The sequence below is a fragment of the Rhincodon typus genome, chromosome 8 (assembly GCF_021869965.1).
Source record: "Rhincodon typus isolate 14 chromosome 8, sRhiTyp1.1, whole genome shotgun sequence".
NCBI classification, from domain to species: domain Eukaryota; kingdom Metazoa; phylum Chordata; class Chondrichthyes; order Orectolobiformes; family Rhincodontidae; genus Rhincodon; species Rhincodon typus.
Window position 1 is genome coordinate 23,808,791 of NC_063339.1, and position 134,149 is coordinate 23,942,939.

At 40.0% G+C, this 134,149-nt stretch overlaps 4 protein-coding genes across 11 annotated transcripts; 2 read left to right on the forward strand and 2 right to left on the reverse strand.

The window, feature by feature from the left end:
• Positions 1-1,384: 1,384 nt before the first annotated feature.
• On the forward strand, positions 1,385-46,290 carry btbd7 (BTB (POZ) domain containing 7). Of its 4 annotated transcripts, XM_048599954.1 has the most exons (14): positions 1,385-1,606; positions 12,073-12,208; positions 17,517-17,692; positions 19,074-19,184; positions 19,612-20,694; positions 27,367-27,575; positions 31,743-31,818; positions 33,549-33,709; positions 34,358-34,501; positions 39,401-39,587; positions 40,580-40,758; positions 41,120-41,503; positions 44,347-44,445; positions 44,768-46,290. In XM_048599954.1, exons 3-14 carry the CDS (start codon positions 17,611-17,613, stop codon positions 44,783-44,785), a joined length of 2,733 nt encoding a protein of 910 aa, XP_048455911.1. In that variant the 5' UTR covers positions 1,385-1,606; positions 12,073-12,208; positions 17,517-17,610; the 3' UTR covers positions 44,786-46,290. The 4 variants fall into 4 exon arrangements, with proteins under 4 accessions (XP_048455911.1, XP_048455907.1, XP_048455909.1 ...); XM_048599950.1 differs by having other exon boundaries at positions 42,668-46,290; XM_048599952.1 differs by lacking the exon at positions 19,074-19,184 and having other exon boundaries at positions 42,668-46,290.
• A 688-nt stretch (positions 46,291-46,978) lies between these two features.
• ubr7 (ubiquitin protein ligase E3 component n-recognin 7) lies at positions 46,979-79,747 on the reverse strand. The gene is made up of 11 exons (XM_020528891.2): positions 79,531-79,747; positions 76,805-76,938; positions 75,903-75,963; positions 73,875-73,970; positions 73,726-73,779; positions 66,157-66,262; positions 64,622-64,815; positions 60,392-60,559; positions 54,513-54,681; positions 53,671-53,732; positions 46,979-48,041 (listed from the first exon to the last, which is right to left on the reverse strand). The coding sequence occupies exons 1-11, from the start codon at positions 79,681-79,683 to the stop codon at positions 47,949-47,951; spliced, it is 1,290 nt and encodes a 429-aa protein (XP_020384480.1). The 5' UTR covers positions 79,684-79,747; the 3' UTR covers positions 46,979-47,948.
• A 9-nt stretch (positions 79,748-79,756) lies between these two features.
• Positions 79,757-91,492, forward strand: si:dkeyp-55f12.3 (uncharacterized protein LOC568418 homolog). 3 transcript variants are annotated; one of them, XR_007262638.1, is made up of 4 exons: positions 79,982-80,215; positions 81,888-82,024; positions 82,660-83,070; positions 87,541-87,649. XR_007262638.1 is itself a non-coding variant. In XM_048599955.1 (3 exons), exons 1-3 carry the CDS (start codon positions 79,990-79,992, stop codon positions 87,643-87,645), a joined length of 468 nt encoding a protein of 155 aa, XP_048455912.1. In that variant the 5' UTR covers positions 79,982-79,989; the 3' UTR covers positions 87,646-91,492. The 3 variants fall into 3 exon arrangements, 2 of the variants coding, with proteins under 2 accessions (XP_048455913.1, XP_048455912.1); XM_048599955.1 differs by lacking the exon at positions 82,660-83,070 and having other exon boundaries at positions 87,541-91,492; XM_048599956.1 differs by lacking the exons at positions 81,888-82,024; positions 82,660-83,070 and having other exon boundaries at positions 79,757-80,215; positions 87,541-91,492.
• A 1,263-nt stretch (positions 91,493-92,755) lies between these two features.
• tmem251 (transmembrane protein 251) lies at positions 92,756-100,013 on the reverse strand. Of its 3 annotated transcripts, XM_048599957.1 has the most exons (4): positions 99,766-100,013; positions 98,908-99,009; positions 97,779-97,892; positions 92,756-95,279 (listed from the first exon to the last, which is right to left on the reverse strand). In XM_048599957.1, exons 3-4 carry the CDS (start codon positions 97,826-97,828, stop codon positions 94,865-94,867), a joined length of 465 nt encoding a protein of 154 aa, XP_048455914.1. In that variant the 5' UTR covers positions 97,829-97,892; positions 98,908-99,009; positions 99,766-100,013; the 3' UTR covers positions 92,756-94,864. The 3 variants fall into 3 exon arrangements, with proteins under 3 accessions (XP_048455914.1, XP_020384483.1, XP_048455915.1); XM_020528894.2 differs by lacking the exon at positions 98,908-99,009 and having other exon boundaries at positions 99,766-100,009; XM_048599958.1 differs by lacking the exons at positions 97,779-97,892; positions 98,908-99,009 and having other exon boundaries at positions 99,766-100,010.
• Between the last annotated feature and the right edge of the window lie 34,136 nt (positions 100,014-134,149).

Sequence of the window (134,149 nt, forward strand, 5' to 3'; positions counted from 1 at the left end):
CCCCTTCCCCTCCCCCTTTTCTGATGAAGGGTCTAGGCCCGAAACGTCAGCCTCTCTGCTCCTATGATGCTGCTTGGCCTGCTGTGTTCATCCAGCCCTGCACCTTGTTGTCTCGGATTCTCCAGCATCTGCAGTTCCTACTATCACTGGAGAAACACAGCAGGTCTGCCAGCATGTGTACAGAAAAAAAAGTTATGTTCAGACTTCTGATGAAGACTCTGTTTTCTCTCTTCAGATGCTGCGAGACCTGCTGAGGGTCTCTAACACATTTTTTGTTTCAGATTTCTACCATCTGCAGTTCTTTGCGTACATTATCAAAATATTATCTGTGCTTCTCTTTCCACAGATGCTGCCAGACCTATTCTTTCTCCAGCACTTTCTGCTTTCATTTCAAAATACATTTCATGTTGTACAACCTGCACACCTGACGATCGAACAATTCTGTGACTTTGTATGGCAACAGTCACAAACACCTCTAATATTGAAGTTATGAAGAAGGGTAGCTAGACTCAAAACCGTTTACTCAGCTTTCTGTCCGCAGATGCTGTCAAGCCTGCTGAGTTTCTCCAGCAATTTCTGTTTTTGCAGCTCTAATACAGTTCGTTCTATGTCATACAGATTCGGGTTTATTTTAGAGCTGTGGGGAACATACTGTCTTCAATATAAAGAAACACGTTTACTGTAAAAATGTAAATCTAACGTATAATTATGTGGGAGTGAGTGAAGGCTGTAAACCTGATTGATTATGTGGGAGTGAATCGAAGGTTATAAGCCAAGCTTGGAGTTGAGATTTTGAAAAAACGTACTGTGAATGTAGGTAAATAAAACCGGAACATGTTGAAAATACACAACAGCTCTGTTCTCACCTTAAAGAAACATAAGAACAAAAGGGGTCAGGTCTCAGTGTGACACCGGGAAGTTACTTGAGTTAAAGCTGTTTAAATATCTTAAATTTAATTCGAGTCCTGGCTTGTGCTTGTTTCTTTTAAATCAGGATTCAAGCAATAATCGCAACCCACTTGGTTTTCCTCCTTCCAGTTAATGTGATCCACTTAAACGTTAATCCTTTCACAGGAGGAAAACACAAAGCTTTCATTCTCTCTTCTCATGTTGACGCTGTTACCTAGCGACAGAGCCGGTGGCATTGGCGGGGTCGGCGTTCTCTCCCGCGGGCGCCGCTCGGTGGCGATGTCGCCGGCGGCCCCGTGGCGGGGGGTGGCCTGAGCCTCGCAGCTGGGGAACCCGTTTGACCCAATCGGAGAGGCCGGGCGAGGAATGGAGCAGGCCTCTCAGTAATGGAGCTTCCGATTGGATGGATGGTTTGGGCGTGCGCTCCAATCAAGGTGGGGGTTTGGGTGGCAGTGTTGGGGAGGGGGAAAGGAGAGAAGCGATGGGGATCCGGGGCTGGAGTGGGGCTCGAGGCACTGTCGGGTCGGGTTTGCGCTGAGCAAGTGCGAGGCTGCCTCAGACTTTTTGTTGGAAGGGAGGAGGTAAAGAGAAAGAGAGAGAGAGGAGAGGGTTTCGGGAAGAAGCTGGAAGGGCAAAGGTCTGCGGCTGAACCCGGACAACTCGGCTGGAAAAATAAAAGCTGCGGAGAAAGTTTCAGGTAAAGGAGGCCCCGCCGACCAGGACAGCGAGCTTGGGGATCCACGGTGACGGACAGCTCTCGCTACCCCGCTCTGCTTCTGTGGGAGGGGGTGGGGAGGGTGGTGATTGAAGGGGCTGTCTCTGTGTGTTTTTGTGTGTGTGGAGGAGAGAGTGGAGGCTTCTAAATATTTGGTGGCGTTCGCAGTATGTTGCTGAGCCCCGAGGTTTTGGGAATGATGATGGGGGTGGGTGGTGGCACTTTCAGGTTCTGAGTGGAGCTACTGCCTCCTAAGTGCGAAGATCCTGGGGGAGACTGGCTCCCCTGACATCTTATTGAATGCCATTTGCATCCCTACGATTCGCATCGTAGAGTTAAAGGGAGCGGGGAGGTAACTGTTTGTTTAGGATGGAATGGGATATGCAACTGGTTGCTGACATGTCGTCTTCTGCATCCTCCGCCCTCCCCCAAGACACACACACCGACACGCACACAGATCTATTTCACTGTTGGGGTGAACAATTTCTGCAGCATGTAAGCTGCAATAGGAGTGCAAACTGAGTAATAAGCATTAGTCACTTTTCACTGAGTGAGTTCTGTCAGTATGGGCGTTATTTTTATGGAATCTCTTTCCTTTTATTTTTTTCTCTTTCAGGTCTGTCACATCCCAAATATGATTTCTGTTCTTGTATACCTTTGACATTGCATAACATATGCATTACACACACAGACGTTCAGTTTCCTTGGGCACAAGGCAGATATTCACGTTAATAGGATGACTGGAAAATGCAGAAAATATGATAATGTTATTGGTGTATTTTTGAATTTGGGAATACATTGATGTTCAGATGAATTTATTTTGCTGCTTAGAGACTTGGAGTTTGTTCAAATTTGAAGGCTATAAATGGCCTGGATGTTGTTAATAACACCGTAGTTATGTTAGTATTTAGTGATCTTGCATGGGCTTTATCACTTGATTATATATAAGCCAGTAATTTCGGAAAAGTGGCCTGCTGGTTGTAGAATGTTGATATTAGGGCAGGTAGAAAGTTGGTAGTAGGTCAGTGGTGGTCCTAAGGTAGGCCCTTGTGGTGCTTTGCAGTATTGGTACAGTTTAATTTTTATAAAATAGTTTTATGCTTGTCCTCTTCTTCACTTTGCAATAGATGTTGACTTGTGATATGAAAACCAGAATAATAGAATTGCATAACAGAAGGAAGATTCTGGGAGTGCTGAATTGTGGTATAGCAATCTGGCCATTCAACATCTATTAGCCTAAGTAACTGCGAAACTGATTGGTTGAATGCTGTCAGTTGACTTCTTTTACTGTGATTACTACTATCCACATTTATACATGTTTCACGCAACAACTGTGGGATAGCGATGAGAGATGGAAGCTCCCAAACAATACTTAGACCAAATGTAGAATTGACTTCATTGAGATCACTTAGTTTAGTACTTAACATCTCAACACTTTTTAGTTGTTTTTGGTTTGTAGCCTTTTGGGTTATACATTTGTTCAAACATTTGGGACAACTTTTTAAAAAAAAAAACCTCTAGTTGTCTGCCATCAGTGTGTACTGTCAACCGCCTCTCAAATCAGAGGTGTGTTAGAGGATTCTGAGATGACTTGCCACCATCCCCTTTCTGCTGACAAATGAATACATGATGGCAATTAGGAACTTCAGAGTAATTCTAAAGAGACAGCAATGTGTGCGTTTGTCTGAATGTGCATGCAGTTCTACATGTGTATGTTACTTCCTGTGTACAAAATCTTTTTAACCATGCTTTTGTCAACATTTACAATTCAAAATTATTGTGTCAGTACACTTAATTTTCCTGTCAGTTGTCACAATGTAATCATAGAGTCATACAGCATGGAAACAGGCCCTTCAGCCCAACTTTGAACATTCGTTAGCTTTGCAGCAACATTTGGCCCTTAGTGCCCTACTGGCTCTTTCGAAGAACTGTCCAATTCATTCAATACCACTGACTTATCCCATAGCCTTGCAATTTTCTTTCCCTTCAACTACTTATTCTTTCTTGAAAGTTATTACCCAGCACCTTGCCTGGCAGCACACTCCAGCTTATAAAAACTTGACCCACAAAGTAATTTCTCTTTGTGTTGATCTTTTAAATCTGTGTCTTCTGATACCAACCTTTCTGCTACTGGATAGTTTTATCATGTCTAGCCATGACATAATAGCTGATCGTCTAGCTAAGTTGTAAGATAGCAAGGTTTCTAAATTTCAACCTCTTTAATTTGAATTATGAAAGTGTTATTTTTCTTTTTGGAAGACAGCATATGTGCAACAATCATTATGCTGGCTGTAAGAAGTTTTTAAGGTTGTAACTGCAGAAGCTGAAATGGACAACTCTTCTAAGAAGTTTACCTGTTCCCATGATGCTGCTGAGATTACAATAAGATGTTAAAATATTCCAAAATACTTTGTGTAAAGCTCATTTATACAGTTTGTGATGAGTGTTTAAAAGTTAAAAATGTAAAGCCAAATATAAGACATAGAAGCAGAAGTAGGCCATTTGGCCCATTAAATCATTTCGACTAATCAATGAATTAGCTCATGGCTGATCCGATAATCCTCAATTCCACTTTCCTGCCTTATCCCTGTAATACTCATTCCTAAAACGTTTAGAAATGTCTGTTTCCACTTGAATATAGTTAACCCAACCTTGACAGCCCTATGCAAGAAAGAAGTCTATAAATTCACTACCCTCCTAGTCTTTCCCAAGGGCAAACAACCTCGCCTCATCTAATCTGTCAATCCCCCTAAGAATCTTATGTTGCCATAAGTTCTTTTCTCATTTTTCTAAATTTCAATGAGTACAAGCTCAACCTTTCTTCATTACATCGCTCCATACTCAGGATCAACTTAGGACATCTTCTCTCAACTACGACCAATATTTTTACTTGGAGAAGGAAACCAAAGCTATACACTATGTATTACAGATGTATTTTGACCAGTAACTTGTATAGATTTAGCAAGTCCTTGCTATTTTTATAGTCCACACCCTTTCAAATAAGGGCCACAATGCCATTTGCCTTCCCTATGACTTGATGAACTTGAACGCTCGCTTTTTGGAAATCATGCACAAGGACCCCCAAATCCCTCTGCTACAGCTTTCTGCAGTTTTTCCTCCATTTAAACAACCTGTTCTATTCTTCCTGCTAAAGTACTAAACCTCACATTTTCCTGCATTGTATTCCACATGCCAAGTTTTTTCCCCACTCACTATATCTGTCTATATGCTTCTGTAAACACCTTATGTCATCCTTATTGTTTGCCTTCCCACCTATTTTAATATCGTGCACAAAGTTGACGATTGTGCATTCACTTCTGTCATTTAAGTCACTAAAGTTATGCAGCACAGAAACAGACCCTTCAGTCCAACTCATCCATGCCGACCAGATATCCTAAACTGATCTAGTCCCATTTGGCCCATATCCGTCTTAAACCCTTCCTATTCACGTACCCATCCAGATGCCTTTTAAATGTTATAATTGTACCTGCCTCCACCACCACCTCTGGCAGCTCGTTCCATACACGCACCGCTGTCTGCGTGAAAAAGTTGCCCCTCGGGTCTCTTTTAAATCTTTCTCCTCTCACTTTCAACCTTAACGCTAATGTATATTGTCAATAATTGTGGCCCAGCATTGATCCCTGTCACACTATACTAGTTGCAGGTTGCCAAAATTTGAAAATGTCCCCTTTATTCCAACTTTGTCTTCTGCTAGTTAGTCCTCTATCCATGGTGATGTACTACCCTGAACACCATGGATTCTTATCTTATGAAGTAGCCTCTGTGCAGTACTTTATCGAATGCCTTTATATATAGTGTCTGGAGTCTTAATCTGCATGTAGTAGCACAAACATACTTTCCTTAAAGATTTATTTTAAATAATAAATGGGAAGGAATTCAAACTTCCATACGATTCTTACTGTCAAGACTTTATGGTGATTTTTTTTTTGAATGAAATATGGTTGTGGTCAAGATATCTCTCTTTTACAAAGTCCTTTCTTCCGTCTCTTAAATGTGCTGGTGAGCATCAGATTTTTTTTTTTCCCCTCATGGGGTGCATGTTGCTGGCTAGCAACATACTGTCATTTATTTTTCTAATGCATGAATGACTTAAGTGCACAGACTCTCAAATGTTTTATGTGCTGCCATGTATGCAGAGTAATACAGAGTCTGACTTGTGCATGGAGCTTTCAGATTGGCATGCAGTTTAGAGACAACAGTGCTGGCAAGACCAACATTTCTTGTTTTCCCTAATTGTCTTTTGAGATGATGATGATCTGCTGCTGATGAGCCACTGCAGTCCATGTGCTATGGATGCACAAGTATTATTAGGTTTTGACCCAGTGATGATGTAGGAACAGCACCATATTTCAGTCAGAGCAATGTAAAAGTTTGAAGATTATGGTCTTCCCTGCTATCTTTGTCCTAAGTGGTATTGTTCATGGGTTTCTTGAAATGTGCTGTTGAGAAAAATTGGGGATATTGCTGTCGTCGATTTTATAGATATTACATGTTGCAGTCACTGTGTACTGTTGGAGCTATTGCAACATATCCTTTCAAAATGAAAACATGAGCATTTATCTTTAGATGATATTTAATATATATTAAAATGAAACAGCTTTAGATTCCAGTGCCAATTGTTAATCAGTACCATTGTATTAAATTGTCTAATTTTAAGAGAAAATTTAAGAATGAAGTCTTATTGTCAAAGATAGGTAATGCCCTCCAAAATGGTATAAAGTCACTCTCTTGTGAAGGTGAAGTTGCCATTAACCCTACCAGACCGTAGGGTGATTCTGTCATTGGAGAAACGACTGGTGGTGATTTAACCTGAGGCGAGGGAAGCGGCTGAGAAGGAGAGTCCTTCATTGTAACCTCAGCCGAGGTAGGAAATGAGTCCACGCTTTGGCATCATCCTGCGTTGCAAACCACATGTTCAGCCAATTAAGCTGCTGACCTTTTATAGTATAAGTGGGCTTATGCATATAACACCTTTTCAAATATATTTGTCCAATTATTTGCAGGTGAGGAGTGGCAGTGACTGCCACTGGCCAAGAAACCACATATGTCAGAATAATGCTGGTCTTGCCAACTTTAACAGCAGGACATCGTTTAAACTTACTTGCTGTGTTTGCAGCTCAGCAGCTGGGCAGATTGAAGGCAGGTGTTTGGCAAAGTGGGGATACTAATCCTTGGCAATGTATAAGATCGGGAGTCAATGTGCAGTGGTCTGTAATTGCAGTAAGTTTGCATGACGGTCTCCCCTTCCTAACCCACAAGCAGTGCTAGACAAGTGCTTCCCTCCACAGCCCCTAGTTCTCATCTCTCTTTAGCTATTAAATTTTCTGAACCTTAGGAACCTAACCTGCAGCTATTAAATCTAAATCGATAAAATCTAAAATAAGACACACTGAAGAAGGATCACTGGACTCAAAGCATTAACTCTGCTTTCTCTCCACAGATGCTGCCAGACCTCTTGAGTTTCTCCAGCAGTTTCTGTTTTTCTTTGATAAAACCAAAGGTGTCCTCGTATAAATGTTATAATTAACTTCTCTCCACGGTTACTCGTCTAACAGGAAAACTCTCCTGTTTTGAATGGAAGTCTTGTTCACAACTGGTTTTCTGTTTCTAAGAATTTATCTCTTGCTCATTTCCTTGCTGTTGAGTGTGATTAGCATGCCCACACCCTGTACTGTCTCATTGTGTACTTTCCATAGTGTACATTGAGTCTTCAATTACTGATAAGGACCTCCATTATTAATAGTTTCTCTGGTCATTTAATGTACCCAGTACAATGCTCTTTATCCTGGTCTACTGTATCACGGAATAGTACACACACGAATTATGAAGGGCAGATTGTCATTTATCTATACTGTTTGTTTTTTTTTTAAATTTGGCTGTTATTTTGATTTCCTGAGTAATGGCATTGATATAAATATTCCTGGGATTTTGAGGTTAGATTTTCCTACCAATCTTCTGTTGAGTTTTGCTTTTAGAATTAGAATTGTCTGCCCTGCCGTAAAGGGATTTCAACTCGATTACTGGCTTTAATACTCTTCTACCTAATTCTTATACTTGAGCAGAGAGACCTTGACAGTTGATTTCCCTGTTAATGACACACTAGGTCTTAAGAAGGCATTTTAAAAACTTCCCTAGTTATTAGGAAAATTTGTAGTTGAATCTGATTGAAAAGGATTTTGGGGTTGTTTTTCAAGACAAATGGATGCTGTAATCTAGGTGTTCTGTTCAAGAGTATATGCACACATTTGCGGCATTGAGGATTACTGCCTGAACTTAATTTAATCATTATTTCCCATAGCATGAATTTGAGGTTGAATGTTGCATTTAATGATAACATTAGATTTTTCCCCCATTTTTCCAGAATCCCAGCTGAGAGTGTAATTTCTGATTTAAGTACTTTCTTATATTCACCATCAGCAATTTATTTGAAACCATTAACGACAATTACCCTTTTAAAAGCCTCGCTGTCATTCACTTGCAGTGTTAAAATATTTAACATCTTATCAATGCCTTGGGTTGTAAATAGTATGACGACGTAAGAGAGAGTGTTGGAATAATACTCCTTCACTCCTGATTTTGGGCTTTTATATTGCTGTCTTCTTTAGCTGGTCTTTGGAGTCAATCAAATGCAGCATCCATCAATTGAGATGGTGTGTTTTTTTTAATTCTAAGTAATCTGGCATGTCATGGGTTTGGAAGGCCCAGGTTCAAGACCCACCTGCTTCAGAGGTGCGTCATAACACATCTGAACAGGTTGATTAAAAATATGTACACTGAGTTTGTAGGAAGCGCAGAAGCCTACCCATGTCACTTAGACATAATTGTGGATAAAGAGAGAGCATTCTGATTCAGGTGTTTGGTTCCCAGTATTAAATTTTCTGTTAAAAGTTGCCCAAAGAACTGGATTTTTGGACACTCAAATGATGTACAGAATTGGCAGGCACCACTATTATGAAATATGACAAAACAGCAAGTGTGTTGTTAGGATTTCAGTTGAAGGAGGAAAATTTGAATAGTTTTAACAGTGAAGGAATCATTGCCTGTTGTGCCCATGCAGAGAGGGTAACTCTGCTAATCCCATGAAGCTACCTTTTCCCAGTAACCTAAAATATTTTTCTTCAGATAACTGTTCAGTTCCCTTTTGAAAGCCCCAGCTGAATCTGTCTCCAACACACTCTCAGGCTATGCATTTCAGATTCTGACTTTGTGTTTAAAAGCAAGTTTTTTGCCTCCTATCGACTTTGGTTCTTTGGTTAATTTCTTTAAATTGCTGTCCTCTGGTTCTCGACCTCTTTACACTTTTTTTTATCCACTATCTGCACATCCCACGTGGTTTTGAATACCTCCATCAAATTTCCTTCCAACTGCCTTTTCTCCAAAGGGAACAGCCCCAGTTTCTCCCGAGCTACCTATATAACTGATTTTATATTCATTCTTGCACTTCTTTGTTTTACCAAAGATATTTTTGTTTCTTTAAGAAAAAGCCTGATTTTTGTTATAATTTAGTTAGGGATTGGGTAGTGTTGATATTCAAGTTCACTCTGTTGTAGAGTGGTGTTTCACTTAACACTGGATAACATAGGATATAAGGCATGGAAACAGAAAAATTTGGCTGTATTTTCCATGCTGGTCTTCATGTTCTCCTCAAGCTCCTCCTGTCTTTTCTCCTCTAAATCTACAATTATAACTTTCTATTTCCTTGTCTCTCATGTACTTGTCTAACTTCCCTTTAAATCTGTCTAAATGCATATCTCAGACCAACCATGCTGTCTATTCTAAGGTCAAAAGCACACTCATCAATAAACATCCCACTATGTTCATTACTATTCCCAGCACTTCTGATACTGAAGTAGCATGAATGCAGTGAGATCTGGCCAATATTTAGGCTTGGACTGCACCACAGAAGTGTTGGGCAAATGCCATCTCCAACAAGACAGGAACAACGTTTTATAAGCAATGATTGAAGGTAAACTTGCCATAGTCCCAGAGGACCATTGAGCAGCAACCTCAATAGAGAGACACTAGGATGTGGAATGCAATGCTTGAGATTGTAATGGGGGCAGTTTCATTAAGTTGCTTTGCAGACAGCTGATACAGACTTGTAGTAAGTTTGATTCTATGACATTGAAAAAACAATACCTTCTAATGTATGTTTATGCTATGAATAAACTTGTTGTCATGCTTTATTGTAAGATTCTCCTGCGATTCTGAGCATTCTTGATATATATTCATTTGCAAGTAGCAATGAATTCTTGAAATAATTTTGATCATTTGTAAATGCCTGTGGGTACATTTACTCGTCAGGTCAACCTTTTAGTTTCAAAAATAGAAGTTGCTGGGAAAGCTCAGCAGGTCTGGCAGCATCTGTGAAGAAAGATCAGAGTTATCATTTTGCGTCCGGTGACCCTTCCTCAGAAGGGTCCTAATTTACAGCATCTGCAGTTCTTTCAGTTTTTATTTGGTATTCAACCTTTTAGCTTTGTATTTTGCTGATTTATCAGGCAAGTAAGTCAATTTAACAAGTCGCACAGGAGTGTTTTGCTCTGTCCCATTAAAGTACAGGGAATTATAGCAATTCTAAGCTTGCGGTTGAAAACTAGAGGTGGGATGACTCACAGCTCACATTTATACTTGTTTACTTTTCTGATAATACCCTGGAGTATCAAAATAACTGAGATATATGGATCAGTCTCTGAGTACAGCAAAACACAAATATTTGGGTGGGACAAGTCAAATGAAGCTTACTTTCAAGAAAAAAGTCTTTAAATCCCCTAAGAGTAAATGATCCATGAAGCCATGGCTTCCACAACATTCTATTCTGAGTGTGTGAATCTGACCCTGTGCATGTAAAAAGTAAAACTAGATTGGTCACCAGCTGTCTTTTGCCTGCTTGCATTCTGCAGCATGTTTCTAATTCCCAATGCATTTAAATATCTGACTGTTTTCTATCTTGAAACCTGATCAAATGTGTAGGAAGAAAAGTTGTGTAAGATTCTGTTTTTCTGTGTTAAGAATTGTCAAGTTTTTTTTACCATTTGACAGATTTGGCTAGTGTGATTTATAGTATTTCTAGTAAGTTTTGGAATGCAATACCTTGTGCCTCCTGTAATAATGCTTAAACTTGGTGGTCTCACCATCTTCAACCCTCTTAATGGCTTTTTAATGGTTTTCTCAAATCAACTAATGGTTGCGGGAAAAGATGTACGTTAACTTTTTCAAAATATATTTGAAGTCAAACTTGTGTAGTACTAAGCTTGATATTTTCTAAACCATGGTGCAATGGCTTAATTATTTTTATGGGGATTATATTTAAATAATTAACTTTGTTCCATTGTCACTGAAGGAAACAAAACATGGAATAACTTATTGCCCCATTAGCAAAGTAGGTATTTAAATTTGCACAGTTTCCTGTGTTTACCTTGAGCTGTAAAATTTGAGCATTATTAAATTTTTACAGGAGCTGTTTTCATTCTCTTATCTGTACCTGTTTCAAATTACTGAAAGTAACCAGGGTATTGAAGTTTCATATGCTTGATAGGTTTTGAGATGCTTGGGGGAAAAAAAAATAACTGAAGAAATCTAAGACAGAACATAAAAGGCAATTATTATACCCACTTATTTTTACTCTAATTTATGCAGTGTAATTTCTTTTAAAAGATGCATGATTGTAAAATTCAGATATAAAAGGCAAGGGTCAAACTGTAAATGTTTAACAATTTGCTAATTTAAAATATTGTGCAAAATGAGAATTTTGGAATTAATTTCACAGTTGATCATATTTCTCATTGTCAATATTGAGCACTAATACCTTTACATTAAGGAAGAAATATTTGATAAGTTACTCAATTTTTGGACAGGTTATTTAGTAAGGCAAGCCATTTCTGCATTATCATTGCTTCTTCTAAATAATTATTGGGCAGCACAGTGCCACAGTGGTTAATATTGCTGCCTTACAGTTCCAGGGACTTGGGTTCAATTCCAGCCTTGGGCAACTGACTAGGTGCAGTTTGCACGTTCTTTGCCTGTGTCTGTATGGGTTTCTGCTGGGTGCTCTGGTTTCCAGACAAACCAAAGATGTGCAAATTAGATGGATAGGCCTTGCGAAATTGCCCTGTGGTGTCAAGGGATGTGCAGGCAAGGCGGATTAGCCATGTTAAATGTGGGGTTGTGGGGATACTCTTAGGGTCGTTGCAGACTCGATGGGCCAAATGACCCACCTCAGCACTGTAGGGATTCTAGAATTCTATGATTCCTGAAAGAATAAACTGATGTTTTGGAGTAGAGTGATTTCTGCCCCTTTCAAAGCATCACTGGATATTACAGCTCTTTGTAAATTATTAAAATAAAAAATGAAAGGGTTTAAAGGTATTCGGGTCTTCAGAAGTTTCTCCAGTATATATTTTATTCTTCTGTTTTTGTTCTATCAGTAATAACTGGGATTGAAGATTGAGATTTGGCTGGTGAAATGAGTGGTTTATACTCAGCCATACGTGTGGATAGTAAGAAATCCTCAGAATTGCTGAAGATGCCATAGCAGAAATGTACAGTCGTCATGTTCTGCAGGTAATTTTTTTTGTTATTTTAGATTATTAAAACAGTTTTTATTATAATGTTAGACTTCATATAGCCAGCAAGGGCTGAATGTAAAATTCAGGGAATTTGAGTAAATTTAGAACTTTGATTCATTTTCCCTTCTAACTCTGGAATTACTTCTGATTTTTTTTAAAAAAAAATCAGCGTTTAAAACCTAATGTTTAATTTAAGCATTTGCACTCTCTTTAACATCTTGGAATACATTTTATTTTTAAACATGAAAGGCAATTACGTCCTGTATATACTTTTTATTTTTGTCTTTCATATACATTTTAGATTTAATTTTTAAAACAAAAGGTAGAAATTAACATGGAAATGTTTGAGAATTTACCAACTCGAAATACTGGTTTCTTTATTCTTCTGGATTAAGTCAATCCTTTCTACTTGAGTTCCTTTATCATACTTCCATAATTTGTAGCGCTAGTCCAGATAGACCCATTTCCCTAACTGTATGCTCTGTCTCTTGGATGGATTTAAGTTTTTCTGTTAACAGTTTCAATACCATTCATGAAATATGCATTGTCCATTTTTCCATCCTTTGTTAAATATTTCATAGTATTCTGTAAATTTAATGTGCAGGTTGTAGGTGACTGGCTTGCTGGCCATTTCAGAGGGCAGTTCAGATTCATTCAGATAATGGGCAGTGCAGGGATCGTTGCTTGGACCCTAGCCAATCATAATATTATTCCTGACTTAGATGAGGGATCTACAAGTATTATCTCCAAGTTTGCAGACAGCACAAAGCTGGGTAAGAGGGTGAACTATGAGGAGGATGCAGAGATGCTGCTGTGTGATTTGGATAAGTTGGGTGAGTGGCAGTTGCATGCCAGATGAAGTATGGTTTGGATAAATGTGAAGTTATCCACTTGGGCAAAAACACAGGCAGATTATTATCTGAATGGCAATAGATTGGCAAAGGTGCAACAAGACCAGAGTGTCCTTGCACACCAGTTGCAGAAAGTAAACAAGCAGGTGAAGCAAGCAGATGACATTTGGCCTTTGTTGTGAGGGGATTTGAGTAGAGGAACAGGGATGTCTTGCTGCATTTGTGCAGTGCCTTGGTGAGACCACTGCTGAAGTACTGTGTGCACTGTTGGTCTTCTAATCCTGAGGAAGGATGGTCTGGTTGTGGAGGCAGTGAAGTTGTACTGAACTGATTCCTTGGATGGCAAGGCAGACCTATGAGAGAGACCGGATCAGTGAGGACTATTAATTGGAGTTTGGGAGAGAGGATGCTCCTCATAGAAGCCTTGCAAAATGCCAGTAGGAGGGCTCTTTCCATGCTGTATGCCTCTGACTGGACAGAGTAAACTCAGGAAGGATGTCCCTAATGACTAGGACATGACAATTCAAGGATACAGAGTAGGCTATTAAGGAGGGAGAAAAGGAGAAATGTCTTCACACAGAGTGTCGAGCTTGTGCAATCTTCTGCCACAGAAAGCAATTGAGGCCAAAGTATTGAATGTTTTCAAGAAGGAATTAGATATAGTTCTTAAGGTTAAAGAGTCTGAGCAGAACTGAGAATAGGGTACCGAGTTGAATGATCAGCCATGAACATATTGAATGGTGGATCATACTTGAAGGGTCAAATAGCTTATTCCTAACACTGTTTTCTGTTTCAATCCTCTTTGCTGTGGGCTGAGTCACTTGCCAGATGAGATAGGCAAGAATAGCTGACATCCTTCACTAAAGAGCATTTTTATAAAAATTCTAACCTGTTTCATCAATCAGTGGCAATCTCAGTAATGGCAACTGTGAAAGTAACTTTCAGTTCCATATTTATTAATTAAATGTACATGCCACCAGCTGCTGTAGCAGGATTTGAACCCATTTCCTTAGACAATCAACTGTAAATCTTGATTATTAAACCACTGACATTACCATGATGTTGCTGTCTCCCCTTTTGTTATATGTGTAGTTTATGTTGGAGGCTCAAAGTAATGGCATTGGTCCTCCAGTTTTCAGCTGGAAGAAACTGTAGCTCATACAAGACTTAATGTCATGCAAGTAATTTGACAAAAGAGATTCAACAGTAGTGGTCGGGCTGGGTGATATCAGTGCACACGTTACATACCCATTGTCTGTGGGTAACACATAAATGAGGAAGCCACGCGTAGGCACTGGGGCACTATGGAGGTAGTGGTGCTCTGACTGTGGTTGGATAGAGAGGAGTGGAACACAATGAAGGTTTTCACAGGAGAACCATTAGAGTATCACATTGACCTCTTCGTATGCTTTGACTGATCACAATGAGTGCTAATACACTGCAGGAAATCCCATCAGTAATTTTTCTTCCAAGACATTTCAGTGCCGAGGGACGATAAAACCTTATTGAGGACTTTCAGCTGTGAAGCTGTGCAAACAAGTGGGGTGGTCATTTTTAGGGTGCTTTTATTCCTGGGTAGTAATTATGAAGGAAATATTAACAATGTCAGATAGCAGGAGTACACAGCTGAAAAATTGGTTGGCAATTTGGTGGAAATGTTTTCAGGAGAGCAAGTGGTAATACTCTTGGACAAACAGAACTTAATGAGGAGAGGTTGGTGAGAAATGAAAGATGTGGCTTTATGGGTAGAGTATAAAGAGTGATTTTGTTTGTGTAAGATCAATAGCAGAAGGGGTGATTTTCGTCTGGGTGACAAGTGGGAAATAAAACTGGTTTGAGAGGGGACTCGTGATGTATCTTCACGCACCAGGCTAATGATAGAGTCAGTGCAGAGTAAGAAGAATGACTTTTGATGGCTATTAAACCAATTATAGTTGAGGATACATCATTACACTCTAGACCAAAATGGAAACCATATTGGGGAAATAATCTGGGAAATGGCAATTTGCTTGTTGGGGCCAATTATATGAACAGGGTGTCAACCAAGTCCATAGTTGCTAAAATATCTTGTTTGAATGGAAGGGAAAAGTATATAATTTAAAAGTGCAATTATAAGTCACTCAGGAGGAGTTTAATTTTCAGGAGTGAACCAAAACACAAGGATGAATGTGTGGGTGGTGAGGGATACAAAGAAATGGTCAGAAATAATCTTGTCAGTATGACCATGGAAACAGAGATTCCACCGAAAGTAACAAGGTCTAGGAGATATTTTTTATTTGTTCATGAGATGTGGGTGTTGCTGGCTAAGCTAGCATTTCCATGCTAGCTTGGCTGCCCATCCGTAATTGTCATGGAGTTTGTTTGTAATATAGCGCTGAGACTCTCATGACTGATTCCAACCTAACTTCCTTTACCAGTTATGCCTCTAGCCTTTCGAGGGTTATTCCCTTGACCCTCAGTTTTCCGAGGAGAAAACTGTCAAAGTAGCTGTAAAGTCATTTAAATATCAGATTGCGGTAGCTGACTGCTGTGAGAAGGGAGACGTGGCTGGCCTTCCTTTGACAATTCTGCACTACGAAAGATCAGTGAGAATAGAAGTATGTCTCCACCTTTCCACCAGAAATGCAGAGACCCCTTCTTTTGTTTTTTTTTTAAAAAAAGGGCTGAAGTGGCAATCTGTGTGAACTGTTGCAATCTGCCTGGTGTAAGTACATCCACAGTGCTTTAATTTAGGGAATTCCACAACTTTCACCCAGCAGTGGAGATGTCTGCATTTGGAAATACTCTTGTGTGGCTTCAAACTGAACTTGGAGATGTTGATGTTTCCACGTGTCTGCTGTTCCTTGTTTTTCTGCGTGGTAAAGTTTGCAGGTTTGAAAATCTTTGGCACATTGCAATGCATCATGTGGATGGTGGTTTGAAATTAACAAATGTTAACTTTTTTTAAAAAGAATATTTTGAAACTTTTTCATATTTTGTTTTTTAAAAAAAGCATAAGTTGCGGGTGGAACATCTGTTAATTTGTCTAAATTTAGTGGCACGTGGCATATTGACTTGAATTATGTTCCTTGAAATTAAATGCTTAGCTGTTTCTATTTTCAGATAGATGATTGAAAGCGTTTTTTGAGCTTTAGTTTATTAAAAAGAAGAGAAGTTTGGCAAACTACAATACTTGATTAAGGAGATTAAAGTTCACAGCTGGCATAGTCTTGTTTCCAACATGCAATCTGGAATAGTGATCAAGCGCACATATTTGACCACAGACTGACACTAAGTAAAACAATAAGATTGCAAATCCAAGATAATGTTGTACTTCTGTTTTGTTTTTGTATAACTTATATAGCTGTCAAATTCGATTTTAAGCTTGCTTAACTTTGAAGTTTACAGGTTCCATTCTAGATTCAGCTGTTTATCCTGAGATGATGGTGATCCAAATTTCAAATGTTTTACTTTGGTCGTCTTTTGTTTTTGAAAACATAAAAAATACTTGAAATAAAAGTGAGAGTTTGGAAACATACAGCCTGATCATTCAGCAACATCAGTTAAAGTTAGCATATTTGACATAGTGATCTGTCTCTGTTGGAATACTGTTAGATATGTGCAGTGCAATAGAAACACAGAAGATAGGAGCAAGAGGAGGCCATTCAGCCTTCGAGCCTGCTCTGCCATTCTTCACGATCATGGCTGATCATCCAACTCAATAGTCTAATCCTGCTTTCTCCCCATAACCTTTGATTCCATTTGCCCCAAGTGCTATACCTAGTCACCTCTTGAATCATTCAATGTTTTGGCATCAACTACTTCCTGTGGTAATGAATTTCACAGGCTCACCACACTCTGGGTGGAGAAATGTCTCCTCATCTCCGTCCTAAATAGCCTATCCGAATCCTCATGCTATGACCCCTGGTTCTGGACACATCCATCATTGGGAACATCTGCCCATCCAGTCCTGTTAGAATTTTATAAGTCTGTGAAATCCCCCCCTCATTCGTCTGAACTCTAGTGAAAACAATCCCAACCTAATCAATCTCTCCTCACGTCAGACCTGCCACCCCGGAATCAGCCTGGCAAACCTTCACTGCACTCCCTCGAAAGCAAGGTCATCCTTTCTCAGAAAAGGATACCAAAATTGCACACAATATTCTAGGTGTGGCCTCACCAAGGCTGAATACAACTGCAACAACACATCCCTGCTCCTGTACTCGCAACCTCTCTCAATGAAGGCCAACATACCATTTGCCTTCTTTACCGCCTGCTGCACCTGCATACGCACCTTCAGCGACTGGTGCACAAGGATGCCCAGGTCCTTCTGCACACTCTCCTCTCCCAATTTACAGCCATGTTGTTTGCTTGATGCTACCTGTTACCACATTTATTTTGGTGGTTTGCACAACCTGTGTTTTCTCATTGTTTGCCTTCGACTGCCACTTATTTTTGTTTTGAATATTCCAGAAATGGCTGAACATACTAATGAGATCACAGATCTGCATTTGACAACCAGGTGGTGAATTGGCGGCCAGAATGTTGCATTGTTTGACCTGAGACAATGGGTGTCAATGCATCTAACTACCCTCACTCTTTCTCCCAGAGGGTAGGAGGAAATTCACAAGCTCAGCAAACATTTATAGGTATGTTGTGGTCCATTTATCTCAGACAATGCTTTGTGAAACTCATGGATTTTAAAGCAACTTTAAGGCGATGTTCTGGTTGTATTATTTCTTCATGACAATCAATTATTTAAATTTTTTTGTAACTTGATTTATTCTTGGCACAAGGGTAATTCTACAGCATGTCTATTCCTATTTGCCCTGATAAGATTGCACTGACCTGATCCTTGAGTGGCTACAGTTCTTGTGATAGTGCTGCAGTATGTGGCTATACTTTCCAAAACAAAAAACAAAACAAAGAACTGCAGATGCCTAAAATCAGAAACAACAACAGAAATTGCTGGAAAAACTCAGCAGGTCTGGCAGTATCTGGATTGAAAGCACACCTAATGTTTCAGGTTTGGTGACCCTTCTGAAGAATTATGATTTCCAAAATATTGATAGAGATTGGATGGTACCTGGTTCCATCCCTGGGTTGTTAAACGCGGTAATCTTGACAGATTGCTACAACGTACCATGTTTCAGGGGAGGGATGATAGTTAAGAGAGGGGGGTTCTCTCTTAATTGCTTTTTTATTACATGTGTGCCTCAGTGGCTTGACCAACATTTATTGCTCATCCCTAATTGCTCTTGAGAAGATGATAGTGAGTCACCATCTTGAGCCACTGCAGTAAAGTGCTGTTAGGGAGTTTTGGGATTTTGACAGTGAAGGAACAGAGATGCAGTTTATGATCCTAGTTGATGTCAGGCCAGAGACAGAAATGGAACACAGTGGTGCATTAATCAGTTGGGCTGTTTTTTCTTCCTGGGTTTCAATCACCACATACATCCAGACAAAGAAGAGTGTTCCATCATGTTCCTGACTTGTGACAGCATTGGGTTTCAAGCAATGAGATTCTTGGTACATGATTTCTAACCTGTGACCTACTTTAGTAGCCACAGCCATAATATAGTTTTTCCATTTTAGTTTCAGATCAGTGGTCGGTATGTAGTTAATGGCGATTTGGTGACAGCAATATTGTTGAAGTTTGGGTGCTATCATATTAGAGATAGACATTGTTCTGTGCTTGTGTGGTGTGAATGTTATTGCAGTTTCAGTGCAAGCCTGAATGTTTTCCAGATGTTGCTGCATGTTGACATTAAATGCTGCAATATCTAAGGAATCACAAATGATGCTGGACGTTGTACTGGGAGCATTCTCGTTTCTGACCTTGTTAAGGGAAAGTTATTGATGAAACAGCTTTTGAAAAAAAGATGTTGGGCTGAGGATATTACCCTGAAGAGCAGAGGACTCTATGTTGCAGTGATAGTGTGCTTAGAAAAACAAAACTAAAAGCCTTCCTGGGAGTGTGAAAGCCCTGACCCCATCCACTCATGATTCTTTTGTCTCATTTTTTAAAAGAATACCCCAGGAAGAACTTCCCAAGAAGCTTCCTGTCTGAAGGAGACGTTTTGATACCCCAGTGGTCCAACCTCTGCAAGAGAAATGGGGCAGAACACTCCTGTCCTAAAGGTCAACAACCACACAACTTTGATTTTTTACTTATAAATTTTGTGTCTTTTTGCTTCCTGTCTCATTGAGCACCTGAAGAAGGAGCGAGACTCCAAAAGCTTGTGTTTTCAAATAAACCTGTTGGACTATAACCTGGTGTCGTGTCGTTTTTGACCTTGTCCACCCTAGTCCAACTTCGGTACCTCCACGTTATCTCTCTTACTTGCACAGTAGCATCACACTGTTAACAATTACTTCAGTTAATATTAAGGAATGGTTTGGTGAAATAGATGTGCATTTAACATAAAAATTATTCAACAACTCTTCATGACCATTGTTCTCTTGTTCTCAAAAGCTTTAACAGATTATAAAGTAACATTTGTTTTTAAATGAAGGAACAGATGTTTAATTACATGGCACAGTGTGAATTTTTGTTTTTATTGCACAGGAACATCATCCTATTTACATCAAGGATATGGATGTGAATCAAAATTATATACCCTTGAACACAGCCATGAGAAACCACAAGACAAAAAGAAAAAGAGTTCTGGTCTTGCAACTCTGAAGAAGAGATTTATAAAAAGACGTAAATCTAATCGGTCTGCTGATCACGCTAAGCAGATGCGTGAGCTCCTTTCTGGATGGGATGTAAGGGATGTAAATGCATTAGTGGAAGAATATGAAGGCACTGCAGCTTTGAAGGAACTTTCATTGCAGGGTAACTTGGCACGACCAGATGCACGGACTTTGCAAAGAGACTTGGCGGATCTTTATGAATACAAGTACTGCACTGATGTTGATTTAATATTCCAAGACACTTGTTTTCCTGTACATCGTGCTATTCTGGCAGCAAGATGTCCCTTTTTTAAAACTTTGCTTTCATCCTCGCCTGAATATGGTGCTGAGATTATGATGGACATAAACACAGCTGGCATAGACTTGCCTATGTTTTCAGCATTGTTACACTATTTATATACTGGAGAATTTGGGATAGAGGACTCCAGGTTCCAAAATGTAGAAATCCTGGTACAACTTACTGAAGAATTTGGAACCCCAAATTCACTGGATGTTGATATGCGAGAACTTTTTGACAGTATGTGCTACTATGATGCTGTTCTGAACTTCTCATCTGATTCTGAATTAGTGGAAGCATTTGGAGGAACATCAAATTGTTTAGATGAAGAACTTTGTGGGCATAAGGCTGTCCTATCTGCACGTTCTCCGTTTTTTAGAAATCTTCTCCAAAGACGAATAAGAACTGGTGAAGAAATTACAGATCGGACTCTGCAGACTCCAACTAGAATTGTGCTAGATGAGTCCATCATTCCAAAGAAATATGCAAAAGTAATTTTACATTGTATGTATACTGATCTTGTGGATTTGTCTCTGGTACTACATTGTAATCCATCTGTAGGGAGCCTGAGTGAGGTCCAAGCGATGGTTGCAGGAAAAAGTAGCATGTCAAGAGCTGAAGAAGCAATGGAACTTTACCACATAGCACTTTTTCTTGAGTTCAACATGCTTGCTCAAGGTGGGTTTGATATTATTTGAAACGGACCTAAAAGTCACGAGCAGAAACTTGTATCTCTTTATTTTTGCTGATATTGGTAAACAAGTCTAATTGCAAGTCATATTCAAAGTATGTGTTAGCAGTATGCTTTATATTAAAAGTAAAAGTGTGATTTTAGTGTATGTAGAAACTGTCGCAATAGTACAGGGGTAAAGAATTGATTTTCTGCTGCACTCTGCACCAAACGAGAAGACCAGGTGGAGTTAAGTATTAGGAATTTGACATTAGTATCAAAGTCTTGCTTTCATCTAATCAATCCTGGATAGCACTAATTCAGTATGTACATTTTTATGCTTTTAACGTGGTTTCTGTTAACTGATTCAAATGACAAACAAAAAAAGTAAAAATTTTGGTTATAAAGTGTATCAAGCTAAGTTCATCAGTGATGGGGTAAATTGAAATTTTTAAACTTGTTTGAGTTGAGTAAAAAAACTTTCTTTTCTATCCTAGCTAAACTATCTAACAAGGGATCTAGCTGAAGCTGAAACGAGTGCTTAACTGAATGGTTTTCTCATCCAGTCTTCCTCCCCTCTCCAGTAAGGTGCAATTGAATTCCTTGAAGCATTCTCCAGACAGGGTTGGAAACTGGCATGAGTGGGGATAAGATCTCCAAAATAGGCCAGCAATTTCCCTGGAGTCAGCTTGTGACCTTTTTGAGTAACTTAAGTGATCTGCATGTCGTCTAATGTTTCTATGTCACCAAACCACATCTTGGATTCAGCTGCCGTCTGTTGTGAGCTAACTTTTCTTAAACCCTCTGGGGTAGAATTGGGCTGCAGAGAATCCTTTAGGGATGTAAGACTTGATGTTTCTGATCCATCAGCTTCTTGGTTCTTGCTAGTAGGAAGACAAATCCCCTGTTCTATGGTAGTATGTATGTCTGTGACCCAAAAACGGGCAAATACCATTTTCATGTGAATGTCAAATGAGTCCACTTGAATCTGCAGAAATGCATATTGGCTAGTAAATCTAGATCCACTTCCCAAACTTGTTGCAGTCTGCCTTGTGTCCCATAAATGCATGCAAGGAAAAGGTGATTGGGCTTAGGAAGAAAGCAAAGTATTGCATTTATCAAAATTTTCACAACCTCCAAACATCTTGAACTGTTTGGGAGACTGGTTTATTTGCGCAATATCATGACTTGGAATTATGTTACTGTTTCTTCCTTATTGCTGGAACCCTGAACTCCCCTGCCTTACAGCACTGAGGATGCAGCTACCCCATAAAAACTGCAACAATTGAAGAAGGTGGCTCATCACCTTTTTTGAAAGCAATACAGATGGTCAATAAATGCTAGCCTTACCAGTGATGTCAAGATGCTTTGTTTTTTTTTTTGTCCCTCTAGAAAAGGGAGCAGAGCTGAGGATTGTAATCAGAATCTGAGTAGTACAGAGGCTGGGTAGAAGATTTTGGGAAGAAGCAGGATTTAACTTACAAATTGTGGGAAAACTGATGGAGGCCATAATGCGTAAGGTAAATATATCCATAGAGAAAAAGTAAGTTAATACAAGACAGTCAACATGGATATGTCAAGGGCAGGTTATGTCTGACAAATTTGATTGAGTTCTTTGAGGTGGATGAGGGTAGTGCTGTGGGTATTGGGTGTTTGGACTTTTGAGAAAGCATTTGATACAGTGCTACATAGCAGGTTGGTTAGCAAATTAGAAATGTTTGGAACTGATGGGTTCTTAGCATGGATTAGAGTTAGCTAAAAGATAGGAAACAGAGGATGGGTATAGATGCCATTTCTCGGATTGGAGATGAGTTGAAAGTGGTGTTCCCTAGGGATCAATGTTGGGGCCCTTGCTTTTTATGATTTATATGAATGATTTGGAGATGGGTGTTGAGGGGAAAATCTTTAAATTAGCAGATGTTACTGAGCTAGGCAGAATAGTGAATTGTGACAATGCTGAGTGACGTCAGAGGGACATTGACAAGTTGGTAATATTAGACGCCTGGCAGATGAAATTCAATGCAGAGAAATGTGAGGTAATGCGTTTTGGTCAAAGAAATGTGGAGAGACAATACAGGGTCAATGGTATAACTTTATGGGGAATGCAGGAGTAGAAGGGCCTTGGAGTTCACGTGCATAATTCTCTGAAGCTGGCCATGCAAGTTAAAATAGTTGTTAAGAAGGCTTATACGATCCTTGGGTTTATAAGTAGAGATATAAAGCAAGGAAGTGATGCTACACCTTTTATAAGTCATTGGTCAGACTGCATGAGTATTGTGTTCAGTTTTGGGCACCTCATTTAAGGAAGGATATTAAAGCCTGAGAGTGCGAGGAGATTCACTAAAATGATATCTGGAATTACGAATTTTACATACCGGGAAAGATTAGTGAAATTGGCCATATTCTTCTTACTGTAGAGAAGATTAAGAGGTGACCTTTTTGTGGTGGTCAAAATTATCAACGACTTTGACAGGGTAAAGAAGAATGTTCTCTTTCCACTAGTTGGAAGGTCAGTAACTAGGGGTCGCAATTTCAAGATAGTCAGCAAGAGAGCTAGGAGTGAGAGGAAGAGAAATGTCGTTACCCAGTTGTTAGCATTTGGAATGTGCTGTATGGGAGAGTGGTGCCGATGTATTCTATAGAAGGTTTCAAAAGAGAGCTGGATATCTAATTAAAAGTGATAAATTTTAAGGGTTGTGGAGATGGGGCTAGTCTGGTAGCTCTTTTAGGAGCTGACACAGATACAATGGGTCAAATGGCCTCTGTGTGTAGTGTAAAATTTGTATGATTCTATAATTAGTTTCACATTTTATCATCCATAAACTGGTTCCTTAATCCCGTTTTACACTTTGGCTTGGTGTCCCCAATAATATAACCTGGCCAAAAGACAACTTTGGTGTATTTGCTGCAAAAAAAAATTATTTTATCCGTATAAACACACAAACTCCTTGCCTTAACCCGTATATGAAATTTCTGAAATACAGTTTTAAAAATGACATCATTGGATCTGTCATTAGCTATAGTGTGACTTTGGAACATGAACATAGAACATAGAACATTACAGCGCAGTGGCAGGGCATTCCAAAGCTCATTGAGTGCAAAGAAAATAATATCACTTAGTTTGTTTGAAAATTGCTCCAAAGAATTCAGTCAATTACAGCTGCTATCTTATGCTGCTGCTACACTAAGTCTGTTTGTGACATGGGATTTGGGGTAGATCTGTGTCTCTTTAAGCTGTGAAGTTAAATTGTTAAGAAACTAAGGCTGAGGTCATGCACTGCTTCAATGTTATTTGGTCCAGGAATTTTGAAGATAGAAATGTGCTTGTCAGCTTTAAACTAGTGGTCAGAGACAACGAATACTTTGTTTTGTGTCTGCATAAACGGAGGATGCTTGGGAAAGGACATTTAGCTTTTGATACTAATCCTGTAAGTTTGATATTTCTGTCCCTAAACATGTGAACTAAATTAAAGCAAGTAATGCTGGAAAAATTTACATTCAGCTTGAGTAACTTTTTAAAGCCACAAGCACAGAATAAGTTTGTTTTTATTTAATTGCGTTTTCTTGCTCCCAGAACCTACTTGATACTAGTGTTCTTTTTCCTATTAAACTAAAGGTTGTGTGGGTGGATGAAAAATGATTTCAGATGTATTCTTTAGTTATGAGTGGAGTTTTAAGGAATAATCTTATGACAGTAGCTAATAATTTCTGAATATCAAATTGGTTTTCCAGAAAATCCATAAATTCAGCTAATGGTTTTTCTAAAAGACATTATTTGCAAAGTTGGAAAAATGTGCTTTAGTCTTGTAGTGGGAATACGGTTAATTAAATTGAGAATATCTCCATAAAATGGCATTTACATCTCAACCTGTGGAATTAACCAGTATCATTCTGCAACCCAAAAGCCTATTCTTGCTAATGATGTGTTGATTATATTTCATCCTCGCATAAGAAAGTCTAAAGAATGAGAAGATCCAATGCAATCCATATATCTCTCTCACTGTCAAAGACAGCTGATTATAACCAATTTTGGTTTGCCTACTGGAGTATGTCTTGCATTGCTGGAGTAATAATTGGTAACGAAATGTGCGGTTGTGATCATTTTGAGGATGGGTTTTGTTTTGTGCAACAAAACATTTGTAGTTTCTTTTGTTTTCAGTACTCTTGACATTTTAAGGAAACTTCAGTTGAGGTTTTCTTTTTTATTGGATACAAACTATTCCATTTGAACCACAAACATTCTCAATCCTAGATCGATGTTCAAAGCCTGTGAAACTATTTTAATCTATAAATCTGAAATCCATTCAAAGGAAGCATGGGCAGATCAGTGATAACAACGAAAGCTGGATGCACTGAAATTTTTGTAGTATTGGGTACTAAGAGGGGCAACACATATATTCTTGGATTACTTTTGTTCATGGAACCAAGAAAATGTCTTGCAAGTTATTTGTTCTATGTACTTTATCCTTGATGTTAACTTGTGTTGATACTTTTTTAATTTTAGCCCTTATTTCTTGTTTCTTCTTCCTTGATGCATGTCCTTGTAACATAAGGTCTGTTTCTCTGCTTTTGGAATCCTTAATTGTAGCAGGGAGTACTTTGTTTTTGGTATCATCTTCGCTTTCCTTTGTACTCAACGCTGCTTGAAAATTCTTCCTAAGCTGGATACAACTTTCTAAATGTGCCTTAACCAGTGACTGATTTAAGTTAGCATTAACTATTTGCTTTTGTACTGCATCACCCCATCTTTAAAATGTAGTTTTTCTATGCTTGTTGAAATTGCTTTACTTGCTCATTTCCACTTTTCAAGATTATTAAATCTTAACAAGCATGGCTGTGCTTCCATATCCAATTTTATTTTCTCCCCTTTTTCTGCCACACCACCTAAGACTTTTCATATCTCACTTCTACATATTAATTTCAAAAAGGTTGAAAACATTTTTCAAGATGACACCAATTTAGGCAAACTAAGAATAGAACTTGTTTCAAAAGAATACGTGCAGCTGCAATCTGAACATGGAACGTGGCTGGCTTGGGGCACTATAATATTCTCACATAATGCTGGTATAGTACTGGTTCCTACTCCAGCCTGCTACTTGATGAGTGTAATTGCCTTTGCAAATTTTAATTAGTTATCCCTTACAAAATCCTTTGCTGCAGAGTATATATTAGATACCACAATGCAGTTATACAAATCATTAATCAGTGTTACCGGATCCATAGTGATCCTTTATAGAACTGCGATTAGGCTTCTATTGGAATACTGTGCTCAGATTTGAACATGGGACCTGCATCCTCAAAATGAAAAAAAATTGGCTAATATGGTACAAACAACGAAAAAACTTCAGTTATATGGTAGGCTTGGAGAAACTGGGATTTTCAGACCAGGGCCATTTTAAGACTAGATTGGTTAATATTGCTCAATCATAAACACTTTTGCTTGATGTAACAAGAAACTGTTTCCAGTGGCAGAAGAATTTGTAATCAAAGAACACAGGTTTAAGTTGATTGGAAAAGAACTAGAGGCAATATGGGGGATTTTTCTTAAGCAGTTACTGTGATTTGGAGCGCACTGCCTAAAATGATAGTGAAAACCAATCATCACAGCAGTAACTTTGAAGTGCAAAAGGACTTGGGAGTCCTAGTTCAGATTTCTCTAAAGATTGATGTGGGTTCAGTTGGCAGTTAGGAAGGTGAATGCAGTGTTGGTATTCATTTTAAGACACTGAGAAAACAAGAGCAAAGATGTACTTCTAAGGCTGCATAAGACTCTGGTCAGACCACGTTTGGAATATTGTGAGCAGTTTTGGGGCCCATATCAAAGGAAAGATGTGCTGGCATTTGAGGAGGTCCAGAGGAGGCTTGCAAGAATGATCCTGCAGATAATGGGCTTATCATATAAGGAGTGGATGAGGACTCTGTATTTTGAGGAGGGATCTTTTTAAAGCTTGCAGAATACTGAGACGACTGAATAGACTTCATGTGGAGAGGATGTTTCCACTAGTAGAAGAGACCAGGACCTGAGGGCATAGCCTCAGAATGAAGGGACGAGTTGAGGATGAATTCCTTCACCCAGAGCGTGGTAAATCTGTGGAACTCGTCGCCACAGATTTGTGGAGGCCAATTGTTTGAGTGCATTTAAGACCAATTAGTAAGGGGAGAGAAGGTTATGTAGAGAAGACAGGAGAATGAAGTAGAAAAACGTATCAGCCCTGATCAAATGGAGGAGCTGGCTTAATGGCTGAATTGCCTAATTCTGCTCCTATATCTTATGGAATTAGATAATACTTGAAAGAGGTCAAATATTATAGAACAATGGAAAATGCAGGACAATGTTCCCCTTTAATTTTGTTTATGCACAGCCAGTTCTTCAGTGTGTGATGCCTTTAATTTTATTTTGTGGGGCTGTGAATACAGTATGGGGAGCAAATCCAACATTGTGCAGCTGATTGAATATGACAAATTAGCAGAAATATTAGAGTGGGACTAATGAATAGCTCTTTTAAAGAGCCACAATCTTCATGGTCCAAATGGCTTCCTGCATTTGTAACTTTTGTTTCTCTAAGACAGTAATTCAAAATATTTTTGTGTATAGTTTTTTGGCTGTCAGACCTTTTTATAAGAATGATGATATGCATTTCTGTTATAATCCAAATAATGTTTAGATTGCATTCTTATAGGTTGTGAAGATATTGTGATGGAGAGCATCTCCTTGGACACCTTGATTTCTATACTGAAATGGAGTTCACAGCCTTATGGATCTAAATGGGTTTATCGCCAGGCACTTAACTTCCTATGTGAGGAGTTCACTTCTGTCATGGTTTCAGATGTGTTCTTTGAACTCAGCAAGGACCATTTGCCTTCTGTCCTTCAGTCAGACTATTTGCAGGTATTGGGTTATGTCTTTTACAGCAAAAATTCAGTAAATTTATAGTTTGACAAAGTTAGTTGCCTAAATATACAAGCTCAGAGATTTCTTAGTAGAGTGAGTCCATCTGACTTGATTACCTGTGATTTGGCAATCTCATGGGTTAGAAAGAATCCATTATAGGAAATGGAAAACTGTGGCTGCTTGTTTACTCTGTCAAACATTAAACTGAACTTTATTTTCCAGATTGCTGTTCCTCATCTTGAACACAACAATTTACCCAATCTTAACTTAAAATCCAGTTTAAAATATTTTCAGGAATGTTTGTTACTTAACAAATGGGAGGATGCCTTTAAATGCACAAAATGTTAGACCTTATTTAAACATTAAACAATAAAGGACTCCTGTAAACTGATGAAGTACCTTACTAACGCAGTGCAAAAATGGCAAATGCCATTTAGAATTGCCTTTCCATTTAATTTAAATTTACTTTGGTTTTCAAAGCAAAAGAATATTAAAAGATTTGCTTGAAATTCAATTTATTCATTATGTAGCTTTCTGTAAACATAAAAGGAGTACTGTTTACATAAAGCCCATCCCTAAAGCATGCAGTGTGACTTCACACAGGCTACATTCAGTTCTTGCAAGGGGTGAGCATCAGAGATGACTGAAGCCTTTGTCCTGACTGCATTGAACTAGTCACTTTGCAGCAGAATTGAATAACGTTTCAAAATAAAACACAAATTACTTTTAATCATTAAGAGTCTGATTGAGAAATGTTTAGTGTTTCATATATTAAAAGACTCCAAATCAATTTGGCTGCACAATGATCTGATGTTCCATGAGCTTAATGCAAACTATAAGTTAGGATAGTCATTTTATAGAAGGAAGTTCATTTATCTACAGCAAATACAAGGAAGCTCTTCATAGTACAATGAAGGAACTACAGCCTGACAACATAACCACTAACAGTGAAAATCAAATCTGTAAGTTTGATGCTCCACCTTTTGAGAAAGGTATCATTCTCTTGCCTGCGTGGTACTGGTTCAGAATTGTAGTTTAATCTATTCCTGACCTATTTCTTGTTCCTCCTTTTATCCTTTGCTTTCTTTTTAAAAAAAGAAAAGCGACAAGAGAGCCCCTTAGTATTGTCACAGGACTTTGGCGCATTTTGTGTTCTCAAGGTGACAATGATACCATGTTTAACATTCTATTAAAATGTTAGTCTTCACAATCAGAATGGATGGAAATAAGTTTCGGCATCAGACATTTAAGTAAGTGCCACTGCTACTTCCTCCCTTTCCCCTAGCTAAGCTTTTCTCATAATCACCCACCCGTTACTATGCCAGTTTTGAACTTGTACCTTTCTTGAGTTTCTCTTCTACCTCTGCTCATGCCCTTTCCAAGCTCATCTTGTCCATGAACCCATGTCCTGTTTTCTAGACCTTTTTCTTGTTAAAACACTGCCTAACCTTTATTCCTGGCTTCCATGTTAACTGGTATCGTTGACAGGTTTCTCTGCTGAGGTTATGTCCCTATCTCCCATGAATTCTTGTTGTCAATGCTCTCTATTATCAACCAATCTGCAATTTCCTTAAGTCCTTGAATGCGGTGTTACCTCCAAAGTTCACCCGCTCCAATTGGGTTTCCATTCCTGCTACAATGCTGAAACTGCTCTTTGTGATACTAACTAAACAAGACTATACCCCCTCATCCTCTTCAATGTCAGTGCAGTTCTTGACACAATCAACCATGACATCCACTTCAACTTATGAGCTCTTATTTTTCATCTACATGTTGCCTGTCAGTGACATTGTGAAAACATAAGTTCAGTTCCAATATGTATGCTGCTGTCATCCACAACCTTTCTCACCTCTGCACTGTCTCTAACTTGTCAAAGTGCTTATCAGATATCCAGAATTGGATGAGCAGAAATTTCATCGAATTTACTATTAGGAAGGCGATGGGGCAGCACAGTGGCTTAGTGGTTAACACTGGCGCCTCACAGCACCAGGGACCCGGGTTGAATTCCAGCCTCAGGTGACTGTCTGTCTGTGTGGAGTTTGCGCATTCTCCTGTGCCTGCGTGGGTTTCCGCTGGCTGCTCCAGTTTCCTCCCACAGCCTAAAGATGTGCAAGTTAGGTGCTTTGGCCATGTTAAATTACCCAGTGTTCAGGGACGTGTAGGTTAGGTGTGTTAGGCATGGGAAATGCAGGGTTACAGGATAGAAGGATGGGCCTGGGTGGGATGCCCTTTGGAGGGTATACACACAGCGGAATGGCCTGTTTCAACACTATGGAATTCTATTTTTTTAAAAAAAGACTGAAGCCATTCCCAACACCGTCTTATTCCAAATGTTTTCCTGACAACTGCTTCAGGCTGAACTAGACAGGTTGCAATAAAAAAAGTAAGTGCTAGACAAACTTAATGTCTGGCAGCATCTGGGGAGTGAGAAAATTAATATTGAGTCCAGTATGATTGTTTGGGATATAAGCCTTTGACCACATATCTGTACTATTACCAAGACTGCTTATTTTCCCTTCCCTTAAAAAAGCCTACTCCTTCTTTGCCTCAGCACATCTGATGAAGCCTTCATCCATGCATTTGATTCTTGAGTATTCTGATGCAATCCTGTCAGGTGTTCCACATTCTACCATCTGCCAACTCAAGGCCATCTAACCTGCTGCTACCCATCTTCTAATTTACACTAAATTTAATTCACCCACCATCCTGTGCACACTGATCTACACTGGCCTCTTTTCTTTCATGGGATGTGATGCACTATCAAGGTCAGCATGTATTGACTATTTGTAATTGCCCTTGTATTAAGTGGCTTGCTGGGCTACTTAAGAAGGCAGTTAAGAGTCCACCAATGGCTGTGCATCTGGAATCTTGTGTAGGCTACATTGGGTAAAGGTAGTAGATTTCCTTCTCTAAAGGGTATTAGTGATAAGGGGGTCAGTTAGCTCAGTTGGCCGGATAGCTGATTTGAATTTCAGTGATGCCAACAGAGTAGGTTTCTCAACCTATCCTCTTGCCTGAGGCCTGGTGACCCTTAGGTTAAATGATCACCTGTCATCTGTTTCTAATGAGAGAGCAGACCTATGATCTAATAAAAGACTTGGTGATTTTATTAGTGATATTATGACACTAGCAGTTTCATGGCACCTTACTGGTACTAGCGTTATATTCCATATTGCTTAATTGATCAGATTCCACCAGCTCTCATGGTTGGATTGGAACCAATGTCCCAGAACATCAGGCTGAGCCTTTGGATTTCTAGTCCAGTGATATTACTGTTAAGCCATGGCCCCTCTCTTCTAGTTAAGTAGCACATGGATAGTGATTTCTTGGTCCCAAATCCCTCAATTATCCCTAGGAAAGCCATGCTGAATTTTCCCCATTACTTTGAGTGTTTCTAAGTGCCCAGCCATAACTTCTTTAATAATCAATTCTAACACCCGACCACAACACACCCTGAAGGACATTTTGCTTGCTATTTTTCAGCCTGATGTAACCTTTGCCGAATAGGATGAAGCCCATCAGGACCTGGGGGACGTCTTAACTTTTGGCTCAATGAGTTTGCTCAGTATTGTCTCCATGATTTCACCAAGCTCCTCCCTTCCACTTCCTGATTTATTGCTATTGCTGGGATTTTTTCTTTGTATCCTCTATAGTAAAGACAGATGAAAAATAAACTATTCATTTCATCTGCCATTTCCTTGCTGTATACTGTTAACTCCCTATTCTCGTACTATGGAGGACTAACACTCACTTTGCTTTTTTTAGATACCCATAGAAACTCTTCCTATCTGTACATTATATCCTTCTGATTGAATAATTAAGAATGTTGATTGCTGATTATGCTATGAATGCATCTAAAATGCATACAGTTTTTGATGGGTTTCTAATTGATATATTGGAGATCAACAGTTAAGTTTTTGGCATAACTTCAAGGTTCAAATTATACTTTATAGTTTTGTCTATTGCCCTTTTATGGGGGCACTAAAGTGTTATCAATGATTTTAGGTATAAGCAGTTGCCAAATGTGTATTCTATTAAAGCAATTCATGGTAATAATTAATTACTTCTGAATATCTTGTATCCTGTCAGTTTCTCTTCACATAATGATTCTAGATATTTTTATAAGAAAATTAAGAAAGTAACAATACTTGCATTTTATTTAAGGCTAGTGAACAAGATATCCTAAAGTACATGAGTAAGTGGGGAGAGCACCAACTGATCAAACAAATGGCAGAAAGAGGTGAGAATTGGTTTAGAAATTTTAAATCACTTTCTTATGCTTCTGGTTAACCAGATATTAACTAGTGTATTCTGGCAGCCATTGTGCAAAATCAGGAATTTTTAAAGATAAACACAAAATAAAACTTTCTAGACACTTAATTACTCCACAGCATCCTTAGTTGTTTTGAGATGATGTTACTGAAGTAAATTTTATAGTCAGTGTTTTATGCATGTTATTTACCCTAGTAAAACTGATTTAAATTAAATTCAAATGAACTTGTTTTCTATAGATTTTACATTTGAGCATAGTTTGAATTTAAGCTATACGACACTGAATTGTAAAACAAAAAACATGGTTCAGAATATGGTTTAAAGAAAAATGTATACTTAGATTTAAATGCACAAGTTTCAGTTCTGTAATGAGTCTGAAACGTATGTCTTTGGAAAAAGTAAATTGCAAGGTTATTTTTAAATAGAAATAAATAATGTTATGCCATGTAGTTGCATTTGTTTTACATAATTCCAGAATTATAACACCAAGTTTGTTTCCTACAAATGAATTCTTTATCTGTGGTTATTCATTTGCTTTTTAAAATGAACACCTCTCAATAACTAAAATACATAAGATATGAAAGTACTGGAGATTTTTCTTTAAAAACATACTCGTGTAAATTAAAGGTTGGGTGAGTCTTTTTGTTTCAATTTAGTCCTTATTTTGAAAGTAATCTCATTTAACATAAAGGACTTTGAAGCATGAAGCAAGTCCAATAACACACTGCAATATCTGACATTGTTGCAGAATTTTTATTTCTGCAGCTTTTTAAACAAATATTTTTGGTCTGAAATATATACATCTCAAATCTCTTGTTCAATCTGAAATGAACCCAACTCCATTTTGATACTACAATAAACTAAACTTTATGCAGTATTAGTTTTCAGTCTGTTGTGCAAGGTAACTGAGAGTGTGCAGAGGCAGTTCCTTAGTTCAATTTTGTTGTATAATCTGTTTCTCCAATCCTAGCCTTGTGAAAAATGCCTGTCTCCAAATTTTCTGCAGGGTCCCTTCACTTACAGGCTTGAGTTAAATGTATTTCTACATTCTCTCATCTTGAGTGAATCTCTATTAATACGGACCTTTCAACCTCTTGTGGTAATTTTAATGAGTATAGTGGTTAAGGATTAAGAATTGGGGAGGACTAATGAATTTGCTGACATAGCACTTTGTTAATGACTGGTGTGCATTTTAAATAAATAATATTCAACCGGTTAAAACTAGCCCTTCATCCTTTTGAATAATTATCAAAATCTCCATAAACCTGACCTCATCCAAAAAATCTTGGCTGAATTCTAGAGCACCAAGTCTAGTTTGTGCAATATCCCAGTATTCCTATAACCTATGTTAGCTCCTGGTTTGATGATGTCGTGATTTTTAGAATTCTTGCATTTTTGTTCAAATCCCTCTATAATCCCATTTCCCATCTCTGTAAACCCCTTCAAATCTGTTTAAAACTCTGTATGCCAATTCTGGCCTCCTGTGCGTTCTATCTTTTTGATCATCTGACCTAATATCTCCTTACTAGGCTGAGTGTCAAATATTGATTGATATTGCTGTTAATTGTCCTGGGATGCTTTTATCATATTCAAGATGCTGTATAAATGCAATTTGTTGATATATATTTTTCTTTTGTCTTCCATTCTTTGGAATGAAAAATTGTAATGATTTCTGTTAATGCTTTGTTTTTGGTTTAGAGCCAAATCTGCTGAGTGGAACTGCGCACAGTGTAAACAAGAGAGGTGTAAAGAGGCGTGATCTTGACCTAGAGGAACTGAAAGAGATCTTGTCCCCGTTGCTGTCTTATGTTCGCATAGATCATATCCTGCCCCAAAACAGCGAAGTTCTTAATGATGCTGTAGGTTTTAAGTTTATTTATTTTTGAAAAGAAAATATTGTGTTTGAATTCAAAAGGGTGCTCTGTCCCTTAATTATATAACTCAATTTATGATCCATCTAGTTCTTGGATTCGGCATGTGAGAGATCAAAGCCTCTTTTTTTTCAAGTGCCTATATCTGTGGTTCACTGTAACAAGACGTGAGCCATGTGGCTGTTGGTAGCACTCTGTACTTCAGTTGAATGCTTCTTCCTGCCCCTGTTTATTGTTGTTTTTTCATACTTTGATTCACAATACTGCCATTTGCCATTGCAAATCTATTTAATGGCAGCTGGACTATAAATGGGGAATGAATGTACTTGATGCAGGGCAGGTACATCTTTGGTTAGAGCTGCTATAATCAACAGATAGCAGTTGTGTAAAATGTGGTGATTAGTGCCAAGCCCATAATGACTTTTAATCTGGCTGGGAAAAGTTTCCTTTTTTTTTTTGCATCACTCCATGAAATAGAGCTTTACTTCTTATTCAGTCTAAGAGAGCGCTGTAGGTGCAAGAGGACAACATAATTGCATATCTTGTTCCATTTGGTGAGGTTTATATAGCAAAGCCAGGAGTTGTAAACCAATTGAGATGCTGATGCCATTCAACGATATCATTTTTGCTGTTTAGATAAAGAGAGGACTGATTAGCACGCCACCATCAGATATGCTGCCAACAGCAGAAAGTGGAAAATCTCATGCTTGGATACGTCAGAAGAATGCTGGAATATATGTGAAGCCTCGTTTATTTGCACCATATGTAGAGGAGGCAAAGGTACAGTTTGTTTTTTTTAAATAAAAGTAAATCTTATTCCAAAACTGGAAAGATGTTTCTATTAAACACTGATGTGGAGATGCAAGTGTTGGGCTGAGGTGGACAAAGTAAGAAGTCACATGACATCAGATTATAGTCTAACAGCTTCGTTTGAAATCACAAGCTTTTGGGGCACTGCTCCTTCATCAGGTGAAATGGAGGGAAGTCCACAGGCAGAGAGATCAATGGGCAGAGATCAAAAGATCATAAATGGTGTGAATGGAGTGTGGAATAATAAGTCTCTAGAGGTGATCAGAAGTGTCAGACGGTGTGAGTAAAGTATCAACAGCTCAATAGTAAGTGAAGGGGATGATCGATAATTCAATTAATTGAAGCAGAGAGATAATTAAAATAAGATGGTGTTGGAGTCAAACCAAACGCCTGGCATAACATGCTGAGGGTCTAACCAAAGTAACAAATAATCCAAAACAGTACAAACTAAGGTAGAGAGATCATAACAAGTTATCAAGGTGATGGCGTTAAAACAGGACAGCAAGAAGATTTTACAGATACAGGACAGTGTGGTGGGGTCACACGTAACGCGTCATGAAGTCAAGGTCACAGTTGAGGCCGTCTTCATGGGTGTGGAATTTGGCTATCTGTTTCTGCTCAGTGATTCAATAATCGCCGAGCGGAAACTGAGCCAAATTCCGTACCCGTGAACGTGGGATCAATTGTGATCTTGGGTTCATGACACACTACATGCAACCCCACCATACCGTTACTGTATCTGTAAAATCTTCTTACTGTCCTGTTTTAATGCCATCACCTTGATAACTTACGATCTCTCTACCTTTAATTTAGTTTGTAGTGTTTTGGATTATTTGTTACTTTGGTTAGACCATCAGCACGTTATTCTAGCTGTTTGGTTTGTCTCCAGCACCACCTTAATTTTTTTTGTAATGATCTCTCTGTCTGAATTAGTTGGATCATAGATCATGCCCTTCACTTACTGTTGACACTTTATTCATACCATCTGACACTTCTGATCACCTGCAGAGACTTATTAAATGCTCCACTCACACCATTTGTATGATCTTTTGATCTCTCTGCATATAAGTTCTGTGCCTGTATGCTTTTCTTCACTTCATCTGAGCAAGGGGCAGCGCTTTGAAAGCTTGTGATTTCAAATAAACCTGTTGGACTACACCTGGTGTTGTGTGACTATTAAACGCAATGTACTCTACAATTTAGTATCCCCCATATGAACTAATATTAAATAAATATAAACTATACTTTGTTTTTTCATATTTGACTGAAGTATCGTAATCACTTCATAACCATACGCTGGTGAAAATTTAGAATAATCTCCATAAGGAGTGCATTATCTTGCCTGGACTTTGACAACTTTTATAGCTCACATTTGGCACTCTGCCACATCTTCTGTCCACTTAATTAGAAGATGTTATTTCTCAGTTAATCCTGCTGGGGTCATGTGTTTTGTACAAGACAGTTTATTAGATTAACTGCTTGTGAAATCTGCCAATGGCACAGTAACATGTCTTGAGTGAGCTTGAAATATATATTGTTATAAGACCTGAAATAACACAAATTTGAGGTTTGAATTTAAATTTTAAAACAACAGTTTGGTTTTTAATTTTGGTTACACCAATTTTCATTGTAAACTTCTGATTTGTAATAATGACCTCTTCATTTATCTCACTGTTTGAAAATGGGAAAGCCTAAATAAGTGGCAGGAAAAAGTAAACATGCAACTAAGTAAAGGATTGGGTCTGTATTTGAATCAAATGTTATTGCATTCAAAGCACTTAATTGCAACCTTTTTTCAGTTTGGCACAAATGTCAAGTAATACTTCGATATTCTGTTTTCTATATCAGATTTGAACTCTTGAATTCCATCTTGTCAGCTACAGACTTTCTCTGTCTTTATACAGTTCAATTGACTCCATCTTTGCAGTTTGTTTGTCTCCATTCATTGACATTAATTTGGATGCATTAAGTTGTTTGTCTCGGGCAGTTACCGTACACAGTTTTATCTAGCAGTTGTCTGATCTGCAACATTTTCCTTGATTATAGTGGGTCATTTTAATTTTGCAGAGTAAAGATATAAGTAAGACAGTTACCTGAGTAGAATGTTACCTTTCAGAAATCTTCTTGTATAAATACTTCAGGGATGTGCTGCACTCTATTTAGTTATAGAGTCATACAACATGGAAACAGATCCCTCGGTCCAACTAGAGCTTGCCAAACTAAACTAGAGCCTGCCAACCATCTTGCCAAACTAAACTAGTCCATGATGTCTGTGTTTGGCCCATATCCCTCCAAATCTTCCTATTCATGAATTTTTCCAAATGCCTTTTAAATGTTGTAACCATACCTGCAACAACCACTTCCTCCAGCAGTTCGTTCCACATATGAGCCACACTGAAAAAAGGTTGGCCCTCATCCCTTTCAAATTTTTTCTTCTCATGTTAAAATTATGCTACCTAGTTTTGAATTTCCCCACCCTAGGGAAAAGACCCTTGCTATTCACCATATCTATGCCTGTCATGATTTTATAAACTTCTATTAGGTCACCCCTCAACTTCCTAGCTCCAGTGGGAAAAGTCCCAGCCTACCCTTATAATGCAAACCCTCCAATCCTGGCAATATCCTGCTAAATGTTTCCTGAAGCCTCTACAATTTAGTAATATCCTTCCCATAACGGTGACGAGATTCTGTACACAGAAGAGGCCTCCACGTCCTCTACAACAGCAACATGACATTCCAACAGCTATACTCCAAGGTCTGAGCAATGAAGCGTGCTAAACTCCTTCTTAACCACTGTCTACACATGACACAAATTTCAAATAACTATGTACCTGAACCCCCAAGTCTCTGTTCTACAACATTAAGCAGGGCCCTATCATTAATTGTATAATTGTTTGTTTGTTTGTTTTACCAAAATGCAATATCTCGCATTTATCCAAGTTAAACCCCATCTGCCACTCCTCAGCTCTTTGACCCAATTGATCAAGATCTCTTTGTAATCTTAGATAAACGTCTTCACTGTCCACTACACCACCAAGTTTGGTGTCATCTGCAATATTATTACCCATGTCTTCTAAAGTCCCATTCACATCATTTACATATGACAAACAAAAGTGATCCCTGTGGAACACTGCTGATCACGGGCCCCCAGTTCTCAAAACAAACCTCTACTGCTGTTTCCTACCATTAAGCCACTTTTGTATCTAATTGGCAAGCTCACCCTGAATCCCATGTGATCTAACTTTACTAATTAGTTTACCATGTGGCACTTTTGTTTGAGGACTTTACTAAAGCCTTTGACAGTGTCTGTCACTCTGCCCTCATCAGTCTTTTTGGTTACCTCCTCAAAGCACGCAAACAAGTTTGTGAGACACAATTTCCCTTGCACAAAGCCGTGCTGACTATCCGTAATCAGTCCTTCCTCTCCAAATGCATGTAAATCCTATCTTTCGGAACCACCTCCAACAACTTACCCACCACAGTTTGTGTATGCCTAGTAGCATGTATGATGAAGTGAAAGTTTTGGCAAGTGTAATTCATTGATCAATACTAGCTTTCTTTAAATATTGACACTAATGCATAGTCAACAGTATTAATTTAACATTGATGTTTACTGAGTAAAACAATGGACTTTGGCAGAAAGTAATTTGAATAATTTTAAATCCTAATAAAATGAGGCAATCCCTTTAGAATTCTTTACCATGAGTGTTGTGGAAGCTGAGTTGAATATATTCAGGAACAAAAAGTTGCTGGAAAAGGTCAGCAGGTCCGGCAGCCTCTGTGAAGGTAAAAGCAGAGTTAATGTTTCGGGTCTGGTGACCCTTCCCCAGAACTATATTCGGGGCTGAGTTAGTCAGATTTTCGACTTACAAAGTGATCTATGGATATGGGAGAGCAGCTGGGAAAGTAGAGTTAAGACTACTGTCAATTCAACTAAATCTTCTAGATGGCAGAGACATATTTAGTGGGCTGAATGGCCTCTCACTCCTGTTTCTTACGATCTTATGATTTTTAAAAAATAATTTCATGGGATGAGGGTGTCACTGGCTAGGCAGCATTTATTGCCCATCCCTAATTGAGTCAACCACATTGCTGTGGGTCTGGAGTCACGTGTAGGCCAGACCAGGTAAGGATGGCAGTTTCCTTCCCTAAAGGACATTAGTGAACCAGATGGGTTTTTCCAACAAATGTTGGAGATCACAGTGGGTCAGACAGCATCTGTGGAGACAAAGCAAGTTAATGTTTGAGTCTAGATCTCCAGCATGTTGTTTTCTGTACAGATTCCAGCATCTGCAGTAATTTACTTCTCCAATCTTATGATGTTGTTTGGCTGTAAATTTGTGACTTGTAGTGGTAGCATGAGAAGATTTGTGTTGCTAATTTTTCACATGCTATCAATTTGTTTTAACAATAAGCAAAACTGATGGCTTAAGCATTACTTCAGTTAGGATAGGAAATATTAATAGCCCGCTGTTGGTTTTTGGGCACTGCTGGTAAAAACTGTATGTTCCCCTAAAATGAGAAGTGGCTTTTGGCAGGAGGGCTTGGAGTTCCACAGCTAGTAAAATGTTACTCCTCATCTGAACAGCCTTTAGCGTTAAGTTGATGAACTTCATTATGAAGTATTAAGATTAGCCCCATTTTCCAGCAAAACTAATAATTATAAACTTCTCTGAAAACAAATGATGCTTTTTAATTGTCCATCCTTCTGTTAAATTTCTAAACTATAACATATAATGGAAAGATGTCAAAACTTGCATCATATCACCACTTCCACTTTAGAAGTTTAGCAACTTTGTTGCAAGAAGAAAAGAAAGAGACAATCCCTGTCCATGTGTGATTGATTGTTGCATGAACTTTTGTTCTCAGGCTGTTTTGGATGAAATGATGGTTGAACAAACTGATCTTGTGCGACTGCGCATGGTTCGCATGTCGAATGTACCAGACACACTGTACATGGTGAACAGTGCAGTACCACAGTGTTGTCATTTAATCAGCCACCAGCCAATAGGTACACCATCCAATCCTCCTACGATCATTGCCAATGAAATACCTGGTGAGTGGTGCATGTTTTGTGGTTTACTTGCAGCATGTTTTGACTTAATGTGGACTTTCAAGGCGGCAATTGGTTTCCTCTCTTTCTCTTACCACCACCCTCCCCTCACGAATGAATCCCCACCCCATTGAAATGACCTATATACTTGCACAGCATTTGAGAAATCTGATATACTAACAATCATTTGGCCTCTGCATAAGACGAAATATATTATCTAATTTCATCTCCATGCCATTAATGGCCCAAGCATTTAGCACCCTGTTTTCATGTTTAAAAAAAAATTTGTGCCCCTTAAGTTTGTTTCTTGCTCCTAGTCCTGGTGAGCAGAAAATGAAAAGCTTTAACTTTGCGTCCAGTTTTAACAATTTTTTTTTGTGTAATAATAAAGAGCATTTTCAGACAATTAACATGCCTCTAGCATAATTCAGGATGCACTGAAAGTAAAATCTTTAATTTGCGTTGGCCCATTGGGTTATACCTGTTGTACTTGTGTTGGTTTGTAGCCCTGGAAGACGATCTTATTATCTTGCTTAAATAATGCAGAATTCTAAGTTTGAATTTTAGCTTTTATGGAGAAGTGACTCCAGTAAACTGGCTTTTTTTTTCTTGGGTTTTGTTTTTTTTTGTCCCTGTATAATAATTCAGCGCAGTTTGGTCACAAGGCTTCATGAAAATCCTATTGTATATGAGTGAATTTAAAGAAATTAGAGTTATACTTAAAGTAAGAGAGAAGCTGATACCATTTAATTAATGAAGGTATGTATGGCAGACCTAAGTCTGTAAGAGTTATATAGCCTCAATATCTTCCCTACAAGAGGCTGATACGTAAATGGTGACCGCTTGAGTGAGGCACGGCTCTCGAACCCGGAGACAAAGTACATCTTGACATTTTTTAAAAATTCGTCACCCATGTTTCTATTCCCCTATAAAATGTCTATAAATACAAAATTTCTTGCAAAGTATTTATTAAATAAATAAACATTACTTTACAGTCCCTCCATTGAATATGGTGAAAGATATGATCAGGCGTCTGCAGGAACTTAGACACACTGATCAGGTCCAGCGTGCATATGCATTGAATTGTGGAGAAGGAGCAACTGTTAGCTACGAAATTCAGATTCGGGTGTTGAGGGAATTTAACCTCCCCGATGCTGCTGTTGAGCTGCTTCAGGTATGTGAAATGTTACTGACCCTATAAATAATGTAATTGATCAGTGCAGACTAAAACTGATTTAAGAGTCAATTTATGTTCAAGAAGGTACAACTGTGCTTTCAGAAAACTATTAAGCAATGTCTTGCATAGTTGGTTTCTGACCAAAGCAATTTGCTGTAATATAACTAGCTAGGCAAGATTTACTAAATCACTTTTGAATTGTTTAGGCTGCAATTAAAATTATTAATCTGCAGATTAGAATTTTTCTTACTGTTAATACTCCAGAGTTTTTTTAAAACCAGTAGATGTTTATACAGTATTCTGTAAATATAGGTATGGAAGGATAGCTCTGATAATGAATTATGTTTACTCTCCACAGAATCCTCATAAATTCTTTCCTCATGAACGATTTGGTGATGAGAGTCCACTGCTGGGTCTTCGGCAGCACAACCACTGTAGAATAAATAGCTCACCATCTGCAGAGTATAGTGATATTGAACCTTGTGCTGCATTCCATCCAACTTTACCACCACCACTACCACCATATCAGCCTCCTGCTCCCCCAGCTCATGAGAAACACAAGGTAGATTGGAGGCAAAGGCTGCCGGGCCAATTGTCATCCCGCTCCTTGTCATACCCTTGTAACCGTTCTATGCTATATCCTGTGATAGCTTCCAGGCCTGTTTATCCATCTGGCGGTAAAGTAATGCCTCCTGATTGCACCAACTCTTCTGGATTGGTTCGGATAGCACCAGAGCTGACAGTAAGTTCTGCCTTCCCGATATTAGATTAGTAATAAAATGTGAGAGAGTTTGTGCCTTTCTTTACAATTTTTGGCCTAGATTTTAGAATCTAAAATGGGGTATTACTATATTTCTACTGAGAGTTCATTTTAATCAGTTATTGACAAGCAGTCAATGAGATCAAATAGTGCCTTTCTTTTCCCTTTTAGACTTCAGTAGCAGATAGCCTCAGTCAGCTGCTGCTGTTCAATAAATTGAGCATTTATTTTGAACTTGTCAAAACCACATTAGTTTGTTTCCTATTTTGTATTACAGTACAATAAGAGTACATTTCACAGTGCATGCTAGAAAACTGTTAATTTTTCATGAAATTTGTGTTTCAAATAACTAGTAAACCTGGGACTGATTTTTGCATATTCTGGTCCCAATGTGCGTGTTGCACTTTTGTACCAATGCTACTGATTTCTATAATTTCAGTAGTTCTGCAGAGCAAGTTTGCAGACTTGTGCATTGATTGTTCAACCTGTTGGAAGATTGTTCAAGCTTCCATGAAATGAAGCTGCATACCAGGTGCCTCGTCCTGTTTGATCACCTGTTTTTAATTTTTTTTCTCTTGTGTTCTTATTTGTGAGCAAAGAAAATTGTTCCGGTGCCTTTGAGAAAATGTATTGGACATTAGCAAATGCTGTAGGCAAGATCCCTATTTTATTTTAATAATGAAACATCTGAACCCTGCAGAACTGGCTGTAACTGATCTCCTTTCAAAATATGATTTTTTTTTTTTAAAAATCTAATTGTTTAATTTGAATGACTATTCACCTTGAGAGAATTGTTTCTCCTATTGATGGAGAATGTTGATGTGATCTTAGTCCAGGCATCAGTTTGATTGTAAGAGTAGGAAAAAGCACAAGGATGTTGTCAAGAGGACTCCCTGCTAACGATTACCTGAGAATGTTTAGTTGTCCATTGCTTTTGTGTTTTTTGGTTCCAACTGAGATGCTTTTAATACAAACACTTTAATAAGATTTCATATTTAATCTAATTTATTCAAAATATTTTGCATGTTGGTAAATAGCTGACAAATTATGTTCGGTAGATTTGTGGTCTCGTTTATAAAGCTATGGAGTTAGAAATTCTACACTTGTTTCATTTTATAAATGTCTTTTTTAAAAAAATTCTCCTAGAATACTGAAGGTACCTTAAATGAACTAATGCCAGACATTGCGATGGGTGTGACGTCCTTGAGTAATCTATCACTGAAGGATAGAAGGTTTCCAGAAGTGAGTCTGAATGCTGAAATAAACCAAATGGCTTCAGATTCTGCATCATTTCCACGTCCTACTCCATATATACACAATAGGCATACACACAGTACGAGGAGGAAACCTGACCTGAAAGTGGAGTATCCAGATCTGTATGACTTCTCTTCCAGCACAGCTTACCGATCATGCACTCCAGGAACCAGCAGACGTACGCCAGCTTCTGCACAAGGAACATTTTTGGGTCCAGACTTGTACAGTCACAATAGGCCAGCAGCAGCAAGTTTCAAAATGACCTCACTTTGCAATGAAACCTCGAGTAAACCAGAAGAACCACTGAGAGAATACTTGCTGCCTCCCGAAGTTCATCAGCCCCGACCCAGTGACCCACCGTACTTTGATTTCTTGGAGCAGCCTCCACACCGGTTGGACTTGGCACTTTTACAGGAGTCTAGTGGAGGGTCTCTGCATACTAGAAGTAGGGGTTTAATGGAGACAGATCTAACCTATGGCCTAACGGCAAGTCGAGCTTTGCGTGTGCCTTGTAGTTCTGAGAATCATGAGGCTAGCTACAACAGAAGGTCATCTGATGATGGCATGCTGGAGCCAGGAGTCAGTGTCCAGCCCCACAGAACCATTCAGAATAGGGAAGATACATTAAGCCGAGAAAGGAGATCACCAAGCAGACCTGATCTTCCATACAAAAAATCTGCTCTTTAGTGATGACAGTGATCTAGTCTACGTTTTCTTCAGATGACTGCATTATTAACTTTGCTTTCATAATGTTTCGTATATATAACATTTCTACCTTGATCTGAACTGTTTCTAGATGGTTTTCTATGACTTTTGTGATATCTTGAAGACCATGTCTTGCACCAGTATTTTCATTCTTTCTAATGTTTAAATAGTCTGCTTAATCGAGTTTACCATTTTGAGAAAAAAATGCTTGATCTGTTACCTCCTTTTTACAGGTTTGTTTAAAAATGTGGATGTATTTTGTGTATTGAATTAAGGCTTTGTGATATTTAATGGTGAGCTGTATGTCTGAAAAGTATTCTGATACCAGTTGATGTATTTTCTCATTTTTGAGAAAGTTTATAGTCTTATTTAGAATGGATGGTATTCTTTTGAAGTATATTCTAGGCATTGGAATACACTTACAAGGGAAGATTACCTGTATTCCACTGGCCCACTGCCTGTATTGAGAGAGAGCACAGATCCTAGTCAATCTGAATCTGTAGTCTTAATCTTGGGACAATCAGATTGCTGTGACAATCGGTTTATAAGATTAATGTTTTAATATATGGAGAGAAGCTGAATCCCAAAGGCAGAAATCCTAGCAACACAGATAAAGTAGCTAGAGTTCCATCCAAAACTGCTGCCATATCTTTCGCCTTGTGTTGATCTGTGGCAGATTATGTGAAACCTCTTTGGCCTTTCTCCTCATTTGATTAGGCAGCTGCTTCTCAAAGTTTTGAATGATATGTTGGTCTCTGAAATTGTGTACTTTGAAGTATTGGAATCAATCAACTATTGAAGTGAATAGTTAGAATCTGAGGTCTGTTATATTTTAAATTTATTATATTTTCCCTTGCTGCAACCAGGTAGACTTTGCACATTGCACATATTTGGGCTGTATTACTCCCTTGTTGAGGGACTTTTCAGTTGTCCAGCATGTGATGAGCTTCAGGCTCAATTCCCAGGTGAGTCAAATCCAATGCTTTTCTCAGTTTTCAAAGACTTATGTCATCTGTTTGAAGGGGAAATGGTGTTACACTAACCCTAGATAGAAGGTGAAAGGATGTAGGGAGTTGAGATTATTCTTTTTAGCTGTAGCAAATATATGGATTCAAAGAAAAATTGCAGATAGAAACTTTAAGTAGCTAATAAGCTGCAACAAGCTCCATAGAACTAGTGTTTTAGTTGTAATCTGGTTGTGGTATTTTTAAAATATTATTTGTAGTATAAAACTGGATTGACAGTTGTGCACAGATGTTTACTTTTATTTTTGTTTTTCCTGTTCAGTTTTTTTTGTTCGCATGATCAGAATTGGAAGTAAAATGGGAAGAGACAGGATAGTGTGAGTGATTAACTGACTGACTGCCAGTTTCCAATGCAAAGCATGGGTAATAGAAGAACTGATCTCTTCACTGCTACTATGCAATCTAATCATCTGTCTCTAGTGGTACTGCAATCAAAATGATCTGTTAAGATTTAAAACTTGAGAGCTGCAATATAATCATGAAGGTTTGTTCCTGATGAGCAACTTTTAAGTGAATTTCAGCTGTTGTAGAACTCCCTGCTCTGAGTTATTAGGTTGTGAGATTTGCTTTCCAGAAACTTGAGCATAAAATTGAGGGGCTCTGGCTGAGATATTTATTAAACAGAGGCCTTGCTTGCTTGCTTTCTCAGGTGGAGATAGAAGATCCTAAGGCACTATTTTGAAGAGCAGCAGGGAAATTCTCCCCAGCATCCTGACCAATATTTATTCCCTAACCAACATCGCAGAATAGATTCTTTAGATAATATTGCATTGTTCCTTTTGTGGAGCCTAGCTGAATACAAATTGACCGCTGCAATTCCGACATTACAGCAATGACTACACTTCAAAAGTACTTCATTAGCTTAGGGATGTCCTGAGGTTATGAAAGGCACAACAGGTGCATGGAAACATTGCTTTCAGGGAAAGGGGGGAGAAAAACAATCTTGTCTATCTCAAATTACACTAGGCAAGTGTATTGTTTCCAGATGTACCTTTAGTTTTAAATAAGATTTTACTGGATTAAGCAAATGCTTGAACATTTGAGCAAAACTAAGCTGTTTTTAAAAGAAATTGTTGCTTCTGCTCAGCAATTTTTCAAATGTTTCTTCAAAATTGTAAAAATGTTACATGCCTGGAATCTGTCTCATCCTTAAATATAGAATAATCTAACTGTCCCAGTATACAGCACGGTATCTCAAAGCTGCCTGAACTGCTGCTACTTTTTTATATTGTTCTGATGAGCTGTGTATCATCTTTGCTTTCCCTACCACCCACCAAATGCATGCTCTTAAATTGCTGTGATTTACCAATTTAACTTTGGTTGAATGTTAGACTTATACAAAATCTTGGAATCTCTTTAAAGATGAAGTTTTGGTGTTTGATAGCAAAAGATTTCTAAAACTTGCATTTAGTGTTAATCCTTTCATGATTTGTTTTCGATTCTTCTGATCGAAGCTGTTACTGGGATACAGTGAAGTGCCTTCTATACTAAAGGCTCAAGTATCAGTAATGTTGATCAAATGTCCTATGCAAGTGTTTTCTACAAACCGCATAACCATCTTTGTAGATTCTACTATGCTTCAGTGTATATAATGTTTTTAAAGAGACTATTTTTATTTTAGCATCTTAGTAAGATTATTATTGCTTAATAAGATGCATCTCCCTATCAAGTATCATGGTAGTTGTACAGAATCTGATCTATTTTTCTACTATTCGGGGGGAGAGAAAAGCATGTAACAAATTCTACATTGCCATAAGTGGTGTTTCAAATAAATGGTCTATAGAATGTCTCATTCATTTTTTGAATTGTAAAACTGGTTAATATGGTGTGAAATATCCAGTTTTAAATTAATCACTATGCTGCAAAGTAGTTTACCAGGAGACTGCTGCAAGACCTGCAAAAAGATAATTGAACCAGAAGTTACACAGTAACTAAGGAATCAAGTTCTATGTAGCAATATAAAGCACATTGCCACTAAATTTTCACCTTAAAAACTAATGCTCATAATTGAATTGTATATCAAATCCAGCTCAAATGATCACATTAGCTTTCATAAAGTTACTGTTCAATATCTTGCCCCATCTAAACCTTCTGCACTAGCTCTGGCCTCATTTATTTACTTTTTATATTTCTGTTTGCAAGGTAGAATTTCTTCTAAAACCTGTCTTCAAACTCTTTTCTCCCCCATGACCGTGAAGTGTTTTCCTCATACCTTGTTCAAACAAAGACATTTATCCCTAAATGGTAACAGTCCTGAAAAAAGTTAAAGGGCCTTCTCTAAATCTAGCATTGAGGAATGACTGAAGAAGTTCAAAATATTAGAATGAGGAATTTGGGCTTTATAGTAATCAGTTAGGTAGCAAAGTAACCGAGTTTTATTGCTGTTTCTCTTCTCATAGTAAATATTTAATTACAAAATAAATCTGCTAAGACCTTTCACTCAGCTATACAGATTGAGTTGGGGAAGCTGCAGTAAAATGTTTAAAGTGTTTATTGAAGCAAAGCCATTAGACAATGCAAAAAAACCAAGTCCATGTTTCAATTATAACCTGCACAGACTGTGGAAACAAAATGCATTTAAACTAAGCACTTTATAGAACATTGTTTTAGCTTAAGTACAAAATTGTTCAGGTGATGACTAAATGAAGATCCAGATTTCCACCTGACATCAATGTTGGTTTTGTCCACCGGCAGTCGTATACCTAGACATACTCCTTTATAACTTGATAAAGCACATATAGAATGGAATATTGGCATTAGTTTATTTTAAAAGCCACATTGAAATATTATCTGGACCAAGGGATCCTTGACATTAAAGCACTTGATACCTTCCTAAACCAGAAGGATTTAAAGTGTCTGCTTCATGACAATCTTTTGGTTGCTGGATTCGCTTACACCACCACTGTACTCAAAAGGTCCTATCCAATATTAACAATTTTTTCAATTTCTAAATTATGCACATTTAAGTTTTAGCTTGCTGAATCATTCCTCCTCCCAGCAACACTGGAGGCATTGGACAAAATTAGGTAAGTTTTGACGCTTGCATATCATTTTATATTCAACATCTATCATGCTGCAGCTGTCGAAGTTGACGAGTTACCTAGCTAATTGGGAGGGAGTACAGATGACCCAAGGAACGGGCCCGGTCGTGTCCTAAACTGTCCAATGTTTATTATGGGCATCGCTGTTTTAAAAAGTTTAAAATCACAATGCATATATTGTAGGAGCCATTAATTTCAATTAGAAAATCCAGTTATGCATAGCTGGATATTCCTCACTACAAAATGTGCACTAGTATTAAATTCTCTACTAATGCTGCTGCATATTGAATAAGTTTCTCTGCCTTAGAAGTGAACCTCACGAAACATGGGCAAAAGAAAAACAGGGTCAACTAATTTTAATTGCTATTGTTGGAAAAAACTGAGCAATTGATGATTTCTGCTTTAACTGCAGAAGTACTGCATTCCATCCACCCGCCGTCGCTTCTTTGACTGAAGTTCTTCAAAGAAATGCTGTATATCTTCACTTGTGACTACCTATTGGATGTAAAAATAGGACCAGTGAATGATTAACTTTCCTTGAAACAGATTTCAGCTTTTGAAGTTAGGACAGCATTAATATTTTTACTTTCACAACTAAATGGTTTCTCCATGATGACAGACCGATCATGGCTAGATGCATTTCCAGTTACTGGTGTTGAGCAGCAACCCACACTTTCTCTACCTCCTAGCCTAGGACTGCTCCAGCCAATTATGGCATTTTGGGAAACCTTGAAGTTACAAATCATCAATGGAAGGGTGAATTAAAAAAATATGGATAGCAGGAGAGAGGTTTAGAACTAACAACAGAAAATTGCTGAAGCTCAATTGTGAATTCCACCAAATGGAAAACAAGGCACCACCTCCACCTTGGTTAGTTTCAGTAAAAAAGTGTGAAAAGTGGTCACTTTTCAAAGGAAGGATACCAAAGTCACAAAGCAAATATGCAAGTCCAGCAAGAGGATTTGAATAAAATCTTGTTCAGACTGCACTTGAAATATTGTTATCTGGACTCCTCACCTAAGAAGGATACATTTGCAAATGTTCACCAGACAGATTCTGAGGATGTAGGAATTGTCCTACAAGGAGACTCTGCCTGTTTGCCCTATAACAGTGCTTCCCAACCATTACAGTATTGAGGTACACTCAATGAGACAAAGCCATTACATACACACTTTAAGGCTATAACTGACATTTATCAGCTGGAGAGGTTTGCAACAGTGCATACAACCGTATAGAAATCAAAAGCATTAATGTTTCTAATCCATTGGCAAAAATAAACCCTTTAACTGTGAGCACAGAATCTTCAAAATTTCCTGCACCTGTACAAGTCTGAAAGCTTGCTCTGTTGATTGGATCACTTGGTGGTAGTAGATACTGTCTTTGTTAATAGGAACCAAGGCTCCAGAGGAAAATGGAAGATATTTTGGGTAAAGTAGTGCTGCTTCCCCAAAAATCTGATGCACGCTTCTCACTATCCTGCCACTCTACACTGGTTGAAAGCCACTGATCTAGAATTAGGCATCTGAAGTGATCTCCTTGAAACATACAAAAATTTTATAGGACTCAAAAGGGATAAATGCAGAAAGACTTAATAGTGAGCAAAAATCTGGCAGAAAATGAGGTTATGCATTTCACTAAGAAGAATAGAGGAGGTGAATATAGTTTAAAAGGAGAAAGACTGCAAAAAGCTTTGGCACAGAGGACTTTAGGAGTATTGTGTACAAGTCATAAAATTCCATCTTACAAGTTTAGCAGGTACTGAATGCTGTAGCAGACTTGATGGACTAAATGATCAATTTTTGCTCTTGCCTCTTGCAGAATGGATAAAGTACATCAACACAACATTGCACTACACAGTATCTAATGTAGGAAAAACATTCCAAGGTGTTTGACAAAATGAGTGCATCCATATTTGCTAAGATACATGTGTATTAACTAAAAGCTTGGTCAGATGGGTCTTTAGGATCAGTCTTGATAACTGAAGTCCCGTAGCCAGTGGTGGGGGGTGGAGGTGGCTGCACAAGAAAATAAATGGAAGTTAAAGATAAGTGAGTTATGAAGTCATTAAGAGATTTGAAATTTGAGGTATTTGAAGAACCAGACACTAAATTTATAAGTCACAGAACATCAATCAAGCCAGCAGAAATCGGTTTAGGATAAAGTTACAAGGAACCAAGCTTTGGGTGTGATGAAGTTGAGAATGGAAGAGAAACTGACTGATAGAAAGAACATTGGAATAGCTGAGTCAACATGTGAACGATGGAATCTTTGGGAAATGATTCAACTTCAACTCCAAAGCCAAAATAGTATGGGAACAGTGAGCAGTATGGAGTTGCTTCAGCCTCACAGTGGCCCTGGTGTGCAAGGAATTGTGACATTTTATGTATTTCTTGTACGTCTTGCATTTATACTCCTTAAAATGCAACCAGTTGTGAGGTGGAATAATGTCCACTGAGTGGTTGGGAGATGAGGTTGAGGCTATTAAAGGGAAAAGAATTCTGATTGAAGCCAATAGAACCAGGAGATAGAAAAAGGTGTGCAGAAAGGCAAAGTTACAGTGATCATGGGGGATTTCAATATGCAGGTAGACTGGGAAAAATCAGGTTGGTTGGGGATTGCAAGAAAAGAAATTTGTGGAATGTCTACAAGATGGTTTTTTGGGGCAGCTTGTGGTGGAGCCCACTAGGGAACGGGCAATACTGGATTTAGTGTTGTGCAATGAGGCAGACTTGATAAAGGGAGCTTAAGGTGAAGGAACCCTTAGGAGGCCGTGATCATAGTATGGTTGAATGTACTGTGCAATTTGAGAGGGAGAAGATGGAATCAGAGGTAACGGTATTACAGCTGAATAAAGGCAAATACAGAGGCAGAATTGACTGGGGGACAAGCCTAGCAGGAAAGACAGTGGAACAGCAATGGCAGGAGTTTCTAGAAGTAATTCAGGAGACACAGCAAAATTTCATCCCTAGGAAAAATAAGCAACCATGGCTTAATAGGGAAGTCAGGGATAGCATAAAAGCAAAAGAGAAAAGCATTTAAAGGGGCGAAGGGCAGTGGGAAACCAGAGGATTGGGAAGTGTACAAAAGACCAGAGGGCAACAAAAGAAAAAAAATGAGGGAGTAGATTAAATAGGAGGATAAGCCAGCCAGTAATATAAAAGGAGGATTGTAAGAGTTTCTTTAGATATATGAAGGGCAAAAGAAAGGCAAAAAAGTGGACACTGGATTGTTGGCAAATGACACTACAGAGTTGGTAGTGGGGAACAAGGAAATGGCTGAGGAACTGAATAATTACTTCGCGTCAGTCTTCACAGTGGAAGACATGAGTAATATCCCAGAAATTCAAGAGAGTCAAGGGACTGAGCTGAGGATGGTGGTCATCACCAAGGAGAAGGTGCTAGAAAAACTGAATGGCCTGAAGGGGTGGATAAACCAATCAGGACCAGATGGACTACAGCCCACAGTTCTTGAGATAGTTGAAGAGATGGCAGAGGTGTTAGTGATGATCTTTCAGGAATCGCTAGAGTTAGGGAGGGTCCCAAAGGACTGGAAAATCGCTAATGCATCACCCCCGTTTAAAAAGGGAATAAGGCAAAAGACGGAAAATTACAGACCTATTAGCCTAACCTCAGTCATGGGTAAGATTTTAGAGTCCATTGTGAAGAATGAGATTTCTGAATACTTGGAAGTGCATAGTAAAATAGGGCAAAGTCAGCACAGCTTCATCAAGGGGAGGTCATGCCTGACAAATCTACTAGAATTCTTTGGAGGAAATACTGAGCAGGTTAGACCAAGCAGAACCAATGGATGTTATCTACCTGGACTTTGAGAAGGTTTTTGACAGGGTGTCATGTAGGAGGCTGCTGAGTAAGATAAGGTCCCATGGTGTTAGAGGCAAGGTGCTAGCATGGATAGAAGATTGGCTGTCTGGCTGAAAGCAGAGAGTGGGGATAAAAGGGTCTTTCTCAGGATGGCAGCTGGTGACAAGTGGTGTTCCACAAGGGTCGGTATTGGGACCACAACTTTTCACTTTATACATTAATGATCTAGATTAAGGAACGGAGGGCATTATGGCTAAGTTTGCAGACAACACAAAGATAAGTAGAGGGACAGGTAGTATTGATGAGGTGGGGAGGCTGTAGAACGATTTGGACAAGTTAGGAGAGTGGGCAAAGAAGTAGTAGATGGAGTACAACGTGGGAAAGTGTGAGGTCATGCACTTTGGAAAGAAGAAGAGGTATAGACTATTTTCTAAATGGGGAGAAAATTCAGAAGTCTGAAGTGCAAAGAGATTTGGGAGTTCTAGTCCAGGATTCTCTCAAGGTAAACTTGCAGGTTGAGTCAGTAGCTAGGAAGGTAAATGCAACTTTGGCATGTATTTTGAGAGGACTTGAATATAAAAGCAGGAATGTACTTCCGAGGCTCTATAAGGCTCTGGTCAGGTCATATTTGGAGTATTGTGCGCAGTTTTGGGCCTGATATCTCAGGAAGGATGGACTGGCCCTGGAGCGGGTTCAGAGGAGGTTCATGAGAATGGTCCCAGGAATGAAAAGCGTAACATATGAGGAGCGTTTGAGGACTCTGGGTCTATACTCGATGGATTTTAGAAGAATGAGGGGGGCATCTAATTGAAATTTACAGAATACTGAATGGCCTGGACAGAGTGCATGTTGGGAAGATGTTTCCATTGGTAGGAGAGACTAGGAACCAAGGGCACAGCCTTAGAATAAAGGGAAGACCTTTTAGAACGGAGATAAGGAGAAACTTCTTCAGCCAGAGAGTGGTGAATCTATGGAATTCGCTGCTACAGAAGGCTGCGGAGGCCAGGTCATTGAGTATATTGAAGACAGAGATAGATAGGTTCCTGATTGTCAAGGGGATCAAGGGTTACTGGGAGAAAGGGGTTGAGAAACTTATCAGCCATGGTTGAATGTTTGGGCTGAGGGGCCTAATTTCTGCTCCTAATGTCTTACGGTCCATGCCAGCACAGAGCATTTTGACAGCACAAAAAGGCAGTTGACAGAGGAAATTAGAGCCAAATGTCACAGCAGATAGATGGAAGGTGATTCAATGGATGCAGAAGATATGGTGAAAGGCCAGGGCTAGTAGTGTGGTTAAAAGGGGAGGCAACAGCATGGTGGTATTATGGCTCTACTATTAAGCCAGAGACCCAGGTTCGAATCTCACCATGGCAGACGGTGGAAGTTGAATTCAATACAAATGTGGAATTAAGTGTCTGATGAGGACTGCAACTCCATTATCAAAAAAAACCCACCTGGATCACTGATGTCCTTTAGGGACAGAAACTACCACCCTTACCTGGTCTGGCCTACGTGAGACTGCAGATCCACAGAATGTGGTTGACTCTTGACTGCCCTCTGGGCAATAAATGCTAGCCTAGCCAGTGACACCCTTGTCCCATGAATGATTTAAAAAGAAACAAATATCTTTCCAGATAGCAGGGCAAAAATGCCAAGTTGGCTAAAGTCACTATTGAAGATGTTTTAGTTCCACTTGAAACCAAACAAAAAAAAAAAAACTCTTCCTCCTGAGCTTAACAAAAGAGAAAAAAGTGTAAGGAGTCTCGCCTTGTGACCACGGCTCCAGAAAAGCCAAGGTGGAATAACGCAGAACTGTCAGAGGATGGATCAGTAAAGAAATACCTAAACTCTTGACTTGAATTGGATTGGATCACTTGCATGGTTTTATACAAGATCTGGAATTTAACAGGAATCTAAAGTACTTCACCTTATCTAACCTCAGTGTTTTTGTTCCTTCCTTCTGTACATCTTACTGAGGGATGGTTCCAAAAAAAACGGTAACAGCTTCCAACGTGCTAGCTTATTCAGTACCCATCTTTTAAAAATTTCCTCAGATCAGTGTTCAAGGCCGGACACACACAGAGTAGGATAGTAGGCCAATTCTCCCCTCCAACTGCCCAGTCCCCATCTCCACCACTGTAGTGTAGTGTAGCCAAATTGTGTCCCTGTTGCAACCCCATTAACATCAGTAAACAGCACAGAACTTGGCACAATTCCACATGAGGTATGTGGTTCATTTTAACCTTGAAGTTCTGATAGCTGTAAAACAAATTTCAGACAATAAAACATTGAACAATCCTTACCTTTCCCTCATCTGCAAACCTTTTCAGATAATCTTTCAGTTCAGTCTTTAAATCATTGTATTCTAGTCAAAGAGAAAAGAAACCACAAACAGCTCATTAAAGTACTCCGTACTCTCAAAGCGAACATAATGACTTAATTCTGTGGTCTGTCATTTCTTATCCAGTACAGAAAATAAATTTGCTGGAGACAAGCAATACTTCACGTGCACTAACACTTTAACCATAGAAACCAGACAAACAGAAGCTACAGATTTACATAGCGTTTTCACAATACACACACTAACAGTATTTTATCAATTATTTAGTGACAATTTTTCAGATATTTTCACTTGCAAAGAAAAACCTCATGAGCAATAGCTTCTCCAATAAGCAGCAGCAATAGCTTCTTATGGGAGATTTTTAGTAAACCTGCCATAAGGGGTAAACAGGGAAGCTTTAAGGATCTAGTAAGAATTAAAATACACTAGTAATATTGAAAATTCACCCATCCCAACACTACACTCCAGATCCCAAATCCTGAACATATATTCTGGAACAAATGAAAAATTTAGTGAGCAGAATCAGATTTCATTCCATCTATTGTCTTTCAATGACTTTGTATAAGTTTATGTACTCAAAAACTGTTGAAATTTCACAAAAATCAACAACTGACAAAAGATTTGGCATATTACTCTGGAGATCCATCCTATAATTTAACTTCACAAGGCTTGATCTCTCAATCACTTTGAGGTCTACAAAAAAAAAACAAGTGACCTAGCAGCTAAGGGTTCAAACTAAATTGCTTTAGAAAAAAAGAAGTCTATTCAGTTATCACCAGGTGGAAAAAAAAGGGAACAGTTTACCATAAATGAGTTCAACTTGTTGGATTCTATTCATGTTGCTCAGAGCAGTCATCAATGGATCACATTTTTCTCGTTCAGTCTCTTCAACTGTTTTGCCTTTATTTTCATAGGCCAGCACAGTATCAAATTCGTCCAACAGAAAGGAGATTTCCAGTTCATTATACAGGTTCTGAAAAGAAAGACCAACTCTTACTTGTGAATACAAACTGACCAAGTCGCAATGAGAAATTTTATTTACATCAACACCCTACCAACGAACACCTCATTTAAAAACAAAGATTGTGAAATGTCAATTGTGTTTAAGTCAAAGTGATTGAAAGAAAAGAGACAGAAAAAAAAAGACAAATTGTGGAAATAGGAAGAATTTCTTCAAACTAAAACTGTTAGACTGTCAATCCATATCGGTATTTCATTCACAGACGTGTGAAATGTCAATCAGTATTTAGTCTTTATTTCGACATTTAAAATAAAATGGTTTGGATGCATTAAAAATTTCTTTGTTAATCAGATCTTTTCACTCCTGTGTCAAAGAAGCACAGGCTGTCACCAGTCTTTTCGGATGAAGACTAACCATGTTCTTTCAGAACTATTTCTTGTACTTGTAAGCATTCCTATCAGTGTACGCTGGTATTGTGTGTACACTACAAGAATGTGACAGTTGTCAGGAATCCAAGCACAAACATTAGTTATGCTACTTTCAAAAAAAAAACGGGGGGGGGTTAACACCACAATTTCCCTTTCCCTTCCCAAAAATCAGCTTTATACCAACATTCCCAGACAAAGAGTTAGGAAGTATATGTACAGACAGTCCCTGGGTTGCATACAGGTTCCATTTGCAAGTCAATTTGTAAGCAAGTCAGATCACAATGCAGGACAATATAAAAAAGCTGTTCATAAATACAGGAAACATTCATGTGTCAGGTCTTTAAAATTACATCCCTGTATCAGATCACATTCGTAGAAACAGAGGATAAGAACAATAGGCCTTTCAACCCCTTGAGCCTGTTCCACCATTCAATGTGGTGTCTGATCATTGAGCTCGATACTCTAATCCCACCCTCCCCCGTATCCCTCGATGCCTTTAGCCACAAGAGCCATATCCACCTCCTTGAAAACAATGTTTTGGCCTCAACCACTTTGTGGTAGTGAATTCCACAGGTTCACTAATCTCTGGATGAAGAAGTTTCTCCACATCTCAGTCCTAAAGGTTTATCCCTTATACTTAAACTATGACCCCTGGTTCTGGACTCCCCCTGCCATCAGGAACATCCTTTAGTCTAGTTCTGTTAAAATTTTAGAGAAATCTATAAGATCCCCCCCCTCATTCTTCCAAACTGCAGTGAATACAAGCCTACAACCAAACTCAGTGTGAATACAACCAAACTCAAACTCTGCTCATCAATAGTGCTGCTATTCCACAACTCAATATGGTGAACTTCGCTGCACTCCCTCTAATAGTAAGAGCATCTCCTGTAGATAAGGAGACAAAAACAGCACACAGTAATCCAGGTGTAGCCTCAACAATGCTCTGTATGATTGCAGGAAGACATCTTTGTTCCTTTACTCAATACCTCTCATTATGAAGGTCAACATACAGTTTGTCACCTGTGTGCTTACTTTCAGTGACTGGTGCATGAGGACACCCAGGTTTTGTTGAACATTCCCCTTTCTCAATTTACAGCCATTCAAATAATAATTTGCTTTCCTGTTCTTGCTGCCAAAGTGGATAACCTCTCATTTATCCACATTATACTGCATTTTCCCCACCCACTCAGCCTGTCCAAATCACACTGCAATATCTCTACATCCTCCTCACAGCTTACCCTTACACCCAGCTTTTAGTTCTCTCATCTAAACCATTTATTATTATTGTGAATTGATGGCGTCCCAGTGTCGATCCCTGCAGCACCCGCCCACCAATCAGAAAAAGACCCATTTATTCCTATTCTCATTTCCTATCTGCTAACCATCTTTCTTTCCATTGAAATACATCGAAGTACCCCCGATCCCATGTGCTTTAATTTTACACATTAATCTCTTACATGGGGCTTTGTCAAAAGCCTTCTGAAAGTCCAAATAAACTCCATCCACTGGCTCCCCCTATCAACCCTACTCGTTACATCCTTGAAGAATTCCAGGAGATTTATCAAGCATGATTTTTCTTTTATAAATCCATGCTGACTGTGTCCGATTCCACCATTGTTTCTGAGCACTCTGCTGTAAAATTCTGGATAATGGACTCTGGCATCTTCCCCACTACTGCCGGCAGACTCACTGGTCTATAAATCCCTGTTTTGTCTCTACTTCCTTTTATAAATAGTTGGGTTATATTAGCTACCCTCCAAATCTGTAGGAATTGCTCTAGAAACTAAAGATTCTTGGAAGATCATCACCAATTATTTCTAGGCCCACTTCCTTAAATGCTCTCAGATGCAGATTATTAGACCGAGGATTTATCCACCTTCAATCCCATCAACTTTTCCAACACTATTTCTCTACTAATACAGATATGCTTCAGTTCCTCCCTCACTAAATCCGGTGTTCCCTATTACTTCTGGTACATTATTCATGCTCTCCTTTGGAGATGACAGAAGTAAAACATGAATTAAATTCATCAGCCATTTCTTTGTTCCCCATTAAAAGTTTCTCTTCTGACTGTAAGGGACTTACATTGTTTTTCACCAATCTTTTTCTTTTTACATACTGATAGAAATTTTTAGTCAGTTCTAATATTCCCCACAAGCTTACTCTATTTTCCCCCCTTCTTAAATCAATCCCTTGGTCCTCCTTTGCTGAGTTCTAGACTGTTCCCAATCGTCAGGTCTATTGTTTTTTTTCCTTGCTAATTTCCCTCATAAGCTATGGTTTGGGCACTGTTCTATTAGCAATCTTGCACCTGACAGGGATAAACAATTCTTGTCATTCAGCCATTCCACTCTTTGAATGTTTTCCATTGGCTATCCACGGTCATTCTTTTCAGTAATATTGCCCAATCCATCATAGCCAACTCACAACTCATATCACTGTAGTTTCCCTTAAGATTCAGGAACCTAGTCTCAGAATCAGCTCCATCTTGAAGAATTCTAAAATATTATGGTCACTCATCCCCAAAGGGGTCTCTCACAACTACAATAACTCCTTTCTTATTGCATAATACCCAGTCTAAGATTGCCAGGTCTCTAGTTGGTTCCTCAACATATTGGTCCAGAAAATCATCTTGTATACACTCCAGGAACATTCTCTATGGGTGAATCAAATTAGTCACAATACCAATCTATATGCAGGTTAAAGTCACCCATAATTACAGATGCTCTTTTACCACATACATCTGATTTCCTGTTAATGCCAGTCCCAACATCAGCATTACAGTTACTAATTTCTATATACCACACCACTAATGTTTTTTTGCCCGTAGTATTTCTACCCACCCATCATCAGAACTAACATCTTTCCTCAATATTGTGTTGATATCCTCTTTAACTAGTAATGTAACTCCACCAACTTTCCTTTTTTGTCTGTCCTTCCTAAGCATTGAATATCCATGTATGTTCCATTCCTATCACACCCCAGTAATGTCTCCATGATTCCAAATACATTAATCATGCAAATAGATATAAATGGGTATAATCATCCACTTTGTTTCAAATGCTCTGTGCATTTGTGTGCAAAGCCTTAAGGCTTACTTTCCACCCTCTCCACCACCCAACATGTTCCTTGTCCCATTCCCACCTTTTTTTTTTTAAAAACAGAAACTTGTTTGATTCTGACGTATGATTTCTCTGCCTCTCACTTCTCTTACATCCTTTCTGTCTTTTGTTTTTGTCTTTAATTCCCCTTCCTCTGATTCCTTGCATAGGTTACCATCTTCCTGCCACTTTAGTTTAAAGACTCTTGCAAATACTCCCCCAGGCATCAGTGCTGGCTCATCCAGTTTGTTCTGGTCCCACCTCCCCTAGAACTGCTCCCAATGCTCTAGGAAATGGAAACCCTCTGGGTCACACCATCTTTTTAGCCATGCGTTCATCGGATATATCCTGCTATTTCTACTCTGATGAGCACGTGGCACTGGTAATAATCCCGAGATCTCTACCTTGGAGGTCCTACTTTTCAGCTTGCTTCCTAACTTCCCGTGTTCTCCTTTTAGGATCACATCCCTTTTTATTTGTAAAAACAATGTCATTGTTATGAATACATAACACAACCACTGGCTGTTCAATCTGCCCCTCCAGGATGTCCTGTAGCCATTCGGAGACATCCTTGACCCTAGCACTATCAAGGCAACATACCTTCCTCGTGACTCTTTTTGGCCACAGAGATGCCTATCTATTTCTCTTATCATTGAATCCTTTATGTCTATTGGATTGCCATACTTTTTGCTCTTCCCTTGTGCAGCTGAGCCAACCATATTGCCACGAAATTGACTGATGCTCTCCTCCCCTCCAGAGAGGTCATTGCCCTCAACAGTATCCAAAGCGGTCTATCCCTTTTTTCAGGGAATGGCCACAGGGTGTTCCCACACTACCTGCCTAGTCCTCCTTCTCTCCCTGGGGGCTCATTCATTCCCTCTCTGCTTGTGGAGTCTTAGCCTGCAGTGTGACCACCTCCCTCTCCGTTCGATCCACAATTCGCTCAGCTTTGTGGACGCTCCAGTGTCCCCAGCTGCCACTCCAGTTCCGAAACCCAGGGGCTTTCAGGAGCTGTGGCTGGAGACACTTCCTGTACAATTCCAGGTCCAGGCACTGGAAATATGCCCGGCTTCCCACAGAGAAGCAAACTCAGCTTTGAGCTCTCCTGCCATCACTTACCCCATTACATTAAACCTTTTGGAAGAGGTTGAATATCAAATAATATCGATTTCTCTAGGGCCCTTCTCTCCTGTTCCTTGTTACTGAAAATTACAACTCTGAGAAACTATAAACCACAAAAGGACCTTGCAAACCACAAGCCATAATAGTTGTAAATGTTTACCTGATCTTACCCACTACTTACCAATCAGCTCTCTCCCTTGGAGCCTCTACTCCAGTTTTACTCTACTTCGAACACGCCAGTCTTCCTGTGATGTCACTGTTTCCTCCCAACACTCCTTACAGAGTGGGAGGACCCTGATCCCAGACTGCTTCACCTTGAGTCTGTTCCTAAACTCATTTTTAAAATCAGGCGTTCACAAACTGGGGGAACCTCTGTAATGATGTCTTGGAAATAAACATCAAATTGTACTTAAGTAGATCTTGTTTTGTAGAGATATCCTACGACCTCTCATTGTGGACATTCTAACAACTTTAGATATATAAGCAGCTACACTGTGTTTGCAGAATGGCTCTCTGTCCAAGTTAGATTGTGACTGATGGTCCGTTCTTGGTTTCAAAATAGAAAACGCAAAATTGCAAGTGCTGGAAACAACAATAAACTGAAGCTGAGATAACAAGGTGTAGAGCTGGATGAACACAGCAGGCCAAGCAGCATCATGGGAGCAGGAAGGCTGACGTTTCGGGCCTAGACCCTTCATCAGAAATCAGATTTTCAGATCTTGTTATCTCAGATTCTCCAGCATCTGCAGTTCCTACTATCTTGAATAAACTGAAGCTGTTGGAAGAAATAGCATCTGTACACGAGAGATTCCAGTGGAAGAACAGTGCAGACTGAATGCTGATTAGCCGCAATTTCATGCAATTAATTATGCAGAATGTCTCTTATCTATCTCGGACATTACTGGTTTCAAATATGTTACAAGATAGATTTGTGGTACTGGTTTAACCAAAACTGTTCGTATACTAAAAGAAAAAATTCCAACACAAATTAAACAAGCATAATTCGAATCAAAACTATTTTTTAAAAAAAGGCAGGGGAGAAAGAAAAGTCACGGGAGAAGACAAACATACCATGCAGGACTGGCAGGTACACAGCTTGTTACGCCAGTTATGAGGCCAGTAGGTGGCACAGTCTCGCTGCAATTCACCTTTTTTCTTCACCTGCTGTAGTTTGCAACCTGTATTCTCTGGAACATCCTCCTCCTTCACGCTGCAACCAGCATCATCACCACTGGCTCCCTGGGATACAAAATGGAACAACCTTCTTACTAGTGTATCCATTTGACAGGATATGTTTTAGGATTGTAACTTCTGCTTTATAACATTTTAGCTTTGGAATCTGGAAGTTTTTGTGTTATTTTTGAGACAGATGAGAGTGTGTGTGGTCGGGATAGCCTAATAAATAGACCTGGAGTTGCAGAATAAAGTGAGAAGTCCTCGTGTTGCTGAAATATTTACACCTCGGAGTGTAATGGCACCTATCAGTATCTCAAGGAGGCAGGTTCCTAGGCAACTGAAGAGATGGTTTGAAGTGAAGGTGTAAAATTGGGGTTAAATTATTCATGCAATTTTAGGAGTTCCAAAAGAAAGGTTTACAGATAGTTTACAAATTAAGGAAGGCCACTTTTGGATCCAAAAAGGAGCAGTTTAAACACAAGTGATTTGCATTTTATTTAGAAACAGGCTGCGTCCCATTGGGCACATGGAGTAGAAGGTTCTTGATGATGAAATCAGCAGAGATGTTATAACAGTTTGTAAGGCAGTGTGGCTGTTTAGAGAAGACAAGCTTAGTTTGCCAGGTGTTCTAGACAAACAGAAATCAGGCACAGAGTTCTGACTCTATGCAAGGACTATAAGCATGGCCCATGCTCTGAAAGAAATGTGTCGATTCAAGAAAATTAAGATCTGCCTAGCGAAGGTAATGGATGAAATTGACAGTGAGTTTCTCAAGGAGAAAACATTTTGGAAGCAATTACCAGATTGAGAGTTAGAGTGAATTCCTGGGAACTGTGTCACACCTTGGTTTGGTTCCAGATTGGAATACCCCTCAGGAAGCTGTAGTGGGTAAAAAAGGATTTGTGGTTGAAATTGAAAGTAGAACAGGGAGTGTTCTGTTTGGGATGTTGGTTCAAAGCGTAAAGTACTTACAAGGGATGCATTTGTTTCTTGTTTAAATTATGTCAGTAGACTTTTTTTCCCTTAAAACAAACTCATTGCAAGAAATAGCAAGAACTGCAGATGCTGGAGTCAGAGATAACAGTGTGGAGCTGGAGGAACACAGCAGGCCAGGACCCTTCAGAAATGGGGAGGGGGAAGGAGCTCAGAAACAAACAAAGAGAGGAGGGGTGGGGCTGGGGAAGGTTGGTAGGAAGGCGATAGGTGAGTGCAGGTAGGGAGTGGTGGGGATTGGTCAGTGAGGTAGGAGGAGCGGATAGGTGGGAGAGAAGATGGTCAGGTTGTGTCAGGTCAAGGAGGCAGGGATGGTCATGGGATGAGGATGGGGGCGGGGAGATTTTAAAACTGGTGAAATTCATGTTTAGGCCAATCGGGCTGTAGGCTCCTGAGGCAGAATATGATGTGCTGCTCCTCCAGTTTTTGGGTGGTGTCATTGTGACACTGGAGGCGGCCCAGGATGGACAGGTCACCCAGGGAGTTAAAATGGTTTGCGACCAGAAGGTGTTGTTTGTCATGTACAGAGTGCAGCTGCTATACAAAACAGTCCGAGTCTCTGCTTGGTCTCACCAAACTCATTGCATGGCCTTTTTGGTTAATAACTGGATTTGAATTTCTACTTAAAAATTACCAGTCTCTGAGATGGTAAGTTATGTTTATATTAAAACAACTTCAGATGTCAAACATCTCAGTCGAAAGAGCACACTCAAAACTACAGCATTCTAGTAACTTTTTAAAAACACTGCAATGGGGGTCAAAGTAACTGACTGCCTGCTAAGGGTTCAGACTGATTAGCCAAACCATGGAACGGAAACCCAAGTAACTTCACATGAACTTTTGAATTATTGGGATGTCTATAACCAGATCAGATGACTTGTAAACTCCATACAGTCCTTCAAAGATTACACAGTCACAGTGATTTAATCACAGGTCAGCCAAAGTAAGTGAATTACAAAAGCCGGAGGGTAATTGTAACTGAAAAGAAGCATTTGAATGACAGCTGGAGTTTTGATAATTGGACTGAAGAGTTAAAACACAAAAGATCAACACTGCTAGAAATGCACCATATAAAAGAAACTGCTGTGTTTGATTTACAGCATAGCTCAGGGCAGAGTCCTTCACTTGCTTTATAATGCTCCAAAATGTTTAATGGAAGATTCATGTGGCAGCGCCTGGTCTTCTTGGCTTTACACTAGTACTACACTTTGGCAATACTCAAGGGCTTTTATTACACCAGGCAGTGAAGTAGATCAAAAGCAAAAATCAGAGTACATCATGTCACAGCACACAGGCCATTCAGCCATACTGGTTAATACCAGCATTTATGATCCACATGGAGGGAAGACCTTAGAGTGGCCTCGTGGTAATATCACCAGGCTAGTAATCCAATACCCCACCTTAACGGACATGGGTTCAAATCCCACTTTCATTTGATGAAACTTAAATTCAATAAAATCTGGTGTTTTTAAAAATAAGGAAGCAGCTAAACTATTCACTATCAATCACCTAGTAGCATTGTTGTTAGACTATTAATCCGGAGACACAGATAATATTCAAGGAACATGGGTTCAAATCCCACCATGGCACTTTAATTTCAGATTTTATTGATTCATGATGACCATGAAACCATTGTTGATTGTCAGAAAAAAACTCATCTGGTTCACTAATGTCCTCCAGGGAAGAAAATCTGTCATCCTCACCTGGTCTGGAGTACATGTGACTCCAAACCTGCAGCAGCAATGTGGTTCTCTCTTAACTGCCCTGGGGGTAATTAGGGATGGGTAATAAATGCTGGCCTGCCCACTGATGCCCACACCCCCAGAATGAACTTTTTAAAAAAAAACACAAGTCTCCTTCCAAGCCCATCAACAATGCTTTCTCCTCAAGGTGTGTCTAGCTTCTTTATAAATGTATCAGTGCTTTTCACCTCAACTGTTCTTTGCTGTAGAGACTTCCATTTTGGATTTATTAGCCATTTTGGTCCCATTATTACATCTTCTACAAGTGGAAATTCTTTATGTCTATCCCAGCAAGCATCATCATTTAAAAATGAACAACCCTTGTCCTTCTCCAAGAGAGATAAACAAATCGCAACTTGTTCCATCTTCACAGATAATCTTGGAACGGAAATTATTCTTGTAATTTAACTTGTATTCCGTGGCCTGTATATATATTTTGTTTAAATCAGAGAGAGATCAGAACAATTCACAGATTTGCAGAACTCCAAAATGTACAATTATTAGTTTAGACTACAAGTTTATCAATGTCTTTTCTGCTTTCCAATTCTATCTTTCTGGAAATCGTCAATCTATTTTGTAATTGGAATCCTTTTGTAATATAGGCAGGTTAAACTGTGCCTTTTACTCTTTTACTCCTGTGGCATTTAGACTCATTAACAAAGCAGTAAGTGGCCTTCTTGTTCTTCCTAACAAAGCACACCACTTCACACCTCACTATTGAAAATGTAGGTGCCAATTAATGAGTGTATATATACACCCACATGTAGTTTCCCTCTATTTGCCTTATCAAAATTTCTCAACTTTCCAAGTCATTTCTACTCTTTTTTTTAAGATAACAAGGTGTAGAGCTGGATGAACACAGCAGGCCAAGCAGCATCAGAGAAGCAGGAAAGCTGACTTTTCAGGCCTAGACCCTTCTTCAGAAATACTTTCTTTATTTTTTTTTTAAAAACTTGCTTTGTTCCAATGAAAGTTCTCTAATCTCCCTTTAGAACAAAAGCAGTTTATCCCTAGATTACAGTAAATGCAAATTGCTGAAAATTAGATGCAATATTCTAAATGCAGCCTAACCAATGATTTGTATGGGTTATTAGAAAGAATTAGAAGAGGAGACTAATGGCTAGGTCATTCTGACAGCCAACACATACTCAATGGACTGAAGGGTCTCCTGTGCTGTGAATGTCTCTCGTTAAAATTCACTTGAAAATAAAGCACTCAACCCTGGCTTATTTCATGGGAGAAAGCGTTCCAATAACATGAAGCTCAAGTTGTGAATTTTTGTAAACCATGCACACAGACACTGATTCAATCTTCAATTAGAGGAAGATGGAAGGTCAACTTGGTTCACCCAGAGTAAACAGAGTATATTTTAGTGAAAAATCAATGTCACCTCAGGCTTCTCTTCTACTTTATAGCTTGTGGAGGGCTCATTGTGTTTGGCTGCAGTTTCGTCACATTTTGTTTCAAAAGTCATTGCATTCTGATTATGTACATCGCCATTTTCCTGTATCGAGCGCACATCAACAGTGCCATCTTCCACTTTGGTCAGTGATCCACTGTTACCAACGTCTGATGCTTTGGTCACTGGGAGAAGCATACAAAACCAAGCTTTAATAACCAGATATCAGACTCTTCCCCTACGTCCACCTATTCCCCTACTCCAAACCCCACTGTGATGAATGTCAGCAGGGTACTTTAACACCTCTGGATAGGCTACCTCCCATTCATATTCGTCCTTATCAATCAAGCTAAAATAGCCATAAAAGATAACAAAACAGTTTGCTTTACTCTTCCCCCCTCACCCCATCCAATGTTCAATTCCACCCACCAATATTATCTATTGACAACGCAACACAATGACCCATCCAAGTAATGCCAGTCTTCAATAAATGCAAGGTGTAATCATGAACACTACAAAATTGTGGTTTGATACTTCAAAAAGGAGCAAAATGTGCTGCAGCACCTGGGGAGAGGACAAACAAGAGTGTTTCTTGTTGAAAAGCAAGAGTTCACATTTCAAGTCCATTACAATTCTTGTTTAGAACAGAGTTTGGCATTTTGTCATTCAACGAAAACATCTGGAGCTGTTTTAGTACAGGATTAAAAACACACACACAAAACCAAAAAAAAAATAGATGACTTTAAAATCGAAAATCAGTCAAAGCTAAGCAATCTTCTTAAGAGGGGGATAATCTCCAGTCCCGGCAACATGCAATCACAGTTTGGCTTTCAAATGGACCAAAGCCAATCTAAAATAACATTCGCTTACACAATGATGGTGGCTTTCCCCTCATCAAATGTAGGTGTAAGGTTGGTAGGGAAAGGTTTTTTTTGTTAATCTTGAAGGTGGGAAATATTTACTGCTATGATGGCTTGCAGTCAGATTTATACAAGTGACAGATTTTGCCTGGTTAGCCACTACCCCCACAGAAGATAAAAAGTTCAGACAGCAAGTCAGACATTTGGACATTAGCTCATCTACCTGACTTGAAGGTTAGGCAGCTTAGACGGTCATGGGCTCATCTGTTCTAATGAGCTTGGTTTTGACGAAAGGTCCTTGTGAAACATTTAAACTGTTTCTCTCTCCATAGTTCTGCTGTGTTCTCTAGACTTGTGTGTGTTTATTTTAGTACCTGAGTTACACTGAACCCGAACTAACATGTTTTACCAAGGTCAGTGAAAACAGACCAAAAGCATACAAGGTGGAAATGTGGCTCCTCTGTATTTGTTCATTTTAAAAGCAGTTAACATTACACAGCAGAGCTGGGTCTGACGTAGTGGTTCAGCAGGCTTAACATTGCTGAACAGTGAAGGGGTTGACTGCTACATTCAACCAGCTGCTGATAACTAGTGATTTTACTAAAACTTAGCATTGTTCAATACAGATAATACCCTCAACTGAAGGTGAACCAAGATACTTCCTACCTGCCACATGTGTTGCATAGGCCCAAAGAAACGAACATCTCTTCATACAGCTCCGACAGACCATTTCCTGATACTCCTCATTATCTGGCAGAGTGGCACCAAGATGCTAAAAATCACATCATTGGTCATAAGTTGATTAGCACTTAATCATTTAAAACTGTGATCATGGCAGGAATAGAAGGTGAACTATGCATTGTTACCAATTAAGTAGCAGACACTTTAACAAACAGTCGAGAGAAGCGGATAGGAATATGCTTTGGTACCCGTTACTATGGTCCTAAAGCCATTTCAGTCAGTCTGTCTTAACAGGAGATCCTGATGCAAGTGCCAAACCTGTGCCAATGCCAGTCAAGAGATGATGGTAAACAAAACTCAAAAGTAAACAGCAGCTTAAAATTAAAACCATTGCAGGATTCATGCACCTAACTATTTACAGAATATAATCAATGTTAAACAGCCCACAGCTTAAAAGTTGTTGGAAGCAGATTCAATAGTAACCTTAAAGGAGAGTTTTTGACATTTCAAAACAAGAAAAAAGAATTGGATGTACAGTTACGAAAGAAAAAAAAATGCAGAGCATTGGCCAAGGACAATTAAATATTTTTCCACTTAGGGCGGCCATAGGTATGATAGGTTAACTGGTTTGTGCATTGAAAGATTCTACAGCACAGAAAGTGCTGTCCTTGTGTACAGTGGGTCTCAAGTGAATAATGAGAATGTCAGCTAAGCAGCACAGATCATCTGCTTCACTGCACTTTCATCAAATGGGAAAGAAGGCAGTTGTAACAGTTTTTTTTTGGTCCAGATAAGAAATTCGGACAGAGAGGGCAATAGGGCCTTCAGAATGTTCTAACCATCTTGTGTGCAGTGATCTCAGTTCTGAAAAACTGCTCCTAAAACTATCAACCTGTAAATGATTATAGGGTGATTGGAACAGATCAGCATAAAACAGTTTAAAATTAAGAATGTGCCAGCTGTAAAAAGCAAAGAGGACTGGACAATTTAACAAAAAAAAAAACTACCTGGACTCATTTATGTGGCAATTCAGGACAAAGGATGAACTTCAAAAGATTATCTGTCTCCCATTCTCCATCGATCACCAGTACCATTTACAATAGAAACAGGAGCATGCCATCGAGCTTCTTCCAATTTTTAAAGAGAGATCGTAACTCATCTACACCTAATTCTGTATATCTGCCTTTACCCACATATTGCTCAACAAAAACGTCAGATTTAAAACTAACAATTAATCCTGCATCAATTACTGTTTATAGAAAAGACTTCCAAGCCTCATCTGAAGTGTGGCAAAGTCTTTCCCAACGTCAATCCTAAAAAAAAAGAAACTTTTTTACGACTATGTTTCCTAGTCAGTATCTCCCAGCTAGCACCAATAGATAGTTCTTTGTCAACTCCTTCTGTTTTCCTTTAATTGACTGAAAACTTGAATCAAACCATGACTCATCCTCCAAATTCAGATTATGCAACCCTAGTTTCTGTAATCTCATTGAGAATTTATACCTTGTCGTACATGGTATTCTCGTAAATCAATGCTGCACGCACTCCCCAAGATCAATATATTCCATCCCAAGGTCTGATATCTAGAACTGCAGACAGTTCTCTCTCTCACGTCCTAGTATTCTTATGACTGTTTCCAATACCCTTCCTAATTGTTCTGTACCTGTTCATGACATTTTAATAACTCAGTGCCTGGACCCACGGGACTCTTTAAAATTCCTTTGTTTCTAGCTTTCCATCATTTAAAAAAAAACCTCATTCTGTCCTTTTTGGGTGCAAGGTGGCTGACCTCACATTTGCCTACATTGAAATGTATTTCTCACAGCTTTGCACATTTACAATCTATTCACTGCTCTTTGCAAGTTCAAATACCTATTATCCAGGACTCAATTCCCTGACACTTATCCAATGTTCTAACCAAATCAATAATTTGCCTTCAACTTTACCCAGCAGCTAAAGCAAAGGCTTTCATGAAATGCCTTCAAAAAGTCCATTTTAAGTAAACGGACATAGTGACAACATCCTAGTATACTAGTTTAGTCACATCTTCGGAACTTCAATCAAGTTCGTCAAGCATGACATACAAATTCACACTGGTTTTCCCCCTCTGATTAGCTGCAAGTTTTCAGTGTTCGGCCAATCTATTTTTAAATTACTGTTCAGTAACTTTCAACAGATGTTAAGCTAGTCAGTCTATAAATGTCTGGTTTCAGTCTGCAATTTCCGAAATACTGAAGTAACACAGAAATTTTCTAAATGTAGAGAAACAATTCCACAATCAATGAAACTTTTGAAAACTGCAGATGCTGTAACTGGAATGCCCTCATCTATTTCCTTTGAAATCGTGGTAGTGAAAGCATCAGATCTTGGGAATTTGCGCTCTTTCATGCCCCAGTTTTGGTTATTGTTGTTATTTTGATGTTAATTTTGCTGAATTGTTGTCCTTGATCCAACATTCTAGCATTGTGACCTCTTTAGTATAAAACTGATGCAACATAATTATCAAAATGCCTGCCAATTCCTAAATTTTTTATTGACAATGTTCTCATTATCCATTTAAGGTGCCCACATTATTCTGACCACTATTTCCAAATGCAAAATTGTAACCGGTTTTGCATTGATGGCTAACATTGACAAGAAATTAGTGTATTGGAGTTTGAATAAATTAATCTATTTGCTTACATGATTAGTTTTGCTTGAATAAAAATTGAGTTTTACTAAAGATTTAATGATTTTTCAATGAAGAATAGTTTTCCACCCATAAACCTTTAAACTCATATCCATTCACATTCATATACAGCCAAATGGCTATCATTGAGCCAATCGCCAATCACTTTGCTAATCAAGTGGTGTTAAAGCACTATTAAGCTTTCTAAAAACATAAATTTTTAGGTTAACTCTTACAGAACAAGTCATATTCCAAAAGGACGGATTGAACCCACAGATTTAAGCCATTCAATTAGTTCAACAGACTTTAATGCAATTAAGCCAGGCACAAGTGCGCAGTTTGGCACAATAAAATGTCTGTAAAGAGTCTTACATAAAACATAGTTACACAGAATTTACAGCACAGAAACAGACAGATCTCTTTGTTAATGCTGCACATGATGCTCATCCCTCCCTACTGATAATATTGATGAGTGTGTGAGGAACAAATATCTCTATGACATTTATTTAAAGTTTTAGCAAAGATCTGTAGCTTGGGTTGCGAGCAAAGTTGTTGACTTGCTCATCGAGCTGGCTTGTTTTCGTTCAGACAGTTCGTCACCATGCTAGGCAACATCATCAGTGAGGTCTCTGATGGAGCGATGTTGTTCTACTCCGCTCAGAATTTATACTGTCCGGTGCGTTATGGTGAGTACTGTCATTTCCAGTTTTTGTCCTGGATGTATACAAACCCATACGGAACAAAACCAGAAGTGACAGTACTTACCATAACGGACCGGACAGTATAACTTCTGAGCGGAGTAGAACAACATCGCTCCATCATAGGCCTCACTGATGATGTTACCTAGCATGGTGACGAAGTGTCTGAATGAAAACAAGCCAGCTCGGCAAGCAAGTTAGCAACCCGGCTCTATGACATTTATCTTGACTGTGCCACATTTAGCAGCTTAACTGCAATATATCAATATTGCCAGAGAACAGGCATTTTCTTCTCAGCCTTTCGAGTAATTGGACCACCATTCTCTGTTCTCCTTCTTTAATTCCATCCTTACATACTCCAACACAGCCAGGCTACTTTTAGCAATAACATTCCTTCCCACCACTTCATTACATCTTAAGTCACAAAAGGGCCTGTCCCTCATTTACTGCCCCTTCCTGACATTATCTTGAAGTTAGCTTCTGCATGTCTGCTGCTGATACCCAAATGTTTACTCTCCAACTGCCGCTGTATTGTTAGACTGCATGTCCAACATGTACCGTCTTCAACAAGGCAGCTTACAGTCAGCCAATGGTATCACTCTTTCTGAGTTGGAAAGTCAAGGGTTCAAGTTCCACTTGAGAGACAAAAACCAAAAACCCAAAATACCACTCTGATGCAGTACTGAAGAACCATCTTTTGGTTAAGACATTAAGCCAAGGGCCTGTATCTTTCAGAATATCTCACAGCCCCACTCTATGAGGACAGAGAATTAAACTTTAAATCAGGAACAAAGACAGAAGTTGCTGGAAAAGCTCAGCAGGTCTGGCGGCATCTAAGAAAAAAAATCAGAGTTAACTGATTTCTGACACTTCTGAGGAAGGGTCACTGGACCTGAAACGTTAACTCTGATTTTTTTCTTCACAGATGCTGCCAGACATGATGAGCTTTTCCAGCAACTTTTGTCTTTGTTCCTGATTTACAGCATCCGCAGTTCTTTCGGTTTTTACTTTGAATTAAACCGGAATCCTTACTTTGAATTTAAACCTTTTGAATTAAACCTCTGTGTGATAAACATGCACAATCAAAATCACCAACAAAAAAAAACAACAAACAGATTATGTTGTCATTATCACATCGCCGTTTGTGGGTGCTTACGTGCAAATTATTAAACTTCAAAAAGCATTTTAATCAGCTGCAAACTGTGGATGGAAGTGCAGTGCATTATAAACAGAATGTGAAAATTGGGAATTTGGTGAAAATGGGAACTTTGACAAGCAGTGGGTGAACATTTTAACTTTAATGTAGGATTTGAAAAATTAAAAATGAACTAAGCAAGCGAATGGAAACTGCCTGTTGTTGCCAATTAACTTTAAGAATCCTCTAAATAGAAGCCAATTACTGTCAGCAGGGAACAGACTATTTGCAACTTGCCTCAGGTCTTGCAGCAAAGTCGTAGTCTCTCTACCTCTGAGCCAGAGGCCCGGTTTTAAGTCCTACCTGCACCAACTGCGTAATAACAACATATCCGAACAGGTTGATTAGAAAATAATCATGAAACAAAGTATTTGCAACTTGTTTTGGGTCTTGTGGTACAGTGGTGGTGTCCCTCCCTCTGGGGCAGAAGATCAGAGTCCAAGTGCTGTCTGATCTGGACATGTCTGAAAGGGTGCAGCAAAATAACTCAAGCACACACAGTGCTGGTGCACAGACAGTGGTGGCAAATGGAGTAAATTTGTAAACCTAGAATGAAAAAGACAGGATTTTGAGAGAGTGAGAATGCTGCTTTTTGCCTCCAGTTCTTTTGGTGGCTCATTTAAGTTTCCAGCAGTACATTATTGTCCAGTGTTTTAGTGCCCCAGGCCAGCAAGGGTAAGAAAAGGAAAACAGAAATCAGAAACTAAGAAATACATATAAATAATCCAGACTAAGAAATGGCAGAGTGTCTAACTGCAGAACGTTCAAGTTTGCGGTCGGTGACACTATCCTGAATGAATGCACCTACAGATTGGTCTTGAATCTCTATTATTTATAGCCACTGAACTAGGAGTGTGCTATATTGTCATTGAAAGGCAACAGAACAGCATCTGGATAGTTTGCTCCAGGGTTTGAACATGTCTCATTCTGTACTTCTCCATGAGACAAGGATAGTGTGACCGATCAGGTACAAAGCAAGGGGAACCCAAGGTGAGCTGGAGAACAAGGATCGCAATAAGTGATCCCACCCACCAGTACTCTGTGGACGAGAAGGATAAAGCCAGACAATTCAGATAGACCATGGCACTTTGGAATAAGATGCTATCTGAAAATGAGAAGGAAAGAATTTAACTTGATGAAGAGGAAACATAGTTGCAGTCCATATTGGGGCCAACACCATGTGAAAAAAGACCAAAAAAAAAAGGTCCAGTAGGAGAGCACCAGGCACCCATGAACTAAATTTAAAAAAAGGACAGAACTTTAATCGATCTACATCTGTATTATTACTCAAATTGTATGCAAACTGGCGCAGTGTTAAGTACATGAAGAAAGGGAACATGTGACTGAGGGAGTGCTACAGGAAAGACGGATTCAATTTCATTGGACAGTGGTTTACGCAAGAACTGTGCCAGTAGAATAACCTCCATCTGAACTGTAATATCCCAGAGGGTAAAGGATAAAAAGGGCAGTTAGAAGGTCTTCAGAAACAGAAGTGGGTGGTGGTGGTGGTCAGTATGAAGAAATTGGTATAAATAATAGTTTTAAAACATCAAGGGAAAAAGAGTGGAGTAACAGTCCAGTATAGAGATGTAAAGGTAAATAGAAATAAAGAGATATGGACTGGTTAGACTGAGAGAGCACTAAGTGACAACGTAAACATTTCAGTAGAAGGAACAGAAGAAATTGGAGCAGTTGGCCATTCATCCTATCAAGCTCATGCTCCGTTTAATCAAATCATGAATGAACTGCCTCAAGCCTCAAGTCCTGTTTCCACATGGCCCTCAACTCCTCATCTATCACCCTCCTCTTTAAATACTTTTGATGATCTAGCCGCCACAATGCCGTGGGATAGAAAATTCAAGACTTCCACTAACCTCAAGAAATTCCTTCACATCTCAGTTTTAAATGAGTGGCCCCATATTCTGTACCTATGTCCTTTGTTCAAAGCTTCCCCACTAACAGAAACGTCTTACCCCGAGAAATCTTGTTACGTTTCAATGAGATCACACCTCATTCTTCTGAGCTCTAAGGCATAAAGACCTGTGTTTAGCCATCTTGGAGTCAATCCCCTCAGCCCAGGAACCAGCTTAGTGAATCTCTATGGACTGATTCCTATGCCAGTATATCCTTTCTGAAATACAGAAAATCAAAACTATACACAATATTCCAGATGCGGCCTCACCAGTGTACTGCACAGTTGGAACAAAACTTCAATTATTTTTAAACTCCAACTTCCCAAACCAGAAAGACAAAAAAAATCCATTTGCCTTCTAACTGCTTGTTGCATCTACATGCTAACCTTTTATGTTTCATGCATAAGAGCATCCAGATCCTTCTGCACTGTACTTCATTGGAGTCGCTCGCTGTTTAACATCCTGCTTTTCAATTCTTCACACACACACGCAATTTCCTATATTAAACTCCATCTGCCTAGTTTTTGCCTATCAATATCCCCTTGCAGATTTCTTGTGTCCACATAACGTGCCCTCCCAACTATTTTTAGTATCATCAGCCCCCCCACCCCCTGCAGTGAACCGCTGGTGGAATATGAAATGTTTGCCACAAGCCATGGTTAAAGTACAGACTCTATTGCATCTTTTTAAAAGGAAATGTGAAAAAATATTAGAAGCAAGTGATAAAAGGTGACAGGGAAAAGGTCAGTGGAATTGCTTTTGGACTGAAAAATGATCAGCTATGTTCTACAAACCTCAGTGGTTCCAAAACAATAGGTAATTAGGCATTTTAAAATTTAAAAAAGTGTAAATCCATTATAACATTAATATTGAGGTCAAAAAAGCAAAAGCCCTTTTTTGCAAGACCATGTTAATTTTAAAAAAAAACCTACTTTCTCAAATTTTTAAACCAGTAAAAAGGAAGATTCACCTCCTTTGGGAACCACAAACATTCATATGTCCAAGACTAATTTGAGGTACAATGAATCATATTAATTATGATGGATTTCCACTGTATATATTTATATGAAGTTGCCTTACCCTTCCATGAAACCAGTCTTCACACACAACACATTGAATCATTTCATCAGGTGTCTAGAGAAATAAGAATACAGGCGCCATAAAACACTCAGCTGGCTTTATTATCAAAACTATGCAACACTACCAAGACCAGAATCTGAATATCTTACCTCATCCTCAGGATCTGGGTAAGGCCTCTTACAGATACAGTACAGTCCAAAGAAATTATCATTATATTTATTGCCATAATTTGCTTTGTCTTTTTCCTGTTAACAACAACAAAGAACAAACAGAGAAAATCAGCTGCTGACATAATGGCAGGCACTAAACTCAACTATCACTCCATTAAGATAAAAGTCAAACACTTTTTGTATCTCACATGACATTTTCTGATGGTTGTCAGGCTCACTGTGATAATAAATAAAAGCAAGAATATGAAACAGTCCAGCAATGAAATAGCTTTGAGAAAATGCAACTGGAAAAAGCACAATAGAAAAAAAAAGATTGATGAATCGTCGATTCACCCTCTACAGCAGCATATTGTATACCCTGGTATACAGTGTATTTACAAAATGCAATACTCTAGATTGAAGAAAGAAAAAGCCCAAAATGAAATTAACATGCCAAAAGCCACAACATTGAATGATGCCTGTGTCAGACCCTCTCCCTGGGCTCACATTATCATTCAGATTCTTCTAACTTGTCATTCTTCTAGCTCTCCATCACTCCCACCTTGTTTCTTTACCTTTTCCATTATCGCCCTCTCCCAAAACACATTGATCAGCAGTGAGTTCTTGGACTCACAGGTCTAGCACCTCCAATGCAGAAAGGAACATCTTACTCAATTCCTTCACTGTGCAACAGAGTAGCAGCAGAGCTGCTGTCCCCATCCAAGGAATTGTAGGGGAATTTTCCTTTCCACCTCCTGTCATCCCCCACAACTCAAGGTTTTTCTTCTTGGATTTGCTTCTCTTAAGAGAACACAAAGCGGTGGAAGGAGGAGATGGATAAGCAGCATCTAGTCCTGATACTCCAGCCACTGTAAAGACTCAAGACAATCTTGATGTGCAACAAGTCTTTCTAGCCTTTCAATTTTGTATGTTTGTCTTTATAGCAGAGGGTTATTTCAAGGCTGAGCATGACCAGGACGCTCCTCCTCCATCACAAACGCACACAACCCCCCACCCCCAGCATTATTGAATTATGGTGGTCTCTTTATGCTTCCATTTAGATTTGATTCTACAATCATTACCGTGTGCAACTGCAGGACCATTCTGTTATCAATGTTAATTATAAAGCTAACCAATTTCCAAAATGATCTTTATTTATGTTAGATAATATCTTTAACCTTTAGCTTCCAATTACATTTGGAATTTGGCCTCTACCTTATGCTTTTTGATCGATTGTTCTTATTCTAAGCTAGTGATTTAATGCATGCAATTGTAATGTTAACTTTCAGGAACTGGATCCTTTACGAAGGTGCAGAGATCTAGGATTTTCGGAACTGGATCCTCTTTTGCTGATGTAGTCAATCACTAAAGGACAATTATAACATGAGAAACTGGTTTTGATGAAAGTACACACAGACCTGAAGCATTAACTTTGCTTCACTTTCCATAGATGTTGCTTGACCTGCTAAGTGTTTTGAACATTTTCTGTTTTTTGGTTCATATCTCCAGCATTTCTGCTTGGCCCAAAAGAATTGTTACAGGAGTGGGTAGACGCAGCCAAAAACTAGTACTTACAACTAGCATGGAAAAGTACACGAGTACGGCTTGGCGCATTGGTGGGTGGAGCACGCAGCTCACATTAAAAGCTAACCACAAGATCTCAACATATACATTAAAACACTAGATTCACTCATGTTTCTTACTGCCTACAGATAAGCTTCAAGATGGTTTCCTCCCACAGTCCAAAGATGTGCGGGTTAGGTGGATTGGCCATGCTAAATTCCCCATAGTGTCCAGGGATGTTTAGGTTAGGTGGGTTAGACATGGGAAATGCAGGGATAGGATAATGGGTCTGGGTGAAATGTTCTTCGGAGGGTCAGTGTGGACACGTTGGGCTGAATGGCCTGTTTCCACTCTGTAGGGTTTCTGTGATTCTGTGAAGACAGCACCTATGGTATTGCCATTAAATGCACATGGAAAATGGACTCCAATTAAAACTGGTTAATGACCACAGCAAGAAAAACTTACCGAGAAAAACTTGCACTGCAGATTGTTAAATTTGCTGTTCCCACAATCACAACGAAAGTTTCTAGAATACAAGTTGGCACATTTTAGTGATGGGAAATTACCCTGCAACACCAGGATTTTTTTCTTTTAAAATAACTTAACAATGACACTGTTTAAAATCTTTTCTTTTAAACATTACATTCTTTGACAATCTAATATCAAACAGGTATTAAGTATTACTTAATTATAGCTAGTGTTTCATTAATTCTTACAGAATATTAAAAATACCATTGTTTCCTACTGCTGTAAAACAAAACCAGGAATTCTTATTTAAGCAAATGTTTTTGCATTGGTACCTGCAACAGATTTCATCTCATGTTGTAGGTGGGCCTTCAACACCCAAACGTTCCACTATTTGATTTCACCCTTCCAGCACACCATCCGTTAGAGACGGCTCAGTGGGATACAGCACACAAGTACCACAAGGAGCTTCACAGGGGCACATATAAAGTTTGAAATTAAAGTTTCTGTTTATTTCATGGGTCCTTGGTCAAATCCTGTTTGCAGATTTATTTGCCAATTAGGCAATAGCACCAGGAACAGAGTTTCCAACTTGCAGTGCCATAAATAAGCACAAATGGAAATACATTCAGTAAAAATTCATGGGCAGGTTACCAGAGCTTGGCAGGTGCATGTGGTACAGATTGCAGTTTGAAAATGCCACTCTTATCCAATGTTGTGAGTAAAAGCCCAGTATCCTGACCTTAACCAGCCTTCCACTACTTCATATCCTCACAACCCTGAGGCTGTGCTCACTTATGTCACTGCCTTGATGCATTATACAATTGTTCTGGATTTCCCTTCACTGTCCAATTTAGTGCCTTAACTCTCAGCTTGAAGTGTGATGGAGAGCAACGTTGTACCTTTTAGTGTACAATTCAAACAACTCATGGCCTTCATGACACTTGTAGCTACAGGCTAGACAAATGCCAGCAGGCTGTCCTCCCTTTGGTGTACAAGTATTACAAGCATACAATGCCTGTCTCTTCACATAGCCCTGTAAGGAAAACAGCAACAGTTAGAATGGAAGAGATTACGAAGTGCAGCTGCAACATCTTGCAACAACTGATATAGAACAAATCCACAAGAGGTTAACAGCAGAATTAAATGAACTGCGCAGGGAGTGAAAATGAGCTTACAGTACTGTTATACCACCTACTGAAATACATTCTAGATTAATATGGGGCAGTGAGGAGGGATTACAGTTTTGACTTTGGACAAGATGTTTCTAAATTGACTAAGCGCAAATTAAGTATCTAAGTCAGGAGCTAAGAGTTCTTGTGGTGCAGGATTAGTGTCCCAACCTCTGAAGCCAGGTTTCAAGTCCCACCTGCCCCAAAAGTGTGTAATGACATCTTTGAATACTTGAATGGAAAATATCTCAAAGTCAGAAGCTTCCCGAGTTCTAATCTAGAATCCCTAAACTGTAGAAACATGCGATTTGGCCCAGCAAGTCTGCACCAACTCTCCAAACAGCATCCCACTCAGACTCACCCCTCTACCCTATCCCCATAGCTCTGCATATCCCATGGCTAATCCACCCAACCTACACATCCCTGGACACTGGACAATTTAATATCGCCAATCGACCTAACCTGCACACCTTTGGACTTTGGAGGAAACCCACACAGGTACAGGGAGAACATGCACACTCCACACACAGTCACCCGAGGCTGGAATTGAACCAGAGTCCCTGGTGCTGTGAGGCAGCAGTGCTAACCACCGAGCCAACATGCCAGCCAAAGGAAATGAGTGAACCAGATGGGTTATTTTTCCTGACAATTAGCAACCATTACATGGTCATCAAACTCTTAATTCCAGACTATTATTGAATTCAAATTCTACGACCCGCCATGGTGGGATTTGAACTCGTGTTACCAGAACATTACCTTGGTCTCTGGATTAACAGTCATCCAGTGCCAACGAAGAGTTGTACAAAATGAAATGGGTTATCTACACCAGAATTCAACAACCTAATGGCTTTCAAAAATGATTTCGTGCAAGACCTCCCACAAATAATGAAGCACACCGGAGGGCCAGATCCTAACTTGAAAGGAAGTGTTAACCACCTTAAAAAGGAAAAATGCCAGGCACAATAGAAACTGAAGAGATTTCTTTCTTTCATACCTTCAGCTGAAAGAAACATTGTTGCACACAACAAACAGAAATAACTTGAACATAGAAGTGTGACCCTACACATCCTGACTGGTTCCTCATATTGCACACTCAAACTAGAGCTCACACAAACATCTGTTGCGCTGACCAAACTTGCACCAACCCCATACATCCAACCCTGTGCTCGATGAACTGCACTGACTCCCAATCAAGCAATGACTTGATTTTAAATAATTCAATCTTATTTTCAAGTCTATCCTTGACCTCACTCCTCTCCATAATCCAAAAACCCTCCACGATATCTCTGTATGTTTAACTCTGACCTCCCGGATTTTCATCACTCCACCATAAGGGGCTGAAAGCATTGTCCTCAATATTATAGGCTATGGAACATTCTCCTTGAATCTCTACATCTTCTCCATCCTTTCAAGGTGCCACTTCAAAATGACCTCTTTGCCCAACCTATTCAGCTTTTGCCATGGCACTTCCTTACGTGGTTAGTCTCAGATTTTGCTTCGCTACATTCCTGAGGCACTCTCCATCACTTTAACGTTAGCTGTTGACACACTGCCCAGTTAGTAGATGAAGCAGCAGCTCAGTCATTGCAACATCTATGGACAGCGTCCGCGTCTCCACGAGTTCTGTAGGGACGGTGGCAGCCCAACTCTCAGCCTGCGGCTGCTCAGGGACTTCTGATTCGCAGTGTCGGATCGTACAAAGCAGATGGAGCGCTGAACAGGCTCCCTGAATCCAGGAGGTGCAGACTTCACAAGCCCGCCCCAGACTCCCACAGATCAGATGCCCAACGACCTCCCACCCCGTGCCACCACGACAGACAGATCCCCATCCTCCACCAGTCCCTGGCCCCGCCCCTGGATAAGTATCAACATTCCAAATTGTAACCAATCTTCTGCGCTCTGGCCAATCACAAAGGCTGAAACATATGACATGAAAAAGGCGCCAGATGGAAGGGGGGCGGGAGGGCTGATATTGAGATGTAATTAACACGGCTGTTGTTGTTGCTAAATCTATAGGGACCCATCAATCTGCAGCAACTATCAACATTGCACCCTCAAACCACGGGTATTTTTTAAAAATCTTGTTCTTCCATAAAAGATGCTAATTTTCCATCTGCAGAGTCAGTTGGAATCGGATGGCTCCTGCCCTGTTGTGGGTTTATGATTTCTTTTGGGAGTTGGGGGGGGGGAAAAAGAGGAGGAGTGAAATCAGATGATAACCGCGCACATATACACAAGGACATACAGTTACAAATATTTCTTTATACCATGCACGCCCCTTTCCAGCTGTGAATCAAGATTCCCCGGTTCAAGACCTCGACCCGAGCCCGGGGGTCGGACTGGGATGGGGAGGGGGCGGGAGGAAATTGCACGATTCCAAGGAGCTCCGCACAGACAAAGAACACATTCCAACACCCCCCAAAATCACCGGTACACCGTCAAAAATAAAACCTCACGTCCGAGTAGGAACATTTATCGGAGTCGCTGCCGCCTAAAACGGCGCAGGCTTCATTCTCCAGCTCCTCATCCTCTTCCAGAACATCGGCTAGAGACACGATGGGATCTTCCTCTTCTAGCGGCCGCTTGTGATTCCCTTCGTTTGCCGCCATCTCGAAATGTACAAAGACTTCCGGGTTGGTGCTATTTAAAGCTGCATCCCCCCACCCCCTTCACTCTAACTCTGTTTCACAAAATACACCGCCCGCTGTAAATAAGAGACTGAGGACCGCACCCGGATCCTGCACTTGGTGACTTTTGATGGGGGTCTCTTATTGTTACGTCCATTTACCGGAAAGCTGCCTGCGCTACGCTGTCTCTTTTGCTACCACCTATTACTGATTATTTTCTTCCGCTGCCGATAGTGAGAGGCGGCCCTGTGCCCGGGCTGGACGGTACTCGGCAGCCCCGCTGTCGGAATGTCCGCCCCGGCCTCTGAGTGCGAGCTGTGCGGGGAGTTGAGCTCCCGGAGCGGCGAGCGCCGCCACTTCACTGTCCGCACCTCCTGCACCATCCCGGGCGTCCTGAGCGGAGTCCGCCTCCTGCAGCAGAAACTCCAGGCACCTCTGACCGAGCTTGTCCTGCAGGAGAAGCAACAGGGGCAAGGGCAGCGCTGCCCTGAAAGCCCGGCCTCCAGCACTGCCGGTGAGTCGGGGGGGACGTGTGGAAATTCCTTAGGAGAATACGTCTTAATCCATTGCAGATCTGAGTCGGAATTCTCTGCCATAGTTCAGTCCTGGCTAAGGTAGAGATTGAGAGATTTTGAGTCCCTGTGGTGTACAGCGTTACACCATGATGGTACTGAATGGTGGGCCAGGCTCGATGTGTTGAATGGCCTGCACCTGTTATCTCACTGTGGTGACCTTGTTCACGCATCTAAGATCTTGAGATGGATACCAGGGGGATGCTTTCTGCTTCTTGTGGAGACAAGAATTACTAGAGATGGTTAGTCATAGAATCCCTACAGCGTGGAAACGGGCCATTCGGCCCATTGAGTCCACATCGACTCTCCGAAGAGCATTCTACCCAGGCCCACCTTCCAACCCTATCCCTGTAACACTACATTTCCCATGGCTAATCCACCTAGCCTGGACAGTATGGCCAATCCACCCAATGAGTACGTCTTTGGAGCTGAGTGAGGGAGTGTGAGAATTCTTTTGAGGTTCTATAGAGTGCAGGTGGTTTTCAGTTTGAGCCAGGTTGGCTTGATTTTGACTCACCGGTGAGTTGTGGGGTGCTGACGGTAAAGTGTAGATGAGACCACAGACAAAACTGCCATTATAGGTGGATCAGGATGGTCCTCTCTTGCTCCTAAACCAAATGTTTCAGTCTCATGTCCCCCACAGTAAGCCAAGAGTTAATTCTTGGTGTAGCTGTGCTTTTAATTCTCCATACCTCCCTCAACACCCTCTCCATGATGGATGGAACCCTAACATCATGATAGGTGTTAAGCTTTTTTTTTTCCATCCACTGTAGTTTGAGGAAGGGATTGACTTAACCTTGTTCGTAACAGGAGTATAAAAGGAAGTGTGGATAAGCTTGCACATGCCCTGTCCTCTCATAGCCAATAGTTTGAACCTATTTCCTTCTCCATGTCCCAGCACTGCAGTGTACTCCTTCCTCCCTGCAGTGTGGAAACAGGCCATTTGGCCCAATATGTCCACACTGGCCTTCCAAAGAACATCCCATCCAACCCTCTCCCAACCCTGCATTTCCAATGGTTGAACCACACATCCCTGGATGCTATGGGCAATTTACCATGCCAATCCACCTAACCTGTATGTATTTGAACTGTGGGAGGAAACCAGAGCACCCGGAGGAAACCCATGCAGACACGGTGAGAATGTACAAACTCCACACGGTCGCCCAAGGCTAGAATCAAACCCGTGTCCCTGGCGCTGTGAGGCAGCAGAGCTAACCACTGAGCCACTATGCTGTCGTTCCTGTCCCACCACCCTTATGTTCTCCCCTCGCTAACTAGGAAATAACCCGCATTTGTATGACAGTGAAAAGGTGAAAAACTGTTGATGGAAGGGCTGAAACTGAGGGAAAATGGAACAAGGCTAATTGGCAAAAAAAACACAACACTGGGGGAAAACATTTCATGCAGCCAGTTGGGTTCAGGTCTGGAATGTACTGAGTCTGGAGTCACATTCCATTGGAGAATTCAAGAATGAATTGAATTATGAAGGAATTGTTAAACCTGTAGAGGGAGGCCATTTGGCCCTTCTTGTCTGCACTGCTCTCCATACAATTAATTGATTAAGTGCCATTCTCCAGCCCTCTCCTTGTAACCCTGCGCACGTTATCTTTCCAGATAATGGTCTAAATCCCTTTGAATGCTTCATTGAACCTGCTTCCAGTACACACTCAGGCAGTGCTTTTGAGGCCCTAACCATTCTCTGTGGGGAAAAAGAGTTGCTGCAAGGAAGAAGGCAGAAGTATTGGCTTTTGGTAAGCTGCTCCTTCAGAGAGCCAGGGTCGACATCAGGGGGCCAAATGGTCTCCTTAATTGCTGTGACCACTTTATGATTGTGTACCGTATCTTTCCCAACCTTTGAATGCTCCAAAGTTCGTCACTATCGGAGCAGAACTTTTAGTGATTCTTGTAATGTAGACAAATAATGGAACCAATTTTTGTGCAGTGAGGTAACACAAAAATGTGAATTAGATAAATGACGAACAATTTATTTAGGGTGTTGCTGAGAGATCAATGTTGGCCATGACCTCAGAACGCCTCATGTCTTCTAAAGTGGTCATTGTTTAATATCTCATTCAAAAATGTTACCTCCTGACAGTGTCATACTTTATACTGCATCTGTTTCTTTGCTGTTTCGTGGGAGTTAGGCATTACTGGCATGGCCAGTGTTTGTTGCCCATCCCTAATTGCCCTTGAATGAAGGACAGAGGACAGTTAAGAGTTGACCACGTTGCTTTGAATCTGGAATCATGTAAGCAGACCAGGGAAGGATGACAAGATTTCCTTCCCTAAAGGAAATTAGTGAACCAGATCGGCTTTTATGACAATTGACAATTGTTACATTGTTGCCATTAGGCTAGTTTTAATTCAAGATTTTTATTTACTTCAGACTTTGCCATCTTATGGTAGGATTCAAACCTGTGTCCCCAGAACATTAACCTGCAGTTTTGGACGACTAATCCAGCAACATTAACACTGCCCCATCTCTCCTTTTTAATGGTGATATGAAGTGTCAACAGACAGCAGGTACTGAAGATTTTGGATTTGGAGTCACATCCTTCTGACTCTAGGGAAAGAGCATTACCACTGAGCCATGGCAGACAACTTGGAGCACCTCGTCTTCCCTTTCCCTCCAGCCCGTACCTGCCTTCCTTTTCGTGCCTTGGGCACCAATCTCAAATTCAATCCCTCCAGCTGGTTCCCTTTACATCCAGTCTCCCTTCAACTCTATATCCATTTTAAAGAAGTTCAAAGCAAATTGTCTTCATAGTCTATCGTAGGTAGCAATTCAGAATCACAGGTGAGGAAACAAAATTTCTTTTTCTTTTTAAACTGTTTCTACAGAACAGAATTGAAGTGGCGAGGGATAGGAACTGTGGGGAAGAGGATGAACTAAAATATATCAAAAAGGAAGAGAAGAGAAAGAAGTACAGAGGAGAGTTTTTTATTTTAAATAAAGTGAAGTGGCTATTATGGGCAGACTGCATCAATGGTGGCAGTTGAGACTGCAGATGTCCCCATCTTGTGCTGCTGGCATTATGTGAATGTTATTGCTTTGACAGGAGGAATACTCTGGTAATCAAGTCCCACTTCTCCATGGAATGTCCTGAAATTGTAAACGTTCAATTGAATCACCAAGATTTTTAAATTTACAAATATCTTGGACAAGAAAAAGACTTCCACCTAATTTTTAATCAATTATCTCACAAATGTATTTATTATGAATAAAGTTAGTCTGTAGAAAAAGGCAAAATGGGTTATTAACTACTACGAGGTAAGCTTTGACCTTTAAACCCTAGCACGGACATGTTCATGCACAGAGGGGACTGGACATAGAGTTCAGAGTTATTATAGTTGGAAGAAAAACTAGGCAAAAATGAAAATCTCATCAAGAGTCCAAACCAAATGGAGTTCAAGAGAAGTTGGGTTTACCATTTGAGTGAATGGTATCAAGATTAGTCATGTCACTAAACGTGTGCTTTATGAAAATGTGGCACTAACAACAGCCATTTTACTGTATAATTTAAAATATCCTCAGGCATTCATCATAACTATATAGCCATATTCAATATATTTCCCAAACTGTATTTAAGACACAAATATCCCAGGATACATGGTGCCAAGGCACGAAACATGAGCTGCTTGCAACTAAACAGTGTTGACCTATTTGCATTAGTGATTTTAAACAATATATAATCTGATATATGTGAAGAATGCTGCTTAAAGCCTTTTGAAGTTTCCATTGAAGACTGATCCTGAATTTTCCATTAGGCCTTTTCTTGATTGATCAAGACAAGACTAATTGTTTGGAAGCCATCTTTTCCCTCCCAGTTATAAATATTCTAGTTGCCTGTTGTACAATTAGGGTGGATTCATCCTTGGTTATATTTTTGATATTGATCTTGATTTTTAAGTTGTATTTTTCTTTTTGATTTGTTTTTTCTTTTTGACATGTTTTGAACCCATGTGCCAGAATTCTGCCATTAGTAGTACATTGGAACTGTTTTAAAACACCAAGAGAACAATCTGGAACATCTCATTGTTTCATCAATTCCATCTCATTGCCTCTTCCTTGCATTTCTCCCCACGGGGGTACCTCCTAGTTTCTGCTTGCTTCGGCATGTTGTACATTTCAGATTTGCTGCAGGATCTCTATTAATAAAGAACAATGTTTAAAGATGAATAATTATTGTTACTTGAATGAAAGATTGGAATGTATTCTTGGTATTTTTAACAATGTGTTTTTGTGAAAATCATTTGTAGGTTTTTTTAAAGTAACTCAGAATTGTGCTTTGGTATTCTACAAAGCAATGTATTCTACATAATAACATGGATGTTACATTGTTTTAATTGTTAACATGAAGCTCCCTTTCTTTTCATAGTCACTGGAGAAAGTATTTAAGTGCATGTTGTTAGGCTTCCTAGAAAAGGCAGAATTCTTGACAAGTACACTTGCAGCTAGCAATAATTTGGCATGAAGTATATGTTGTTACTTATCGTCACTTTAAAATTAATTAAAAATACTGAGCAGAGACCAGTGGATTTACAGTATATCAGAAATGGCTTTTTAGTTCTGGCAGGTACTGCCTGGCAACATGATTGATTCAAACTAATAACTCAACTTGCAATACATTTTAAAAATGGTACTAGAGAACAGTCCAGCCTTTTGCACGCGCAAGAAAAAAATGGCTGAAAATCATTTTCTTCAGTTAAATGTGTTTTGTTTTTTCATGATGACAGAATTCATAATTACCTTTTGCATCTTCTGAGAAATCTTCTTTCACATAAAACAAAATCTTCATTGTTTTACCTTCTTAACTGTGAAAAGGACGTTTGTAATTTTCAGTAAAATAATAAACCATTACAAATGCTGGAAATCTGAAATAAAATTAATAGAAAATCCAGGAAGTATACAGCTGGCCTGTCAGCACTTGTCAAGGTACAGAATAAATCGTTTTCCAAATTTATTTCCTGCTAATTGGTCTGGGATTTTTTTAAAATCTGATTGGCCTTTCCCATGAGACTTACCTAGCTTCAGCTAGATGAGAAGGTGTTAATGTTGTGATGCCTACAACAGTGTGAGACTGTCTAAGTGAACTGGTTTTTTTTTGTTAATTTTGCCTGTTTTCAGTGTCTAACCCTTGAAGTGTGTTTTCAGCGAGTTTGGTTTTTAAATTTCAACTTTGCTTTGTACCAAAGCTTCCTAGCTAGTTTGCATGCAATTATTTCACTTTTTTGTAAGAACTTATTCCTTTCCTAGTCTTGTTAGTCATTGTTCAGTCAATTCAAATGAATGTTATGCACTTTTTTAAAAGTAACCTCACTGTTCCACCAGCCCCCCTGCCCCAAACAAAATGCTGAGCTTTAAATGTAATGGTTTTGTGCAGAGAAGCTGCACTATTGTACAATTACTAGGAGCAATAACTGAACAAATGTGAACATGAATTTACATTTAAGGAAAATATACTGGTGTCTGTAATATGAACATGATTGACAAAGAAAATGTTATTAATGCCAAATGAACCATTATTGTGGAGCTCTTGGTTTTAGCTATCAACATGTCTATTCGGAATAAATCTCTTGTCTGACTAAAGTTGAGCTCTATGCAATGTCTTTTAGTGTATAATGCTACAGTATTGGCTTGAGAGAATTTTTCAGCCATGGTTTGGCAACAGTGCAGTTACGTAGATGTTGTACCTCCTGATCCAGAAGTGAAGATGATTTTGATGAAGGAAACTTGTATGCTTTTGGAAAGAGAGGAATTGAGTAAAAGGTGTTTATCTTTAGTACACTGAGATGGCAATGGATCAATTTATTTTAAAAATAAGGCAGGTCAACTAAGGTGTTATCAGGATAATTTGCAACATACAAAGTGCTTCCTAAAGCATTTATAGTACAAAAATAAGCTGTTCACACAAGCCTCCTTTCATGCTGTTACATCTAACTCCATCAATGTATTAAAAGACCATCTCCCTCCTTGCTTTTTAAATTTTATTGCAAGGGCGTATTCGGTTGATTGTCCTGTTGCTATGCTTTACTCCTTCACAGCCAGTTGCTCCAATTGCCTGACTCCTTTGCATAGGCTTCAGCATCTTCCTTTTTTTTATTTGGCTTGTTCATGGGTTGTGGATGTCACTGGCTAGGCCAGCAATTATTTTTCGTCCCTTAATTACCCTGAGAAGCTGGTGGTGAAATTAGTTTAGCTGAGACACCCATAACACATGTTGGAGGATCTTATTCTGCTTGTGGAACTGAACCTTCCTGAGCCTACATTCACCCTGCCCTATCACAGGTTTCTGTAATAATTTTGGAAACCATTAGTTGCCATGCAGGAGCTTCCTGGAATTAAGGATTCTGCCAATCCAAATAGATTTCATCTGATGTTCTTTTTGGTACACGGTTCAATGAGAATTCGTCACTTTGCTCACTGAGGGGATTCCTCATGCATGAACCTAAATGGTTGGTAGACTAATGTTTTTGGGGCAGTTGGCAGGATAGCAGGTAGTAGTATAATTGAGCCTGATCCAATTCATCACCTTGCACTCCATTACAATGAGCCTTGATGTTAAACCCAGCCAATTTTTCACCCCCTTGACACAGGCTTTTAGCAAATCATAGCTTGGACGTGACAACTCCATAGACTGAGGAATAAATCAGTCTTAAACTTCACAAAAGCATGTTTAGAAATTTTAGTTTAATCAACAACAACTGAGATTGGGGTTTAATGAATGAATGGATTGGACAGACACCTTTTTTTTTCTACTGAAGGACCGAGTTGCCCACTTATGTCTTTGATTTCAGCCACTCTCTGGGGCTGACTGACAAATGACCAGACTTGGGCAATATCATTTCTTCATTTAGGACTTAAATTGTTTAGTCTAGAGATCATGATGTCACACTTGTAATGTTTGGTGTCCAATGCAGTTTTTTGGTAATATGCTAGAAATATCAGCAAGTCGAATTACCTCAGTGGTTAATCTTTCACCAAGTTGATTTAGAGGTCACACTTTAAAACCTGTAATTACAGCTCCTCATGATGAATCTTTTCTATACTTGTGGCATTACTCTTCCTCCCACCCCTACCCTTGGCTTACAGTATCATCCTTTTTGGAATTTAATATCACTTGCCTTCCACCCAATGCTGTTTCTTTCTTCAAGTATTACCAGCAATCTCAATAGTTTGCTTTTGTTATTAGTGTATTGGAGCCTGGATCCAGATGTTCAGATTGCTAATTTATAAAATGTATTTTGCTATAATTGTTTCAATCAGATGAAGATGACAGTGAAGATGAACCAGCTGATAAAGGAGATGGAGATGCACCTCCTTCAAAAAGGACTAGGAAACAATGTTGACTTACCATCTGAAGCTGTCTAACTGCTCCAGTTTGTTTGAGATGCTGCAATGACGACTTCCTTTAAAAACACTCACCGGTTTAAATTAAGGCGCTTCATGGCTGCTCAACTTTTTCTATTAATTAAAGATATTTTTGAAAGTGGACAAATTTTGAAAAACCTGACATTTGTTTATGCAAACCATAAGTGATAATTCTATAATGTTCTTGTTTTTGCTTTTTCTTCAGAGAAAATGAAGTCTTACAGACTGTCTGAGTGACAAGGACAGATCTCCGTAGTGGAAATCTTGTCTAAAGTAGATACGTGAATAGGAATATTGTGACTATTTTAACAAATTTTCAGTGATTTTTAAGACAACTAATTAAGCCTGCAATTTACCCATGTTCCCATAGTGAGCCCTAGATGATTGCTGTTAGATTGACATTGACTCTGCCGAGAAGGCAGTGGGAGTTTGTAATTAAATTTCTTCATTAAAATGACTTACTGCCACGGCACAATACTTTTCATCTCTTGCTGGCTCAACTTCAGAAGTGTAGTTCTGAAAAGGTTGCGTAATTGTATAAAACGCTGTAATACAATCCCAAACTGAAATCGGGCTTGATAGCTCATGCTTTTTTTTTGTTACTAACGTGATCTCTCGCTGCAATGTATAAGTGTGCAGTGTTGCAGATTTGGTTTTAACAAAAAAAGACACGTTCCTTTCATGAAAAACTGAATTAGAATAAATCAAACTTTTTACGTATAACATTTAAAGGTTTTGAAACACAGTAGAAAATACAACCTCATTAATCCCAAAAGCATTCCCTTACAATACTCAAACGCCAGTGAGAATGTTCTATCCCACATTGGATTTGACCTAGCTGTGGCTTCAATTCCCAGTCATGAAAATCTGTTGGCCTCTTCCTTAATTCATCTTATAACGTGGAGGTGAGAAATTTTAAGAGTTTTAACCAAACGCTTAGGGTCTAGAATTTTTCAACTAAATTCCTCACAATGAGGTAACTTATTATAACAATTCTAAACAATCTTCTCCCTTTCACATGAGCAACTACTTTATACGTCCAGTTTTGGCCAATTACTACGTGCAGAACTGACTTAAACTGAAACTAAAATGCTAATTACAAAATTACGGGTGTTTTCCTTAAGCTTCCAAAAATAACCCCAGAATCTTCAATCTGAAAGCATTACTTCGGGAGAGTTTACAAGTGAACAATGTAAAAGAATTTCCATTAACTTCCAAGTTTTTTTTTTAAGAAGTTTTAAAATACGTCATTATGTCCACAGAACCAATTAATCATTAAACTCCTTCAGGCACACACAGCCGGTATGCCACTAGTTCAAATTCAAAAATAAATTACATTAAAATATCTATGAATTACATACCTTACTACAATCATAACACTAGCTAACAACATTATTGCCATTGGTTGATGCTCTGTTGTCAAATGATCTCTTACAGGAATAGAATGATTGCAACATAGAACTCACCATGTGTCTTAGCCTAGTACCACTCACCCCCTCCCATCCGATGTTCCTTTTAAGCTACATGACTGCACGGTTGATCAGAGGGTCTGGGCAAGCCATCTGGTGTGTGAGCATTGGGCATCTTTGCAGCAGCAGAAAAACATTAAATCATAGCTTTCACCTCACGTCGCATGTTCTAACCGGTTAACTATGCAACTCTTTTAAGGGCCTCAAATTATCTTGCTACCACCACTGTCAGGCAGTGCAATGCAACTCTGAACAGTTCACCTTGTATTTTTTAACAAAATCTTCCATCAATGCTTGTTTTGACAATCATTTTAAATTGTGTCCACTGGTTCTGAATCCTTCCATCAATGGAAACAGTTTCTTCCCCATTTTGCACTGTCCAGCCCTCAAGATTTTGAATATTTCTATCATATCTTTTTAAGAGGAATGGTCTGTTTCTCAAATCTATCCACATAACCAAAGCTTCTGAACCTTGAATAATTGTGAATCTTTTCTACATCTTCTCTAATGCTATATCTCTCCTTCTGGACTCCATACTCCACTAAAGGCTGAACCAATGTTTTAAACAAAAACTGAAATTACTGGAGAAACCCAGCAGGTCTGGCAACAAATATGGAGAGAAAGCAGAGGCAACGTTTTGGGTCCAGTGACCCTTCTTCAGAACTGATTGTAGCTAGGTAAAGGTGGTATATATGCTGAAGACAGGGGTGAAGGTGTGGGGAAAAAAAACGATAGATGGTGATGGAGCCAAGAGAGAACAATGTTTTATGTATTTTTTAAAAAAATCAAACCTTCCTTAACAAGCAGTGCAAAATCTGCTATTCCTTAACCTAATGAAATTGTTGTATTATGAATTTCTGGACTGCTAATAATTCTGTCAGCAAGGATCCACAATGCATGTTATGGTTGAAATAAAGTTGAATCTCTTACAAGATTAATATTGAACCAGAGGTGCAAAATTAGTTTGAATTTTGGATCATAACTGCACTTTTAAAATGTTTTCTATGTTTGTTACAAGGTCCATATTTTAAGGAAACTATTCCTCTACCCTCCTATTTTGATAGATAGCTCTGATTGGTCTGTTTACATGTAATATTACTCGTTAGAAATTTCTAAACTTTATTTTCATTACTAAGCCAAGGCTAGAAAGTTTACTTCTCTAGGGATTACTGATGTTTTTTACTTTTTAACTCATCAAAAATCACTTAAAACAATTCTGTACTAAAACAATATTTATTGTATTTCAAAAGCAAAAGGACCAAATGACAATCATTGAAACAATTATACATCTTTAATGTATAAACATAAATATTGTTTATCATGATTCAGTTTCTATTGACCTGGATATCTAGTTACTGTAAACATGAAGATATTTCTACTCCAGGTAATGTACAAAATAAATAGTAAACACATGAGGAAAAATAAAATCTTCATGGGCTGTAGAGTTCATACAAAATAAAATGTGGTACTCAGCCATGAAGTAGTACTCACACCTGGCTATGTCTATTTGCACCACAAAGTCTTTCATATAAATATAAATTTACTTTGTCCCACAATGAACCTGAATCTTCTGCTGTCCCATATCCAAGCCAATATGGCCATTTTTTTGCTGGTCAGTCACTGAGGTAATCACAAGCATGATTCCTTGCTCAACACCTATATACAATCAATTTGCTATGACTCTACGAATATGATGGCACATTGCAACGAATTGTCAATGCACTGACTATTGAAACGCCTGAGATCAGCAAATTCCACATAGATCACGTATTGAATCATCAAAAATCACTTAAAACAATTCTGTACGAAAACAATATTTATTGTATTTCAAAAGCAAAAGGACCAAATGACAATCATTGAAACAACAACTCTTGGAACAGCCACTCTTTCAATCACTTCCACTAGCACTTCCCCAAGGTACTACCCAGTGGTCAGCAGTAGACTTACCCGAATCATAAAGTAACTTTTGGATCATATGTTTGGAGTTTAGTGGTCTAGTTAAGGATTTGTTTGTATCTTGAAAGAAAAGGAATGTTTCTTCTTTCAGAACTTTGTATGTTAAAAACATTTGTTTCTTAACATTAGCTTTCTTTGATTTGGAAATTGTGTCCAGAAGATCAAGAATCATGTGACTTTTTAAACATCAAATACAGGGCCACCAATTGCTATAAATGCAATAAAAGTGTATTAAAAAGAGGTAGACTATTGCTATTGAAAAATGTATTGGGTTAACTTGATTGCTTGAACAATCTCTAGGTTTCTAGCAGTTTCAAGTAAAACAATTCTACATGAGGAGAAGACACAAGGGAATTAAATGCCACAAGTTAGTTTTGCATGTACTCATTTGCATGGCTACCGTGCACAAAGTACTGAAACAGAGGAAACTGATCCCACAAATTGTTAAGAATTCAGTACTTGTTTATTCCCTGCATAGTTCTCTACATGAAGTAACAATGAGATAGATGCTCTAACTCCTGTATTACAAGTACTTTAGTTGGTAGCCTGTTGTTTCTACACTGAGACACTTGAATTAAATGATACAAAATACAAATTGGAAATTAAGACAACTTCAGAAGTTATCATTGAGGGAATGAATCGTACCTCCTTAGTTTTGATTATTATGTTTATCTAGTTTTACAAAGATCCAAACAAACACTTAGAAACCAAACTACAGAACAATTCTACAATGGACAAATTGTAAGCTGGGAGATTTAGACCATTTGCAATATTGCCATTGCGTGCACAAGCCATTTGATTTAGCAGTAATGAGATTTTAAAAGGCGAAATACCGACTTTGCCCAACTTAATCAAAAGTCGATAACAAAGATCCTAGCCCTAAATGATGTCAAGTAATACAGCATTCATACTGTTCTCATTAATGATTAATTTTTAAGAAATAACTATATAGTTAGTTCTTGTCAGTTGTTCATGGCTGTTCCAACACAATGTGAGGTTATTGAAAGCATTGTCAAACTCCGCCACATTTATAAGTCTCACCTATAAATCAGGTGATGATAATAGCTGACAACCTTGCTTCTTTGGAGTTTGCTGAAGAATTGCAATCAACAGAGGTCTGTGGTTTATTTCTGCCAAGTGAAGTCAAATTTCTGGTAGCAGCGAAGCACACAGCAAATGCCAAAATTAAATTTAGAATGCACATAAAAATTAGGGATCAAAGCTAAATATTGAAAATTTTAAATCCAGCAGAACAATACTCGAGATAGTAGGAACTGCAGATGCTGGAGAATCTGAGATAACAAGGTGTAGAGTTGGATGAACACAGCAGGCCAAGCAGCATCAGAGGAGCAGGATAACTGACGTTTCGGGCCTAGGCCCTTTTCTGAAGAAGGGTCGAGGCCCGAAACGTCAGCTTTCCTGCTCCTCTAATGCTGCTTGGCCTGCTGTGTTCATCCAGCTCTACACCTTGTTATCTTAGAACAATACTCGACCTATGTTTCTTATTAAACGACTTCAGAGCACCAAGATGACTTGGTTACATCTAAGCCCATCTGACTAGAACGTTAGCGCATTCAAAATTTCCAGTCCTACAGATGAATTATTTTCACTCGGGTATTGAAAACAGCAAGATACTTCTGAGTCTATATAACACTGGATATTGTTAAACTGGTTTAAACCAAATGTTCACACTCATTAAAAGACTTTATTATAAGAAAGTTTCATAATAATAGAAGCAGCAGCAAAACCAGCACCATATTTATTACAATTGTCTATATATCAGTTAAAACACATATGTATTCTGGATGAGCTGGGGTTCCAAACACTAGCACAGGTCTTAAATGCTTAAATGGCTTTAATATACATATTTTTAAAAAAAGCAAAACATTCACAGCTGTCTTATTGGCACCATATTATAATATTAGTTTATGGCAACACCATTAAATTCATTTTACATGCAGCAATCAGCCACACATAAATAAACAAAACATCCCCTGCACAGTCTGCTGTTTCCTTTCAGACAGATAAATGATCCAAATTTATGTCCCATGTAGGAGAAAATGAAGGATTAACTGCCTCAGCTCACATCAATAATCCTTCATTCCTCAGCTATTCATACTACACAGTCAGGTCAGCATTTGAGCAGCACTTGATGACATTGCTACAGAAATATTTCAAAGTAGTCTATATAGAATCAATTACTTTGGATATAGACACTTCAAATAAATCCCTATTTGGCCAAATTGTGCAACAAATACAGGTAATTTCCCAAAATGTAGTTTTCAACATCCAGATGGAGTGCAGAGAGGCAGCCTACCTTGGTTATTCAGCACTTCTTGGAAGTCAGTTAGACTCCTTTTTATACATTTTATAGAATTGTGTCAGGTTAAGTTTGTGACAGTCGTCTTTTTCCCTTCCAACTCCAATAATCAAGTCACAACAGGAAGTGAGATGAATGTTGCAAGGAATTTAATTTATCCTAAAAGCAGCTGGAATTTCCTGGCATAAGTTAATAGGCTGCAAATCAGGATTTGTATAAAATTACTTTATTAAAAAGATCTCTCCTTGTGGTACGATCACTGAAATGGTCTTCACTAAAAATATAAAAACAATTTGCATTAGAATTTGTAGAAAACCATTAAGAGAGTGCAGTATTGTTCTGTAATTTTTCACTGCAATCTGCTGCTCTACAAAGTGATACTTTGCCTGGATCACAATAAGCTGACTTTCCCCTGTCAGTGCTTTTGTGAAGGACTTACGATTATAATTTAAAATCTGATTTGTCTTTCAAATACTTTTGATCAGGTTACAATGCACGATAAATGGCTACTAGTTTAGTACAGATTAATCTTTGTTTGACCATCTTAATGCAGAGTCCAGTGCTGTTTAAATTTGTATTTAAAAATTAACTAAACAGAAAATAAGTGATCCTGAATCTCCCTTCTCCACATAACTAATAATCAAGACTCACATTGATACATTAATCACCCAAATACGATTGGCCTGTGACTGCTGGTGAACTAAGTCACACATTACATTCAGAACCTGGTGATTTTATAATATTTAAAACAAAAGGTTTGCCAGCTCTTTCAGTTTATCCAAAATGACTTTAGTTATAGGGATAGCCCTTTATTAACTGAATACATGAATTTACAGTAAACTATCTTCCTTTGCTACATTCTGGCAAGGGAGCTGAAGTGAACACAGGTTAAAGTTTTTTTGTTTGCACAAAAAAGGAAATGACATTAGTAGATGGTCAAATAATCTTTATTCACAAGGCCAGTTTGAATACACACCATTTCCAAAAATGATTGGTGTGAATGTAATCTGTGTTTTTTTGAATTAACCGAAATAGACATTTTGCTAGAAATAGAAAAACATTTACTGTATCTTATTTTCAGTCACAGTTAAAAACTGAAGTGCAAAAGACAAAAATATAAGTTTAAAGCATCTGGAAGGATAAAGAATGAAACCCCTTGCCACCAAAGTAGCCTTAAAAGAGCTCAGAATTCCCATTGGAAAATAATGAAAATTTCTGAAATGTGCACGCTGTGAGGGGTTACTGGAGTGATTCATGGTGATTGACTCTTAAAACATTAACAAAATCCAAACAATGTCAGCCTGCACAGTTGTCTGCAGGATTTGTACCATCCCAAATAACATAATTTTAAAACCACAGTAATGAAATTTCAGGTGCAGCCAGATATTTCATTACAGATTACATCAAATTAAGCACTCATGCTCTGAATCTTGATTTGGTGTTAACTTATCATAACCTAAAGTGACAGGTCCATTCATGTGTCAATTATTTTCAATCTGTTGATTTGATTGGAGGCTTTGACAAAAGCTTGGTGGCGATTGCAAACAACAGCCAAGTAGATTGGGAAAATACAGTAGCCAACTGTTTTGGGATTGGCTCTTGTACACGAGTACAGGAACAAGAAGATTTGCAGGTATGGAATCAGAAACAGGAGACCCCACAGCCAGAATGGGAGTGAAAACAAGCGTGCTGTTACTGTCTGTGTCCAAGAAGCTCCACTGCCCAGGTCCTCAGAGTTCCGTTGAATATGCTCTAAAGCCAGTTGGTTGTAAGTTTCATTTATTTCAAATACATAATAAATGGCTGCAGCACTTGCTAGAAGATATAATCCTACTCCAATCCAACCCATTCGCTGGCGAAAGTTCATCATTCTCCATAATCTACTTTTTCTGAAATATAAAAAAGGAGGAAAGATGGATTACAATAAGTGAAAATCTCAGTCCATCTGGAAGGGAACCGTTGACTCGTGATTTGCCCTGCCACCATGAAACTGCAAACAGTTCTCCCTCTGAATCCCACAGGGTTCTCGATGTTAAAACAAGGAACTTATAAATGCACAGTCAGCAAGTGAAAGAAGAAGCTAGGTTACTATTTCACATGTGAAGGGCTACCCATCTTTCTCTGATTTGATCATTACAGCCTCTCTAATGATTTTTCAGCGATCATTTCTCCAGCCACCCTCAACCAACACCTCAGTCTTATCATCTCATCTGCTTTCAAAAGGCAAACGTGTTTTTGGCTTTGATTATCTCCTTCCTACTTGGCATCTATTCTTCCGCAATTCTACAAAGTATTTAGAGGTATTTATGACTGTGAGAAATGCTCCAGGAAACATCTGCTGAGGCACCAGTGATTTCAAACTGGGGAGAGGCCATTTAGCTTCTGAGTGTGGGGAGAGATTTTCTTCATCCAACCTGTAGTCACACAAGAGTGTTCACATTGCTGTGAGACTCTTTAAATGTTCTCTGGGGTGATAAAAGGACAGATGCTACGTCTCCTGCACTTGGATGGAAAGTTGCACGGGGGTGGTGGGAGAAGACAGTGTTAATTACCTCCAATACACCAAGGTCTATGGTTCCCTTGCACTGAAACAGTAGGAGAAAGGAAGGTATTTGGTGGCATCAGGCTAGAGGTGGAGGATGGTCCATTGAAAGTGAAGATTGGTGCAAGGAGAATCAGGAGAAGGTTAACTTATTTTGGTAAGGAATGGATTGAGAGCAGAGGGATAAAATAAATGGGCAGGGAAAGAGGGCATTCAACTGCAGTGGTGTGGCAATTCTTGAAGGAAAAATGAAAGCCTGTCTAAAATGCCCCAGGGTTAATTAGAGGGCGTAGATATAAGGTGAGAGGGGAAAGATTTAAAAGGGACCTGAGGGGCAACTTTTTCACACAGAAGGTGGTGCGTATGTGGACCAGTCTGCCAGACGAAGTGGAGGAGGCGAGTAAAATTATAACATGTAGAAGACATTTGGACAGATACATGGAAAGAAAATGCTTAAAGGATAAGAGCCAAACGCAAACAAATGGGACTACTTCAGTTTAGGAAACCTAGTCAGCATGAACAAGATGGGCTGAAGGGTTGTTTCCGAGCTGTATGACTCTATGACAGCAACATTTTGTTTCCATGCCTTTTTGTTTCCACATATCATTATTAGGCAAAAGGGAATATGGATAAATTGATTTTTCAAAGTTAAACCATTGTTGTGAAAGGAATAGCCAGGTCTGAGTGTGAGCTATGGGGGGGGCTGAATTTCTGAAGCAGTGTGCACCAGTACTTTGCTGTCCACATGATTAGCAGTATCCCAGGCTCCAGAGCAGAGTTCCTGCAGCAGCAGCTCTTCAGCACCCTGACTGAGCTATTTTTACAGGAGAAGCAGCAACAGCAGCATCCCTAGTGTGACAGTCCACCTTCCAGCTGCTGCTGAGTCTATAGGAATCAAGTAGAAATCATGAGGAATATTATGAAGAACCCATCCATACTTAATGTACTTAATGTGTGCAGATCTTATCCCACTGTGAAGTTATTGAAATATCTAAGACGTGAGGGGGCTGACTACCAGGAGGATGTTTCTTTTGTCAGAGAGACTAAAATTAGAAGGGAGAACTGTTTTCCCTTACAGTGTAGGATTTTCTTCCCCTAGAGATAGTGGAGATTTTAAATTTATTTGAGGCAGAGTTGGATAGATTTCTGACAGATAAGAGAATCTACGGTTATAAAGGAAGACAGGAAGATGAAGATGAGACCTCAACTAAATCAGCCATGATCCTCTTAAATGGAGCAGGATCAAACGGTCAAATGTGCTACTCCTGCTCCTAAGTTCTGTTCCTCTGTATTCATTTCAAATATTAGTGTCTGGAATGCTCAAGAGTTTGCTGGAAATATGGCTGAAAGAAACCGCCCACATTACCAAGGCCTTATTCAAAATCAGCTTCCTCCAAGTGTACTTAATTGTTTCAAAATTACCCTGATCAAACCATATATTGTTCCCCTGTGCGCAATTGTGGCTCATTTACAAAAAACATTCTTCAGCATATCACAGTTCGATTTCTTGTTTATCTAGCCAGATCTTTCGAAGAAGATGGAGATGTGCTCCCCAATGCAGAGTAGAAGCAGAGTTCAGGAAATGTCTTTGCCATATTATCAAATGAATGAGTACAATTACAACACAATATATTCACACATAGGTATTGAAATAGATTGCAAAGTTCACTCCCTCCCCTTCAAACCAACATGCTGGCTCCGAAGTGAAGTATGTGAGTATGACTATTGATGTTAGTCACCCATCAGTACTTTTTCCAACATTGCATTTTTCTATCTCAGCCAACCAAATAAAGCCATTGTACATTAGTTAAGTACTTGATCATTTCAGAAATGTGAGCGGAAGTACCTGCAGTAAACACAGTTCATCTGATACACATTTGATGTGTTCATGAACATACATTCATCCGTTGCACCCAGGAGCAATGTAGAGGATTTGTGTTAGGCAATTCAATGATTAGCGCTGTTGAAAAGAAATAGCAAAAACAGGCTTTAAACCAATATAAAAACTGCCTTAAAACTCTGTTAAGAACCAATGTGATCAATTTTGCTTAGGAACATGCTGATTTCAGCAAACATCATAACTGGTAACAGGGTGATTTATTACTACAATAACTGGGCTATCAACTCATCCATTGTCCACAAAACCAGTAAATTTCCAATCATTAAGTAGGCCACAAATGTATTGCTACTGGCTCAATGGCATGCTGAGACACCTATAAAAACAGTGAGTTTCTCGAACAGCGAACTATTTGGAAATTAACTTGTTTGTAGGAGGAGATCTTATCCGTACATAAAGACAGAGTAGGCCATTTGGTTCTTCGAACATGCTCTGTCAATCAATAAGATCATGTCTAATCTTCTGCCTTAACTTTACCTTCCCGCACTTGCTCCTTAGCCTTCAATTCCTCTAGCATTGAAAAATATACCAGCATGTCCTGAAAATGCACAGCAACAGAGCATTCACAGTCCTAAAGATTCACAACCCTCTAAGTGAAGAAATTGTTCCTCATTTCAGTTCAAAATTATCGACCCCTTATTCTGAGACTATGACTGAGTTCTAGATTCCTCAGTCAGGAAACAAAGAATATTTTCTCACATCAAAATGTTGCAATTAACCATATTCTTCTAAACTCCAGAGAATATGGCAACCTATAGTCAACGGGTAACAAAACAGTAACAGGGCCTTAAAAAAAACAGAAGGCTGCAGGAAAGCTGCAAAGTATTCAAGCAAGTTCACTTTTTGATATAAATCAGGCAATACTTTCTCCAATGATTTCATATAAAGATGGCATTGTAACAAAATAACTTACAGCTTCAGCACCAACTTAAAAACACATGGTCACTGATAAGTTAACAAGGCAACTACTTCAGCTGAAGATCACAAAAATGAATTTCTTTTGCTAAAGATCTGAAGAACGCAAAGCCAATATCTTTCCCAAGACATACTGCAAACCAATAATGTTATTCAGACTTACATTTAGGTAATAAATAATGTATTTATGGAGTTATTCATCACATCTTGCAGAAACATTCTGAACAGTGCTTCCTTGAATGAGTACCATTGAATGCTCTTGATGCTGTATGTGTAAACATGCATGATTTCACGTTAGTCTTTTGGTGGTGCAATTCAGAGACAAATGTTGGCAATTCCAATAATTCCCTTGTTCTTGTATGAAAAGCACAAGATCTTTCATCCACGTGGGCATGCAGTTGAGGTTTCAGAAGGACAGTCCTCAGACAAAGCCCCACTGCCCCAGAAAAGCACCAAAATATTCACGTGCGGTGGCAAAATTGTTATCAAGATCAGCCCTGACCAAAGCCAGTGACAGTGAGACAGACAAACATTTACGGAGCACAATGAGATGCCCCACGGCCATGCAAACCATTTCTTCGTCATTTTTGGGCACTTGAGGTTAAGTCACTGTTCTAATGCAGTGAAACGTGGCAGGAAGAGACCCAGACACAGCTACGGCCGGTTAATCTGCGCTGTTAATAATGTTGTCATTCACGACACGGTGGAAAAACTTCGTCGCTCTCATCTTTCAGGAGTATTGGGGCGGTCGAGGGGGAGGGGGGTGATTTCTTTTTAAACTCCCATGTGGGAGAGAACAGTTGAAGGTTTTATGCAAAAAGCCGGCACCTCTGACAGTGCAGCATCCCTACCCAGGGCAGTCCTGTCCTGTAGAGCCGGAGTCAGGAGAGTGCCAACACCCGGGGCTGATGTAGACAGCTCGGCGAGCCGGCCCTCCCTCTGAGGAACTGACGGAGAGACCGAGCTGTCAACGCCGGGGCCTAGAGCCCGACCCACTCCCAGAGCCCCGGGCCGTACTCACCATGTAAAGAAAGGAAAGGCAGCTACAGGACCGGCGAGAGGAAGGGAAGGGGCCGCCGCGGCGCTCGATCCCCCTCCCTGCTTCAATCCATCGCTTTCTTTCTCCCTATTTCCGCGGCCTCCGCCGGCTGACGAGTCATAAATCGACCACACTTCCGTCTCCTCACCAACTGTATCCGGGCTGTTGCCCGGGGAACCAGGGCACAAGAGGTAACCTCCACCACCAGCGGCTTGTGTTGGACTCCGGCGCGCCTCTAGCGTCTGGAGGACCTCACTTCCCTTCACATTCTCTGCACACTGGTGCAATCCAATTGAGTCACAAATTCAAATTGATTAAGTTTTCTACCTTTTGGTGTCAGACTCATTCGGAACAAGAGTAAACAGAAACCCCTGGAGAAACTCAGAGACAACAAGGTGCAGGGCTGGATGAACACCACAGGCCAAGCAGCATCATAGGAGCAGAGAGGCTGACGTTTCGGGCCTAGACCCTTCATCGGAAATGGGGGAGGGGAAGGGGGTTCTGAAATAAATAGGGAGAGAGGGGGAGTTGGATAGAAGATGGATACAGGAGAGGATAGGTAGAGAGGAAACAAACAGGTCAAAGAGGCGGGGATGGGGCCAGTAAAGGTGAGTGTAGGTAGGGAGTTAGGGCGGGGATAGGTCAGTCCAGGAAGGATGGACAGGTCAAGGGAGCGGGATGAGGTTGGTAGGTAGGAGATGGGGGTGGGGCTTGAGGTGGGAGGAGGGGATATTTGGGAGGAAGAACAGGTTAGGGAGGCGGGGATGAGTTGGACTGGTTTTGGGATGCGGTAGGGGGAGGGGAGATTTTGAAGCTTGGCCTGCTGACCAGGCCAAATTTATCCCTCAATCACTACCATGACAAAATTATCTGTTTATTAACTACTTCATTGCTGTTTGTGGCAGCTTGCCATGTGCAAATTGGCTGCAGTGTTTCCTAAAATAATGACTAAAATTCAAAAATACTTCATTCACTTTAAAGTCCTTTGAAATATGATTGTGAAGTGTGTCATAAAAATGCAAATAATACAACCTAGCTATCAGAGGAGAAAGGTCCTTTACTTCCCAGCATAGGATGATATTACTTGTCATAGCATTGTACCCTTTGATGATAATGGAGCTTTCATCATCTACTTTAATACTATCAACCAGCTCTTTGGTGAAGACAAGAAACAATCATACTCCTGTAAGAAGACAGAAGTCTATTTATTCTAACTTGATGTTTCAGCGCATTAACAGTGTTACTTTTTGACATAAGCTACGAAAAGACAAATTATCTATGAGTTCAGAGTACCATAACATATTTAGGTATCTATCTCGTGAGAAGCATGATCAAACATTGTCAAAAAGTCATAGGTTCGATCCCCAGTTTGTATTGAGTTATCTGAACTCATCCAAGCCAGCAACAAGATATTAGCTTCTTCAGGCTAAGGAGGAAAAAAATTCTTCCAGGAATCTCACTTTTGTTCATTATTGGGAATGTCACCACCAGCAAATTTCTTTCCAAGGCACACATCATCCTGTCTTAGAAGAAAAAAATCACTGATCCTTCACTATTGCGAGGTCCAAATTCTGGAACACCCTTCCTAACAGCACTGTGGTTATCTCTACATCTCAATGACAGCATCAGTTCAAAAAGACAGCTCACTATTATCTTCCCCAGCACAATTAAGGACGTACCAGCTAGTGATGCCCAAATCCCATGAATGAATATAAAAACAAATCAGTGACAACTTCTACTAGCGCATATGCACGAACATTAGTTGACATTCTGTACAATCTGGACAGTGGAGCTCCTTCTGATGAAATAGATATTTCTGCGAATTTTATTACAAGTAGCTGGAGATATACTCATTGTAATTCAATTAAGGCTGACTTTGCCTCCTTCTTACAGACTGACACAAAATTACTTCTTTCTACTTGGTTGGTGCATCACCCATGAGCAGCCAATTGAAATATATAAACTCGTCCTTTCAAAGGTTTGCAGGTAAATACTTACCATGGCCATAAAACAAAACAGAGAGGCATATAGCGTTCTTCAAGCTGTGCTGAGAATCGATTCATATCTGGGCCACCAGACTGGATGCAAAAATTGTTGTCACTGTCTCTGGGAGAAAATTATATGCTGCCTGTTGTGAGTTGTGTGCATGTGGATGTCAGATGAGAGCACAGTTATTTTAGCTGTAATTTGTTCCCCATACATTCCATATACAGTCGGTTCTGCTATAACATGATAGTTACGTTCCTGTGCTATAGAAATAATGGGGCCTATAGGAAAAGTGGGGTTCAGGGCAGACCACCAAAAAAGTCACTCAAAAATCACTCAAAAGCCTAACACAAAGGATAGCACAGTTTGAATCAATGTTTAATTCATATCTAATCATGAAATAAAAGTAAATTTAACACCTTACCTTGAAAAAATATCAAGATGACTTGATGGGGAAGGAGGTTTTGAGGTTGCTCTGTTCTTAATGCCGGGGCTGAGGGTTGTTGTCGTCATCATCATCATCACCTTCAGGTGCGATTGTGGTTGCAGGGTTAGGGCGAAAAATAATCAATCCAGAAGTGTTGTGGTTCATTGTCTTCGGACTGTTTCCTCGGAGTTGGCTTAAAAAAGACATCCAGTTTTTGCTGTTTTTCCCTTTATCTTTGTTCATGAAGAAGCAGCTCATAGGGTGTCAATGAAGATCTTACTTCACAAACTGCTACCCTGCTGCATTCTATATTGTAATCGTTGTCCTCTAATCACTGCAACTGCTTCTCAAATTCCCTCAGGATAGAAGATAAAACAGAAGTAGAAAGATCTCGTGGTGCTGCATCCTGGACTTCTTCTTCATCTCTAGCTTCCAAAGTCATACAATCCTTTGCCCACTTAACACCTGGAGCATGTGTTTCATTCTTAGAAACGTAGGTTATTGATGGTATTCATTTCCAGTATAAATCTGTCTCATCCTAATTGAAAATTTGATCTAAGTTGTAGCCTTCTTTGCCAATTAATTCTTCTACTGTGGGAGGGAATACCATTACTTGCTCCTCATCTGCACTGGCAACTTCAACACATAACTTTACGTTATGAAAAGTGTAGCGGTTCTTAAAATCAGCAAACCAGTCACTGCTAGCACTAAAGGCAGGCACATCTGCAGGATTTTCAGCTTTTTATGTTAGATCTTCATAAATTGATATGGCTTTCTCTTTTATGGTTAGAAAGGGAGTCCCAGATCATGTTTTCACTTGGCCTTCTATCCACACACTTAGAAGTTGCTCCATTTCCTCAAGTTCCTTTGGCCATGATCTCTCAGATTTGCTAGCACTCAGACTTGTTCCAGCCATATAGCTTCCTTTAACCTTTTCTGCATTGTCTCTAATGATACCTAAGGTAGACTCTTTCATTCCTGTTAGGCAAACTATATCACATGTTCTTTCGTTATGTTCAAAACGTTTTGTCACATCTAATATCTCTTCCAGTTTATCGCCTTTCATTTATGTTCACCACCTTCAATTTTAGCACCAAGGCGCTTCTTGCTAACATTGTTGTCAGTTTGTCCTTGCATTTTTGTGGGTAACACGGCAGAATTTGCAAAAAAAAAATGAATATCGTGGAGTACTGTACCTCTCACAGAAAGCACTTCACAACAAAGCCCGCGAAACGATCGTGTGATGCGGGCACAGTGACTCTCAGCGCTAACATTGTGTGTATCCACGACGAAGCCTGCGAAACGATCATGTGATGTCAACACGTACTTCTCCACGTACCGGTGAAATCGTGTTATAGCCAACACAAGTTCGCATTTTAGAAATTATGAAATCACATTGTAATGAATTCATGTTGACAGAACACGCGTTATAGCAGAACCGACTGTCTCTTTCTGCCACTTTAGGTTCATGCATAATGGATGGGTACAGACTGTGCTTCTGTTGGTGCATGCAAAGTCACACACCAGCAGGAATCAGCACTTTCAGGACAGGGAAAGGAGTCAGCTGAGCCGTCAGCAAACATATTTAGAAAGTCAGAGATAGTGGGAACTGCAGATGCTGGAGAATCCGAGACAACAAGGTGCAGGGCTGGATGAACACAGCAGGCCAAGCAGCATCATAGGAGCAGAGAGGCTGACGAAGTCACTGTGCTTTGGCATTGTGTCACTTCAAAGGTGCTTAGTGCTACATCACACTAACACTTGCCTTATAAAATTTGAACCTCGACATTCCATGGTGCTTCACAGATACTTTGCAGTTGTAGGAGAGATGGCCACAAGCCCTGTGGAAAAGATAGGTTTTCAGGAAGCTATTAAAGATGGGGATTGTGCTAGGAGGAGTGTTTAGACAATTAGGCTGTGATGGCTGGATATGACATCGGCTGCCATTTTTGGAAAAGCATTCAAAGAGGGTATGCATTGAAAAAGGAGAGCCAGGTGGTAAAATTCATGAGCTGTTGCTTCTAGCTGAACATGGTTGCAGAGGAAGGATGAAATGAGTCACTGAAGAGATTTGTATTGCAGGACTAAGATTTTAATCTGAGGAAACAGAAAACTGTGGAATCCAATAAGGACAGGGCTAGCTGCACTCAGACATAGAGTGGCATGCCGCTTGCGTTACTAGACTGGATAAACCAGAAAATGTGGTTTGATATCCTACCATGGCAATTTAAGGATTTAAATTCGATTTATCAATCAAATTGCCCACGAAGCAGTTGCATTGTTGTCCAAACAACAGAGTAAGCAGTCTGCTGTTCGTACCCGATCTGGCCTATAGGTGACTCTAGTCGCATTCTGATAAGGATGAATGTTAATTGTCCTGTGAAATAACTAAATAAGCCCAGCAGTTGTATCAACGTTTCTCAGGGCAAGTAGAAACGGGCAACAGGTATAAAGCTAGGGAGAATCGGCAGGGAGCATATTCAACTTGCGGGTCTAGACGCAGCAAAGTCATGATTAATAATTTCACCACATGAGGAGTCAGTCCTTGGCAGAGTCAGCGTGACTGGGATGTCTTGGATGTCAGAATCGTAACAGATCTAAGCTATTACCAGAATTACTATTTAAAAAAGAAAGCTCAACAAGTCCAATAGAAACAGAAAGTTAGGAAGTTGAACTGAATAATCTTTACAAACGCTCGTTTTTCAAAAGAATTGAAAGTGACGCCCCCTATTGAAAATGATTGTCATGACTCTTATTCAAAAATCATAAATGCTGTTTAGTAGCAGACTGGAGTTTTGAATATCACCGAGTTGTTTCCTGACACACTCTTACAGGCGATGCTAACCCAGCAGTTCATGGCTGAATCATTAAACTATGCCCCTCCACCACGTCTGTGCCAGTCTGTCATTCATTAACATACATAGAACCCAGAACATAGATCAGTCAACCACCGAGTGAGAATCCCATTTTTTGAACCGATTTTTTGGATAATTTAAAATAATGTGTATAATTTATGGCGCATAATTACCCAAAAGACCTGTCGCCGGTCATTTGAGAAACGTCAAGTCCTCCATTCTATTAAAATATACAGCAGGATTGCTGACTCTAAACCACAAACTCCAGGAAATTATGTTTCCAGCTTTATGTGAAATGGGTGATTTGGGCAGTGTGATGCGCTGTCCACTTCTACAATATATTGTATACAATCCAGGAGTAGGCTACTCTGTGTTCACCAAAAAAAAACCCTCAAATTTTCGTTAAAAGAAGCATGTAACTCAAAGGCAGACCCCCACTCCTGGAAACCCTGTAAGGAGAAGGTCACTACGACTTGATCAGTAAGAGCGAGTGCTACTCACCAGCGTCCCCCACCCCCATTCCAGTTTAATGTAACAACAGAGAATCCGTAGTCTTCTACAGAAAATTCTAACTCGAAACGTAGCACTGGATAAATGTTAACCCCCGGGGCAAGAAAAATATAAGTTCCAGGAATAATTTAGTCGTCACCGGTTAGCTTGAAGGAAAGAAATACTTGCATCTGTGTAGCGCCTTACATGGTTTCGGGAGGTCGCAAAGCGCTTTACAACCTTTTTTTTGTTAGAAGGGCGGTCGCTGTTGCAATGTACAAATCGGTTCAGTGGTGAGCGGTTGAAGGATTTGCATTGCACACTGGCAAGTCAGTCGTCAAACTTTCCCCTTGATAGAGTGTGACCAAGGGTGCTGAATGAAAACAGAAAAAGCAACGGATTGTAGTTGGTTTGATTGCGCTGTTTTGCCTTTGTGTCTACTCTTAAGTACAGCCCAGTATTTCGCTGCTGTTAGAGACTCGGGGGCGTTGTCATCTTTCGCCGTGGTTATTGCAGGGAAAGGAAGTCCCAGTTTAAACAGCGTGAGTACTTTATGTTGTTGAAAATCAAATGGATACATTTTATGATCGTAACTTTCATGCTCTAAACCGGTATTGACAAGCGACGTTATTTAGTTCTCACGTTTAGGAACTCGATTATATCATCCTCAGGTAATGTATTTTCATCTTTGATCTCTGCTCACTCATATTTTCACCACTGTGTGTATGAGTGGATGTTTTGGGAAATATACACTTGTACTTGAATGTATATTGTCTCATATCCACTGTGGGTAAGGACTAATCGCTTTTTCGGCGTGGATCATATACGTCCAGATGATTCCTACCGGGTGTCTCCAAGCTTGTTGCAGCTGATGAAGTACTATGCAATGTTACTACGTCATTGCTGTAATGTTGGAGACTTTACAATGCGATGATGACCAGATAATGACTATGCTATTGTACAGAACTGAACTGCATTTGTGACTGGATATATATAAAGAATTTTTTTCACTGATGACGGGTGAGGGTACATATTAGGCAGGAACAAAAGTAGAAGTTGCTGGAAAAGCTCAGCAGGTCCGGCAGCATCTGTGAAGAAAAATATCAGAGTTAACTCTTCGGGTCCGATGACCCTTCCTCAGAATTGCACCAAGGGCATTGCTGGAGACGCTGTCTTTTGGTTGTGACGTTCAACGAAGCCTTGCTTGCTATTTGTGGTGAGCGCAAAGTTTTAATGGCACTCTTAGGGGAGTTATCTCTGGTGTCTTGGTCAATATTTATCCCTCAATCAACATCACTAAAACAGATCATATGCTCATTATCACATCATTGTTTGTTGGGAATTGCTGTGTGCAACTTAGCTGCTTTCTTTTCTATTTTGTTTTATCCAGAAGTTATTTTATTTCAAAAATACACTTTATTCATAAAAAAAAGTCATTATAGCATATGGACAAAACAAGCAAACATTGGAGTTTGACTCTATCCAAACAAATCAAAGGCATTTGTTTGAACCAGACTCTATTTACATGCAGAGATAGTAGGAACTGCAGATGCTGGAGAATCTGAGATAACAAGGTGTAGAGCTGGATGAACACAGCAGGCCAAGCAGCATCAGAGGAGCAAGAAATGAGCAAAGAAGGGTCCAGGCCTGAAATGTCAGCCTTCCTGCTCCTCTGATGCTGCTTGGCCTGCTGTGTTCATCCAGCTCTACACCTTGTTATATTATATTTACATGCATTTGAGTCAGCAGGCGGGTCTGATAACTGAACAGATCCCCACTTAACTTCAGCAGCAAGACCTCAGATGATGGTCTTTCCCCACTGTGTCTCGGTGGCAGCTGCCTCAAGCTTTAGTGTGTCCCTCAGCACATACTCCTGGATTTTGAGCTGTGCCAGTCTGCAATACTCAGTCTAGGTCAACTCCTTGTTCTGGAAGACCAACAAGTTTTGGGCAGACCAAAGAGCATCTTTCATCAAGTTGATGGTCCTCCAGGTGCAGTTGATGTTTGTTTTGGTGTGCAACCCAGGGAACTTATCCAGAAGTATTATCACAGGCTATTGAAGGGCTTCCTGCCCAGCACCGGTGTTGCTCTGTTTCCTATGTTACAGGAACGACCATACTAAGGTGCACTTCATTGGATCTAAAACATTTTGCCCTGTGTAAATGTAAATCATTTTTTCTCATTTTAGTCAACCCCAAAATCCAGAAATAGAAAACAAATATTATAATTGATACCGTAAATCAGATTTCTTGCCAATACCTGTCTAATGTTCTGTTAACATTACTGATGCAAATCAGTCTTCCAGAGCCACTCATTCAATCTTCAACATCTTTTAGGATCGTAGAATAAAGGTCCTCAGCAGGATAGAAGGAGATCGTTTGGCCCATCATTCCTGTGCTGGCTCTTTGAAAAAGCACCTTGGTTTAGCCTAGCTTTCTTGGTTTTCATCTGTAAACCTGCAAGATCCATATACTCAAGTACCTGTCCATCCCTTTAGTAAAATTACTTATGGAACCAACTTCACACTGAAATTTCAGGTAGAGCATTCCCAGTCCACCAACTCTCTGGGTGAAAAAAAACTGCAATTTCCTTCTAGGTCATACGCCGATGATTATAAATTCATGACCACTGGTTATTAACTGACATACCAGCAGAAATGATTTTTCCTCTATCTGCTCTGTCAAAATTAATTTTTTTTCTATTCATTTGTGGGATTTGGGTGATGCTGGCTGGCCAGCATTTCTTGCCCATCCCTAGTTGCCCTTGAGAAGGTGGTGGTGAGCTGCATTCTTGAACCGCTACAGCCCTCCTGCTGTGGGTTGACCCACAATGCCCTTAGGGAGGGAATTCCAGGATTTTGATCCAGTGACAGTAAAGGAACGGCAATATATTTTCAAGTCAGGATGGTGAGTGGCTTGGAGGGGAACTTGGAGGTGGTGGTGTTTCCATATGTCTGCTGCCCTTGTCCTTCTAGATGGAAGTTGTTGTGGGTTTGGAAGGTGCTGTCTGAGGATCTTTGGTGAATTTCTGCTGTGTATCTTGTAGATAGTACACACTGCAACTACAGAGTGTTGGTGGTGGAGGGAGTGAATGCTTGTGGATTTAATGCCAATCAAGCAGGCTACTTTGTCCTCTGGTGCCATGCCTCTTGAGTGTTGTTGGGCTGCAGTCATCCAGGCAAGTGGGGAGTATTCCATCACACTCCTGAATTGTGCCTTGTAGATGGCGGACAGGCTTTGAGGTATTAGGAGGTGAGTTACTTGCTGCAGAATTCCTAGTTTCTGACCTGCTCTTGTAGCCACTGTGCTAACGTAGTGAGTCCCAGTTAAGTTTCTGGTCAATGATAACCATCAGGATGTTGATAGTTGGGGATTCAGTGAAGGTAACACCGTTGAATGTAAAATGATGGTGGTTAGATTGTCTCTTATTGGTGATGGTCATAGCCTGGCATTTGTGTGGCATGAATGTCACTTGCCACTTGTCAGCCCAAGCCTGGGTATTGTCCAGATCTTGTTGCATTTGAACATGGACTGCTTCAGTATCTGAGGAGTCACAAATGTGCTGAACATTGTGCAATCATTGGCGAACATCCTCACTTCTGACCTTATGATGGAGGGAAGGTCATTGATGAAGCAGCTGAAGATAGTTGGGCTGAGGACACTACCCTGAGGAACTCCTGCAGAGATGTCCTGGAACTGAGATGATTGACCTCCAACAATCATGACCATCTTCCTATGTGTCAGGTATGACTGCAACCACCGGAGAGTTAGCCCCCAATACCCATTGATTCCAATTTTGTTAGGGCTCCTTGATGCCACACTTGGTTGAATGTAGCCTTGATGCCAAGGGCTGTCACTCTCACCTCACCTCTGGTTTTCAGCTCTTTTGTCCATGTTTGAACCAAGGCTATAATGAGGTCAGGAATTGAGTGGCCCTGGCGGAACCCAAACTGGGCGTCACTGCGTAGGTTATTGCTGAGCAAGTGCTGCTTGAAAGCACTGTTGATGACACCTTCTATCACTTTACTGATGATCAAGAGGAGACTGATGGGGCGGTAATTGGCCAGGTTGGATTTGTCCTGTTTTTTGTTTACAGGACATGCTTGGATAATTTTCCACATTGTCGGGTAGATACCAGTGTTGTAATTGTACTAGAACAGCTCAGCTAGGGGATTGGAAGTTCTGGAGCACAAGTCTTCAGTACTATTGCTGGAATGTTGTCAGGGCCCGTAGCCTTTGCAGTATCCAATGTTTCCAACTGTTTCTTGATATCACATGGAATGAATCAAATTGGCTGAAGACTGGTATCTGTAATGCTGGGATCCACTGGAGGCGGCCGAGGTGGATCACCCAGTCGGCACTTTTGGCTGAAGATTGTTACAAATGCTTCAGCCTTATCATTTGCACTGATGCTCTGGGCTCTTCCATCATTGAGGATGGGGATATTGGTGGAGCCTCCTCCTCCAGTGAGTTGTTTAATTGTCCACCACCATTCACAACTGGATGTGGCAGGACTGTAGAGCTTAGATCTGATCAGTTGGTTGTGGGATCGCTTAGTTCTGTCTATCACTTGCTGCTTTCACTATTTGGTGTGCAAGTAGTCCCGTTTGGTGGCTTCACCAGGTTGACACCTCATCTTCAGGTATGCCTGGTGCTGCTCCTGGCATGCCCTCCTGTGCTCTCCACTGAACCAGGGCTGATCCCCTGGCTTGATGGTAATGGTTGAGTGGGGGATATGCCGGGCCATGAGGTTACAGATTGTGCTGGAGTACAATTCTGCTGCTGTTGATGGCCCACAGCGCCTCATGGATGCCCAGTCTTGAGTTGTTAGATCTGTGTAAAGTCTGTCCCATTTAGTACACTGATAGTGCCACACAACAGGATGGAATTATCCTCAATGTGAAGGCGGGACTTCGTCTGCACAAGGACTGTGCGATGGTCACTCTTACTGATACTGTCATGGTAAGGATGTCAAGTATGTTTTTCCCTTTTGTTGGTTCCCTCACTGCCTGCTGCTGACCCAGTCTAGCAGCTATGTCCTTTAGGACCCAACCAGCTCGATCAGTAGTGTTGCTGCAGAGCCATTCTTGCTGGTGGACAATAAAATCCCCCACCCAGATTACATTTTGTGCTCTTGCCATCCTCAGTGCTTCCTCCAAGTGTTGTTCAACATGGAGAAGTACAGATTCATCAGTTGAGGGAAGATGGTATCTGGTAATCAGCTGGAGGTTTCCCTGCCCATGTTTAACCTGAAGCCATGAGACTTCATGGGGTCCGGAGTCAATGTTGAGGACTCCTAGAGCAACTCCCTCTCAACTGTATACCACTGTGTTGCTGATTCTCTTAGAAATCTCTAGGTCACCCCTTAATCTTTTCAGTTTTAAGGAGTACAGCCCTAACTTTTCAAACCTGAAGTCCTTCCTCCTGCTAACATCCTGCTATATGTCTTCTGTATTCTTCCTAAGGCTTTTGCCTGAGGCTGTAATAAAATTCCTCAGTATCACATGAAATGTCTTAAGTGCAAATATACAACATTCCCTGCACTACCTTGATCAACCTTCTTTAGTACCTCATCAAAATATTCAAGCAAGTTAATAAGACTAATTGATGTTAGCTGTCCTTAATTAATCCATGCTTTTCCAATTAAAAGTTTATTTTCTCCTTGTTAATAGTTTCCATTAGCATCCCAACATTGTTGGTAGGCTCACTTGTTGTTGGTTTCCTAGTCACTATATCTCTTTTAGTATTACGGTACTAGCAGCTGTCTGGTCCTTCAGCACTATGAATTGAAGGATTGTGATCAAAGTATCTTTTATTTCTAACTTTGCTTCCTTCAGTAACCTAGATTGCATTCCATCTGGACCAGGTGACTTTTCAACCTTCTGTAATACAAATCTTTTCAGTGTATTTTGTTTATTTGTTATATCCTGTTCATAACTTCTCTTTTTTCCTTTAGCGTGATTGTCACATCATCCACTTTGTTTGTGAAAATGTAAGGTATTCATTTAGCATTTCAGCTCTGTCCCCTGCCTTCACGTGGGTCCTTACGAGGCCCAACTTTTCCCCAACTAATGAGTTATGGTTTATAAAGATCACGGGACTCACTCATTGTTGCCCGCTAACTTTTTTTCACAATATTTCTTTGCCTCATGTTTAACATTTTCAATTTGCTGTTATACTTTTTATAATCTTCCTGACTATTAACGGAATCTGCTCCTGCCCTTTGTCATAAGCTTTCTTTTTCTCTTTTATTTTGACTTTTCATCCTTTGCAATCAGAGTGCTTTAGCTTTGGAGAATCTACCTTTTCCCTTCAAAGGTATATGCTTAGTTTCACCCTGAATTATTTCTTTGCAGAATGTGTTCTATTGCTCTATTCCTGTTTATTTTGCAATTATCTTTTTAATTGTACATGAGCTAGGCCTCTTGTTCTTCCTTGTATACCTTAATACACACTCTGTTTTCCCCTTTGAGAATAGTGGTACAGATTAGCATGCTGATCCACATCATGTTGATCCACATCATGAATGTTATTTCAATGGACTACAAGTCCTGATAAGACTAAACAAAAAAAAAGTGTGAATGCTGGAAGTCAGAAATAAAAACAAATTACTAGAAAAACTCAGCAGGTCTGGCAGCATCTCTGGAGAGCAAGCAGAGTTAACATTTCGGTCCAGTGACCTTACATCAGGACCCTTGATCAGGGCAGGACTAATACAATTAAATATAGGGGCTTGGGTAGTGTTGTAGAACAGAAAGACCTAGGGGTTCAGGTGAAGTTTGAAGTTTGCATCACATTTTGATTGGATGGTTAAGAAGTGTTTAGCACACTTGCTTTCATTGCTTGGACCTTTAAGTATAGGAGTTGGGACATTATGTTGAGGTTGTACGGGACATTGGTGAGGCCTCTTCTGGAGTACTGTGTCCAGTTCTGGTCACCCTGTTATAGGAAGCATATTATTAAACTGGAGAGGATTCAGAAAAGATTTACCAGGATGTTGTCAGGAACGGATGGTTTGAGGGATAAGGAGAGACTGGATAGGCTGGGACTTTTTCACTGGAATGTAGGAAGTTGAGGGGTGGGTTTATAGAAGTTTATAAAATCATGAGGGGTACAGATAAGGTGAATGGCGGGTGTCTTTTCCCCAGAGTGGAGAATTTCAAGACTGGGGGCATATTTTTAAGGCGAGAGGAGAAATGTTTAAAAAAGGCATTGGGACAAATTTTTTACACAGATGGTGGTTTGTGTGTGCAATGAATTTCCAGAGAAATTGGTCGAAGCAGGTACAGTTAACATGTTTAAAAGGCATTTAGATAAGTACACGAATAAGAAATGTTTGGAGAGATATGGGCTAAACGCAGGCAGGTGGGACTAGTTTAGTTTAAGATTACGATTGGCATGGACTGGTTGGACCGAAGGGTCTGTTTCTGTGCTAAATGACTCTATGACCTGAAACTTTAGCTTTGCTTTCTCTCCACACATGCTGCCAGATCTGCTTAGATTTTCCAGCAATTTCTGTTTAAGTCCTAATAGGAACTTGAACCTGGAGCTTCTAGTCCTGAGGTAGGGACACTACCACTGAATCCCAAGATCTCTAGGTCTCATTTTAATTCGCTGAAATAAAGACTCATGTCAGAAACAGCTGCACTGATAAAAATGTGTTTTATTTGTATTTGATTTGGTCCATAATACAAATTTCACACAATTTAGCATAACTTAAATATTTGACTTGGAGAAACCATGCAGTTAACTTATATGGAGATATAAAAATCTGTACTGGGTTAATATGTTTTTATCTCAAATTAAATAAATGTGATGAATTGAGTTGACTTTCTCTGGGCTGCAATTTCTTTTATTCTAAAAAAAAAGTGCTGTTCTAAAATTAAGCATGTTATTAGAGCAGCATAGAACTAGTTTGCCTCTGCATTCATTTTGTACCATGTCTAAACTGGGAGTGGTTGTGTTGACATTGGATGCCAAACTGAAAAATGACCCTGGCACTTTTCAGTGCAATGTATAATAGCTCACAAAAAGAGAGGATGCCTCTGTAATATGACCTATAATCCTCACTAAATGGTTTTCCATCATCTAAGACCAAGAATAGAAGTATCAACCTTTTGACATGCTATTGAATCTGTTACAAAGATACTGAAAGATGCATAGAAAGGCCGTTTTGGGAGTGCAATTTCTCACACCACTGCCCTCAATTCGTTGTTATATTTATGCTGTAGCAATGCCAGGAGTTAGGGGTGAAAAGATCTACTTATACACAAATGTAACATACATGTTCATGTGTTTAACCTAAAGGATAAAGGTCTAAATAACTTCACAACAGTTAAAACCAGGAGATTTTTAACTATATCAAGTCAAGTCAGGAGGTGAGGAAACTTGGCAAACTGTCTAACCATAGGCTAAGCTTCTGCCAACCCCATTCTGTCAGTAAGTTCACTTCAATCCAATGCAATAAAATGTCCCTGTTCCACCCTGTCCATCAAATGCCTATATCGTTTTGAGCTTCAACTTCTGTATTGCTTTCTCAAGCTTCACAAATTACAACACATTTGAAAATGAACAATCTCCTATGGAACTTGTCATCTCTCTGTGAAAACCCCATTGATTCTCTGTCTCCAGCAACTTGACTTCAAAATTATTGTTCTTGCATTTTGTCATATTTCATAGTCTCCACAGTGTGTGGTGCAAGGGCCCCAGGACAGTCTGTGCCTCCATTAGAACAGTTGGGTGTAGGCCCTTGTCAAAACTATTCTGACAAATTAAATATTAAATTGGCTCATCACTTCATAAATATTGTCAAATTTGCCCTGCATTTCCAGCATCTTATTTTGTTTGACATATCAGCAGTTAAGAGTATGGCAAAGCAATTTATTGCGCATGACAGCACTTTGAGTCATGAGGCATGTTTGTTGCAATATAGCTTATAATTGCGGAGTATGACACCCACATTAATAAATAAGCACTGATACATCTTTAAAAATAAAATATCAAATGTAATTCATTGATGGAAAGATGTTTTGAATGCCCTGAGGACAATGAAATAAAAACTGAAAGTGCTGGAGAAACTCAGCAGATCTGGGAGCATCTGCAGAGAGAAAACAGAGTTAATGTTTTGAGTTCCATGACTCTTCTTTTGAGCTGAACAGGGATTGAAAGTGACAGTATTTACCTTGTTGACAAAGAGGGAGGAGGAATAAGTGAAACAGATAGTGAAGAAGAGAAAGGTATGTTTGCTGGCTATCTTCTGCCATTTCAGCCATCACCAAGCACATTTTCTTGTACTTCCAACGCAAGCCAACGCAACCTGGAGAAACAAAATTTTAGGCACTCCATAGCTCTCCGGACTCATCAATGATTCCTGCACAGCCTCAGAACATGAATAATTCCCTCCATTTTGACTACCCCCTCCCCACCACTCATCATATCTTGCTTGTTAGCAATTGACCTAATTTCAACTATCCACAGATAACTTGAACACCTATTTTGCATTGAGTCATAGAGAGATTTACTGCATAGTAAAAGGCCCTTTGGCCCATTGTATCCGTGTCAGTCAAAAACAACCACCTAACTATTCTAATCTCATTTTCTAGCACTTGGCCCATAACCTAGTATGCCTTGGCATTGCAAGTGTATATCTAAATACATCTTAAATATTATGAGGGTTTCTGCCTCTACCACCCTTTACAGACAATTAATTCCAAATTCCCATCCCCTCTCAGTGAAAAAGTCTTTCCTAAATCTATGCCCCTGGTCATTGATCCTTCCATCAAGAGGATGCATTTCTTCCTGTTTACCCTATCTATGCCCCTTATAATGTTATACATCTCAAACTCCTTTCTTCTAAAGAAAACAGCTCTAGTCTGTCCCATCTGTCTTGATATCTGAAACTCTCCGGTTCAGGCATATGCTGGTAAATCTCCTCTGCACCCTCTCCAGTCCAATCAATTCTGGCCTATAATATGGAGTCCAGAACTGCACACAATGCTCTCCTTGTGGCCTAACCAATGTTTTATGCAGTTCCAGCATAACTTCCCTGCTCTATGCCTTGACTAATAAAGGTAAGTATACCATATGCCTTATTGGGGATCAGTGTACATGCCGTTCACCATGAATTCCTTTGCCTTGTTTGTCTTGCTCAAGTACATCACTTAAGATTTATCTGGATTGAATTCCATTTGCTCCAGATTAGCCCATTTGTCCAGTCGATCTATATCCTCTTGTAATTTAAGGCTATCCTCCTCATTATTTACCAACCCACCAATTTTTGTACCATTTGTGAACTTAATGATCAATCTTCCAATATTTAAGTCTAAATTTTTATATAATCACAAACAGCAAGGGCTGCAAGACTGACTCCTATGGGACCCCACTGGACACAGACTTCCAGTCAGAAAAACACCCCTCCGACTGTCTGTATGGAGTTTGCACATTCTCCCTATGTCTGTGTGGGTTTCCTCCGGGTGCTCTGGTTTCCTCCCACAGTCCAACGATTTCAGGTTAGGTGGATTGGCCATGCTAAATTTCCCATAGTATTCAGGGAGGTGTAGATTAGGTGGGTTACAGGGGATGGGTCTGGGTGGAATGGTCCGAGGTTCGGTGTGGACTTGTTGGGCCTAAGGGATTCTATGATTCTATGAACTATCACCGTCTGCTTTCTGCCACTCAGGCAATTGTGGATCCATTTGCCAAATTTCCTTGGATTTCCATGGGTTCTTACTTTTGCTAACAGTTTCCCACATGATTCCACTCTTTTACTATGATTGGCACTCCTTTTGCTTTTTGCTCAGGGTACTATCACAGTTTGTTCCACCCACTCCTGTTCCATCTTTGCCAATAATATGAAAAGCATCATTTTTCAGCCCCCTTCAACTTTGAAGAATAGTCATGGGATGGGAGACTTGAAATGTTGATTTTGCTTCTCTTCCCACAGTTGCCACTAGACCAGCTGAGTTTCTCCAGCATTTTCTGTTCTTGGTTCGGCTCTCCAGCATCTGCAAAATATTACTTTCATCTGAGGATCTTGAAGGCCTGTGTAAACACAATCTTTTGAAATCATGATCTTGGCAGGGAGTCACTCAAAATTGATGAGATACAAAAGACAAATGAAAATCAATGAACCACTTAGAAGAAAAAATATATTAGCTGAATACGATTTTAAATCTGATGAACACAAGCTGCTATTCCATAACAAAACGCACGAAGTCATGGAGATGTACATCTTGGAAATATTGATAACCACAACAGGTTAAATAGGGGAATCACTTTGCAGTAGTGTAGCCCCTCAACAATGTAGCCAGCAAACCAGTAACAGTAAATTCAGAAACAATCACTTCAGAGCTGACCTCTAAGGCAGTAACAGTACAATGTTGAACCAACATTGAGATCCCTCTGAAAACATCCTCAAGCTTGCTACCAACAGCAACTTTAAACAGTCTAGAAAAGATCACTCGACTATCTCTGCTGCAAGCTACACCAAGGAAACGGTTCACAGCTCCTTTGGTCCAACTCGTCTATGCCGACCAGATATCCTAAATTAATCTAGTCCCAAGTGTGCAGTGAATTTAGATTGCACAACCTAAAGCAGGCGCATTTGACGTGCAATTTCACCGCCGATATTTTCAAAACCAGCATTGCAGAAACGGTAGAGAAAACCGCAGTAGAGTAGGTTAATGGTATCTTAGAAATGTTTTCTTGTTTGGGGAAGGGCAGGACAGCTTTAAGGGACGGATATTGGGGTGGGAGGGGAGTTGGAGAGGATGACCATGTTTACAGGCGGCTCGGCAGCGTCCCCTGTTGTCCCGATGCGCCGCTGCCTCTATTTATTTAGAATGCAAGCCGGGGTCTGAGGGATTTCAATGAGCCGAGGGACTAGGCTCTGGAGGAGGGGAAATCGCGCTGCAGGCGGTTGCCGGCTCTTGGTCTCTGTCCTGCCTTCCCGCCCCCTCCGGCACTGTGTGTGTATCTGCGGCTGGTTTGTGCTGAGAGTCCGGGGCTGGGCTTGACTTGGAAGCCGCACTCTGTGTATTTGAGAGACGATTACTGATTGAAGGAGATCTCAGAACCAGCGGCGTCTGATCAGAAAGCCCAGGCGCGAATACCAGGGCAGAGGGATTTGTGATGAACCGGGCACTCACCATTGATAGAGGTCTTTTTGCACTTTTTCTTCCCTCCCCCCTCTCCCCTCCACCCCTACCCCCCTACCCCCGTGTGTTTTATTTTTTTCTCCCTTCTCTGTGTCAATTTTTGTTTTGTTTGCTATGGCAGTGTGTCCGGTATTGGGTTCCTGTACATGGAGGGGGAAAAATAACGTAATGCAAAATGTTATATGTATGAAATGCTGCTACTCTGGTGTAAAAGGTAAACCATTGATTTCTAGGTTTGTTAACCTACGGGAGGCACACGGTGTAGATTTCACTTCCGCACTTGTTCCGTTTCAAGATGCAGACTTGGCTGAAAGGCAAGCGGGTCGGGTACTGGCTGAGCGAGAAGAAGATCAAGAAGCTGAATTTTCAGGCCTTCGCGGATCTTTGCAGGTAAAGCCGAGAACACCCCCCACCCCCTCCACGGTTTGAGAAATGAATTCGATTGCGTTTGGACTTGGGGAGAGGCGGCAAGAAATAACGCTGATCATGTAGGCAGCAGCCCATGTGCAATCCGCTTCACTGCCACCAGCTTCAAGGAAGGGGGCAGAAAGAGAGAGAAAGCCAGAAATAACCAGTGATCTGCTGCTGCTCTGCACAGTCACAGTCACAGTCACCATCACGCTCACTTTAGCGGGCTAAAGGGAAGGAGGGGTTATTCGGTGTTAATTTCCTCTAATTGTATAAAACAATAAGATGCTTCCTTTCAAGATTTACATCTATAGGCACTTTTCATTTGCAGAAAGTATCATATTTCTACCCACACACGGCAACCTTTCTGGTCGTTTACAGAGCATTGCCAATGCAATGAGTTGAAAGAGGAAGGTTTTTTTGATGATGGAAGTTTAGAATGGAGAACGTGGTTCTGGATCTCGGGCTGCATGAGTTGTGGAACTGTGAACCGTTTCTTTGGAGTAGCTTGCAGCAGAGTTAGTCGAGTGATCTTTTCTAGACTGTTTAAAGTTGCTGTTGGTAGCCAGCTTGAGGATGCTGTCAGAGGGATCTCAATGTTGGTTCACGTCTGTACAGTTACTGCCTTTAGAGGTCAGCTCTGAAGTGACTGTTTCTGAATTTACTGTTACTGGTTTGCTGGCTACGCTGCTGCAAACTGATTTCCCCCTATTTAACTGGTTGTGGTTATCAATGGAATGATTGACTGATTTGTGTTTTTTTTTAATTGCAAAGGGGTTGGGGGGGTCTGAAGGGGCTTTACAAGATAAGTGCTGGCAAGAATTTTCTTTTCAAGGGAGAATCTAGAACCAGGAAATGCACTTTAAAAATGATGGATCTCCCACTTATAACAGAATTTCACTGAGTCATTAATCCTTGGTATTCTCTTCCTCTAAGAGCAGTGAAGGTTGGGTCATTGAATATATTTAGGGCTGAGTTCAGATTTTTTTAAATCAACAGGTGAGACGAGGGTAACAGAACCTAGAAGGAAAAGGCAGTTAAGGCCACATCAGATCCACCTTATTGAATGGCTGAGTAGGCTTGTTAGTCTTAATGGCTGAATCCTGTTCCTGTTAATGATCTCTTAATGACTAAGTAGAAATGCAATTCTGAATATTGTTATGTGTTTCAATAGGATTACCCCTCATTCTTCTAACTTCTAATGAGTATAGGTCCAAATTGCTCAACCTTCCCTGATGATAAGACAACTTTCATCATACTGAGATAGTGGGAACTGCCGATGCTGGAGTATCTGAGATAACAAAGTGTACAGCTGGATGAACTTGGCAGGCCAAGCAGCATCAGAGGAGCAGGACCTCTGCTTGTCCTGCTGTGTTCATCCAGTTCTACACCTTGTTATTTCATCATACTGAACCTTCTCTGAACTGCTTCCAATGCAAGTATGTTTGTATACACTACTTCTGGCATAGTCTTGTCGATGCCGTCTACAGCCACAGCAAGACTTCCCTACTTTTGTAATCAATCCCCTTTGCAATAAATGACACCATTCTATTTGCCTTCCTAAATACTGTGTGCCAACTTTGATTCATGTACAAGGACACCCAGACCCTCTACTATATTGTGCTGCAGTACCTCTCCATTTAAACAATTTTCTACTTTTCTATTATTCCTGCTAAAGTGGATCACCTCACAATTCCCACATTTTTCCCCATTTGGCAAATCTTTGCTCCCTTAAACAATCTACATTTCTTCACACATACTTTGTGTATTCGTCACTGCTTGCTTTCCTACCTACCTTTCTGATTAGCCAATCTGGCTGTAGTTCAATCTATCACTTCATCTAAGTCATTAGTATAGATAGAACATTGAAGCTCCAGCACTACTGTGACACCCTGTTAGTTAAAGTTTGCCAACCTGAAAATGGCCCTTTTCATCTCTCATTGCTAGTTGACCATTCCTTTGTCTGTTCTCATGTACCACCTTCTTGTACACTTATAATGCCACATAAAAGACTACAGCATAAGAATATCAAATGCCTGAAAGAAATTCAAATGCACTATGTTGACTGGCTTCTCTTCATTTACCTGCTTGTTGCATCCTCACAGAATTCTTAATGAATTTGTCAAATGAGATTTCACTTTCAAAAAATCTTATTGACTCTACCTGACTTATGATTTTCTAAGTGTCCTGCTATTCCTTTCAAATTAATGGATTTCATTGTTTTCCTAGTGGCAACAATGAGACTAACTGGTCCACCAATTTACAGCTTTCTGGTCCCCTTCCTTTTCTGATTAGTGGTGTTACTTTGGTTTTTAATCTGCTGAGAGACTTTCAGAATATTGGGAATTTTGGGAGATTCCTTTTTAAGGGTGTAGGATGGAGGCCATCAGGTTCCGAACACGTGTCAGCCTTGAGTCCCATTTATTTTCCTAGTACGTTTCCTCCAGTGATTGTGATTGCTTTAACTTTTCTCTTCTCTTTTCTTGTTGACCTCTGCATTTTTTTTTTGCTTTCTTTGGGATGCTTTCTGTGCCTTCTGAGTTTAAGTTTGATTTACTGTTGTCACGTGTACTGAGATACAGTGAAAAGTGTTGTTTTGCATGCTCTACAGGCAGATCATACCAAACAAAATACATCAAGGTAGCAGAATGTTGTGCAGAGTACAGTCTTACAGCTGCAGAGAAGGTGCACAGAGAGAGAGAGATCAAAATTTGAGAGGTCTGTTCAGAAGCCTGCTAACAGCGGGGAGAAGCAGTTCTTGAATCTGTTGATACATGTATTCAAATTTTGATATCTTCTGCCCGATGGAAGAGGGTATAACTGGGGTGAGAAGGGTCTTCGATTATGTTGGTTGCTTTCCCGAGGCAGAAGGAAGTATAGACGGAGTTAATGAATGGAAGGCTGGTTTGCATGATGGAGTAGGCAGTGTTCATGACGTAGTTTTTTTGCGGTCTTGGGAAGAGCAGTTGCATCACAGCGTGGGATGGCATCCAGATAAGATGATTTATATGGTGCATCTATAAAAATTGGTGAGGGTCATTGTGGACATGCCAAATTTCCTTAGTCTTCTGAGGAAGAAGAGACATTGTCGTGCTTTCTTGACATGGGTGGACCAGGACAAATTGTTGGTGATCATTACTCCCAGGAACTTGACGATCTTGACCATCTTCACCTCCGGACCATTGACAGACAGGGGTGTGTCCTCCACACTGCTTCCCAAGTCAATGACCATCTCCTTTGTTTTGCTGACATGATGGAGCAATTGTTGTCATTACACCATGTCTCGTTATTGAGATCTGACTTACAACACTGGTGTTGTCAGCAAACCTGTTGATGGAATTGCGGCAAAATTTGGCCACACAGTTGTGATTGTGTAAGGAGTATAGTAGGGGGCTGAATACGCAGCCTTGCTGCGGTACCAGTGTTGAGGATTATGATGGAGGTGATGATTGTGGCCTATAGGTTAGGAGGTCGAGGGTCCAGTTACAGAGTGGAGAGCTGAGACCTAGTTCTTGGAATTTAGAGATGAGTTTGTCTGGAATTATGGAGTCGAAGGCAGTGCTGTAGTCAATAAATAGGAGTAGAAGTATCTTTTATTTTATTCATTCAGGCGATGAGGGTGTTGTTGGCTAGACCAGCATTCATTGTCCATTCCTAATTGCCCAGAAGGCAGAATCAACCACATTGCTGTGGGTCTGGAGTCACATGTAGGCCAGGCCAGGTAAGGATGGCCAATTCCCTTCCCTAAAGGACATTAGTGAACCAGATGGGTTTATCTGACCATCGACAATGGATTCATGGTCATCATTAGACTCTCAATTCCAGATTTATTTTTCTTTTTGCATTTATTGAATTCAAATTCTACCATCTGTTGTAGTGGGATTCAAACCTGGGTCCCTGGAACATAGAACATAGAACATTGAACATTACAGCGCAGTACAGGCCCTTTGGCCCTCGATGTTGCGCCGACCTGTGAAACTAATCTGAAGCCCATCTAACCTAAACTATTCCATTATCATCCATATGTTTATCCAATGACCATTTAAATGCCCTTAAAGTTGGCGAGTCTACTACTTTTGCAGGCAGGGCATTCCACGCCCTTACTACTCTCTGAGTAAAGAACCTACCTCTGACATCTGTCCTATATCTATCACCCCTCAATTTAAAGCTATGTCCCCTCGTGCTAGCCATCACCATCCGAGGAAAAAGGCTCCCACTGTCCACCCTATCTAATCCTCTGATCATCTTGTATGTCTCTATCAAGTCACCTCTTAACCTTCTTCTCTCTAACGAAAACAGCCTCAAAACCCTCAGCCTTTCCTCATAAGACCTTCCCTCCATACCAGGCAACATCCTGGTAAATCTCCTCTGCACCCTTTCCAATGCTTCCACATCCTTCCTATAATGCGGTGACCAGAACTGTACGCAATACTCCAAGTGCGGCCGCACCAGAATTTTGTACAGCTGCAACATGACCTCATGGCTCCGAAACTCAATCCCTCTACCAATAAAACCTAACATACTGTACGCCTTCTTAACAACGCTATCAACCTGGGTGGCAACTTTCAGTGATCTATGCACATGGACACCGAGATCTTTCTGCTCATCCACACTACCAAGAATCTTACCATTAGCCCAGTACTCTGTATTCCTGTTACTCCTTCCAAAGTGAATCACCTCACACTTTTCCGCATTAAACTCCATTTGCCACCTCTCAGCCCGGCTCTGCAGCTTATCTATGTCCCTCTGTAACCTGCAACATCCTTCCGCACTATCCACAACTCCACCGACTTTGGTGTCATCCGCAAATTTACTAACCCATCCTTCTACGCCCTCATCCAGGTCACTTATGAAAATGACAAACAGCAGTGGCCCCAAAACAGATCCTTGAGGTACACCACTAGTAACTGAACTCCAGGATGAACATTTCCCATCAACCACCACCCTCTGTCGTCTTACAGCTAGCCAATTTCTGATCCAAACCGCAAAATCACCCTCAATCCCATGCCTCCGTATTTTCTGCAATAGCCTACCATGGGGAACCTTATCAAACGCTTTACTGAAATCCAAATACACCACATCAACCGCTTTACCCTCATCCACCTGTTTGGTCACCTTCTCAAAGAACTCAATAAGGTTTGTGAGGCACGACCTACCCTTCACAAAACCGTGTTGACTATCCCTAATCAAATTATTCCTTTCTAGATGATTATAAATCTTATCTCTTATAATCCTTTCCAACACTTTACCCACAACCGAAGTAAGGCTCACTGGTCTATAATTACCAGGGTTGTCTCTACTCCCCTTCTTGAACAAGGGGACAACATTTGCTAGTCTCCAGTCTTCTGGCACTATTCCTGAAGACAATGACGACATAAAGATCAAAGCCAAAGGCTCTGCAATCTCCTCTCTAGCTTCCCAGAGAATCCTAGGATAAATCCTATCCGGCCCAGGGGACTTATCTATTTTCACACCTTCCAGAATTGCTAACACCTCCTCCTTATGAACCTCAATCCCGTCTAGTCTAATAGACTGTATCTCAGTATTCTCCTCGACTACATTGTCTTTTTCCTGTGTGAATACTGACGAAAAATATTCATTTAGCACCTCTCCTATCTCTTCGGACTCCACGCACAACTTCCCACCACTGTCCTTGACCGGCCCCAATCTTACTCCAGTCATTCTTTTATTCCTGACGTACCTAGAGAAAGCTTTAGGGTTTTCCTTGATCCTACCTGCTAAAGACTTCTCATGTCCCCTCCTGGCTCTTCTTAGCTCTCTCTTTAGGTCCTTCCTGGCTAACTTGTAACTCTCAAGCGCCCTCACTGAGCCTTCACGCCTCATCTCTACATAAGCCTCCTTCTTCCTCTTGACAAGAGATTCAACTTCTTTAGTAAACCACGGTTCCCTCGCTCGACCACTTCCTCCCTGCCTGACAGGTACATACTTCTCAAGGACACGCAGTAGCTGTTCCTTGAACAAGCTCCACATTTCAATTGTGCCCAGCCTATGTTTCCTTCTCCATCCTATGCATCCTAAATCTTGCCTCATCGCCTCATAATTGCCTTTCCCCCAGCTATAACTCTTGCCCTGCTTTATATACCTATCCCTTTCCATCGCTAAAGTAAACGTAACCGAATTGTGGTTACTATCACCAAAGTGCTCTCCTACCTCCAAATCTAACACCTGGCCTGGTTCATTACCCAGTACCAAATCCAATGTGGCCTCGCCTCTTGTTGGCCTATCTACATACTGTGTCAGGAAACCCTCCTGCACACATTGGACAAAAACTGACCCATCTGAAGTACTCGAACTATAGCGTTTCCTGTCAATATTTGGAAAGTTAAAGTCTCCCATAACAACTACCCAGTTACTTTCGCTCCTATCCAGAATCATTTTTGCAATCTTTTCCTCTACATCTCTGGAACTTTTCGGAGGCCTATAGAAACTCCCAACAGGGTGACCTCTCCTTTCCTGGTTCTAACCTCAGCCCATACTACCTCAGTAGACGAGTTGTCATCAAACATCCTTTCTGCCACCGTAATACTGTCCTTGACTAACAATGCCACACCTCCCCCTCTTTTACCACCTTCCCCGATCTTACTGAAACATCTAAACCCCGGAACCTGCAACAACCATTCCTGTCCCTGCTCTAGCCATGTCTCCGAAATGGCCACAACATCAAAGTCCCAGGTACCAACCCACGCTGCAAGTTCACCCACCTTATTCCGGATGCTCCTGGCATTGAAGTAGACACACTTCAAACCACCTTCCTGCCTGCTGGTACACTCCTGCGATAGGGTTGAAACCTTATTTATGACCTCACTACTCTCAACCTCCTGTACACTGGAGCTACAATTTAGGTTCCCACCCCCCTGTTGAATTAGTTTAAACCCTCCCGAAGAGCATTAGCAAATTTCCCCCCCAGGATATTGGTACCCCTCTGGTTCAGGTGTAGACCATCCCAGGTGTAGAACATTCCTGGGTCTCTGGATTAACAGTCCACTGATAATACCATTAGGCCATCACCACCTCATCCTACCTTCTATTGTGAGGTAGATACAAAATGTTTGTTCAAAGCCCCTGTCATTCCCTTGTTTCCCATTTTTAATTCCAGTGTCACCGTTTAAGGAGCAAACACTCACTTTATTTTTATATTGCTTTTACTGTCTCTTGTATTTCTTGCTAGTATTTGCTTTATTGCAATCTCTCCAACTTTACTTTTAAATTATCCTTTTATGGTTTTGAAACATCTCTCAATATTCTGGGATATACTAATCTTTCTTTCACTTTGATATCATCCTTGCATTCCTTCAATGCAGTGTTGCATCCTTCTGATATCAATGTTCTTGTGCAATAGAATGCACCTTCAAGAGACAGGAAATATAGATAATTGAATGCTTCTAAATAGAAACATAGAAGATAGGAGGAGGCCATTCAGCCCTTCTAGCCACCTCCGCCATTCTTCACAATCATGGCTGATCTTCCAACTTAATAGCCTGATCCTGCTTTCTCCTTTGATCCCATTCGCTCCAAGTGCTATGTCTAGTCGCCTCTTGAATATGTTCAATGTTTTGGCATCAACTACTTCCTGTGGTAATGCATTCCACAGGCTCACCACTCTTTGGGTGAAGAAATGTCTCCTTATTTCCGTCCTAAATAGTCTATCCCGAATCCTCACACTGTGGGCCCTGGTTCTGGATACACCCACCATCAGGAATGTCCTCCCTGCACTTACCCTGTCCAGTCCTGTTAAAATTTTATAAGTCTTGATGAGACTGCCCACCCCCCATTCATCTGAACTCCAGCAAAAACAATCCAACCTAGTCCATCTCTCCTGATATGTCAGATCTGCCATCCCTGGAATCAGCCTGGTAAATCTTCGCTGCACTCCCTTAAGCAAGAGCATCCTTCCTCAGAAAAGGAGACCAAAACTGTGCACTATATTACAGGTGTAGCCTTACCAATTGTATAACTGCAGTTGTATAATACCAGTTGTATAACTGCAACAACACATCCCTGCTCCTGTACTCAACCTCTCGCAATGAAGGCCAACATAGCATTTGCCTTCTTTACCACCTGCTGTACCTGCACGCTTACCTTTAGCGACTGGTGCACAAGGACACCCAGGTCCTGCTGTACACTCCCCTCTCTCAATTTACAGCCATTCACAAAGTAATCTGTCTTCCTTTTTGTTTGCTCCCGAAGTGAGTAACCTCACATTTATCCAAATTATACTGCATCTGCCATTGATTTGTTCACTCACCCAACTTGTCAAGATCATGCTGAAGGATTTCTGCATCCTCGTCACAGTTCACCCTCCTACCCAACTTAGTATTATCTCCAAGTTTGCAGATATTACCTTTTTTGTTTTTTTGTTCCCTCATCCAAATCATTAATATGTATTGTGAATAGCTGGGGTCCCAGTGGCACCCCACTAGTTACCGTCTGCCAATTTGAAAAGGACCCATTAATTCCTATTCTTTGTTTCCTCTCTGCCAACCAATTTTCTATCCCTCTCAATACACTTCCTCCAATTCCATGCACTTTAATCTTGCAATTAATCTCTTGTGTGGGACTTTGTCAAACAGGAAGTCCAAATATACTACATAGTTGACAAGGAGGAACCAGTCTACTAGTTACATCCTCCTAGAAGTCCAACAGATTTGTCAAGCATGATTTCCCCTTCATAAATCCATGGTTACTCTATCTGATCCAGCCACTGCTTTCTAAATGCTCTGCTATAAAATCCTTGACAATGGATTTGAGAATTTTCCCCACTAATGATGTTAGGCTCACCAGTCTGTAATTCCCAGTTTTCTCTCTACCTCTCTTTTGGAATATTGGAGTGACATTAGCCATCCTTCAATCTGCAGGGACTGTTGCAGAGTCTAGAATCCTGGAAGATATCCACAAATGCATCTGTTATTTCTGGAGCTATTTCCTTAAGTACTCTGGGATGTAGATTATCAGGCCTGGGGATTTATTGGCCTTCAATCCCAACAACTTTCCCAGCACCATTTCTCTACTAATATTGATCTCCCTCAATTCTTCCTTCTCACTAAATTTTGCATCCTTCAACAATTCTGGTATCTGATTTCTGTCCCCTTTTGTGAAGACAGAACAAAAGTATGTATTCAGTTCCTCAGCCATTTCTTTGTCACCTATTGTACATTCCTCCGTTTCTGTCTGTAGGGGCCTACATTTGTCTTTATCAATCTCCTTCTGTACACGTACCAATAGAAACTCTTAGCATCAGTCTTTATGTTCCCTGCAAGTTTACTTTTGCACTCTATTTTCCCCTTCTTAATCAATTCCTTAATTCTTTGCTGAATTCTAAGCTGCTTCCAATCCTCAGATGTATTATTTTTCTTGGCCAATCTGTATGCTTCTTCCTTGGATCGGATGCTATTTCTAATTCCCTTTTGTAAGCCATGGATTAGCTCTCTTACCCATTTTGCTTTTGCGACAGACAGGAATAAACAGTTGTTGCAGTTTCCCCCATGCATTCCTTGAATGTTTGCTATTGCCTATCCACTGTCATCCCTTTAAGTAACTCTTTCCCAATCTATCGAGGCCAACTCACCTCATATTCCTGTAGCTTCCTTTATTAAGGTTCAGCACCCTTGTCTCTGAATCAACATCGTTGCTCTCCACCTAGAATTTTTTTTAAAAAGTCAATCATGTTAGAGTCACACTTCCCCCAAGAGGTCTCGCACAGCGAGATTGACAATGATTTCCTTCTCATTACACAGCACCCAGTCTAAGATGGCCTGACCTCAAGTTGGTTCCTCCACATATTGATCAAGAAAACCATCCTGTGTACATTCCAGGAATTCCTCCTCTATGGCATTATGGCTAATTTGATTTGCCCAATCAATGTGCAAATTAAAATCACCGATAGTCCCTTATCACATGCATCTCTAATTTTCTGTTTAATGCCATACTTAACATCACCACTGCAGTCTGGGGGTCTGTATATGACACCTACTAATGAATTTTGCCCCTTGGTATTTCTCAAATCTACCCATACAGACTCCAATTGTCAGAGCTTATATCCTTTCTCGCTATTGTGTTAATTTCCTCTTTAACCAGCAATGCCACTCCACCTTTTTCCTTTTTTGCCTGACCTTTCTCGGTACTGAATACGCTGGGACATTCAGTTCCCTTCCCTAGTCACTCTGTAGCCATGTCTCTGGGTATATTCCCTTCTGAGTCTTACATAGGTTCCCATTCCCCTGGCATATTAGTTTAAACCTTCCCCAGTGGCTCCAGCAAACACTCTTTTCTCCCTAGGACATCAGTCCCAGTCCTGCCCATGTGTAGCCTGTCCAATTTGTACAGGTCTCGCCTCTCCCAGAAGCAGTCCCAATGCCCCAGGAATCTGAAACCCTCCCCTTGCACCCCTACCCTCGACAGCATCTTTTCAGCCACATAGTCATGCAATATATCCTGTCATTTTTCCTCTGACTAGCACGTGGTACCAGAGTAATCCTGCGATCACTACCTTTTTGAGGTCCAATTTCTTCACTTTTTCTTCTTAGCTCCCTGTATGCTGCCTTTAGGACCTCATCCCTTTCTTTAACCTATGTTGTTTTTACTGATGTGTGCCATGACCACTGGCTGTTCACCCTCCCCCTTCAGAATGTCTTGTACCCGCTTTTGAGACATCCTTGATCCTAGCAGCAGGGAGGCAACTACCATCCTGGAGTCTAGTTTGTAGCCACAGAAATACCTGTCTAATCCCCTTAAAATTGAGTGCCCAATGACTATTGCCCTGGCACCCTTTTTAACCCTCCCCTTAGCAGAACCAACCTTGGTGCAATGAGTTTGGCTGCTGCTGCTTTTCCTTGAGAGGTCATTCCCCTCACAGTATCCAAACTGGCCCATCTGTTTTGCAGGGGAATGGCCACAGGAATTTCCTGCACTACCTGCCTATCTCTCTTGCTCTGTCTGGTGGTCACCCATTCCCTTCCTGTCCACAGAGCCTGAGCCTGCAGCGTGACCACCTCTCTATATGTGCTATCCACGATACTCCCTGCCTCGCGGATGCTCCACAGTGTCCCCAGCCGCTCTGAAACTTGAGCTTCCAGGAGCTGTAGCTGGAGACACTTCCTGCACACGTGCTGACCCAGAGGGCTGGAACTGTCCCCGGCCTACCACGTGGAGCAAGAGGAGCAAACCAAGACTTTGAGCTCTCCTGCCATGGTTTACCTCTTTAAATTATACCTTGGAGAGTACTTTTACATCAGGTTCAATCAAATCCAGTTACCTGTGGCCCTTCTTTCCTGGTCTGTGTACTACCCCTCCAGATTAGAAGCCAAAAAGATGACTATAAGTGATAGAAGTAGTGGGGACTTACCTGCTTTACCCACTACTAAAGTGTCTCCCTTTTGTTCTACTTCATTACTTGTTTTCAATTCCATTTAGGCCAATTTTTGTCTTGATTCCTTTACTTACACTTAAGACACTAGTCATGGATCTGTATTTCTGGATATGAAATTCTGCATATGATGATCAGCCTTAATTGGAAGATCCTTCCTTAGTAGATGTAGAATTGATAACAATAACATGTTCTCTGGTTGGTTCTAGATAGAATTGTTCTGAGAAATTGTCCTCAAAATATTTCATGAACTCATCCTCCAGGCTACTTGCAACATGATTCATCCAAATTCTCTGAAGATTTTAATGTACCGCAAATACTGTAATGCCTTTCCTGAAACCTCCCGTTATTTCTTGATTCATACTTTGTGCTACAGTGTAGCTCAGGAGGACTAGAAACCATTCTCACAATTGATTCTTCTTTTTGTTTTCTTACCTCCACCCAAATTGATCCTGCAGTTTGACCATCTGGGCCAAGATCATTTCTCACTATTTGTAATTATCTCACCCATTATTAACAGTGCTGTCACCTCTTCTTTTTTTTTTTCTTACTTTTTTGTCTTTCTGAAATGTTAAATTCCCTTGAACATTTCAGGTTCAAGTTGTGGTCATCTCACAAACATGAATGGTTCTAGATTGGCTATCAGATTGCATTTAATTATGTCTGTAGTGTCAGTTCATCCACTTGGCTATGAGTGCTGTGTGTACTCTGATAAGGACGTAAGAAATAGGAAATATAGGCCATTTAACTGTTTGAATCAACTCTGCTGTTCAGTGAGATCCTGGTTGTTGAGTGACCTCAACACCAGTTTCTTGCAACTATCCCTTGTTTTTAATGTGTGGGGATCTATTGATCTCCGTCTTCAACAACTGAGGCTTCACAGCCCTCGTGGGCAGAATGATGAAATGCTTTTGCATCTCACTAAATGGACACCCCTTTATTCTGAAACAGTGTCCCCTTATTCCAGTCAGGGAAAATATCCTTTCTGTATCTACCTTGGAAGAATTTTAAATGAGATCACCCCCATTCTCCTAAACTCTAAAGAATGTAGGCCTAGTCTACGTAATATTCCCTCCTAGCATAACCAATCCATTGCAAGGGATTTGTTTGGTCAACATTTGTTGCACTCCATCTAGATCCTTCCTTGGGTAAGGAGAGATTTTGTTTGTATGTTACCATGTTTTTTTTACTCTGACTCTATAATTGATTGTTCACTCTTTTTTATGTTTGAATGCTGTCCCTTCTGGTCACATCCTGGTTATCATTAGTTACATCACTATCCTACTTTTGTCCTTTCTCATAATTTTCCAAATCTCCTCTCACATGAACTCTTGTCACCCCCATACCCAATTTAGTTTAATATCCTTTTACAGCTATAGTTATATGATAAATCAGGTCACTGGTCTTAGCGTGGTTCAGCTGTAGCCCTCCCAATGGTCCTCCCAGCCTTTCTTGCCTCATTATTGCCCCATGAATCAAAACCCATTCCCCACACCGATCTTTGAGCCACATATTCAGCTCTCTAATCTAAGGGATTGTTACCTCTAGTGATTCTGTTTTTTTTAAACTTAGTCCCAAACTGCTCATGCTCCCTGAACAGAATCTTTAGTCTTAGCTATGCCAGAGCCCCATAGTCCTTTTTACCTGGAGTGCTGTTACATTATTGCATTAAAACATGGCAACTAGATAGGGTCAGCACATGACCTCCTGTGAAGATCTTTAATATGATGTTCAGTCTGATGTTGGGATGCTTTGTCCATGTATGTAGCCTGTATTCGATCCTAATTTTGCATCATCTTCAAAGGGTCCATGAAATCAGAAAAAAAAATTTCCCCAGGTGCTTTTTGGGAGCATTTTCAATCCCATAGTGTTCTCACCTTTGCAGGTCATTAAATTGTGTGCTTCAAAGTAGAAACTAGTGTGTCAAGTCAGAGCTTTTGTTTGCGGTTGAACATGAATGTGTAGCTGTTTTCTTTGCTTCCAGTATGCCGGGGCACGTTTTAGACCTGAAGGTATAATATAACTTTTCTCCTAGATAATTTTCAAAGATAGCGTGAGTGAGTGGAGTTGGGTACTTGAGGCATTGCAATACTGGGTGTCACTTAAATGAATACTAATGAGGTTTTGCTTTAGAATTGGGTTGGGTTTGGGGAGGAGGGGGGAGATGGCTCAGTCCACAGAACCTAGCTGAAACAGTGTCATTTGGGTAGTGTAATACTTCTGTAATAGTGGAAATCACTCATCTTAGCTCTGGTTGCTGTAAAGTGTTTTGTTATTGCCATTCTTTTTAAAACCCATTGCAAACGATAAATATGCCTGTTTATAGCCTACATTTGAGCAGATTGTGAAATATGAACAAAAGTCCTTATGATGATAGAGGGCAAGCTAATACACTTAACGTTTTGAGCAAGAGCTTACCAGGGCCTGGGAAATTTTTCAGCAGGGGGCCCTTTAACCTCAAGAAAAAGATGAATGAATATTTATGTCAGCAGTTAAATCTGCCAGGATTTACTCTGCGCAGCTAGTAATCCAGTAGTTGTGCAGGTTTGCAATTGATCCATTGAATGAGCAAGACCGGATGTTTTGTGAGGTGAGTTGCTATGGATTGGATGATTCTGACTATATATGTTATTGAGTCAATAGGGAATAAAAATTCCACTGAATAATAAAGTCCTGTCAAACTGAATGGAATCTCATTTGAAAGTCTCAGGAAAGAAACAAAGATTTTAGTGCGTTTGAATGGGGTGGTATAAAGGGGGAACCAATTTTAGGATGACTCTTGTCCCTGGTTTCATGATGCCACAGTTTTTAAAATTCTCGCATTTTTTTTTTTGCTTTTAAATCTCTCCAAGACCTTGCAAACAACACCCTGCCCCCACCCATCTCCGCCACCCTAATATCTCTACAAGGGCTTATAGCCTTGCAACACTTCAAGTCTCTGTACTCCACTAATTTTGGTCTCTTATACATTTCCTGGTACTCATTGCTCTACAAGTTGTGTTTTCATCTGCCTTAGCATCAGGCTCTGCAATTCACCTTCATAAACCTTTCCTCCAACTTCTTCCAAATAAAAACCAAAAGAACTGCGGATGCTCTTTGGGCTCTATCCTATCATTTACTTCCCTACCCCACCCACCTCCCTATTTTCTGCATATAGACTGAAGTTTTCCCAGCCACCATCAGTTCTGAGGAAGGGTCACCAGACCCGAAACGTTAACTCTATTTTCTCCTCCACAGGTGCTGCCAGACCTGATGAGCTTTTCCAGCAACTTTGTTTTTGTTCCTCAATTTCTTCCATTTGAGGCAGCCCTTAACACCTATGGATTGAAGCAAGGCTTTGGCTAACTGTGCTAAATGTTGGTGGCTTGATTTCCTATTCTGCTTTATAGTCTTTCTGCATTGCACTTTGTGGTGTTTTACTATGTTAAATGTGCTATGTAAGTGTGGGTAATTGTTGCCCATTATCTTATGAATCGGGGTGGAAGTATTTTTGTTATCCTGGCTGCTCGTTGTATTTACTTCATTTGAATCAGGAAGTTGACATAACCCAGAAATGAATATGGCATCCATGAGGTGATTTCAACCATATCTCATTGTCATTTAGCTTACAGCTAGATACCTGTGGGGTGACAAACTTTGTCTGAGTTTAATGGAATCCTTCTTGGACCTAGAGCTGCTCTTTGCTACTAAAGTAACTTGAATGAGGTTTGGCAGTATGTCGGTTGAGCTTGGGATAAAGGTTTTGGGTAATGTTCAATATGCTGAAAATAAATAACCTGTAGAACAGAATCCCACATATTTAATAAAATAAAACACTGGAATTGCCTGAGTGTGCATATTTTTTTGGCTGTTAATAGAGTTTAAAATATACAGTATTCAGGGTGTTATAAAGTTCTGAGATGTTGCGCTGTATAGTAATTCACTTGCATGTAGAGTTGTATATCATAGTGTCAACTGATTGACAATGTTATAAATGTGGAATAGAACATATGTTATACATACACTTTTTAAATGGCTTTTGACTGAACTTAATAGTTCAGATATACCTAGTTTGTGGGCCACTGGTCATCCTATTGTGACTTCTTGAGGAACCTTTTAAGAGGCCATAAAGGTTGTATAAAATCCTACTGGGACTGACTTTACATTTAAATGTAGGTGCTCAACATATTTAAAAGTGGCAAAAGTAGGTTGTAATTAAAGGTTCTTCATGGGGAAACAAATAAGTCTTTGTTGCATTTTATTACATAGGCATTTAGTTAGGGCCCAAAAGGTCTGAGGAGTTGGAGCCACAATTAGAAGCTCATTATATAAAGTACAGAATGTTATGTTTGGAACTGCAGGAACTTTTTTTGCAAGTTTAAAACAAACTTGCATCCCCAGCGTTTGCAGTTCTTTTGGTATTTTTGTAACCCCAGTTGCTTCTCAATGTGCCAATTCATACATTATTATAACGTCACAGTACTTGAGGTGGGGGATATGAGTGTAAACAGTGAGCATTAGCAGAATATTTAACCAATCCTATTTTCTTTCAACAAGAGCTACTAGGTACTTTCTTATCTTTAACCTAAGAGACTAGGCAAGGTAGAAGGTAGTTATTAGTTTGTATCTACTTTTTATTTTTGTTTTAAAGAGTGGCTTCATTTTGTTAGTAGATACCTGGGTTT

Excerpts from the sequence above, each read along its gene's own strand:
- btbd7 (XM_048599950.1), top strand. The coding sequence starts at position 17,611 with ATGGGTGTCAATGCATCTAACTACCCTCACTCTTTCTCCCAGAGGGTA. Across the intron at positions 33,710-34,357 it reads GCGAAGTTCTTAATGATGCT|ATAAAGAGAGGACTGATTAG; the intron begins GTAGGTTTTAAG and ends TTTGCTGTTTAG. Across the intron at positions 39,588-40,579 it reads CATTGCCAATGAAATACCTG|TCCCTCCATTGAATATGGTG; the intron begins GTGAGTGGTGCA and ends ATTACTTTACAG.
- ubr7 (XM_020528891.2), bottom strand. The coding sequence starts at position 79,683 with ATGGCGGCAAACGAAGGGAATCACAAGCGGCCGCTAGAAGAGGAAGAT. Across the intron at positions 76,939-79,530 it reads ATAAATGTTCCTACTCGGAC|GGCTATGTGAAGAGACAGGC; the intron begins GTGAGGTTTTAT and ends TTTTCCTTACAG. Across the intron at positions 66,263-73,725 it reads AAGACTGGTTTCATGGAAGG|CATCTTGGTGCCACTCTGCC; the intron begins GTAAGGCAACTT and ends TGTGATTTTTAG.
- si:dkeyp-55f12.3 (XM_048599955.1), top strand. The coding sequence starts at position 79,990 with ATGTCCGCCCCGGCCTCTGAGTGCGAGCTGTGCGGGGAGTTGAGCTCC. Across the intron at positions 80,216-81,887 it reads CCCGGCCTCCAGCACTGCCG|ATAATGGTCTAAATCCCTTT; the intron begins GTGAGTCGGGGG and ends TTATCTTTCCAG. Across the intron at positions 82,025-87,540 it reads GGCAGAAGTATTGGCTTTTG|ATGAAGATGACAGTGAAGAT; the intron begins GTAAGCTGCTCC and ends TGTTTCAATCAG.
- tmem251 (XM_048599957.1), bottom strand. The coding sequence starts at position 97,828 with ATGTTCATGAACACATCAAATGTGTATCAGATGAACTGTGTTTACTGC. Across the intron at positions 95,280-97,778 it reads ATGAACTGTGTTTACTGCAG|AAAAAGTAGATTATGGAGAA; the intron begins GTACTTCCGCTC and ends TTTATATTTCAG.